This window comes from Brienomyrus brachyistius, chromosome 13 (assembly GCF_023856365.1).
Source record: "Brienomyrus brachyistius isolate T26 chromosome 13, BBRACH_0.4, whole genome shotgun sequence".
In the NCBI taxonomy this organism is placed as follows: domain Eukaryota; kingdom Metazoa; phylum Chordata; class Actinopteri; order Osteoglossiformes; family Mormyridae; genus Brienomyrus; species Brienomyrus brachyistius.
Window position 1 is genome coordinate 14031265 of NC_064545.1, and position 141305 is coordinate 14172569.

At 44.8% G+C, this 141305-nt stretch overlaps 9 protein-coding genes and 1 long non-coding RNA gene across 25 annotated transcripts; 5 read left to right on the forward strand and 5 right to left on the reverse strand.

Annotated features, from left to right (window-relative positions):
* Positions 1-942: 942 nt before the first annotated feature.
* Positions 943-2103, forward strand: aplnr2 (apelin receptor 2). The gene has a single exon (XM_048973635.1). The coding sequence runs from the start codon at positions 943-945 to the stop codon at positions 2101-2103; it is 1161 nt and encodes a 386-aa protein (XP_048829592.1).
* Positions 2104-4412: 2309 nt separating this feature from the next.
* On the forward strand, positions 4413-6741 carry tmem17 (transmembrane protein 17). 3 transcript variants are annotated; one of them, XM_048973249.1, is made up of 5 exons: positions 4413-4652; positions 5247-5284; positions 5492-5605; positions 6100-6243; positions 6469-6741. In XM_048973249.1, exons 1-5 carry the CDS (start codon positions 4550-4552, stop codon positions 6586-6588), a joined length of 519 nt encoding a protein of 172 aa, XP_048829206.1. In that variant the 5' UTR covers positions 4413-4549; the 3' UTR covers positions 6589-6741. The 3 variants fall into 3 exon arrangements, with proteins under 3 accessions (XP_048829206.1, XP_048829205.1, XP_048829204.1); XM_048973248.1 differs by having other exon boundaries at positions 4416-4652; positions 5215-5288; XM_048973247.1 differs by having other exon boundaries at positions 4426-4652; positions 5215-5318.
* Positions 6742-8161: 1420 nt separating this feature from the next.
* Positions 8162-16296, forward strand: psmc3 (proteasome 26S subunit, ATPase 3). The gene is made up of 12 exons (XM_048973243.1): positions 8162-8273; positions 9296-9376; positions 11015-11140; positions 11462-11566; positions 11676-11738; positions 11843-11980; positions 12172-12315; positions 12803-12951; positions 13123-13219; positions 13574-13719; positions 14307-14388; positions 15967-16296. The coding sequence occupies exons 1-12, from the start codon at positions 8232-8234 to the stop codon at positions 16075-16077; spliced, it is 1284 nt and encodes a 427-aa protein (XP_048829200.1). The 5' UTR covers positions 8162-8231; the 3' UTR covers positions 16078-16296.
* Positions 16297-18738: 2442 nt separating this feature from the next.
* mtch2 (mitochondrial carrier homolog 2) lies at positions 18739-28894 on the reverse strand. Its single transcript, XM_048973246.1, has 13 exons — positions 28738-28894; positions 26879-26963; positions 26515-26621; positions 22864-22890; positions 21496-21546; positions 21216-21273; positions 20916-20967; positions 20758-20817; positions 20504-20597; positions 20321-20368; positions 20093-20160; positions 19901-19976; positions 18739-19394 (listed from the first exon to the last, which is right to left on the reverse strand). The coding sequence occupies exons 1-13, from the start codon at positions 28822-28824 to the stop codon at positions 19308-19310; spliced, it is 900 nt and encodes a 299-aa protein (XP_048829203.1). The 5' UTR covers positions 28825-28894; the 3' UTR covers positions 18739-19307.
* A 2628-nt stretch (positions 28895-31522) lies between these two features.
* fnbp4 (formin binding protein 4) lies at positions 31523-39336 on the reverse strand. 2 transcript variants are annotated; one of them, XM_048973242.1, is made up of 17 exons: positions 39100-39336; positions 38596-38685; positions 38138-38271; positions 37804-37978; positions 37180-37327; positions 36965-37088; positions 36106-36453; positions 35821-36022; positions 35604-35719; positions 35429-35533; positions 35193-35326; positions 34078-34220; positions 33590-33879; positions 33091-33226; positions 32774-32961; positions 32514-32671; positions 31523-32379 (listed from the first exon to the last, which is right to left on the reverse strand). In XM_048973242.1, exons 1-17 carry the CDS (start codon positions 39224-39226, stop codon positions 32286-32288), a joined length of 2712 nt encoding a protein of 903 aa, XP_048829199.1. In that variant the 5' UTR covers positions 39227-39336; the 3' UTR covers positions 31523-32285. The 2 variants fall into 2 exon arrangements, with proteins under 2 accessions (XP_048829199.1, XP_048829198.1); XM_048973241.1 differs by having other exon boundaries at positions 32774-32964.
* A 1026-nt stretch (positions 39337-40362) lies between these two features.
* On the reverse strand, positions 40363-64959 carry nup160 (nucleoporin 160). The gene is made up of 35 exons (XM_048973240.1): positions 64806-64959; positions 64266-64411; positions 63391-63499; positions 63103-63313; positions 62446-62668; positions 62248-62323; positions 61264-61378; positions 60940-61176; positions 59699-59796; positions 59423-59507; positions 59183-59251; positions 59013-59096; positions 58765-58935; positions 58579-58678; positions 58102-58267; positions 53290-53417; positions 52773-52933; positions 51456-51592; positions 51180-51250; positions 50907-51066; positions 49580-49649; positions 49401-49499; positions 49105-49320; positions 48932-49026; positions 48753-48849; positions 48566-48671; positions 48266-48426; positions 48102-48165; positions 47289-47399; positions 43645-43768; positions 43318-43419; positions 43080-43221; positions 42849-42974; positions 41313-41417; positions 40363-41031 (listed from the first exon to the last, which is right to left on the reverse strand). Exons 2-35 carry the CDS (start codon positions 64354-64356, stop codon positions 40948-40950), a joined length of 4194 nt encoding a protein of 1397 aa, XP_048829197.1. The 5' UTR covers positions 64357-64411; positions 64806-64959; the 3' UTR covers positions 40363-40947.
* A 31-nt stretch (positions 64960-64990) lies between these two features.
* LOC125706519 (ubiquinone biosynthesis protein COQ9-B, mitochondrial-like) lies at positions 64991-74354 on the forward strand. Of its 2 annotated transcripts, none has more exons than XM_048973244.1 (9): positions 64991-65208; positions 65777-65957; positions 68144-68279; positions 68627-68769; positions 69472-69556; positions 71635-71739; positions 71964-72119; positions 72390-72443; positions 72590-74354. In XM_048973244.1, the coding sequence occupies exons 1-9, from the start codon at positions 64992-64994 to the stop codon at positions 72623-72625; spliced, it is 1113 nt and encodes a 370-aa protein (XP_048829201.1). In that variant the 5' UTR covers position 64991; the 3' UTR covers positions 72626-74354. The 2 variants fall into 2 exon arrangements, with proteins under 2 accessions (XP_048829201.1, XP_048829202.1); XM_048973245.1 differs by having other exon boundaries at positions 64991-65199.
* A 1469-nt stretch (positions 74355-75823) lies between these two features.
* Positions 75824-94028, reverse strand: exoc3l1 (exocyst complex component 3-like 1). 3 transcript variants are annotated; one of them, XM_048973199.1, is made up of 13 exons: positions 93842-94028; positions 89627-89802; positions 89160-89379; positions 85360-85757; positions 83578-83867; positions 83377-83494; positions 82576-82701; positions 82303-82403; positions 80873-80983; positions 78674-78944; positions 77978-78133; positions 77593-77651; positions 75824-76365 (listed from the first exon to the last, which is right to left on the reverse strand). In XM_048973199.1, exons 1-13 carry the CDS (start codon positions 93882-93884, stop codon positions 76179-76181), a joined length of 2256 nt encoding a protein of 751 aa, XP_048829156.1. In that variant the 5' UTR covers positions 93885-94028; the 3' UTR covers positions 75824-76178. The 3 variants fall into 3 exon arrangements, with proteins under 3 accessions (XP_048829156.1, XP_048829155.1, XP_048829157.1); XM_048973198.1 differs by having other exon boundaries at positions 77593-77726; XM_048973200.1 differs by lacking the exon at positions 93842-94028 and having other exon boundaries at positions 77593-77726; positions 89608-89765.
* An 8020-nt stretch (positions 94029-102048) lies between these two features.
* Positions 102049-135995, reverse strand: LOC125706063 (septin-7-like). 2 transcript variants are annotated; one of them, XM_048972542.1, is made up of 13 exons: positions 135719-135995; positions 131518-131617; positions 125234-125340; positions 122813-122913; positions 115436-115570; positions 114296-114413; positions 113856-113948; positions 111351-111447; positions 106582-106633; positions 106291-106416; positions 104370-104505; positions 104021-104166; positions 102049-103915 (listed from the first exon to the last, which is right to left on the reverse strand). In XM_048972542.1, exons 1-13 carry the CDS (start codon positions 135755-135757, stop codon positions 103876-103878), a joined length of 1290 nt encoding a protein of 429 aa, XP_048828499.1. In that variant the 5' UTR covers positions 135758-135995; the 3' UTR covers positions 102049-103875. The 2 variants fall into 2 exon arrangements, with proteins under 2 accessions (XP_048828499.1, XP_048828500.1); XM_048972543.1 differs by lacking the exon at positions 135719-135995 and adding an exon at positions 135141-135343.
* Positions 128811-129660, forward strand: LOC125706064 (uncharacterized). Of its 9 annotated transcripts, XR_007381885.1 has the most exons (5): positions 128811-128851; positions 128916-128947; positions 128980-129251; positions 129300-129395; positions 129524-129589. It is a non-coding gene; the product is annotated as an uncharacterized LOC125706064 (long non-coding RNA). The 9 variants fall into 9 exon arrangements; XR_007381882.1 differs by lacking the exons at positions 128811-128851; positions 128916-128947 and adding an exon at positions 128852-128899; XR_007381881.1 differs by lacking the exons at positions 128811-128851; positions 129524-129589 and adding an exon at positions 129604-129660 and having other exon boundaries at positions 128885-128947.
* Positions 135996-141305: the final 5310 nt, after the last annotated feature.

Below are 141305 nucleotides of genomic sequence, written 5' to 3' on the forward strand. Positions count from 1 at the left end.
CTATAACTAACGGAATCACTGCTATCTGTTGGCTCACTGGAATCTTTTTCTTTTTGTATGACTTTAACAAGGAACCTATCCAATGACAGCCGCTTTTGCCTCCTTTTCGATTTCACTGAAATGTGGACATTGCATTGTTGTTAAACAGATTCATCGCTCGTACTGCTACACCCTTATCTGGGTGGTGCTTTTCTACTAAATTTTGACCATACGAGTGAGACACGCCAACTGAGCATGGGAAACGATTACCCACAATCCTGCAGCGAGAGAGAGAGAAGAACCATCGGCTCAGTTGTGATTACGTGACACTCGGCAGACAAAGCGTATACATAATACTCGTATTACAAGACCCCGCTCGTTTATCAAGTTAAAATTTATTTAAGAATTTTGCTCATTTTGCAGAACACTCGCAAACCAAGTTACTCACAGGTTTTGACTGTACTTATTTAAATATGATATAGGGGTTTATATCATTTTTAGCAGATTCCATCATTTATTGGGAAGAAACGTTCCCTTGACATTTCCAATAATGTGATGCTACAGCTCAGTTTGAAAGTAATGTAAAATAAAAGGCAGTTAATGCAGAGAGAGAATATTGTTCAATGTTTCATGTAGACTTTGAGAGGCAGGCACATTTCTCAATGACTCAGGAACAGCTGGTTTCCTGGGAACAGCTTTATCTCTCTGTTTGCTTTTCAGAGATGAGAATCCTTCAAAGGAGGAGGAGGAGAATTACTCAGCAATCAAAGACCAACTGAGGTGGGAATTGTATTCATTTGGGTACTTCTTTAACATATGTAATATGGTGGCATACACCAACTAGCTAAACGGAGGTAAAAAGTATATTGTGGTATTTCCTTCAGAGAACAGTCATCCAAAGAGACCAGCACTGGGCACTGGGACAACCAAGGCACCACAGAGACTTATCGCCCAACTGCCCTGATGTCAGGCATTCTGAAATCCTCCCAGTCACCCCCTACCTTGTCCCCTACTCCCCCCCTGCTTGGATCATGTGACTATAGTGAGTGGAGTCCTACTTGGGCTCTCATACCATCCATCTACATGCTGGCCTTCTCTTTGGGTTCTTTGGGGAATGGGCTGGTTCTGTGGGTCTACATCAAATGGCCCCACCACAGGAGGCTTTGTATCAAGCCTGTACCAGAGGGAACATCCCGCCACTGCAGGCATTCTACCTCCTCCTGCTCACTCACCACTGCCCTCATCACCAGCCTGGCAGCGGCAGACATGGCTTTCGTGCTCACCCTGCCGCTCTGGGCCACCTACACAGCCCTGGGATATCACTGGCCTTTTGGGCAGCTGCTCTGCAAGCTCAGCAGCTACCTGATGGCCCTCAACATGTACACCAGCGTCTTCTCACTAACTGGCCTAAGCGTAGAGCGCTACTGGGTCATCTCAAGGCGCCTCAGGGCTCAGCACAGCTGGAACCGGGTGCTTTGGATGGTGGGTGGAGTTTGGGTAGTGGCGGGGATCTTGGCACTGCCAGCTCTGCTGCTGCGGACGGTGATTGAGGTGGAGGAAGAGGCAGGGCCTGGGAATGACGGGTGGCGGCAAGGCCAGGCACCGCACCCCCTGTACTCCTGTGAGATGGACTATTCAAGCCTGATTACTGCCAAGCTACCTGAAGAGAGAGAGCGCCAGGAGCTGCTGTGGGTGGCAGCCATGGGAATGAAGTCTACTCTGCTGGGCTTTCTGTTGCCGCTAGCTGTCCTGCTCCTCTGCTACAGCTCCCTGGGCTGCTTACTTTCCCACCATTTTGGCAAGGGCCCACAACCCAACCACTATCGCCAGCGACACCTTCTCCGTGTCATTGTCACCCTGGTGTTGGCCTTTTTTCTCTGCTGGCTGCCCTTCCATGTCAACAAGACCCTCTTTATCCTCATGCAGCTGGAGCTGCTGCCCTACTCCTGTACCTTCGACTGGGTCCTGGTGGTGGCTTACCCCTACGCCACCTGTCTGGCCTATATCAACAGCTGCCTGAACCCCCTGCTCTACGCCTGCTGCAACCCGGGATTCCGGGACCACTGCCGGGCCCTCCTGGACAGCTGCTGTAGAAGAAGAGGAGGAGAGGATGGGAAGAAATGAGAGGAGCCTAGCTGAAGTTCTGTGGTGCCTTCAAGGAGGAACTAAGAGATGGAAACAGAGGAGAGTGATGCACGACGGGAATCTTCCATTCAGCTCTGACCTCTGTCAGTAACAAGGTGTTTTCAGTCACAGAAATGCCATTCCCTGGGTGTTTTTGTCCATCACATCATTCCCTGTAAGCTCTAGTACAGGTAAATCCCAAGAGGGTGGCTGTTTCTGAGATGTTGGAACAACCACTTTCAGAATCACTTAGACTGGGCATTTTATCTGCTTTAACTCTTAGTCAACCAGTATGTGAGGCTCTTGACCCTGTGTGCTGCATGTATTCAGTTGTATTCAGTCACCTGATTGGCTGTTTCGGGGAGCAGACTCTTTCTAGTAAACCACCATTTCAGTGTATGTACACAGTATTTCCAAAAATAAACTCTACATGGAAGCATTGAATTATTGCATAGTGACAATCACAAAATAGTTAAGCTCTTAAAAGGATTGAAAACGGTGAAAACATGTAATCTTCTCACTGTCCAAAAAAAAAACAAAAAAAAAAAACAGTGAAACAGATCTGAACGACTCTGAAAAACACTGAACATTTCTGAGAAGCCCAGTCCATGGACCTGCCCGTGGCTCAGGTTGCGTATAACTCATGACAGGGGGGTGCCTGCACCCTACATCCCAATCATGGAGCCAGCAGCTGGAGCTCCGTGGTGTAACATGGAATCAATACTGTAACCCTGCCCCCATGCTCCTCCAGAAGGTGAAATCCCACCTACCCTTTTGATTATCCATCCATCCATCCATTTTCCAAACCGCTTATCCTACTGGGTCGGGGGCGCTGCTAAATGGGTTGTTCCTGTCCCTGAATATCCATGGTGCTGTAAACACTCTGTAAAATCTGAGCACCTTCACCCACAGGGCTCTCTAGGAATGGACATACCATAGTTGGTTGTAGCTTAACTGTATCTAGATGCACTGCTTATGGAGCCTAGGGCAGTGGTGTCAAACTCCATTCCCAGTGTAACTTAGCTCACTCCCTGTTCCACCACAAATGATTCAGCTCATAAGCTGTTTGATAATTAGCACAAGGGGTTGAATCAGAGGTGTTAAATGAGGGGAAACCCAAAAATGTGCAGAATCCTCCCGGACTGAAGTCTGACACCCCTGGCATAGGGCTATTATCTTGACTGGCAAAGACCTAAAAATCATCTGAATGCAATGCATTCATCAGGCAAACAATGTTCACTTTGGTATCATTATTAATTACCGAAATGTAAGCCTCAATTGACCTAATTAGATTTTAGCAAGTAGGCTGCAGGAAAGACTGGCATTGAATGCCATTTATTCTGCACTGAAATTTGACTGAGTCATTGGTCTGAGTGGGTCTGTATAATTAATATTTCTTTTGTAAAAGGGCCGACCATATATAATCATTTATTATCTAATGTTCCGGCCGGTCCGGCGTTTGGCGTGACACTTAAGTACTTTTAAAACTAAGAACTTTTTCTTGAATAAAAGTTTACAATAGAACTTTTACTTGACTACTACTTTGATGTGGTATACGTACTTGTATCCAAGCATGAAAATTGAATACTCTTTCCACCACTGGTATAATTATAAATGAACACAGATGCTGCTCTCCTAAAGTACGACAACACCTTTGTCCTCTTCCCCTGCCACATACACATGCGGTGTGTGTGTGTGTGTGGGGGGTGGCTGGATTTGCATAGATCACATTTGGGGACCAAAATGTCCCTTAACTTTGGTAAAACCTGGAACTTCTTTACTTTTGGGGACATTTTTCAAGTCTTCGGATAACCCAGATTTTATAAAAATCTGTGAGTGCAATCAAAAAGTAAAAATGCCTTATATTTTGTTTGGTTACTTATGGTTAAGGTTAGGGCTGGGTATGGGTAAAGGGTGTCGTGAGTAGTATTAGACTTTTTCCCTTAAAAATTAATGGATGGGCCCCATTTAGATAGGTATGCCAACATATGCTTGTGTGACAGATAAAGGAATATTTAATTGGTTTTGAAGGGTGACAAGTTCATAAAATGCTGGATAATAAAAATGGAATGACTATCAACAAAGACTATTTTTTAAATAACAGAAAGACGAAGAAAGTGTAAATTAGCTGGAAAACATTTAAAAATAGATTTGAGAAAGCACTTACACAGCTTGTACTTATAGCATGGAATAGTCTTTCTGTTCGTGTAGTGCAAGCTAAAACCCTGGGTTCCTTTAAATCAGAGCTAGATAAGATTTTCACAACTCCGAGCTATTAGTTTAGTTCTCCCCAATCGAGCTTGATGGGCCGAATTGCCTCCTCTCATGTAAATTTCTTATGTAGGCAGTCATTTTCACTCCCCGTGTGTTCAGTTTGTGTAATAACATTCCGCACGGCTGAGCCAAAATGGCGCCTTTTTCCAGCGCTAAGTGGCATTGAATAAATATGGAGCTCCCAGAAACCATCAGGAAGCGTTTGGGAGAATTTTCTCGGACTGTGTTCATAACTCAGAGTCGTACAGAAGATCGTTTTACGTCATTAGGGCACAGTAAGTAAAGTTTATCTAGTACGACATCCATTCATCCATCCATTTTCTATACCCGCTTGTTCTATGTATTATCGCGGACGCTACGCGCGAATGGCAGAGAATAACCCAGAACTGGGCGCCAGCCCATCACAGGGCACACGCACCATTCATACGTACGACAACTCTAGTTAATCTTATGTTTTGGACTGGGGGGAGCAGGAGAAGCCAGAAAACCCCACGGCGATACGTGCAGAAAATGCAAACTTCGGTGCCGCCCGGCGTAACATGAAGAGAAACGCCTTATTATTCCTGTTTATTTATCTACCTGCATTAAATTCAATGTGACGTCAGAAAATACGTGTTTCGCTTTTTCATTCTTTGCAGCTTACATGTCCTTGCGCCACTTGTAACTACAGCCTTTAATTTTGACAACTTTATTCAGTTGTAGAATGAACCAATAAAACTATAACTGCTGGTAGCACATTCTGTTATTATTATTTGTGACTAGTGTTAAGAGTGTTGCTACATGGTGTGCCTGTAAGATTGACGGATAGACGCACGATCGGCTTCTTTCCTTTTTCAGACGATGATGTTATATCCTGTCTCCCGCTTCAGATGTGTCTCTTCTTCAACGTCTACTTCTTTCCTCTGTGGTGGGTTAGTGAAGTTGTCATTTTACACCTCAAGGTATTCAAAGCAGCCTGATTTGCACTGCCATCAAATTTACAAGTTAATGGATAAATAAATGAAAAGGGTTATAGACAAAATGATCTCGCTATATATTGGTAATTTCTCATGTCAGTTTGCGTGTCTGTTACACCTTGACTTGCCTGCTGGTATTCTTGCCTGTTCTGTTTCAGTATCCAGCTCTACCGGATTATTACAAGTTCATACTCATTACTGTCCTCATTCTGATGACACTTATAGAGGCTATCAGGCTTTATCTGGGCTATGCTGGGAATCTGCAGGAGAAGGTACACTGTCTTCCTCCACTACCTCCACTGCTGAAAATGCTGGGATTATTATAAATATGGGTCACAAATCATTGCATTAAAGAATGTTTCTTTTAACCAAAGATTGCATCCTATTGTTGAACGGCAGTGGTGGCTTAATGGTTATGGAAGTGCACTTGTAGTTGAAATACTGCAGGTTTGAATCCCCAACCAGCAAGGTACCACCCCCAAGCACTGTTCCCCAGGCACTGAATTAGCTGCCCCCTGCTATGTCACATTGTCACATGGGTTAAATGCAGAGAACATATTTCATTTTTGTGCACTGTGTGCTGTAGTGTGTCGACAATGACAATTAATCACATTTTTATAAGGAGGTAAAGTTCAAGCTAGGATTGTATAATCAGAAAGATTCTCATGTATGTATATAGTCAGGTAAAAATAAACTGAAACAATGTTATTGAAAAATGGATGGATGGATGGCTTCCAATTTATGGTTTGTCTCCCTCTTGTGGCAGGTCCCAGAACTAGCTGGATTCTGGCTCCTAACTCTTCTTCTTCAGTTCCCACTGACCTTGTTCCAGCTTTTCAATGAAGCCATCCTTATTCAGCCTCTAGAGAGAGGAGTTCACATCGTGCTGGCCCTCTTCCTACTAATAGAAGTAAGAATGCCCATGTACCTGTCCATCTCAGATTTAATTCTGTTGCTGTAACTCATGAGTTTGCCAATTATAATTTAAGGAAAGTATTCGAACATTCATTAAAATCACCGTGTAGTGAAATGACTCTGTATAAAGAAACGTTGAATTTCAGAAGGTGGTAGTTTTCCTGATATTTTACTAATGGATAATTGAAGTCTATATTATCTCTGTTTCTTTTCTTTGTAGTCTGTCACAGGGTTTGTGGCATTGCGTGTGATGGTCAGGCACTCGGAGAGTCACTTCCACCTCAGACAGTTTGATGGATTCCAAGAGCTGAGACCCCAGTCGTGCCTTACCCACTCCTGATCAGATGGATGCAGCAATGTCTTTCAATGCTGAAGATGTGTGTTAACTGAGTATATACAATGGTTGTTGAAGGAAGATTATTCGATTTATATGTTATCATATGTTTTGGCTTTTTATTGAAACAATTGAAGGAAATAAAATTTTAGTACATAATGTGGAGAATCCATTTTTATGGAGTGTTATCACATTATCTTGACATATGTTAGCCCTGCAAATGCATAATGCTAATCTTAAGACTTTATGTTGAAAGTGAAGGACAGTGAAACTGTCCTTAGTCAGGACACAGTAGCATGTGGATTAATGAATTTGATCACTGACTGGGTGGTGCAAATGAAAAGTCTTTATCAAATATATATTAAACTGGTTAGATTAGACTTGGCAAGTTTTCTTTGTCTAGCCCTTCCAAAGGTGAAATAATAGTTGATATTTAAATTGTTTTTATGCCTCCCTCAGCTTACTCTTTGTAGAGTAGGTTGGCTGCGAAGGGCAGCCACCTGTTTGGGCACCCAGGAAGGTGGGGGTTAAGGGCCTTGCTCAAGGACCCACAGATGTGCTGAGGCTGGGTTTGAACCGGCGACCATCTGATTAGTCATGTAGTCAAGTAGATTTTTATTGTCATTTCAACCATACACACAGTATATAGTGAAATGAGATAACGTTACTCCAGGACCATGGTGCAACACAGAGCAGAATAAAATAGAGCAACAGGCACAGCCCACTGAGCGACATGCTGCCCCTATTATTTGTTTTACCTATTTCATGTGAAGTTAGTTCTATAACATTTAAATATTGAAACTACATATAGTATTTGACAATATGCTGAACACACAACAAAGAAATATGATCATGTTTTCTGACACAGGCTCTGTGTCAGTATTATTCTGTACTGGAGGAGCAGTTGTGAAAAGCAGGTGAATATACAAGAGATGGAGAAAAAAATGCTGCACGTCACCCAATGACTGCAGTAATGTTGGTTGTAAAGTCATTCCTGCTGTGTAAAAAATGTCTTGGTGCATCACATTTATAAACAGACTTTTAGGTTATTTTGAATTTCATGGTTGAGTAAACTCCATACAAATTGAAAAATTGACTTAAAATTAATTCATGATGTGGATGCTGTGGACAGGGTCATCAGCGTTATATTTCTGGGAGCCACTTACTGAGGACCTCAGGATACAACAAAGAGCAATTATTAAAAGTGTCCACAAATATCAGCTGTGAAGAAATTGGACATCATAACCAACTCTCATTAACCATGGATCCGATTCTCATCAGCTACCACATGACCGTAGAGGGTGCTAAAACAGCTCAGGATGTTATCCAGAATGTAAATTAAATGTATTCGGAACATATTCACTACACCGTAACCCAGAAACACGTGATCACCAGTTTCCACGAACGGGGATGTTCTTTTTCTACATTAATTTCAGCACTTTCGCTGTAATTGCGTTTTTTTAAATTATATAATAATTTAACTTCAAACCATTTACTTCGTTATGTCATGATAAAATGTAATATATACTAATTTTTTATACATAAAAACTATTTTTTTAAATTTCTGAAGGCAAAAAATTTGATATTATTTGACGAATGCTGGGTATCAAATTCGTCCGCTGAATATACTCAAAAGTAGTAATTCCAAAATGGCGTCTCTGAATGACAGATCAGTTTGGGATGAGGTTGAGGTTTGTTTGCTTATGAAATACGTTTTATTTTATTTCTGCTGTCCTGTTGGTAAATGTATTGTGGTTTGACGTGTATGTGATTAAGTTACAAACTACAAAATCTTTCATGAAACAATAATACGCTTTAGGATAAAGGCACATCCAGCTATCCGAAGAACCGGCCTTGTTCCTTGGAGAATGACACGGACAAATTGCAATGTTTAGCTTCGTTTTTATGTTGTACGAAACAAGCACTGGTGCTGGTGCTGAGAAATACAGAAAGATAAATAGCGCGTTGCATAGTCGTCATTTTGCAAGGGAGTCGCACACTGGACGCGGTACTTTGCCTGTTACAACGATGGTAATTTAGCGTAAGTTAGCAGAGCAGCATTAGCCTGTTAACGGGCTGCTCAATTCCTTAATGTTATCCTGGTGACGAGCTTTGTTAGATTATTAGCTGTTTTTGTTTTGGAATGGTAAAAACGACTTTCGCCAAAACCTGATGTAATTGATGATTTACTGATTGGGGTGACTTGGCATGTATAGTTTCACTGTGCTCCGTTCTAATACTACTGCACATGCAGCAGCAAATACGTTTTGTTTTGAAATTCACAGTGTTAAACTTATTACTGAATGCTGGTTAATACAATGTAAACAGTTTAATTGTAAAGAGAAGCTATAGAATTATATTTATAATAAATAAAAAGGTTATCACTGCACTTAAAAAAAAAAGTCAATTAATCACGAAGAACTAAAGGGTATTACTAGTTTAAGCACCTTTGCTGAAGTCATTGCTGAACCATCATGATCAAAATACAAACGTATGATTCACTGAGATGCATACATTTCCCCCCAATTTTTTTTGTTGTTGGCTCAAATTTCTTTACTATTTAATTATGAACAACAGTATTGATTTATTTGTATAACTAAGAACTTAAGCCGAACTCTCATTTAAGAATGGCTGATTAGTTAAATCACAGCATTCTTACAGTCTAATATTGTAATTGATAGCCTTTGTCTTTTTTTTTATTTCATTGTTGCAGGATGGGATTGGTGAGGAAGTTCTCAAAATGTCTACTGAAGAGATCATTCAGCGGACACGCCTCTTGGACAGTGAAATCAAGGTTTGTTTTAAACGGTGGAAGTTTCTTATTAATATTATCATTCAGCATGAACATTCTTTGAATAGCTGCTGATAAGTGAAGACAACCATCTTTGTCACAAATGTTATACTGATTAATTTGATGATTGCTTGTGTAATTGCTTACACACACGCACACAGTATAGCAGTTAGTGTGAGGCAAGAACCAACCCTGGATGGGGGCTTTAGTCCATCGCAGGTGCAGTGTCACTCAATCACATAATGTCAATTTGGGACCTTTGGTGCGGTGTTATGGACATTGCATGTTGCACACATGCAGTTGTCATGTTAGAAGAGCTCTGCATGCACTCTCCAGCCAATCATGATCATTTTTGTCTTTGCTGTCAGACATTGTGGCACATCTGTGATAAATTTAATTACAAGTACAAAATGAGTGGGGTGGAGAAAAGCAAACAACTGTTGACGAAGACATTCATGTTCTGCTTTGTGTCTGGTACAACTTGCAACAACACCACCAACTTATTTAACAGACTATATTGGTAGAGAAAAAGTTGTGCTTGGTTGTAATTTGAGTACATTTCCAACTATTTTTTTGTTTTAGAAATATTGAAATACTTAATGCAAAAATTTCAGATATCCCAATGTGAACTTTTTCAATTATCACTCACGTATAGTACATTCACAGATTTTACAAACCTGTCATTTTATTGTATATAGTTATTAATGAGTAAAATGTGATTACGTACTATGTATTATGTACTATTACGTATTATGTAAGCCTATGTGACTAAGCAGCAGGGCTAGCCTACATTTTAGTTGATTATCTTACGATACAGGACTCATACAAAGTGAATTTAGTCAGTGATGACAAAGAAAGGCTAGGCCACTCCAAGAAGCTAAATGGACCATAATTTGTTATCTACGGCTAATGTATTATAGGGTTAGTAACAGTGTAATATTTAAGTTCATGTGACAACTGCATTTTCATTCACTTTAAAGGTGAAGTGTTCCCACATAACTGAGGCTTTCGCTCGATTTTATTATGCTTGGTATTCTTTACATAAATATTTATATAATATAAATTATTATTGTTATTATAGATCAGCCTTATTATTTTGACATGGTCTTAGGTAGCCCTTTTCCATCAATGTGGGGCTGGTGCCAGTGCTTAGCTGGAGCCTTATTTGGAACTGGTTCCATGGTTTTCCACTTCCAGTTAACTGGTGCTGTGCCTGCAAAACCAGCTCCGGCACGACACCACAGAATTGCTGGTCAGAAACTGCGAATCCGTAACATTGGTGTGTGGGGAGGCACTATAGCAGAGCTGCATTTGCCAAAAACTTGACCATGGACATCTTTGTTAGTTACATCAGTGGTTGACTGATGAGACAAATGCTTTATTGGTAATCTAGTTGTCAGTTAAAAAATAGTTTAAGAAAAGTGAAAGTTAATGTAGAAATTAATATAGCCCTAGAGTGGGGAAAATATGTAATATTTAAATATTTGCTTATAGTTACTGCTAACAATAGACTAGATTTTAAATCTGTGCTTATTATACCACTCTTATGTAAAGTGATTGCTTTAAAGGTTCCTGTGGGTAAATGCTCTGTGTGTGTGTGTGTCTGTGTCTGTGTCTGTGCGCGCATGCATGTGCATTTAGATCATGAAGAGCGAAGTCTTGAGGGTCACCCATGAACTTCAAGCCATGAAAGATAAAATTAAAGAGAACACTGAGAAGATTAAAGTGAACAAGACCCTGCCTTACCTTGTGTCCAACGTCATTGAGGTATGAACTTGGCTGACATAAATATTGTGTGTATGTTCCATACATTCCAGAAAAAAAAATACATTTTGACTCCTTACTCACTTACTTTTGATAAAGCAAATTATTATTTCAAACTTCTGGGTAATGATTCCCACAAATTTTGGGGAGAATAACAGAATAGATAAAAGCTATGGGGTCATGCAGAAAATGTCTCTCTGGTTACAAGCTTATGCATATAACATACTTAACAGGGTCTCACTGTACCCCAAAAAAATTTTGTTCTTGTTCCACCTGTTGCGAATTCTGAGGTGTTTAATAATTTCATTCTGTATGGTTGTGTAGTTGTTGGATGTGGACCCGAATGACCAAGAGGAAGACGGAGCCAACATCGACTTGGACTCTCAGAGGAAAGGAAAATGTGCTGTAATTAAAACATCCACACGACAGGTAAGAATTATTCTTGGTACATTATGTTACTGCAAGACTCGGTCCAGCTGAAGTCGGCCTCACCACGTCACATGGAGGTCACAGATGATACCTGACATTTTCCTTGCAGACATACTTTTTACCTGTAATTGGCTTGGTGGATGCTGAAAAACTCAAGCCCGGAGATCTGGTGGTGAGTGAGCTTACCTGTGCTCCTCTACGCTTTAAACATCTCCTTATTGGTAGCATTTAGTGTATCTGGATGCTCTTCTGAGAATGTCTGATTTTCCTCTCTAGGGGGTGAATAAGGACTCATACTTGATTCTGGAGACCCTCCCCACGGAGTATGACTCCAGGGTGAAGGCCATGGAGGTGGATGAGCGACCCACAGAGCAGTACAGTGACATCGGTGGGCTGGAGAAACAGATCCAGGAGGTCAGGCCCTGAGAGTGCTCAGAAAGCATATATGTGTGTGTGTGTGTGTGTGTGTGTGTGTGTGTGGATTCGGGATTAATAAAGTGTCTGTCTCTAGTTAAAACGGATAAAACAATCTGTTTTAACTAATCTGTTCATGTTTTTCTGATGATGAGGGATGAAGTGGGTCACTTGGTTGCTGTTGCTTTCAGCTGGTTGAAGCCATCGTCCTGCCCATGAACCATAAAGAGAAGTTTGAGAACCTGGGCATCCAGCCGCCCAAGGGGGTACTGATGTATGGACCCCCAGGAACCGGCAAGACACTGCTGGCTAGGGCCTGCGCTGCCCAGACCAAGGTGTGTGTGTGTGTGTGTGTGTGTGTGTGTGTGTGTGTGTGTGTGTGTGTGTGTGTGTGTGTGTGTGTGTGTGTTCGTTCACCAGTCAGTCTCACGACATACATATGTACTTCATAATTATGCAAATTAATATTTCAGTGGCTCCCCATTGCTTTTGTAAAGCACTGTGGGTGTCGCTCTATATAAATGCGACATTCATTTAGTGTTGCATTGAGTTTCAGTTGAAATTATTTTCTAAATGCTGGTTAGTTCTATATTGTTTCTGGGTTACCACTTTACCTCTGTGAATCTATTTTAGGTTTTAATGGTATGCTGCAGTTTTATAGGAAGGCTACATATATAGTTTTTGGAAAAGTAGCTACTGTTTCCATTGATTGTCATTCTGCTGCAACACTTCCTGTCTTGCCAAGAAATGGTTCATGAATTGGAGTTAATTGTGGCAAATGCCACATGGAGTCAATCAAATCAAAATTGACAACCATTTCAGGCCACCTTCCTGAAGCTTGCTGGTCCTCAGCTGGTTCAGATGTTCATCGGGGATGGAGCCAAGCTGGTTCGGGATGCCTTTGCTCTGGCCAAGGAGAAGGCCCCCTCCATCATCTTCATTGATGAGCTGGATGCCATTGGGACCAAACGGTGTGGTAGTCCACGAAGAACAAGCTTAGCTTGCTTAATCCTGGTGTTTCTACACCATTACGTTGTTGACCTATATAAGATTTGTCTTCTGTAGTGTCATTTGTAGAGGCCTCTTGTTTCTAGGTGACCTATGTGCCGTTGATCAACTTCTCCTTTTAATATTATCCCCAGATTTGACAGTGAAAAGGCAGGTGACAGAGAGGTACAGAGAACCATGCTGGAGCTTCTCAATCAACTGGATGGATTCCAGCCTAACATGCAAGTCAAGGTACTAGCCTGCATTCATCACTGAGAACAGGGCAAAACCGCACGACTGAAGCATGCTCGATGAGTTCTTCATTGCAGACTTCTTTCTATTATTTGAAAGCATTCATGATCCTTACTGCTGAAAAGCTCTGTGTTAGCTTTGCCCTAATTCTGCATTCCAGTTCACACCATAGATTTTTTGTCTGGTCCAAGGATTATTTGAACATGCTTTCTTGCAGAGGGGTATCCAGTTATTGTTTTGTGGGATAGGGTATTTACACCTGTGCATAGCACACTGCGGGGATTACAGATGTATGTGAGGTGAAGGCCAGCTTGCATGGTCTCCTCGGTGCTCTGAATAATGGGTTTTTGGCAGGTCATCGCAGCCACCAACCGGGTGGACATCCTGGACCCAGCCCTTCTGAGGTCAGGTCGTCTGGACCGCAAAATAGAGTTCCCCATGCCCAACAAGGAGGCCCGAGAGCGCATCATGCAAATCCATTCCCGCAAGATGAACGTCAGGTATACGAGGAGCTGGCTGGCAGACACATAGCAGGGTGCCCTTCATATTAAGGCCCCTTTAAAGCCTTCAGGAGTCTCATCCTTAGGTTAATGGGCACAGGAGCTTTTGGTCCTTTAAAGGCCTTAAAGAAAATCGCAAAAATACAAAAACATAATGAAACGCAGTGACTTTCTGCGAGTTTTGGCTGAAAGGTTTAGGACTTCTGGAAATTTCATAGATAAAATGCCCATTTGTTGTGGAGGGGGGGGTAGTAAATATGGGTTTCTTAATACATTTACTCAAAGCCTTTGAAACGTCGTCACAGCATAGTTGCTAAAGATGGGGGCCTGTCTAAGTGAGAGATTACAGTAGCAAAGCTTTGTAATGTGCAACCGTCTTCTGATGTGAGATATGACAACAAAACTTCATCAGCATGTTACCACCTTCTCATGTGACACATTACCTTACCAAAGCTCTGTAAACATGTGTAACCTCCTATAGCGAGGCTTCGTAAACGTGTGTAACTGCCTTCTGATGTTAGACAATACTGTAGCAAGGCTTCATACGGATGTGTAACTGCCTTTTGATGTCTTCTGTGCTCCCCCAGTCCTGATGTGAACTACAATGAGTTGGCTCAGTGTACAGATGACTTCAATGGGGCCCAATGCAAGGCAGTGTGTGTGGAAGCGGTAAGTTTTTTTCATTCCTTTCTCCCATCCCCTTTTACATAAAAAAAACCTGTATTTCACACTTATTATGTGGCCCCTCCATGAATCGCCACCTTAATGTGAGTTTGCAGGCCTCTGTGATCCTAGGAGCTATTTCACTGGGGGCAATCACCCCTGGTAGGGTCTCCCAAGGCAAACTGCTCCTAGGTGAGCGGCCACAGCAAGTGCGGTTCATATCGACCCTCATGAGAGATGAAGGAATATGGAGTATGTTACCCAGCCCTGATTGGGGAGACAGGGACCTCATCCTGAAGCCAGGCCTGGGGTGGGTCTGCTTGTAGCCCCCTGTTTTGGTGCCAGTGTGTTGGAGTTTACTCTGGTGAAGGAGAGGCTCTCCTCCTTTCGACTTGGAGTCCGTGGAAGGACTCTGATTGTTGTCTGCATGTGTGCACTGAACACCTTCTTGGAGACCTTGGCTCACCTGGTGGTGAGTTATATCCAATGGCGGGGGAAGATGCCGGATAGACCTGGTAGACCCAAATGTGTAGTGAGTATGATCTGGGAGTGTCTGGTGGAGCACCCTTTCTGGGTGATCTTCAACTCATACCTTCAGATGAGAACTTCTCTCCCAAGGGAGTCAGGGGGCGTCAAGCCTGAATGGGCTATGGTTCAGGGACTCCATTGCTGAGGCAGCATTGCGGAGCTGTGGCCATAAGGTTGCTGGTGCCTGTCGCTGCAGCAATCCCTGAACCTGATGGTGGATACCATCGGTAAAGGGAGCTGTCAGGCTGAAGAAGGAGGCCTTCTGAAGTTGGTTATCTTGAGGGACTCCTGAAGCAGCTGACAGATATTGGCAGGGCACGTGGGAAAACGGCTTTGGCAGTTGCTGAAGCAAAACCTCAGATGTGGGAGGACTTTTGGTCGGCCTTAAAGTTACTGGCAAACCATTAGGTAATGATGCGGACGCTGTACCGTTCTGTCATGGTGAAGAGGAAGCTGAAGCCCTTGATTTCCCAATTTCCCACTACATTCCTATACTCGCCTGTGGTCATGAGCTCTGGGTAGTGATCGAATGAATGAGATTGCTGATAAAAATGGCCGAAATGAGTTTCCACCGCAGTGTGGCTGGGCTCAGCCTTAGAGATTGGGTAAAGAGCTCAGACATTTGAGAGGAGCTCAAAGTGGAGCCCCTGCTCCTCCACATCGAAAGGAGCCAGTTGAGGTGGTTTGGGCATCTATCTTGGGTGGCTCCCTGGGGAGGTGTTTTGGGCATCTATCTTGGGTGGCTCCCTGGGGAGGTGTTTTGGGCATGTCCAACTGGGAGGAGGCCCCGGGGCAGACCCAGGACACACCTGAGAGATTATATCGCTTGGCTGGCTTGGGAACACCTTGGTATTCCCCCAGAGGAGCTGGCTAGTGAGAGGGAGGTCAGGGCATCCCAGCTTAGACTGCTGCCCCAGTGACCTGACCCCAGATACGCGACGGAAAATGGATGGATATATGGATGGATATATTCTGCTTTTTCTATTGTACAAGTGTCATATGCTAAGCTGCTTAAGAGTCCGTCAGGCTAATCCATGAGCCTTTTTCCCCATTCAGGGTATGATTGCACTGCGCAGGGGGGCAACAGAGCTGACTCATGAAGACTACATGGAGGGCATCCTGGAGGTGCAGGCCAAAAAGAAGGCCAACCTGCAATACTATGCTTGAGTGTTAACATTTGAATGGCAGAGATGGATGTTTTTCTGTGGATAATGCCCTACTTATGAAAGAGGGGTGGAACTCTGAGATCCACTCAAAGAATGCTGGATTATATGGGTAGATTCAGATTCCAGTGTGATTGACATGCAAAGCGGGCATTGTGAGATGCTGAAGTTCTTTCCTAACTGTGCTGTAATTATGGGCCATAATTAAAGCATTTTCCATTGATGCAAATTGCACTGGTTTGTATTGGGCCACATGTTCCATTTATTCAGAGCAACAGTGATGGACCGACTAATTTCTGCAGGCAAATAGTTTCCATGATCCCTCCACCTCATTCAGTCTGCAGTGGTACATTCCATTTAAAGGGCCAGTACCTCACAGTAAGTATCATTCTGAAGCAGAAACGCATACTTATGAGTGTCAGGGTTTCTTTAGAGCAGATGAGATTCTTTTCTGTTCTCTAGTGTCAAAAAACCCCCTTTTATATTAAAGTCTAGGATTCTAATGAGGGCTGCCACTAAGCTCTTTTCTATAGATTAATCTAACAACTGTTTTATCGATTGGTCGATTAATCTAAATGATTAATTATCCTTCATAAAATCAACTTGACCGTTGAAGTTGATGACAAACTGATGGCCATTCCAGGGTTTATACGCACATTATTTTTGCCCACAGTTCGATAAGCAGATTATTAGTATGCCTAAAAATATTGAAATGCATATTGTGATGCTTGAAAGTTAGTAATCTGTATAAATTTGTTGTATCTTCATGCTTAAATTCGAGTAGCGGTACATGCCACTTGTGACAAGCATTAAGCACTGAAGTCACGATGAAGTAAGGGACAAATCAGCAGCCACAACATCGTTTAAAAGAGCAGATAAACCGGGCAAAAAGATGATGGTGGTATGGCGGTACTTTTTGTAGAGTTAAGGCCGACATTTTTTCTTTTTGTAAAAAAGGTTTATTTGTATTTTAAATTGTTTTAATCCTAAACATTTTCTCAAACACTTATTCAATGGAGAATTTTAATGTAGCAGGCAGACAACTTTATGGTTTTAATGAGTGTGCTTAGCTGCCACAGGGACAAAAAGCTCTCCATTCTAATGCTAATTTAATAAACATGAATTGACAGCACTTAGGATGGTTTTGCCTGCTCTGCCGGTTCATCCTCCAGAATAGCAGCTGTGTGTTTCCTCTTCAGCTGCTCGTGCGTGGTGCTTTTTATGTGATAATTTGAACTGCTCTCAATCATGTACTGATATTAAAGGAAAATATTTATCAACTGCAACATTTTATAAATCATTAAGGTAATTTAAAAAAATGCGATTTGAAATAGTCTAAGCTGAAAATGCATCTGTCGACTAATCACAGCAGTCCTAGTTCTAATTCAAACTTGTGTTATGGAACAAGCTAAGCTTATGCTGAAAAGTGCAATACGCAAAGCATTTTGGTTTATTTCATCAGTTTAGGGTGTGAACTGTCAGCTATGATTAATCACAGTAGAGTCTTCTTTAGAATAGACACAGTGTTTCCATGTGATTAAAAGTGAAAATGAAAATCGTGATTGAGGGAACATCAGGCAGAATATTTGATCCTGTACAGCAGCCTCATAAGGCTGTAATTCTAGCAGGACAACATTTCATTTGAATCAGTGGTGCAGTTTGTCTTAATATTTTATTGCAAACCAGAAAAAGTTCTACCTTTGCACAGTTCCAGTTTAGTTTCAAAACTTCATAGAAATCAAATGAAAAAATTGTGGGGGATTGAGTTTTTCTGGAGGCAGTCCATATACCACCTGCACTGGCTAGGAGGAACTATATTGACAAATTTGTATGAAATTGGTGCAACATCTTTTAACAGCCCATGGGGAACCTGTAAGTTGAGAGACTTCCAATGCTGCACACCTCATTTTTCTAGGTTATGACAACATAGTGAGCAAGCACTTTATTTTCTGATGAGCCACACTTGCCAAAATGTAGCCCTTTCACTACACCTACTCATTGAGTTTGTAAACTCCAGTCAATTAGGGGTGAAACCATAAAAGCTGTTGACCAAAAACAAGTAAAAAAAATTCAGAATTTGCTCACCCATTCTGGTGATACGAAATAACACAACTTTAACTAAGAAACCCCATAAATACTTCAACCTTCCGAAACCTGTAAAACTCGACAGATCACTTGTTGCACTGTGAAGCCTGATCTGAAAAGGAGACTAAAAAGATGCCACTGGTGCCCTGCTGTGGACTGCTAGCACAAGGCTGGGGTTCCTCAGACTTCAAGTGAGAATTGAGTGCATTAATACCAACTAAGAAGTTTGAATGTCATGTCATTCTGTCTTGAGCATCAAATCAAACCTCTTGTCATTGCCTTTCATTCTGATGTCTCAAACCATTTTTCACTGAATTTGCATTTTCCCGGTTTGTTCCAACCTGGTTTCAACTCCACTTTCAGGAAATGAAGTAAAGTTAGAGGACCAGGGTGGAACAGGTAAAAAAAAAAAAAAAAAAAAAACACACAAATCTGCATAGAACAAAGTTATGTGCCCGATTGCTAAATTCTGATTCTCAATTCAATACCAGTTAATAAATTTGACATTTTATAGCTATAGATGAACGTACACTGTCTTAAGGATCAACAGGAAGCCTGAAATAAACCAAAGACAATCCTCCTCATTTCTCACCAGTCATTGGCTTTATTCGACATTTCTCTGGAATTGGACCCTCTGCTGGAGCCATAGCATAATCACACATTCAGCATTACGACACACTTACTAACACAGGCTGGTTTCAGGATAACAAAAGGTACATGCTGAGCTTGCAGGGACACTGAAATAGGCAAGTCCGCGTGAACTGGTGGCAGACCAGAGATTGCCCTTCCTGACCGGAGGAACCTGACAGTGGCACAGTGGGGAACTTCTGTACAATGAACGCTGCTGATAACCAGGGACACGCCAAATCCCAACAGCGAAGGGAAGACATTATTCACTTTATGTAAAAAGTGAATTGCCTCCATTGCAAGCCATGAGTTTAAAAAGTTCCTTTTTTAAACAAATCCCTAAGTATTAATATAAAGCTCTTTACTGATTCAATCAAAGCAGCTCCCACTGTCATAAAATTACATATCATTATTTGAACTGGTGGTAGTTAAAAAAAAAACAAATGTAAACAAATGCATACAAAGAATTGATATACTTGTCCCACTTCATCTTAGTACAATTACTCTTTTGCTGATTCACCTTTAAAAGAATCTCTTCTGATCCACTGCATACATCTTTCCTGCTGGCAACTTTCGGAAAAATAGACTATTTCCTCTGCTCATGTTTCCCTGTAAACAAATGCAGGAAAAGGCGAATGAATTAGGGCTGGGATATCAAAAAAAAAAAAAAAAAAAAAAAAAAAAAAAAAAAGTGAAAAATGGTAATATTGAGTCAGTCAACATCCCTCCCACAAGCAAATACGAGGGGAGGGAGAAATGGTGCTGATCATTTAGTCTATGTGGGAGAACAATAGATTGATGGGCTAATTGAATTATGATTTAAAAACCTGTTATAAAGCAGGTATGCTCTAACCACTTTTCTCCATTATAACTGATGTTTGCATACAGTGACACGTTCACATATAACTGAAGTTAAATAAAAGTAATGCAATAAAAAAAAAAACTGCAAATATAGGACGGTATGAGTCAGTCACTGTCAAATATTGACGCCAGGTTACTTGTCTGATTACCGTTGCCGATTACTGATAACACCCTCATATCACCCGGCCGTAGCCTTAATAAACTTGTTCTCTGGCGGACAGAAGGGTCTGTAAGTTTGGAAAAAGGGGAGTCACCTCCAGGCTCAAGTGTCTCCAGCAATCCAGCCAGGTGGGATATACAGAGGCGTAGGGGGGAAGGCCACCGGCCAGCCTGAAACAGCAGAGGGGACACACATGTCACCTGAATGCGCCTTTACAACCACCACACAAAATAGTGTGTGGACCACCCGCACAGCAAAGATCTGTGCACTGAAGGTCAGGACTTACCCACAGTTATTCACGGCCATCAGGTTGGAGACCAATACGAAGGGATACGTGAGCATGCTAGCAAAAAACTACAGAACAGGAGGAAAGAAAAATGCATAGTAAGCCTCTGGCACAGCTGCTAAACTGGACTAGTGTATCCATTTTACAGCACCATAATATTCCTTAGGCCTGCTGATGAAGGTGATGTGTCACCGACACAGCCCCAGAAAGGACAGACTCAAGAATTACCCCAGTGACAGCCTGGGAGCAGTTTCGGATCTCACCCATGTGGTTCATCTGCAGGAAGAAGGAGGACGTGGATCAGTAACATCACCACGTCAGGGTAGAGGCATGGCACAGTGAACTGCACTCGACACTGATGACGATAGACCCTGAAACCCCCTTAACAGCACAGGAGAGAAGCTCTCTCACCGAATCGTCAATGGCATAGGTGTTAATCAGGTGGGCCAGCATGTTACAGATCCATAGCGACAGCACATCGCCAAGGAGACGGGGGATGAGCCCACTGTGTAGGACAAGATCAAAACTATTGCAACTCCTTTGATCTTCAAGTTCCATTTCAAAGGAATACATGACCATTTCATGTTCTATGCTTTATAGCATAAAGTATGAGCACAAGGGCCTATTTCAGCAACTCTATCTTTGTTTTTACGATATATACATACGCAAAGAATCCCAGAATCCCCTCCTCTTTGTAGATTGTGAAAACAGAATCTATAACACCACTGCAAGAAAAAGGAGGAAAAAAAATATAGATATATTTTAAAGCCCATAAAATACTGCAGGACGAACAAACGTCTGGGAAAACAAATAAAATACAGACCAGTATTTTGTTTCCCTGCCAATGAACTGCACCATGCATCTCAAAGTGATCACTGAAAGAGAAGGAGGTATTCTCAGTGTCCCTATGGCAACCCCAAGGTCAAGCTACACTAACTGCAAAGGACTGCCCACAGGACATAGAGTGCCTGGGAAGTCCCATCCAGGGAAGACAACCTGGAACCCACCCAAAATATCTACCAAGAATCAACAAGGCCTAACTTTCTGCCCTGTTGATCACATGACCCCTATTGCATGCTGACAGTAATCACGGCGGGGGGTAAGAAAGGGGGATGGAGGTTACCATGGAAAGGGTGCGTGATGAGTGTGGCACAGGAACGTGCTACCATCTCTTTGGTCGTCTGCGGGGGGGGGGGGGGGGGGGGGGGCAAGAGGGAGAGGAGAGGAGCCAGGTTTAGAGAGAAGAGCCGCACGTTTGGCCCAAGAATAGCACTCCTATGAGGAACTGGGCTATGGTCCAAATAGCTACACAGCGATTGATACAGATTTTGTCACTCACCATACATCACAGTAAGCGGGCCATGGTTGCAATATACAGTGTTAGCAAGGAATAGCCATCCTACCTCATTTATCACATGCTGGAATGAGCGGTCTCCATTCGAACTCCTTGCGATCTGAAATCGAACAGTGGGTCCTTTTGAGCATGTACCATTAGCATAATGAGATGCCAGACAAATCCTACAGCCTCACAATGATCTTAACACCTTCAGTATGTTTGTGTGTGAAAGGGTAAAAGCCATGGATATATGTGTCAGCCAACAAGGAGGGAGGAAGCTGGAATAACATGTGTGTAGAAAAGGGCATCACCCATGTGCTACACATAAACCCGGCTGACATTGTCAGTGTAATGGCAGCAAATTTATCAAGTTGCTGGGTTTATAAATATACTGGAGATCTATGGTTAAGTTGTGCAGACAACAGGGCTATACTGCTACACTTAATTGTTGCATACGATTTGGATCATTTTAAGTTCGGTACACACAGTGAAACTAATGTATACATTTATTGAAATGGGCAAATCCTAAATTCATAAGATGATGTTCAATTATCGAAAAAAAAAATTATGCTAATTTTGGCTGTGAGTTGGTTACAGCTAGTGCTGGTTACTCAAGTCATAATTGTCAGTTTGGGAATATCGAGTTCCCCATAAAAATACGCCAACACCAGAGACAAAAGGCCAAGACTGTGTTGGCTATGCTGCTGGAAACACACTGGAGACAATCATCCGAATGCATGAATGATTGAAGCACAGGAGAAACTGCTTCTGCAAGTTTGTCTTCCCGTGGCATCTTACGCAATTTTACCAGGAAATTTAGACCTGGCTGGGGAAAAAAAGAAAGATAAAAAAAAAAATTGGCTATGGGAGTGTTAACTAAATTAGGAACATGGATTAATGATGAGAAGTATCCATTAGCCTGTTGACTTATGGGTGCCTTCATAAATTCAGTTCAAAATGGCCAGAGAATAGCATCATTCTGAAATTCACAGTTTCGGATCACAGATTTAGTGATTTGGACAAACTAAGGTAAATTTTAACTGTAAAACTTAAAAAAGTAAACATTCTTTGACATTTACATCATCACAAAATGAGTCTAATGTTGAACTGTTCAAAACATTGCCGTTTCTTTTGCTGTAAAAAGAAATTCTACATTTCAATTATCAATCTATAATAGGTGTCTTGTTCAAAACAATGTTGCTGCAGTTTGCAACTCAATGTTCATTTATATACAGTATGTATGAGAAAATAAAGCAACGTTAATTCTGTTCTTTCTTTTTCTCTCGTAATTAAAATATACCAAGAGTAACGTGAAAATACCAGATCGATAATAGTAGTACCATTAAAATCTTAATGATAGCCATCCCTAGGTCTTAGTGATTCATACAGAGCAGGGGCATGGAGGTCGGGGCAACAGCAAGTAGAGGGCACTTACCTCACCTTTGCCAGATTCCTGGCATCTCTGGGCGGTGAGGGGGGGGAGAGCAGAGAGGTTAGTCAATACACAGAGACCTGTCAGGTGATCATTAACTTAAGAGTGAACACAAGCAGGCTAAATCAAAGTCAATACATGTATGTAAATAATTTAAAACTATCAAACAAACCAATTTCAATGCAATTAGTTACACCACAACAACTTACATGGACTGATTATTAGAAAAAGTGCCATTGTACGATTTCCCTTTTGCCACTAACATTCTTCCACATGGCAGGATATAGGCCAACGTTACCTGGACTTAGCTGGTATCGATGGTAATCTATGGCAGCTGGGTAATTTACAGATGATTACATTTTTTTTTTGTGTCACATGCATGAATATTGTGGTACACCAGAACGGCAATGAAACTGCCACTACACCAGAATGATATTTTGTTAAAAAAATAAGTACCAAAATTAAAAAAAAAATATTGTAAAAGTCAAAATACAATACACAGCTTCCCAGTTTAGCAGCAAGTAGTATTTGTCACTGTCATCTCTTAAATCTATAGGCAAGATGCCATCAGGGCCCTGCGATTTATTTATTTTGAGCTTAGCTAGGCTTTATACTACATCAGCCTCAGTTATACATGTATTGGTCATAGACGACGCTGTATTCGTACTGAATGGTGGCAAGTTACTCATGTTCTCTACTGTGAGCACCCGTGTAAAATAATCATTAAACTCATTTACTATATCAATTTCACTTTCAATTATAAGGTCCTTACTATCCTGCAAATTAGTGATTTCAGCTTTTAGAGCTCTTTTGGAGTTAAAATATTGAAAGAAACTTATTGTCATCCTTAGCCTCCAATGCAGTTTCTTTCTACATTCCTCTTGGAGAGTCTGTTATTTTTTAAGTCAACCTGTAGACTTGGATACTCCTGCTTAATTCTGAAATCATTAGTTATCTTCCATAAGCTGTTCCCACTGTATTTTAAATATTGCTAATGTCGAAACCGATTGGTGGTATTACCTTTGGTAGCTTAAACTCTTTTTTTTGCAGTGTTTACATTTGACCGCTTTTAATTCAGTATTGCATTCACTAAAACCACACGGCAGTTGCTCAGTTGGTGTTTGAGTTCTCCTCCATGTTGCTTCCACGTGGCAGACTGGACAGGGCGAGGCACGTGACAATACACATGGTAGTATGTTTTTAAGGGGAGAGTACATGAACACACACTTAATTTTCAATTAACTGCCCAGCCCTAACCCGTGCTAAAGTTTAACTTGACCTGGCTGATTGTAACACCACACAGGACATACAGGCTTATAGCAAACAGTTGCAGTTTACATATACGCCCCCTTCTAAATGAACAACAAAGCCGTCCAAAATGTAAAATTTCTATTCTGACAAAAATATATATTTCTTAACGATAGTGCAGCTCTTTGGCCCCACGTAACCTAATCGTATGTTCACACCACAGGCGGCAAGAATGTCAGCGATTGCTCTGGCTGCCCAGCCCGCGATGCAAGCAAATGCTGGGGACACACTCTGGCATATGAGCTGATTTATACTTGACGATTACAACACATATGCACATGCATCATGGCCACCAGGTATTTTCTGCGTTCAGCCTGATTCACACTTCGCACAAGTACAACACTCGAATATCCACTCTGCGTATGCGTAGATGGAAATGTTCATAGTTATACTTTGCACATGCGCACAACATGTTTTATTTTTTATTAATAACATGAATTATTATTCTGATATTCCCTGCACACGTACCACAGCAGTGATGTTTGTGTCCGTAGCCAAATTCAGAGAGCCAGCTCACAATTTTGCCAACTTTGGTCAGCTGGTTTGCGTGAGATTTTCCAATTCGAGACAAGTCTACATTTACATGTACTTAACAGTTTTATTACCTTGTAAATAGTTTATAGGGTTTTCAAACTATCACAATGCTTGTCAAAAGCATCCATGTTAGTATTTAAATTGGACGCTAGCAAATCGATCATGCACAGTGTGTCTGGAGCTGTGCATACACTGCAGCGTGGACACAAATTTGGAGTGCAGCAGGCGTTCACGTTCAGTAGTATGCGTGCGGAGAAATATGAACCGGCCTTTGACATGACACGTACACGAGATGCAACACCACCAAAACTTGATGTGGCAGTATGTCATGGGACAATGCGTTTATATATGGCATATAGTATTAAAGTAACACCCGATTTTTTATTTATTTTTTATTTTTTAAAGAATGAGTGGCCGGAAGAACTGTATGTTATCCGAGGCAAGAGAGAAAACATTGTGAGCACTACTGTGTCCCTCTGTGTACAGCATCTTCAAATTTTAATGACAGTTTAAGTTTCTAAGAAAGCAGTATCATGTGTAGGAAGTACGAGACTAACCTGAAAGTCTGACTTGCCTACTTTCATAAGCAATGTTACTTTTCAATACAGTTCTAGTATCTTTTTTATAAAATTTGCCAAAAGTGAGGGGTTTACGTTTCGCTAGAACATTTGTATTGTTATAGGAAACAAAACTTGGCAAGCATTGCAATTTTAATGATTGTTCCTTTTCACGATTATCTCGTATATGTTTAGCATTAGTTTATATCACAACATTTTTTCTCCTTTATAAATACCACAATACTTACTGCAGAAATTGATTATTTCCAGTGTCGTGCAGTCAAAATACAAACTACTACGATACATCTAACATACAATGCAACATTCAACATGGGGTAGTAAAGTGATATGTGGCAGAGCGAAGTACCAGTATGGTGTGGAGCAGTGGTTAGAATATACAGAATACTAGACATTAAAGACATTACCGACGAATGTGCGTTCGATAGATTAGATAATGGATATGTTAATGGGAACTTATAACACTGTTGTTTAACTAGTTTTATATTGGGTCTTGAACTCCGTCCCTAACTATCTTGCTCCTTTTACACTCAAAGTCATACATTAATTCAGCGTCAGACAAAACAATGAACCTCTTCATTGAAATTTTCACAAAATTTTAATTTCAGTGGCTATGATAAAAAAAACCCAAATATTATAATACGGCAATAAAATGCATTACAGACTGAACCCTTTGCCCTTGAATAGAAAAATATTAGCTTAGGTACATCTCAGCACTGAAAGGCCTTTCTAACAGGTACATTTATACTGCGTTGACGCGATATAAAAATTTGTGTCTACGGGGGTTTTTTAAATGTGTAATTTTTTCACCATGTCTAGAGGGTAAAATGCCATGTGGAGATGAATTCCGTCTCACGGTTTATACCCTGACAGTGACACAGGAACTGTTTGGTTGGAACAAAAGTTTACACGCTTGTGTTCTGTGGAAGTCTCTTTGGCAGAGTATTTCTACATTCCGATTGGTTGCCGAACCGCATCATAGCTCATTACCATAAAGTTGATCGGGCGTCAACTTCATTTTGATGCACAAATTGCCCTCGCGCCATCCCATAGAGAATTAATGACTTCCGGTCGCTTTGACGGTCTTGCCGCTCGCAGTGCGAGTGCACAGTAAGGAGAAACTAGCTAGACAAAAACCAAGCCTTCTTCATCTGTCCAAACTCACGACAAGAATGACTAAACATCATGGATTAATTTCATTAAATCACACACCATTTGAAGTGTGTAAAGTGCTCACCTGCAGGACCCTGCTGTGGACTACGGTGCCGATGGTCCCAGCACAGAGCCGGGGCATGAGGCCTTTGAAGAGCCCCGCCTTCCCATCCACCTTCATTATGTACTTTGCTGGAAAGAAAGACAGACACAGTGCAGTCAGGCAGAGGAGACCATTGCTTGGTTCTGCAAGCACACACTGCTGAAAGTGTGGATATACCCCACCCGTCCGCTCCCACGGATCCCCTCCCACTTCCACAGATATTCTTAGTGAATAAAAGAGTGGCATCCATACACCAAAATGGAGATTACACACAGGATTGTTTCCTGGAAGTTAACAGTGACATCACAAAGTGGTGCAACATGGTTACTTTGCAAATTGGTCATACCATATGCAAAAAGACCGGGGAGCTGGTACACCTGCCTGCCAAATATATTCCTTCCAGTCGTGGGGGGGAGAGGTTCATGCCCAACCTGAAAAGCAAAATCAACTCAACAGCTCTAGTAACATTTCAGGACATTCTATTTCCAGAGCAACAAAACTAAATCCACCCATCCATCTCCAACAGAGTCACTGAGAACCTGGAGCCTGTTGCAGGAAACATAGGGCACAAGGCAGGGGTCACCCAGCTATGCACAATAGCATTTAGCCATTAGCTGTTCGCATTAACTCACTTTAGCTTCTTATCCCGAGTCTGTGGCTACAAATGCAGCACTCTTGAGATGGTTGTCTGAAGACTTTTACAGAAAAGAACGAGCGAGTTGTCGACTTGAGCAACAGTATTATCAGCACGGTTCCTTTTAAAGGCTCCAGGGGGCAACCGTGCACTAGTGCCGCCGCACAGACATCGCGTGGCTGAACTCTCATTAACAGGAAGGTTGGGTGACCTTAAGCAGCATGCAAGCCAGTGACTGAACTAAAACAGGGAGCTACTCCTCACATGTTTGGAAGCACACTACTCTTTAATTCAACTATGCCCTCAGGAACACACACTCAAACTTTGTTTAAATACTTTGCATACAAATGTGTAAAACATGTAAAAAATGTGTAAGGGGGCATCGAGTGGCTCAGCGGGATAAGCCTCTGTGCCTGTGATCAGAAGGTTGCAAGTTTGACTCCGGCCATAGCATGACAGTTATGTCCATAGGTCCTTGAGCAAGGCCCTTAACCCTCAGCTCCATGTGCGCCGCTGCTGGTGGCTGCCTTTCACTGCCGAGCTTGTTCTCATCTGCATTTGTGTCTGTGTATCATGGAGAGCAAGATAGGGTAGGCGAAAATATAATTTCCCCACAGGGATCAATAAAGTGTCATAAAACTCTTTTAAACATAAAACTTTCTGGCTGATTACATATTTTCATTACATATTCCAGTAGAATATGTGCTGATCAAGTCAGACACTGTCCTTGACCGTCATGAAATGCAAGGAAATTTTAACTCACATTACAACTAAAACGATTGTTAAATTACATACTCATGTCTCCATATGATTTCACACACAAACATTTTAACGTCATTGAAATGTTATTTTTAAAAACATATAGTAACACGTCAGGCTTAGCAGAGACAAAATAATGACTTAAAACTCGTCAAGTCGTAAAACTGGGGCAAAGTTGTCGCTCGCCACGGGGACTGCCCACTAGGCTAAGGACGCCTTTCCTCCCATCAACCTGATCGACAGCCAGCTGGCCCGGGCCGTGTGTCTGACATTTCCCTGACAAACCGAGAAATTGTTTTTTTTTTTTTAACTGCTCGCGTTATTAATAAACATTATCATTAAAAAAATAGTATTAATAGATAACGCATGCGCGAAGACTGACGAGAATGTACACGCAGGACGAACTTGTCCGTGACCTTATTGACGTCAGTGGGGCGATCGCCATCGCGCGGACACGCGCGAGCTCATGTCTTAAACAGCAGCACCGCACCAAACTACATGGTTAGCACACAACTTTTTCAACCACTGACACGAAGAATTGATTTCCATTATGGTAGTAAACTACAGAAACTAAATCAGACAGTCCGCTAATCGCTGGTTCCTACTTACACAGCAAACTAACAAAATGCTTTATCGCCAAATATACATTTTTGAAAGCTAATCGCATGCACAACGACAGTGAAAATATTCCTTTAATTTACCACAAAATGACTGTCTTTTCACTAACGGTCTGTCGCTAGTGATATGAGACTCGGAGCTGAATATTTCCTTTAAAAAAACACTGGTTTCATTTGTCTAGTCATATCACTTACCTGAACTAGTACTTTAATGTACATAAGCGGGTGGGAAAGAACCGTAAGCCCGGTTCCTAGCACCACCTGTCCACACGTGTCCGCCATTATTAAACTGCTCCTTCCTTCTTCATTTAGAATGGGAAATCGAACGGGAAGAATGCTTGTGTGTGCGAACCTTGAACTTTACTCTTATTGGCCAATAGTTTGTCACGTGACACAGGACTAAGAACGCAGTAACGTACTAGTTGCATATCACGGCGTGATCTTGGCAATCAAAGATTCTGTAGTGTAATTCTGGTGTTATTGTATTTTCCTCAATAAAAATAAACATAGGATCGGCAGAATGCAGTACTTTATACCTAAAGTATAGATCTTAGAACTAACCATCACATGGATATTGTGCCATTTTATAGTCGATTTAGTAATTAACCGCTGGACTGGTTGGTATGTTACAAACCGTTAACCCATGCATCTGTCCTCCAACCGCTTATCCGGGACAGGTTCAAACGCTTTCTCTCAAATATAAGCGCGATTAAATGCAGGATCCGCTACGTTGCTTTACCATTTGTACTTACCCGAGTAACCATATTTTAATTTTCCAAACGAGGACACTAGAGGTCGGACGTAGAGACAGTAAAGCAATGAAAATATACACATACAAACTATTCTGACTACAGGTGCTGGTCAAATAATTAGAATATCTTCAAAAAGTTGATGTATTTCACTAATTCCATTCAGGAAATTAAACTTGTATGATGTATACATTCATTCCACACAGCCTGATATTTCAAGTGTTTATTTAGATGATTATAATTGACAACTAATGAAAACTCCAATTCAGTTTCTCAGAAAATTAGAATATCACTTAAGACCAATACAAAGAAAGGATTTTTAGAAATCTTGGCCAACTAAAAAGTATGAACATGAAAAGTATGAGCATGTACAGCACTCAATCCTTAGTTGGGGATCAATCCTTAGTAGATTAATTACTGCAGCAATGCGGCATGGAGTCGATCAGTCTGTGGCACTGCTCAGGTGTTATGAGAGCCCAGGTTGCTCTGATAGTGGCCTTCAGCTCTTCTGCATTGTTGGGTCTTCCTCTTCACAATACCCCATAGATTTTCAATGGGGTTAAGGCCAGGCGAGTTTGCTGGCCAATTAAGAACAGGGATACCATGGTCCTTAAACCAGGTACTGGTAGCTTTGGCACTGTGTGCAGGTGCCAAGTCCTGTTGGAAAATTAAATCTGTATCTCCATAAAGTTGGTCAGCAGCAGGAAGCATGAAGTGCTCTAAAATGTCCTGGTATACAGCTGCGTTGACCTTGGACCTCAGAAAACACGGTGGACCAACACCAGCAGATGACATGGCACCCCAAACCATCACTGACTGTAGAAACTTTACACTGGACCTCAAGCAATGTGGATTCTGTACCTCTCCTCTTTTCCTCCAGACTCTGGGACCCTGATGTCCAAAGGAAATGCAAAATTTTCTTTCATCAGAGAACATAACTCAGCAGCAACTAGTCCTTTTTGTCTTTAGCCCAGGCGAGACGTGAGACGCTGTCTGTTGTTCAAGAGTGGCATGACACAAGGAATACGACAGCTGAAACCCATGTCTTGCATACGTCTGTGCGTAGTGGTTCTTGAAGCACTGACTCCAGCTGCAGTCCACTCTTTGTGAATCTCCCCCACATTTTTGAATGGGTTTTGTTTCACAATTCTCTCCAGGGTGCAGTCATCCCTATTGCTTGTACACTTTTTTCTACCACATCTTTTCCTTCCCTTCGCCTCTCTATTAACGTGCTTGGACACAGAGCTCTGTGAAGCCAGCCTCTTTTGCAATGACCTTTTGTGTCTTGCCCTCCTTGTACAAGGCGTCAATGGTCATCTTTTGGACAATTGTCAAATCTTCCCCATGATTGTGTAGCCTACAGAACTAGACTGAGAGACCATTTAAAGGCCTTTGCAGGTGTTTTGAGTTAATTAGCTAATTAGAGTGTGGCACTAGGTGTCTTCAATACTGAACCTTTTCACAATATTCAAATTTTCTGTGATACTGAATTGGGGTTTTCATTAGTTGTCAGTTATAATCATCAAAATTAAAAGAAATAAACGCTTGAAATATATCAGTCTGTGTGGAATGAACGTATACATAGTTTCACTTCTTGAACGGAATTAGTGAAATCAACTTTTTGAAGATATTCTAATTATATGACCAGTACCTGTAGAATGAAAATTAAACATGAAACAAAGGAATAAGTCGTAATTCTAGTTCTACGAAAAAAGGACGTATGGTCATCCTGGACATTTTCGTGTACTCAAGATTGTTTCAAGTCAAACATTCTGCTTAAATACATATTTATTCACAGTTATGAGTAAAAGGTGTCACAAGCACATATAATGAGAAGCCATCGGTATGTAGGTACCATGGAACCATTTGATGTTTGACATACTATGACCTAAATTTAGAATTTACAGAACTGATGGTTGCAAAAACAAGATGCCTCTATTCTGGTTTTTCTGAAGACAAGTCTTTCTCCTGTAATCTCATTATGCCAGACTAAGAACGAAAAATCAAAACATGTTTTCTGCTCTGAAAACAGTAATACAAACCATCCACCAATCCATCCTTCAGCCACTCCGGTACAGGGTTGCGAAGGGTCCTGAGCCAGTCCCAGAGAGCACTGTGTAGAGACCACTCATGGGCAATTCAGTAGAGTAACTTGATTAAGTTCATGTTTTCGAACTACAGGAGAAAAGAGCATCCAGACGAAGCCTATGCTATTACAATGTGATAATGAGTCAAGTTGAAAAAATGTTTAATCACTATTTACATACATATACAAAACATTTGCATCTCTCCAAATCGCAAAAAAAACAACAAAAGAGGTAAAACATAAGAACCCTAGGAAGTTTTACGGTTTCGGTCTTGGTGTGGTGCTTCGCAACTGGTAAAAGATGGCAGTCTAAGTGTAGAGATGAGGGGAGGGCTTTAATGGGATCTCTTTAATGGATTTGCCCCTGGAGAGAGACAGTGGTACATTCCTTGGCACGTCTGATATGGTGCCTCCATTTGAAAAACACATGTAACACTATAAAAAAATCAGAGGGCTGTTCCAAATAGGGGGCTGACGTTTCCATTAGGATGCACCCCAACATTCCCACCCGTCAGTCATACACCATTAAGCAGTCACTGACATAAGACTGAATCAATACATTGTCCAATGTAAGAGTTATTTTTAAATGAACAGAAGCAGGGTAAAATAAAACCCACGTGAACGTTTTGCCTGTGACGTATCCAGGCACATGACAAGGGACACCGAGAAGCCAGTCAGCTCTGGGAAAATAAGCTAGAAATAACAGCTTTTGACCAAAGTGTGTTACCTGGAGATTAGAAGACGGCAAGTGTGGCAGTTTATGAAAACAGGACTGCTGAAAACCCTACCCCCCACTCCCACCCCCCCACAGCACAAAGATGACCCTGGGCCTGCTGGAGGGACGCAGGTCTATGGCCTGGGGGGACAGGGTGTGGCTGGACTGAGCCCCGCCCCCAGCCAATCAGTTGCTACGTGCTGTGCATCATCTTCCTCTTCTTCAGCAGACGTTCCCTCCAGTCCTGTGGTAGGGCCTCGAAGTTGGCATTTTTGACTGATTTACCACTGTGGGGCCGAGGGAAGGGGGTGAATCTTAAAACCATTTTTGGAGATAGGTGCCATAAGTTTTTTCTCTCTCACACACACACACACACACACCCCTAAGAAGTGGGCCAGCATACTGTGTGTGGGGGTCGTACCTGGTCAGCTGCTGCTGCTTCCATTCCTCAATACGCTTGCTGTTCACTTGCTCCCGGTCCTCGTCGCTGGAGCTGGACTTCTCCTCCTCGTCCAGCTCCCGCTGGATGCTCTGCCACTTCTTCACCAGAGATGGCATCTTTGTCTTGCTTTTCTTTGTCTTTGCAGGGAACACACACACATCCGCACAGTAAGCCATTAACATGTCACGTGTCACGTCACCATGCACATCAGGTTGCCAGAGGAACGCCACTCTCCACACCTTGTCTTTCTTTAGCTTTTTCACTTTGTCCACAGGCACCACCTTCCCAGGTACAGGGTCCTGGGGGGCACTGGGAGGCGTAGGCTGGGAGGGGGGTGCCACCACAGGGAGGGCTGTCGTTTCCGCTGGGGGCTGGGGGGGTGCACTGGCCACCATACTCCAGTAAGCTGGGGCAGAGATCCCAGGAACTGCTGGAGAACAGAGACACTCTGTCCCTCCATTGGATGCAGGAATTGATAAGCTGCACAATGGCCAGACTCCATCACTCAAATCCGACCCAGCAGCCCTACAATGCCATGGAGACACGCCCTGCTCACCTGGCATGGGGGCGGCCTGGCTGTACAGGATGGGGCTGCTTCCGATGGTGACTGCCTTGAGCGGCTGGCCAGAGCCGGCCGCCTTGCGCTTAGGGGCCTTGGCTGGCATGCCAGGGGAGGACGCTGACTCGCCGCCCTGAAGCGGGGAAATGAGTCGGGCTGCACATCAGCACAATGCCCCACTGCTCCCAAAATAGCTCACAGACGAGCCCAGCTAGCAGGTGGCTTGGATAGCGGTCTGAAGCGATTACAGCAAAGCCCACATGCTGAATAGCAATGTGAACAGAGGGTCTGCAGTTTGTGTGAGGGCTGCATTCTGTGCCACAAATTTGGCGCATTTTAACATTTGTTTCCCCCTCACTGAAAAAATAACCACAATTACTGTTATTTGAGAGAAATTAATTTCTGCTGTTCTGACATGTGCCAAGTAATTAAAAAAAGGGGGGAAAAATGTATAATCATGCAAAGGGTTGAGAATGTAACGCAGGGCAGGGCGTACCTTTCCGGCAGACATGCCAGGAGGCGCAGGAGCCTTACGACTGCCGTCCTCCTCAGTCCCTGGGGCTGGGGGCTCACCCTCCTCGTCCTCCATCTCCACCTCCTCAATCTCTCCGTCATCGCTCAGGGGGGGCGGCGGGGGTGGGGGAGGAGACTCTGGAGGTGGCGGTGGAGGTGGTGGGTAGTCTGAGGGGGGAGGGGGATCATCTGGAGGAGGGGGGGGCTGGGGTAGCGTACAGTAAGACTGCATGCCAGTCTGCAATGAGGGGGTGCCCAGGTACACAGGGGGGGCTGAAAAATTCAAGAGAGAAAGTTAGGGACAGTGTTGGAAGAAAAACAAACACACACCAACTGTCAGGACTATACGCGTCTCTCACAGGGACGTGCGTCCATCACTAACAAAGACAATAACCTGGAGAGCTACCATGATTGACTGGTTGGTGGCCACTAGCAAACATTCACTGAGAAGCAGCGATAACAAGGTCTGACCTGTAGGGGGCTCTGGTGGGGGCTTGGCATCTCCCTGGACGTCCACAGGCTCTCCCATCTTCTCCTCTCCATCCCCCTCTGCTGGGAAGTCCCACTGCGAGGCAGAGGTCCGGTCATTCACGTAGAAGTATCGCCTGTGCTCCCTAGAGTGGGGGAAAGAGAGAGAGAGAGAGCATCTCAGTGTCTGGGGTTGGGGGAGGGGCCACAATAAAAATAAATAAAAAATATGGAAAAATAGGGCTGGGGCATTTGGAGTAGGGTGGGGGCTCTTTGTTGCACTGAGCAGCCACAGTGCGCAGGAGGACAGCCAGATTGGAAAGCGGGCCTGATGGGGGGGACCCACCTTGTTCTCATCAAAAAACAGACCATAAAAGACTTGCAAACAAAACCAACCAAGTCCCAGCTGGTCCCATTAGATGGATTGGGGGGGGGGGGGGGGGGGGAGTAGACAATAAGTCTTCAGGATGAAGATCAGAGGGATACTCACGGAGAAACCCCTTCGAGCTCAGAAAGGGCTTCTTCCATGCAAAAACAGTTAAACATGCTGCTGCAAACCATGGCGGTTCTTCATAGCGTCAAGGCACAATCAGATCAAAACGGTTACGTGAAACTTTAAATGCCACAAACAGAAACCAGAGAACGGAGATAAAAGGAAGACAATGAAATAGAGTGGTCTGACCTGCTGCGTCCGGGAGAGAGGGCCCTCTTCGCATTTAATCGACGCTGTGAAACGCCTCATCCAGGAAGCCGACGTCCCATGGCGGGGGCCGTCCTGAAAAGCGCAAGGCTCTCGCGTGCGCAACCACCTTCCTAGAGCTACAGTACCCTTCTGTGGCGCGGCCCAAGCCGGAGTCCGGGGCAGGGGGAGGCCTTCTGTCTCTCAGAGCTGGTGGGCACTTTTTTTATCCTTTTTAACCTCCCCCACTCACTCATTCAATACATCTTTGTTGGCCGTAACTTCGCGGTTGCAGATTAACGCACCCCCAATTTTAAAAAGTCAATGGTTTCAACGCTCCGCAGGTCTGCCCCCTAGTGGCGACATGGGTGAACTCACAGCTGAGGTGTGACGGGGGTTCAGGGGGGGGTGTAAGGTGTGAAAGGTAAGGAACGCGTACCTGTCCCAGTGGCAGGACCAGCCTTTAGGGGCGGCGTTAAGTTCGTAATGTTTAATGTGCTCAGCGGCCTCCTGCAACCTTCTCCGCAGGTAGTGCCCGTTGAGAGCGCCTTCCCGCCAGTCGGTGATCCGGGTCTGGGACACAGGATAGGGGTGGGGGACGGTAAGCTGGGTGCGCTGGGTGTAGGAATCCCACAGCGTTCCCCTTTTGACTGAAAGGGTAAAATAAGCACTCACCTCGGTCTGTAGCAGGAGCAGCTGGAAGTTAGAAATGGCTTTTTTATTAATGCCGAGGAACTCCATCTTGTTGGTTAAGGTGTTGGCAAGCTCTCCGATCTGGAACTGCAGGGAAAATGCGACAGTTGGAACAAGCAGTCACAGGTATAAGAGGTAAACCAGGAGGAAGAGGTACCTTCAGGTCGACGTTCTCCTCCTCGTTAGAAGTTGCTCTTAGCTTGGCTTTCTCTACCGATGTGTTGGTCTCCATCAACTCCTCTTTTCCGAGCTTCTCTGTAGTCTTGGAATCCGCTGCAAGGGTACATGCAGACACACACACGTCAGCTGCCACATGTCCATCAGGACTCCCCGCTGTGAGTGTGATGTGATGGTACCCCCCGCCCCCAGCGCACCTGCGTCGACAGGCTCTGGTGTGTCCCGTCCAGTCTTAGCTGACCCGTGGCTGTTAGAGTCAGGGCTTGGTGCTCGCAGAAAGGCCGTCTTCCACTTGCTCTTCTTGAGCACAGTTCCCCGAGTCCCCTCCTGGCTGGTCTCAGAGCAGGGGCTCGAGCCCCCAGCACTGCCGTCTCCTTCCTCCAGGGCCCGCAGCTCAGCCTGGCGTGGAGATGAGAGCCCTTCACACACACACACACACACCCTGAAAACACCACCATACATCTCTGGCATCTGCCTCTTACCTTCTTCCTTTCCAGGGCCAACTCCAACTCCACGGTGTCCTCCTCCACCTCCTCCATCTCCGCCTCATCACCCTCCGAGCTCTCCGCTGACTGGGTCCTGCTGCGAAGGTCACCTTGGACACTGGCCTCCGTGTCCCCGGGGAGTGGAGACATGGGGGGGCAGCCACTCTCGCTCTCGGAGTCCGGCTGGCCTTCCGTTGTCTCCTCCAGGATCCCGAGGGCACTTTTCCTCCACTTCTCCTCTGCTACCTTCACCTCCGGGGGGATGAGCGGGGCCAGCAGGGACGCGGCCACACCTCGACGCTCCTCCTCCTCACTCGTCAGGGCCACTACGCTCTCCATCACCTCCTGCAGGGGTGACGAGGCCCCAGAAGGACAAGCAGAGCAGACACAGAGCTCATGTCACACAGCAGTTATTCTGTAAGAAGGTGGAGCAAAGCCCTGAGGACAGGCAACAGAGGCTGAGTATAAAGGGTTTAGAAGCTGGGAACTTCAATATCTGAAATGAGCCTGAGGCATTTTAATAAATGTACTGAACAAAAATGTTTGCCTCGGGTACTCTACACAGGCGGTGCACCAAAACTGATCTCGGCTCAAACGATGTCGTGCTGCAAAACGACGCCAATTCCGTTGATTTTTTTTTAAGCCTACGGCCACCTTTATTTTAGACACACAGCAGTACAGAAATTTAGAAGTCTTCTAGAGTGAAACTAAAGACGCCTGCGTGGTAGCACACAGAACATTCTGCTGGGCACTGCACCTAGCACACAGAACATTCTGCTGGGCACTGCACCTAGCACACAGAACATTCTGCTGGGCACTGCACCTAGCACACAGAACATTCTGCTGGGTACTGCACCTTCTTCTTCCCCTCTTTCACGGACGCTGGCATGCCGGTGGAAGTGGCGCCTCTGGAGGGATGCTGACCCACGTAGAATGTGGAAGACTGCATGGATCCATTGCCATTGATGGCTGTGGTCAAACTGGAAAGAGTAAAACGGGACAGCTGATGTATAGCCGGCGTACGGCTGGGTGGGGAGGTCAGTGTACTTCAGGGAGGGTGGAGCTTCATACCTGTCAGTGTACTGCTGCAGGCCCTGCACCTGGTGAGCCAAATAGTGGGGCAGCTGCCAAGCCACCTCATTAGTCTGCGTGTTCCAGTAATAGTAGCACCCTGTGTTCTCATCCCACACTTCTTGCCAGTCACCCATCTCTACACCAACTGCAGAGAGACACACAAATGTGATACATGGGAAGTACGAGGCTGAAACCCCTGAGCTCCAACATGGCACACAAGGTCGAAACACAAACACACACACACACACACACACACACACACACACACACACACACACACACACACACACACACACACGTAGAAATAAAGCTCACACCCCTGAAGTCTGAGACTACCCACTGACTGAAACAGAAAATTTGGGACAAACCACACATCTCCATGTACAAATGAACAGATTCCACAGATCCACATTATGAAACATCACCTACCAGTTTAAGGCCACTGGCTGTACCAGGCTACGAAATACAAACTAACCGCATCTTAAATTAGCTGTTACGATTACAAACATGGCGCTCATCGCGATAGAGCAGTCTGGGGCTTCTATAGTGTGTGTTGTTTTTTCCAAGCATGGATTTTTAAACAACGCATACTGAATTGAGCCTTCCGCAATAAACACCTACCCCCGGCCAGCGAGCACTGGGTGTCGTACTGGAACTCGGAGCCCAGGCCAACCTCCACTGGAGCAGATGCATGCTGATGGTCTTTAGGGTTGGGACGTGGTGGTGTAGGGGGAGGGGGGTTCACCGACAGCTCATCTGACAGCTGAGCCGGATGGGTGGTTATCGCGTCAATTTCCTGTTAAAGCATTGAAGAGAAATGGGGAAATGTATCATTTATTGACATTTAATTAAAATTATATAATCTGAGAGCCCTCCAAGTAACTAGGCTAGATGAGTGGTTTCACACTTGTAGAGAACACAAAATAGTGTGGGAATGAACAGAAGCCAGACTCACAGCCATGAAGTTGGCAAGTGTGCTGTCAATGTCAGCCGTCTGGTTGTGTTTGGGCTTCGCCAGGGCAGGCTGAGAGGCCATCTCGTCCTCCTCTTCCTCACTGTCTTCGTAGGCACCCAGCAAGGACAAACCCTCTGAAAGAAGACAGTCGACAGAATTGACGAGGACCAGGTCAAAATGTCCTACATGGACAGGAAGTGCTCTGGTTTGGTGCCATGTCACACCATCTACAAGCAAGGGCACTCCTACACTGCTTCTCAGCTTTGTATCCAGAACTTTCGGCAGGAGAAGCTGAAGTCCTACAGCAGCCAGTGGGACAAGCGTGAATACCACCATGTCATTCAGTGTAGGTGCAAGCGCTTGTTATCCAAGGCCAGGTCAGAAATGATCACATTTCACTAACATTTTTCCTGTGTACAAATGGTTAAGTTGCCTGCCCAGCGCAGCGTTGAACTCACCGGTAGCCTTAACAGCAGGGGTCCTCCTGTCCACCATAACGTCTTTCGGGATACTGTGGATATGGCTGTCCCCGATGCCTTCCTGCTCATCTGCACAACACAGTTTATGTGTTAAAACAACACAGCAAAGAACTACCAATATAGCTGGGCGGCAGTGCGCGTCAAGTACGCATTTAGCGTGACACGATCTGGCAAATCTATACTCTTCAATAACTTGAACGCACATCAAGAAGCCATCTGAATGCTCCAATCACATTGGAAGGTAGCTAAAGCGGCTGTAACGCCGGCTCCCCCACCGGCTCTGACAAACACACACGTCGGGTTCAGCTGGCGATCAGCGATCTTTACTCTCAGTCAGTACTCTTCAGCGTACACCGCGGAGATATCCACGAGCGCTTATAAAGTCGCCCGATTGACAGCAAGAGGCCATTGGAGACCCAACTTGGAGGGAACGGCTCCCCATCATCACCGAGGACTGAACTGGGGCCTGTTCCGGTTTCTTACCTTCGGACGCCGATCCCAGAGCCTCCTCCCTACAAATGGCACCTCCACCAATGACGCTACGAGGTGCGGGTGGTGAAAGCTGTAAGATCGTCCGTCGTCCGGTACCCGTCCGTGTTTTCTTCCCCATGGCTTCAGAAAGATCGTGCCGCTACAGGCGGAAGGCCGCCGGAACAAAGACAGTCCAAGGGGTGGCGGAGTGTGCCGACGGGATAGCGATAGTAACACGATACATTTCTGACCAATAACCCTGAACCGCCGTGTGTGCTTTGTTCCAATTGGTGCGTCTCCCTGTCAGTAGGCGGGACCAGGGAATCCCCGGATGAATGTTCGCGCACCGTTCATGTCTGTCTATACATTTTGTATATCTTTGGCAAATCTGCAGAAGTGAATCTCCAACATTATAAACATCCTTTTGCATGACAATGACAAATCGTGCGTTTTGATGCCGCGATTATAGTGTAAATGTACGCAAATTATACAGCGATTTATTTATAAACAGTATATATGTTTGAAAATTATCCAGTGTGACTCCATTTAACTGAAAATAAAGTGAGGCACCATTCGGGGTTATCAGTTATGAATTTTATTTTTTAAATGTTTTAAATATTCATACGTGGTTTGAACTTCATTTATCAGTCGTATATCAGTGGTGTGAACAAAGAAATGACAGCTATTTGTTTTCAGTGTATAACGCATCGATATCAGAATGAGAATATGGTATGATCAAGGGCTCACATCAACATTACACGGAGGTATCAGAAATAACGGAGATGGGGGCAGAGAGGCATTCGCCCCCAGGGCCATCACATCAATTCTGACACCACCCCCCCAATCTCCCATTTAATTGAAAGTACTATACCTTGGGTGTCAAACTCCAGTACTGAAGGGTCGGAGCCCCGCAGATTTTTGGGTTTCCTCTCATTTAACACACCTGATTCAACTCCTTCTGCCAAGTACCACACAACTCTTGAGCTGAATCATTTGTTGTGGAACAGGGAAAGAATTAAGCTATACAGGACTCCGGCCCTCCAGGACTGGAGTTCGACACACCTGTACTGTACGTAACTGAGGGTAGGTAAGGCTTTGAATAAAACAGGCCAGTCACTAAATCAGCAAAATTTATGTATGAGGGTGACTGGGTAATAGAGGCACGATCAAGTTAAAGCAAATCGGTGAAATATCTGTGCATGACAAAAGCAAGTCCAGTGAATGATTTTACACAGTGGAGGCCTTCGATAAAGTGAGGCACATTCAACAAAAGTCTCGGTATTCAGCTGCACAAAAAGTGACAATTTTTTTTTTAATTGAAATTAAAAACAAAAAACAGGAGCTCAAATTTACAAGTAGTCTGCTTCATACAAGTTTGCAGGAAGAGTACAAAACAGAAGGGAATGGGGAGAACAATCATTACAATGTACTTTATAAAAATATACACATTTATTGTGAACAAATGCACCAGTGAATGGATTGCCTGCAGGGGGTATTACTACATACTTCTCTCTCACACACACACGTGCAAGTACAACATACATGTCAGACAATTCTTTTAAGACTATTATGACAGATATAGAGGCAATATATCTCTAAAACAGCCAACAAAACCATTTGGTTATCAGAAGGCTTGGGCTAGGGAAGTCTATTAATGTGTGTCCCGTACAGTCTTCCTTTAGAAAAATATACCAGCTCTGCTCCCTGTGATTGTGATGCACATTACAGATTTACAGAAATGGTCTTGGGATGAGATGAGCACCATGTGACCTGGCAGTGCTTGGAGAGTGCTGTAAAACGGCCACAGGCTGCAACTATTTCTCTCCTGTAACAACCCCCCCCTCCCCCAGCGCACAGCTTCTACTGCGTCATGAGCCTGTGACTGGTGGCTTGTTCTACCAGCCTGTGGTACTCGTCCAGCTTGTTGTGAAGTAAGTTGTATAGCTGGGGTGAGGGAACAAAATGAAAACTCAGTATATAAGGAAGGCATGGGGAAAAAAAAATATTAATATTGAAATTACTCTTGTAATTGATCTGTTCTCACTGAATTTAAAATGTATGAAACAAGACGCATGTAAAGCCAGCTTAAGGAGGGAGCTCCACCAACTACAGAGCCTTTGCTGTCACCTCAGGCCTAGCAATCAGCAGCACAAGGGAGTGCCTGTTCTCCCTTGCAGTGACTGCAAGGATGGATGGACAGACAGCTGGTTGGACAGCCTGCTTACCTTGGAGTTGTTGACATTCGATCGGTTTTCACCGAGTGCCTGCAGCAGCTGATCAATGAAGGTGTAAGGGAGCCAGACGAGAGGCGCCGTCGCTGAGAGAGGCCTCTGATATGGGAAGGAGGCAACACCGTTAGCTCATGGTAGCTCAGCATGTGTAACACTTACAGATGGAACGACAATTTGTCCTCTCACACCCAGGATTGCGATTTCCAACCGGGGCTCCTGTGTGTCTCTTTGGCACACTTTACCAGTGGGCTATTGCCCATAGTCTGAAATTTGTGTGTGACCTCGGATGGACTTTTGTGCCTGTATTTTCTGAGTTAGGCCCCAGATGAAAGGTGTTTCATGGGGCTCCTGATGGAGGGGAATGGCGAGGAGTCATTATTAGCAGGCTAAAAAAAATTGTCAGTGGAAATTGCATATAGTGTGGTCATGTCTGTCTGGGTGAAATTCATCACTAAGCGGATGATCACTATTAGCAATTTTATTTCTTTATGTCTCAGGTAGATTTCCATCTAACTGACATTTGTACATTTATTGCATGATACTAAGGTAATAGATCTGACAGCATCATTATTTACTGAATTTAATTAGCTCTTTAAAATACAGCACAACTGTTTAAAAAAAATCAAATTACAGTATAATACAATTAAACAAATATGCTATAACAGTAGTGTATATAAAATATAGCTTATTGTGGTTTCACTGCTGCATCTCGTCTCATTTTTGGCAGTTTATCATAAGCTTCGATGAGTCTATTTTTCATTGCGAGAAAATTACTTTCCTGTCATATTTTTTGTGCACACAGAAGGTAGCTAGCCAGAAACAAATGGGTTATGGGGGGGTGTCAATCAGGTGGTTGGATTTAGTTTCTTGATCTGCCTGTTGAATACATGCAAAGCTCTGTGATTAAAAGCAAATCATTTGAAATATTATACAGTGCCCTCATTTCCAGGTGTTCAAGTTTTTTTTGAAAGCACTGAAATTTGACTTGTACTTGCATTCGAGTATTTTTGTTGGACATGAATAATGCGCACGTCACGTTTGCCAGCAGTGAGCTGCCTATACTCATCTTTAACCGAGTTCTTTTCCACGTCACTGTGGTCAGCTTGATTCATTAGTTTATCACTTATTGCTTTACTGGTAATTAAGTTAGGCACCTTTTTTACTTAAATTACAGTAATAATCTATAAAGTATTTCCGTGTTGTTGATTTCATTTATCGCCTGGAGGAGTTCATTGGTTCGATCTTAGGTGCACCTGTCTCATTATTCTGTTGGTACTTAAACCTACTTTGAGCTTCTCAGTGTGACATGGTTTGTCTATACCAAATTATAATGTGATTGAATATGCAACTAATCATGAGTAAGAAAATTGTTTACAGCACTAACAAACACATAATGGTAATATGAATAAAGGTGTTAAAGTTCTAACATGTTCAGGTAGAAGCTTCCAACTCTCCTGCTTGCTTTGCAGGCACATAAAAATGACAGTGATTTTTGGGCATTTATCATCATAAGATTGAGCGCAGACTTACCTCAATTCCAAAGTACTGATGACCTTTCCCCAGTACAGCATCCACATACTCCAAGACCAGCTCCACAGCCTCCTCCAACAAATCATAGTTCAGATAGAGGCGAAGCAGGGCAGCTGTATCCACCACCTGCAAGGATTGCAACCACCAGGAGGCGGCACTGTGATTCACTGCCTCCTTTCTAGGTTCCAGCTCTGTGGCACTACCTCCAGCGGTCAGGACAGCTCTCCTTACCTTGTAGCTGTTCACCAGCCAGTCAGGTAGAGGAACCCCATGCGACAGCAGTTTGTTGATGACACAGAACTGGTGCTGGGCATTCTGGGAAGGGTATTTCTCCAAGTAGGAGGCCAGGAGCCGCCAGGCCTCGTCAGTGGCACTGCACATGGGTCATGAGCAATTCGGTGGTGTCACTCACAGAACAGTGTGGAACATTCCGTCAATACATTTACCTGCAGACGGGTTCTTCACAGACCTGGACTCCTTGGTAGTGATCACAGTGGACAGCTGGTTGGCTGCCAGCCAGTTCCAGGCTTCGTTTTGACTGGCTTCCCCTCCATACTGTAACTTAATGCACCTACAGGAAAAAAGTGACACAATCTGGGGAAAATCCACAAAAAAAAAATATCCAAGACAACATGGCCTCTTTTAGACCTTTTCACAGAGCCAATTGACATAGCTCAGTTTTTACTGATAAGATCAAGGACCTCCCTGAGGGTTAATGCACTCATTAAACGGTCAATGACTGTTCAGAGAGACAAAGTCGATCATGCCAGTTTCAATCAAAACCACAACTACTTACTTGAAGGCTAGTCCTTCAAAAATGGGAGTGAGGGGAAGTTTGAAGGTCTCACAGAGCGTGATGGCTGAGTCAAAGAGTCCAGCCTGCACCAGCAGGGCCACCATCTCCGTAGCGGAGGAGCTGCCTGGGGGGATGGGGGAACAGTCAAGGTGTTACCATCTGTCCTCAGGACCAAAGGTACCACACACACATACCTTGTTTCCACCAAACAGTGTCAAAGCCAGCAGCAGGCTTTTGCCTAATCCGGGAACTGGTTCTGCACGCTTCTGGCACATATAAAATGGGTCCATCATGGTACCACAGAAAAGCTGGTCTCAGAATTTAGAATCATGTCAGCAAAAGCGGGATACACCATAGTGCCCTATTATTCTGCCTACCCAAAATATTCAATCCATAACCAATAAATAGTTTTGTCTAATATTGTTGGTGCTGGCAGTGAAATAAGTTGCCAGCGTATTAGTGGAATAACATGTAGTTGTATAGTAACTATATTATGTGTATAGTTCTTTTTTTTATTCTGACAAAAGATGGCATGGAACGCTATAATACTCAAAATTAAAATGTAGAAATAACATTTAAATAAGTGTCCTTTTATTTTTAAATCATTCAATAAACTGCATTATATTTCACAATATAATTTCAAATTATATTTCACAATAAAGTTCAACTTTTCACATTGTTGCATTTCATATTTCATTTTGCCACTTTTCATAATAATGGTGCACCCTGTCAATTGCGTCAAGCTTGTTATTGGATCAAATGTTCAGTCACTGTGAAGACATTCACAGAAGTCATAACTAGTTGCATGACAGTAACATCGAACATATGGAATGCTGTTGGGTATAATCCATGAGACAGAATAAGTCCCAACACAGCATTTCTCTTTACCCTCTAGAAATGACAGAAAAGCCCGTCTTCAAGGACTTCAGCCAATGATATTCCTTAAATTAGCATATGTTTGCATACTGCACAGTAAAGCCTCTGGAGCATATGCAGACAGCTACGCACATTTGGGAGCATGCAACAGTATTACTGACCCTTTTTGCCATCCATATATTACAGTCATGAGCTGATTATATGCTAAACTCTTACAATACCATATGTAATGTTTATATCTCTACCACGGCATTTCATGTATGATTTATGTCAGCATGCATGTCAGTGGAGAACAGGCTACTGTGTAGTAAACTGCATTGTGAATCTTTTTCCATAGAACACCAAAAAATACATTTGAATCTGCTGGGCAGTTGGTTAAATATTGGTCTGTTGAAACTCTGCATGGAAACATTGTCATTAATGTTCTGCACAAATTTGGGGGAAAAAAAAATCATATAAGAAGTGATTTATTAAAGATGTTTTGGAATTTGTATAGCTCATATATTTAATGCGCACTTTTTGTTGAAGTGTCATTATCCAAGTCAAAGCTGTTCAACACTTTATAAGTGGCGAAATGTGCCAGTAAAAAATTACTGGAACATAAAATTATAGCGTGTAGATAAAAATGTGTGTTCAATAGGCAAGAATATGGATATTTTAATAGAAACATAACAGTGTAATAGTTTATATAGTTTTATACTGGGCTGTCTCAGGGCTTGAACTCCCGGTCAGAAATTCAGTCCCACTCCGGCCCTGACTACTTTGCTCCTTTTACTTCACTTACTCCAAGTCAGACATATTAATCCAGCGTATCAGATAAAACAATGAACCTCTTCACTGAACGTTTCCACAAATTTTGGGCTTTATTGGTTATGATTAAAAGTTGAAATATTATCATATGGAAATCTACATCATACATTATAGCCTGAGGCCTTTGCCCTTTAACAGAAAAATATTAGCCTAGGTGTATCTTAGTACTGAAAGACCTTTTTAACACGTACATTTGTACCATGTTAATGCAGTATAAAAATGCATGTCTACATTTTTCAAACGTGTATTTTTATATTGCATAAACATGGGCATTTGTACTATGTCTAGAAAATTAAAAATACCATGTGGAGACGTATGGAGGGGACAAATGCTGTGTGGAGACATATTCTGTGTCATTATATGTAGCGGTTTATACCCCTACAGCGTCCCATGGGGTAAGACCTTTGGCATGACCAGGACTCCTTCCTATGTTTGCTCCACTAATTTATGCATCCAACTACTGACCTCCCTTACAACTTCCTCAGCTTCAAGGTACTTTTCAAACTACTTCCTATACGCCAAAAAATGGATCGCAAAGAATTAGCAAATCACAAACTTGGTCTCAGCCTCCTCATATACTGATTGACCGAGCACACTGGTATTATGAAAAGTGGCATTATGGAATACGCTGGTTCAGAAAATTGTCATTGGGAAATACATCAATGTGAAAAGTTCAACTATTGTGAAACAGAATTTGATTTAGATAAAACATTTCTATATTATGAAATGTAATTTATTTTTAAATTTGAATAAAATTTGACATTGAAATATTCATACATTTATTTCCATTCTACATTTATTGAGATATTTATATATGTTTATGTATATTTTTATTTATACATTTAATTTTGAGTATTGTGGCATTCCATAAGAATGATCTGTTGGACTATTTATAAATAGGTCGAATAAAATATTGTGGAGCTTGAGTGACAGAGTGATCATGAGGCAAAGAAAAGTTTAATTTTTATAACTTTTATTGCGTGATCCTTGAAAGGACAGTGGTAAAACGAGCTGCTATCGCAACAAAGTGCATCACAAGCTGCAGCAAGTGTGCAAAACAGACCAGGCTAGCGAGTCCCAAATCATTCATAGCATGTTTCATATTATTTGCTGTGTCACACAATTATGTGCGCTATGTTTATTGGGATTTTGTCTACTTCCACCTTTTAAAACTGTTTTTACAATAATTGCAAATTACTGTGTTACTAGTTGTTAAAAGCGTAATATACCTTCTGATCATTACCCACTTATCTGATGATCTTACACTCCTCAAACTGCAAAGGGTGTACACATGTCAGAGCAGGCGGAAGTCTGAGCGGCAGAAAAACTGAGGGGCAGCGTTAGCGTTCAGCTTGAATGTCGCAAAACACACATTTAAAATGGGAAAGAGCTGCCGTGCGATTGACTGTACAAATCCATTTAACGAGAAATAGGATGCTTTTACAGACTACCATAAACTAAATAAGCAGACATGGATCAGGCACATGTGGTCAAAATCTGATCTATCCAACATGTATGGATTGGCGCCGATACCGATTCCGAATATCGGATTGGTGGACCTCTACTGAAAACCATCACACAGACAAATTTTTTGGTCCGGCTGCTTATAAAAACTTAAAATCTGAAACATCAAAAACTATTTAAAAAAAATTGAATTATATGAATCTTTACTTTCACTTAACATTTAAGTTTAGTTCTTTTTCAAAATTGGTGGAAACACAGGCAGAACCAGCCCAGCATCAGCACTGACTCCTTTTGGTGGACACGAGGCAAGACACACACACAGACATACAGTTCATATATTCCTGTCATTTGTGGGGACTCTCCATTCATTTCTATGGATATATCCATCATCCTAACTATTGCCTCATTCCTCCCCACCACACACACACACACACACACACACACACACACACACACACACACACACACACACACACACACACTGAAGAGCATACCTGCGACGGCAGCGGAGGCCGGGTCGTGCCGAGCCAGTGTGAGGCGGTTCCGGGCCAAGATGTACTCCCTTTCAAGGTCCTTAAGTTCCAGGATTTCAATGTTGCGACTCACTGTTAACACACACATACACAGTGAATCTACTCATGTGGGGTCTTGGCAGTATAACCCTATTCCCAGGTAGGGCTGTCACCAGAGGTGGAGATTTTAGGTCCAGAAAGTACAAATCCAGACCAGGACCAGTTGAGCATAAAGAGTCACAAGTCAGAGTACTCGGCTGGTTGGTTGAAACAAAATCCTGGACTGGATTTTGTACTTGCTGGACCTAACCTCTGGCTGTCACTACTGCTTATATCAATATTTGATTAATCTAACAATTCTTCTGACTTTATCGAATAATTGTTTATATATAATATAATTTGCAAGCGGCAGGAACCAATCAGCAATTACAGGATGTGCACTTGGTCACATTTTCTATCAGTTAAGGCACTCCAACTTATTTAAGCTGCATGTTTTAGGACAGTGGAAGGAAACCAGAGTAACTACTGAAAAGCCACACACATACAGCGTGAATATGCAAATTCCACACACAAAGTGGCAGTGTGTGGCAACAGTGCTACCCAGCTACAGAGGACCACTGTGCCAAATAGGCTTGCACAATGAATGGTAATACCAACATAGCATTTCTTGCACATACAATTGGTATAATCGCAAGAATTCCATCTCTACCCCTGTAATTTATAACCATCTTAAAAAAAACATTGCTAGTTGTCATTTAAGTTTGACATGTTCTTTTAATTAAAGGTACCGCTTACCAGGGCCGGTTGCTGCTTGCTCGCCATCATAGTTCCGCTTTGGGGACGTCCCGGGACGCTGGTACTGTGGGAGGAGCACACATGCACACAAGTGAGGCCCTCTTACCTCATCCCAGGCCAGGGAGGTGCATGGGGGGGAGTGGCTGTCCCACGATGGCACTCACCACACCGCCAGATGAGGGCTGCACGATCCAGGCATAGTGGGGCCTTATGAGCTGCAGACAGTTCATGGCCGCTAAGTAACAGTTGACCTGCTTGTGGAGGCCCAGGGGGGTGCGTACCTCACGACCCAAGCGCATGCCGTACTCGTACATCACCGTGCCCGCTGGGGAGAGAGTTGGTATACTTTAGCCGTGGCTGATCAAGTCTCCGGGTGAGTAAATATGTTGACAAAAACAAGACATTCAAGCCTCCAGAGGCAGAGCCAGGAGAAAATAAATGAAGAAAAAGCCGCAGTGCCTGACCTTTCCTATAATTGTGCCGGTTGATATGGAACGCATAGAGCAGCTCGTAGTAGTTATGGGCCAGAAGGTCCACCGCTCTGGCACGGGACTCGATGATGCCGACCACCTGCAAGCAGGAAACAACCGGAACATCAGCAAGGGGCAGCCCAAGCTACTTGAAGGCGGCTCAGGTAGGGGGGAGGTATACCTCATCATGCAGGCCGATGTAGGGGAACTGCACCAGGTCCTGTAGCTGCGAGCGCTCACACAGCACCACCACCAGCTGTCTCAGGCAGTCCAACTGCCTGCAGAGAGTGGCCAGAAAGGGTCAGGCAAAAATGCAGGGGCCCCCCAGCCCCCAACCAGCTGACAGAAAGGCACCCCCACCTGCCACAATCTGGGTTCTGGGTCAGGGCCTCGTAGGCCTGGTCGTTGTGCCCCAGGTCCAGGTGGTGCTTGAATATGCGGGTCCTGAGAGCAGCCTGTGGGCACATGGCACGGTGACGGGGGCGTGGCGGCCACAAGAAGAGCAAGGGAGCGGACCGGCGGAGAAAGTGTACCTGACTGCGGGTGTCCCCAGTGGCCTCCGAAATGGCCATGGTGGCCAGCTGAATGACAAGCTCCGCCAAGCCCAAGTCCTCCAGCAGCCGCAGCACCTTGTTGTAGTACTGCAGGCGCGGGGAGACGGCAGTTTCCTCGTCCTCGAGGCCAGTCAGCCGCACCAGGAACTCTTCCTTCTCCACCTCTGTCGCTGCGTCCTGGAAGCACTGGAGGGCCTGCAGGGTGTATATAGGATGTCAGAAAGAGAGCTCTCTTACTGGTGGAAGGAGCTCACTTGCTGAGGCAATGGGGTCACCTTGTGTCCCTCCCCAGTGGCTAGGTAGCACTGGCCTAGCATGAAGCGGCTGGAGCCCACGTTGGCCTGGCACCAGGGTGCGGTGAGGCGGATGTATTCCTGGAAGGCAGAGGGGAGCCGTGACTCACAGCAAACCCTTTACATGGCAGCGAGTGAGGCATGCATGGAGTGCCCTCTACCTGCAGCTGTGTGTACTGGCAGTTTCCCATCAGGCACTCTGGGAACTGGAATCCTGGGTTGCTGGGCCAGCTGCAGGACTGACATTAAGGTACATACACCAGATTAGAATCTCACCTGGCGGAACCAAACGGGGTGGGATCATCAGGTACAAAAAGCAAAACTGACAGTTTCATTCTTTCATTTTCTATGCATGTTTTGCCCGTTGCATACATGTTTTGCCCGTTTTTAGGGTCCACTGATAAACGTCATGTTTGTTCCACACTGTAAGCACGATGTGACTGATGTTATGTAGGATCCTGGGGGGGGATCGGTTTCCATTTATAGTGGCTGACCATCCAATGCAGTTATCTCCATTATTTTACCAGTTTGAAACTAAATAAAAATACATCTTAACCCTCTGGGGACTAGGTGTAGGGAACACACTTTCACTGACTGGGGCATGGTCACACATTTCATTCAATATCAAACAATTCATGGCATATAAATTATCATATTTGTTTTGGCATTAAACTCATCTTAATCTTAGTGTATGTTTTAAATATGTCAGATTTATGTGAAGTTTGTAATCTGACATTAAAGTATACACATTGCAATATGTAGTTTGGAACACTTGCAGAAACATTATAAAAGTACATAGTAAGCAATGGTGGCAGTTTGTTTTGATCCCAGATATCTGATCACCAAAGTCTTGGCTAAACGGTTGTGCATTAGCACTTATTCAAATCGCATTCGCATGGTAATTTGATGAACAACGCAATGGTGAAACAATCCAGATACATTCCCATCAGTGTTATAAAGGGGGGTGTCGCCAGGTATGAATGGCTCATGCATACACATGAAAATTGCTACATATTCAATGGAAGAAGCCCAGAAATAGTGACATGATTTAGCTTTTTCTTATTTATCCAACTGAATGTTGCAACACCATTTAGTCATCTTACTATGTACTTTTATGTTTCTGCAAGTGTTCCAAACTGCATCTTGCAATGTCTATACTTTGATGTAAGATTACAAACTTCACATAAATCTGACAAATTTACAAAGTACACTAACATTAAGAGTTTAATGCCAAAACAAATATTTTTTATATATTTGCCATGCATTAAGTTTATGATATTGAAGGAAATGTGTGACCATACCCATCAGTGTGTGTTCCCTACCCCTAGACCCCAGAGGGTTAACCTCAAATAAAAATGAATACAAACGTAATAAAATCTCATTAGAACCCAAGTAAACTGAATTGGAAATTAAAACAATATAAATAAAAACTAAAATTATAAAATCAAAACCCTATTAACAGAGGGGGGAGAGTATGATGAAGGATACACATGCTGTAGGAGCAGGGTGACAACGGCGGATGCAATCTGGGGCCAGCTGAGCACTGCCTGGCTGAGTGGGGCGCTTTGCTGCGAGTGGATCTGAGAGACGACCAGTTTGCGGCCCACGTTGTGGTAGAACAATTCCAATATAGTCTGCGGACTCATCACTGCAGGGAGGAGAAACCGTGGTAACAGACAGGTCATGGGGACATGATGGGCATGGTGTTAACATGTGCTGTATACACATGGGCACCATCACGTGTTCTGCATGTAGACTCACATGATTTGTTGGGTGTCAGTGCGGGAGAGTCAGAGAGCTCCAGTACAGAGAGGTGCTGCAGATTGGCATCCCTGAGAGAGAAACTCACTTCAGCAGAGAAAGGAGGTGGAGGAGCACATCCCTGCTGACTCCATAGCTGCGGTCTAATTTTGCCAGTAATTTGTACCATAAAGAATAGGTTGTTCACAAACTCAGCTATTACTTCTATGTTTCTGCATTGTCAAAATGCAGGAACTGCAGGTCAGATCCAATGCTCAGAGCAGGAGGGGAACTCACAGAGTGTCCAGGGGCACAGGGGTGGAGAGGCACTGGCTGGCCCACTTCAGCACGTAATAGCAGCACAGCAGGTGGGACGTGCGGGGGATCAGGTCCTGCTGGAGCTGTAGCATCTGGGCCCCCCCGCCAAGGAACACCTGTGGAGGTCAGTCAGCTACTGAGTGTGATCAGCAAAACCCCTCTGGTCAGCCACTGGGCATCCTCAAAGATACCACCCACCCATCTCTCAGGGAGACAAACCACCCGGCCGTCACAGGCGCACGTGTGCACAAACACAGACAGAAACACCATGGACATTAGACATGCTAATTAGCTGGACTACATGTCTTTAGACTGTAGGAGGAATCCCATGCAACATGAGGAGAATATGCAAAACCCACACACAAAGCCCTGGAAACGCGAGGCAAAAGTATCACCCAGAGGTGGTTCCACATATTGAGAATAGAAGATCTGGCAGGTCAAAGTTCATTATTCAAATAAAATTTGAATTGCAAAAATATGCACAATCAGCAGCAGAAAAACACATTCAAATTTTTAAAGATCTAACAGTTTCATCATTTTTGTTTTGAATAACTATCCTCCTCGCTTACACAGATTAAGGGATCTACCTCTAGGGGCAGACTTCAGTGAATTTATTCTGCTAGCGATAACGGCTGACAGTGAATTACAAGAACAAGACAATACAATAACTCCCGATAAGCTGAAAAGCAGTCTGGAAACTTTCAATTTTTGGACATTCAGTAACGTTAACAGGAGATCCAGCCTCAACCAAAGGCGGCATTTGACTGCAAGGTTCCTTTTTAAGCTATTTTATGCAGATAATGTATTTTATAAACAAGCTTAGGTTACTTGCACGCTGATGTTAGGCGTGGGCGATAATTTTTCATAACGTTCATACATTATACTGATGAATATGGTATTTTCAAAATGAATGGTACTCCAATATTTATCTTGGTAATAAAATGTGTCAAGCGGGGAGGGGCGGACCAGACCTTAGTGAATTTTATTGTTGAGAATCACTTCCCCCCCCCCAAATCCACTAGGCCAATAATCCAAGCTGCATTAATACAACACAAGTCTAACCTGTAGCGAAATAGTACAAGTACCATTGATATTTTTTTGACTGATGAATGTGTGTACTTCGAACGCCATTTTAAAAGGAGTCTCTCAGCCACAGAATACATTGCATACATTTACAGGTGTTCCTGGTCACCTTAGGCTGGGAGGCCGCAAGGACGACCCGCACTCACATGGTCCCCTGAGCTGATGCCTGCACTGACATGGGCTCACTGTCCCCGAGTCGTGGCTTATACTCACATTGTCGCCAAGCCGCAGGTATAACTGCTGCAGAATGAGGAGGTCACGGCAAAGGACGGCACGCGTCATGGCAGTCTGGGTTACAGCCTGGCACAGCACGCTGGCTGCCACACTGCTGGCGTAGAGCTGGGATATGCTGATGCGCACATTCAAGGGGTGAGCTGCAGGAACACGGGGAGCACTTACAAAGCCACCCAACCAGCCTCCCGGATGACATCACCACACAGCAGCACTGATTCACCAAGGCATGCAGTCACCCCTTACAGTGGGCTCGAATAGCAGTGGGTAATAACTGTTCCATCAAACATTATAAACTGCTGGCTCAAAGAGAAAAAGCATCAGCAGGTCCTGAAGTGTGGGGTTTCTGGGTTTTTAGTTGACCAATGGCAGCTTGGGTCAAGTTGAACAATGAAAGGTTGCAGGGTTTCGGGGGAATTACACCAAACAGCCCTAAGACTCCTGTACCCCAGATAAAATGCAGAACCAGCTCAGGTGACACCTCCTAAATGCCACCCACCTGTGGCAATGGCACAGTCTACATCTCCTTCAGTCTCCAGGTCCATCTCTCGCAAAAGAAAGGTCATGGCGCCAATGGGATTGCGGACGTCCTGGAGTTTGTTCTGGATGTCCTCCACCACGTTGTCACTGCCACAGGGATGTAAAACAAGACCACAGGGAGTGTAAGCAGAGATGGACCATCAGCACCGAGAAATGAAACATGGTGGCTCAAGAGAAACACTGAAAAACACACACTTTATACATTGTTTTTGACTTTTTATTAGAGATCCACCGATCTGAAATTTGGGATCAGTATCAACACTGATCCATGCCTATTAGAGAGATCAGGTATCGGCCATACGTGACCGATCCACATCCGATACTTAGTTTTTGGCAGTCTGTACTAGAGCTGGGCAGTATGACCAAAAATGTAATGTATATCACGGTATTTAAGATTTTTTACACACACATACATATACACACACACATATACACACACACACACACACATATATAATGTGTATATATGTATGTATAACTTGTACAAGTGCAAAGTCGTTTTTCGTGTTTGCATACAGAGTTTTTTTACTTGCATATGAAAGTAAAAGGGGCGTGCTGTAGAGCCCTCTTTTCCCGACATGATTCTGTGCATGCTGCATAAGCCTCAGGTAGCCTAGCTAGCCAAATGCAGACGGGTTATCGCAAAGCAAAGTAGGGTTGTCAAAGTAAAGTTTAAAAAAAAAAAAAAAAAAAAAAAAAATCACCATTGTTTTATGTTTCTCCATGTTGTCATGTATAAAAACAAATAACCCAAAACGAACACTATAAGCGGACTACTTATATTAGTTAAACAGTATTTGTACGGGATTGATTCTGTCCCAAGATTTTTTATCTATATACAAGTTGATCACTATAAGTGATCATTATATGTGGTTTCCACTGTACATATATAGCCAAAGTAAACCATGGGGGAACCACCACAAAAACAAGGTGGAACATTGGAGGTAAACCTTAAACTAATTATTAAACATATGAGAATCACAAAAGAAATTATTATTAAAACTGCAATGCTAGCTAAGGTTTTTTCCTATTCCATTTTGGTGAAACTTTAAATCCCTGTGCTATAATGTCCATACAGTAAGGTATGAAACAGCCTGATCTTAATTTAGCATACTGGCCATGTTAGAATTGTATGTGCATAACATGCTATGTTGCTATTAATAATATGACCCTATACCTATTTTTTGGAAGAGTATAATACACGTTAGTTTTATTTGGAAGTTTTTAACCAATGGACTTTAAGACAAAAAAGGTCCATATCTGGAGAATTTAAACACACTGGAAACTGATAAAAATAACTGACAATTGTTTTGTTCTTGAAATCTGTTGCGCCGGCTCTTGTTTGGTAATGTAAAAGAATAAAAAAGTTGGGTGTACAGCAAGCAGTTAATTATTTGCATCTCTTTCCAATCACAAAGCACTTTATTTTGAAACTTATTTAAGCAAGAGAAGATCCTATAATTTGCAGTTCGGGGGAAACTGTAAAGTTGAACAATTTCTTTAATTATGGGAAAAATTGCATTAAAGAAAAGTTGATTTTTGTTTGTATATGCTGTCAATTATTAGTTCCTAGTAAATCTGATTAGGCAAAAATTGGTACCTGCAGGTCATACTTGCATAAAAATTGGAATCAGGCAAGAAAAATGCAATTGGTGCGTCTCTAATTATAACTGATTTTTTTCTTTACATCTCAGGCAGATTACCATCTAATTTAGATCAGGTCAAGTCAGGGAGGATCCTGCGAGCCGGATCAACCTCAGGGAAACGTACCATACGGGCATAGTGCCGTAACTGATGCTACCTCACAATGCAGGTAATGTGCCTCATTCTGAACTCCTCTAACCACCTCTCATTCGACACAAAATCAAAACCAGCAGTACCCAAGGTATCGCCGAAGACAGAGTTCCGAAGGAGTCCAGTCTTTGTCTCAGCTCATTGGGTAGTGTCCATGTCTCACAGCCATACATCAAAACAGGGAGCACCAGGACTCTAAAGACTAGGACAGTGGTCTTCTTGCAAAGATATCGGGAGCGCCACACACCCCTTTCCAGTAACCTCATGATCCCCATGCTCTCCCAATCTGTCTGCTGACTTCATAGAAGAGTCACCAGAGATATGAATGTCACTGCCGAGGTAAGTGAATCTCTAGACAAGCTCGACATTCTCCCAACAGACACACAACTGATGACTGTGCCTAAGAAGTAATTAAATGCCTAAATCTTGGTCTTTATCCAGGACACCAGCAACCCCAGACATTCAGACTCCTTGCTCAGTCTCTCGAGAGTCCTGATCGGAGCCTCCATTGACTTCGCTAAGATCACAGCATCGTCGGCAAAGTCAAGTTCAGTAAATCTTTGTTCACCAACGGACCTCAAACGAACTCCAAAGCTGCAGGTGCCCATGACCCTACCCAACACCCAGTCCATACAAGCACTGACCAGAGTAGGAGCAAGAACACACCCTTGGTGAACCCCAGAATTAACTGGGAAGAACGCAGAGGTTCTCCCTACACTCTGCTCAGCAGTCACAGTGCATTGCACAGGTCAATGGCAGACTTCTTAGGCACAAGACCAGACTACTCCAGTCTGTGACAGGCAAGCAATCATGGATCCTGTTATGGATGCCCCGAGCAAGGACCTTACCTAGTGCTGAAGGCAATGTTCTCACTGTAGTTGCCGCAATCCTTCCCTTTCCAGATAGGGACTACAATTCCCATTTTCCAGTCAGTTGGGATAATGCCTGAGTCCCAAATGGAAGCACAGACAGCCAGCAAGGCCAGGAGGACAGCCTTACCACCAGCCTGGAGAAGTTCACCCCAGATACCACAGATCCCTGCAGCCTTCCCTACCCCCAGCATATTCACCACTTATGCAATCTCAGTGAGATTGGGTGGTTCACAGCTGATTGTAAGATCAGCCTCTAGAACCATTGACCCAAAGAAGTCAAAGTAGCCGGTCCAACAGGACACAACTGGAGTGTCATCCATAAGGAGCGCCCCATCACCTAACCTGACTGCAAGTCTCTGAGCACCCATCAACCACCAAGCAAAGCGAGTACTCCCAAGGAATGCCTTAGCCTGAGTCTAATACGCTCGTTGAAAGGAGTGACAAATACCATTCATGGTGTGTGCAACCTTCCTGTGGGTGGCTGCAGCAGAGCTACTCCCACGGAGAGCAGAATGGTATTGCACCTGTTTTTTTGAGCAGTTGCGAGTTGTTTTATGGTGGCTATAGTACCAATCCTGCCACCAACCCCCAAAATTGTATGTCTGCAAGTAGGAGAACAACTTGCAGGTACGGATACAGTTTAACGTCATACCAGTTCATTGCACGAGCACAAGGTAATATAATGGACAGTGTCGCTATTTAATGAATTTCACTGACTCTAAAATTACAGTACAACTGTATCACTTTTCAAATTAGAGTACTGCATAAATTAATGACAACTATCAAATTCAAATACAGTATAATACAGTACAGTACTGTATATAAGATATAGCCTGTTGTAGTTTTGCTGCAGCATTTTGTTGGCTCATTTTTGGTAGTTTATCTTAAACTTTGATGAGTCTACATTCAGAATTGAGAGAAAACGACTTTTTTCCCCCTTCATGTTCTCTGGGCAGGCCGCATCAGCCTCAATAACTAACCAGAAGCAGATGGGTTACGTCAAGGCAAAGTAGGAAAGTAAAAGAGAAGAAATGACCGCAATTACATTTTTTCCCATAAAAAGACCCAAATGAATACTGCAAGAGGACTACTAATATAGTAATACACAAATTATTCAAACAGATTTTGTACAGAAATTATACTGTCCCAAGAATTTGGATCCATATAAACGAGTAATCACTATAACCGTGATCACTCTAAGTGGTTTCCACTGCATTTTAAATATTGCTAGTGTTGAAACAGATTGGTGGTATTACATTTGGCAGATGAAACCGTTTTTCCACAGTGTTCACATCTGACCTCTTTTTGTTCGGTGTGCTAAGGCCACAATGTGTCCAAATGAAGGACAAAGCATTTTGTTTTGGTACAAGCCGCTCGAGTTGCTCAGTCGGGGTTCGCATTCTCATGTGGCTTCCATGTGATAGACCGGATGGAGCGGAATCACATGACAACACACACGACAGCATGATTTTTAGGGGACAATATATGAACACACACTGGGGAAAGTATTAACTGAGGGGGGGAAAAATCCCCACAAAGTACGAGTGACCGACATGGGTAAGATGACAATTACAGGTTGAATGTCACTTTTGATTAACTTTCGATTAATTGCCCAGCCCTAGGCAGAAGTAACGTTTATGGGAAAATCCTGCTCAACAAAGCGCATTAGGCGGGACAATGCGAGTAATATGAAAAGGATGATTGGGAGCAATGGGTGATTTGGGAATCACTAGCTTGGGCTTTTTTGCGCACTCAATATAGCCTGCGATATGCGAGGGGCTGCTATCGCAATAATGTATAAGCAACGCTGTTTCCAGTGGGAGAAAAATTGTGGGGTATTTTACACAAACACCACTTGCATATACTCAGAACTACAAATGCTTAAAAAAATGCATAAAACAAGATGCAGATAATGTGGAACAGTACATTATGTATATCTGCACCGAAAAAATGATACACTTTGGCCAAAATGTCGCTCCCCTTTAATGTAGACCATCTCAGCAAAATGACATCTATAGAGCCACCCCTCAGAAGCTCACCCCCTTGTCTCATGTCCAAACAGGGCACAAGGTGCTGAGGCCAGGACAGGGCCAGAACAGACTTACCGGTCGTTGGCCAGCAGGCTCTCCAGGACCTGCTCAGCAGCCCTCTCAGGAGAACCCAGGTGCTTCAACGTGGTCTCCATTATGTACGCCATGTCGCCCAACACCGACAAGCTCACCATGCGCAGGCACTGCACCAGCTGCAGCACGTCTCGGCCCAGTTCCAGATCTGTACCCAAGACAGAAAAGCACTCAGGCTACCAATACACACATCGACCCCAAATGCTTTGATTAAGCCAAGCCAGGGGCTAGAATCTCGTGTGTGAATGGTTCAAGTGCATGTTCTGTTCCTAGGCCTCTGCGGGCACATCTCCCAGTTATTTATTCAGTACAAAATCTGCCTCTCATAAGGTTAGGGTTACAACGTACAAATTGGCGGCAGGAGGGCAGGGGCATCATGGGGGAATCCAAAAGGAAGGTCACAGGATCGGCTCGTAAGTAGCAAGGGCATTATCCTGTGTGAGCACCCCACAGGCTTACCATCAGTGATTGGGATCTCGTCCTCGGAAGACAGGTACTCATCAGAGGACAGGTACAGGTGATCCACAAGGAAACACGGCAGCAGGAAGGATATGAAACCCTGGGGAGGGGGTGCGAGACACAGAGTCAGTGGTGGAAGAGACTCAAAGAACGATGTGTACGTGTGTGAGAGGCAGGGAGTCTGACCTTTTTGAGCAGGCAGACCATGGAGGAGGCTGGGTTGACATGGAGGCCAAGGGGTGTGGACAGAGCCTCCTGGTACTGCAGGCAGCAGGCGTAGAACTTGGACCAGAAGGCCTCCTGGAGCAGGTGGTACTCCTCCTGGGAGAACTCGTACTCCGTCACACTGCTCTGCAACTGTGGGGGGAGGGAGGTCATGGCACCACAGTGCTGGAGGGGCAGCGGAAAACCCCGAGCTTTGTATATTAGCTCACCTCATTCTCCACTGCCAGTGTCACCTCCTTCTTCATTGTGTCCCATGCCACGTCGAGGATCCGCTCTGTGCCCCGCTGGAATATCTGAGGATGACAAGTGGTCAGACTCAGCAATGGCATAACGAGCAGTACGGCAGAGAGGGGGCTGCGATGCCTGCGTTGTCTCTCACCTGGAGGGCCTTGACGATGGCAGAGGCTGTGAAGCGGCACGGTGAGAAAATCATGTCCAGGTAAGTTTCCTGTGAGGGAGGCATAGGAAGGTCAGTGCTAACTCAACAGGGCCTGAATCATATACGTGACCCTACACATAAAGCAGACTGACAAAGCCCACACATGTTCTCCCATCCCAGAAGCGGTGAGCTCAGGACAAACACCCCCCGCACTCCCCCCCCCGCCGTAGTTTAATGTACCCTGGGGTCCTGATCAAGCCCGACGTGGATTTCTTCCTCGGGTGGTGGCTGCACAAACACCTGGTTCCACTGGCCGGCGACATTGCTGCAGTGAAGCATACAGGAAAATGCAAGCTCTGCCGTACCAAAGAGTGTAATGAATAAACCAGTCACTGACAACCTGCAAACATGTGTCTACAGAAAGGTCCTACCGAGCATTTGCTTGCAATCTCATCTTTCTGAATGCCGTCAACACTGATGTTCCCTGGAAATTTGCAGACATGCCCAATACCTTACCTCTCGAAGTTGATGCATTTCACCACAGTCTGATTCTCATCATCCAACCAAAGGCCCCAGATTTCAGTTGATGTTAGGGCAAAGTCCACCAGAGTCTCCTGCATGCAACAAAATCCCAGTGTGAACTGGAGGCTCTCAATTCAGCCTTCGAATCAATGAAAACATTGACAAAGCGTGACACTGAGCCAGGAACCCACTGAAAGAAGGACAGGGCAAGGTTAGGGGTCACCATGGATGGGATGCTGGTCCATCACCAGATGGACACGGACAGACGCGCACGCACACACACAAACTCACTCATATCTTTGTGGGGACCATCCATTCATTCCTATGGGAAAAAATTATCGCCAACCATGACAGCCCAACTCTAACCTATACCATAAGTAACTGAAAAAATACAAGGTTTTTTTTAGTGTTTTGATTGCATTCACATTTTTTTGTTTGCTCTTGTGGAGACTGACAAAATGTCCCCCACAAGATCAAAATTATACATATATATTAATATACAGTCGTCATTCGCCACTTCGCGCTACGACTTTCACGGCTTCGCTATCGCGTTTTTTTTGCATATTCATTAAAAAGTTAAGACAGTGAAAATGATATATTGCTACGCATCGGAAGCATTTTTTGCTCTTTATAATTAAATGTACAATAATATGATATTTGTAATGAATAATATGTCTTATTTTCTCTTATTTTGTCTAATATATTGGGTAATACGAGTGTAATTGTCATGACCTGCCAGTACGATCCCCTTGTGTGCCACGCCCCCTTATTAACCACGCCCCCTTAACCACATGTGCAACCCCGATCATGACCAGCTTTTTTCTGTCAGTTTGGTTCCTCCGGTGTATTTAAGTCCACATCAGAGTCTGTAACCCCAGGTCTGTCACTGACGTTTTGATGTTACACGTTTCTGTGTCGTGCATTTGGAGTGATTCCAAATAAACCCTTCGATCCTGATTCATTGCCTTCTGTTCCTGCTTCCGTGTCCAGCAATCATAACAATAATGGTGACTAAAGGGTGTTATTTCATATCTAACAATGTTAAAAACCATATTTAGAAGGTCGTAAACAGATTTTCTACGCTCAACGAACATATTCGATTTATAAATAAAGAATCCTACTTCGCAGAGATTCACTTATTGTGGTAAAGTCTGGAACGGATTAACCGCGATAAATGATGGACATACATGGGTATACATTCCCACTCAGACACACAGACACGGTGGTCATGTTACCTGAGAACTGAACAAGGAGGAAATGTGGTCCAGACTGTAGCGGTTGCCTTCGGTAGCAACCAGCTGCAGTACACAGAACTGCCCCCGCTTGGGCACGCCAAGATAGATGCCAAGGCAGAGCCCTGTGGCCGAGGAGAAGGAGAGCTGCAGCCGGTGGCCTTGGGCAGGCATGTGCCGCACATCTTGGCTAACCGGCATGAACTCCAGCATGTCGGCCACCATCAGACACAGCTGCTCCTGAAGGTGGGGGGAGGGCAGCGGGGAATTGAAGTGTTCGGTCGGACCGGAAAGGCCATGGCTTCATTGGTAGGATCGGTAGCTCACCTTGTAAGACCACATGCGCAGCTTGTGGTCCTGGCACAGAGCAAAGATGAAGGTGTCATCCTCCAGGCGCCTGACGACAAGGCTCAACACCAGATCTGATGGGCTGGCGTCCCTCCTGTGTAACAGAATAAGGGGGGCGGGTGATTACCACCATATTGTGAAGTCCCAGTACCCCCCTACCAGGGGCTGCTCACTGCTGCTCCTGGAGATCTACCGCCCTGCAGTGCTTAGCTTCAAAATAGCTGGCCCTAATACTGAAATGCTACTGAAAGGCCTAATTATCTGTATCAGCTGATTTAAGTTAGGGCTGCACCAGAGCTCTGCGGGGTGGCAGATCTCCAGGAGCAGCAATGGGCAGCCCTGCCCCTAACCTTCACTCAGAGCATGCTGCACATCATAATCAGAGAAACACATGTCCCTGTTAAAGATCGAGGCAGCTCTACTCTAACAAAGGACACAAAGACAGATGTACAAAGTAAACATAATACAATTTAATTAATTAAATACATAACAGTATGTCTCCTTAAGTGACTTTTCCTAATGTCGATTTTGCTGGGATTCCTCAAACCAGTCATGGTTAAGTCCTTCCAAAACAGTAACCCAAACATCAAACATAAAAAGAACCTATAAAAGCATCAAGATGTGACTGCTGTACAATTACAATGTTCCTGGTACCCCTCCAAATTAATTACTACTGCAAATAAATTCACAGATACTGGAAAGGGCATCCAATCAGTCTTACAGTTTCCTATCCTGTAAATTAACAGAGCTTTGTCCAGGTTTACACAGAAACCAAAGTACAGGAAACACCTTAGATAGAATAATGAGGCAAATTTAGGAGTTAAGTAACCAAATCAAAAAATAAATTGGCCACAATTATAAATATTTTTCAAGTGTATATAAAAGGTGTTCGAGAGATTTAATTGTTATGCAAACCCTAACAAACAGTCAAACATGCTGCGCGACACTGGAATGAGCTCTCACCTGATAGCCGTGGGCATCCAGCCAGCCAGCCGTTGCATGACTGAGCTCTGCTTCAGCTCCAGGACAGACACATTCCCTAAGGGATGCACTGCTTATTAATGAGCATTTAAGATTGTGAGTCTATTAAGCTTAGCTGGGCCTAACAATGACAAACAGAAGGATAAGAAGGGGAGCTGAGGCGTGGAGCACCCAGCCTACCATGCACATCGTGCGGGGGAAGTCCAATGACGAGGATCCCGCCCGTCGGCAAGGCCAGGGCAAAGTGGGCTTCCCCACTGCCACTGACCCAAGCAGCTGAGGCGCCCGGCATTGGCAATTGACCCGGGGCAGTGGGAATCACATAGCTGTGAGCTGGGTCCCGGAGGTTCAGCTTTCCCACGTCTGTGAAGATGGACTGCATCTGAAGCTCTGTGACAACCTCCTGGAAAACAGAAGGAGGCCAAAAGTAAAGACTGCCCAACTGTAAGGTACCTTGCCACATCTCACTCTGCAAACAGTACCCTCACAGACGTCTGTTCTGGGCCCAATTATTTCTCCTGGTCTCCTCAGTCAACTTACAACTTAACGACCACCCCCAAAAACAAAATTCAAATTTACAATCATACACAAGCTGCCCAACAAATACCTAGCTGTTATACACTCTCTCTGTTGTACAGAGAGAATGCCTCAAACCTTTTGTTCTAGGATGTTTCACATTCAAAGTAGCTAAAACTACAGGCATTTTGCAAAATCACTTGCGTAAAGATAAGAATTTAGCCAAACTGTATCAGTATTTCTCAGAGAACAGTCCAGATCCTGAAGCAGGTCAAATGCTTTGCCCACTGGCCTGGCGCAGGTGGCAGTCACGTGACTCACACTTCGGTACATGCGGGAGGGGTGAGGCAGCACGAGCCGGTGCACGGTCTGGCTGCTGAGGAGCAGGATGATGACATTGTTGAGGGTCTCCTGAATGTGCACACCTCCAGGGAGCAGGGGACAGTGCAGGATCTTCAACCTCACAGCATTGTTGAGCAAGTTTGTGTCCAGCGACTGCTCCACCAGCTGAACTGTATCCCCAGATGTCAACCTGAAGATAGGGTACATTTTATACTTGCATCCTAACTTATTTACTGTTGGGAACACATCTGATATCCCATCACTCACCAGTGTATGAAGCGGTTACTTGTAACAGACAACAACTTCCCACTTTCCTCATAGTGAAATCCACCAGCACAGTCTGCATATTTTATGCCCCCAGGAACTGCATTCAAACCTACAGAAACGTAAAACATCATAATGCATGACTTATTCGAGTAACATTTCAGAGATCAAGGTTACACCTCACTTTATAAACAAGCCTGTACCAAATTAATGCCCAGCTAGTTGGTTAGTTTCTGTATATGAATACAAACCGCACAACGGAGTGTCTTTGGTGGCTAATGTAAAAGAAATTGTTAACTTCGGGCAATAGCATCCAAACAAGAAACTAAACCTCCGTCGCACCGTAATTATGCCAGTGATTTTATGCGGCCCTTCCTCGCAGCTGGTTATAAAACGAGTAGACAAGCAGCGATGAAGGACGGGGACGATGAAGACTAAAGTACTACCTCGTCATTCTAACTAGGGATTAATCAATTGTAGGTGCCGTAAGCGCAGAACTGTTCAGCCGGCCCAAGGAGGGTACGAGCATAAACACAGAGATTATTTCGAAATACATGCCTTATAACAGGAATACGGCGGCTCGTGGCAAAAAGACACCGGCGTCTCACGCGCCAGACCAGCCAGCATTAGCACATCAGAAAATAATCAGCTACTATTAAAAGAAATGTTCTTCACAGTACAGTGATTTCGGTACATATGGTACATTTAACTAAAGCAGCGTTTTAAATAGAGACATAGAAAATCCACGCTATAAAATTATAACACACGAGACGACCTCGTTTTCTGTCGTTCTATTAAACATTTTATGCTACTAGCTGGTATATGTTTTTAAAAGAGGCCATATTAGTAATGTTATGAAGATATAAAATGCTTTTTACCTAAGTTAACCGTTATATCACGGAATCTTGGAGGGATTTCTCTCTCAAAGCTGCAGATTTCTATAAAACTACTCTTCAGAGCCGCCGCCATCTTCACCGCGTTGGATTCTGGGGCCGGAGTAGACGTATTCGACCGCCACGAGAGCCTTCAAATATTTAAAGACACAATGTCTGAGTAACTATATACAAAATGGCATAATCTCAATGAAGCTTAACGCAAAATTAAATCTAAATTAGTGATTCTCAACCTTTCTTTCACGGCACACTTTCCATAAGTCAGGGTGCCCCAGTACACCGGTTGAAAAATACAGGCTAAGTAACGGCTGTCATAGCCTTGAGATATCTTAATCCTTTCATGCATGAATTATAGTTATTCTATTGGTGTACCGATTGCAGTTCTGACTGTTGTCATGTAAAACGTTGGTCGCGGGGCAAAATTAATAAGGAAGTACTGTTACATTAACAGTAATACTACGTCCAGTAACTCTAGATATTTGTAGATACATCATTTCTATTTTTTATAAAACTCTCTATACATACCTAATTAATAGCAATACCTGGGTATTTTCCGTTTCAAAGTTATTTTAAACATGTTAAAACTAAATTTACTGCAAATCACAACACTACATAGCACGGTGTCATGCATCAAAGTTCTTTTTACAAATTGGGTTATGTGAACCGTTCCCGCTGGAAAACCGTGTCTCATTCACAGTCACAACGCTCAACATGAGCTGCGTCGCCTGCGCCGTCTGCGTCGCCTGCGCCGTCTGCGTCGCCTGCGCCGTCTGCGTCGCCTGCGCCGTCTGCGATGTAGACGGAAGGTATATTTCCGAACATGTCCGGATTGCCGATCTCTTTCGTACAGTCGTAGCTGATATGGCGGCGGTGCTGAGAGGCCTGCAGGCCGTGAGGGTCCTACGCGGTTTCTGCCGTGGTGAGCTAGGTGGGGGTTTCGGGGTTTCAGGGCTTCGCTCCTCCGGACTTCGGAAGTCCGGGGATAAATCCTGAGCCATGCCACACTATTTGAATGTGTGTCTGTGCTTTCGTGTAACTACGCAAGGTGATTGTGAAGGATACCTAACTAGTACGGCGCTAATCGACCTCCCCGACGGTTTGCCTGCTAATAAAACTATAAAAGCTTTTTCGGCCTTGGCAGTGTCAAAGGAGTGAAGTAGATTACGTCCTGGGTGACACTGTTCTGCACGCCCTTGGTTGTGACTTGATCTGATCCAGTCTTTATCCATTAAAAGTGATATGAGACCTTATATTTATGATTATAGACTTATGTTTAGTCAGGTCATGGGGGAAAATGTTTCATTTTTACCTGAGGTACTTTGATTAAGTGGTTCTTAAACAAAAAACACATTAAAATGGCACAAATGTGTCAACTCCAGCAAGCAAACAGAATGACCTTGAATCAGAACATATGTTTAAAAGATTCCAATGAGCACTTAACCAGTATATTAACCATAACCAGTATTTTAACCATATAACTGTTACTCTTTCTCCAGTTGGCGTTTCTGTGCACAAGTACAGGAGTGCCCACCGAGGTGTCCACAGCTGTGGTCTTCTGTACTCAGAGAACAGCACCTCTGTGTCCTCCTCCGTACACCAGCACCCCCAGGCTCAGGCACCTGAGCAGGATCCAAGTAGCATGACATCTGAGCAAGTGGGTCCACAGCCCAACACCAGGTCAGCACACCTGCATGAAGCAGAAATGTTGTGCGTACATGTCCCAGAAGCAGGCATACAAGATTTTGTAAATTCCCGTTATAATGGACTTCAAGGGACCTGGCAAAACAGTCCGTTATATCCAGAGTTGCTGTATGCTCAGAACACAACTACAGGACACAATTTACTCATGCCACACCCCAGCAGACGCACTTGTGATAGAGGTTATTAAATTGTCAAGTCAAGTCAAGTAGGTTTTATTGTCATTTCAACCATACACACAGTATAAAGAGAAATGAGATAACGTTCCTCCAGGACCATGGTGCAACACAGAGCAGGACAAAGACAGAGCGACATCATAAGTGCAGACAGGACACAAGCATAACAGTACAAATTGACAAGACAAGACAACATACAGTGCAAAGTAACGGTGGTAACAGTATGTAGTACATGTAGTAATTGTACATGTAGTAATCCAATTTTACCTGACCAGATGTGTGACTATTAATAATCCAGACTACGTATCTGCACTGGATATCACCGGCACACCACGCGCCTTGTCGGTGGAGCCTGCGTTTCTGTTATAGCCGAACAAAACTACAGCTAAAAGCGACCCTGGGGACCAAATTGTTTGTCCATTATAAGCAGAATTCCATTATATGCGAATTCGTTACATCCAATGCTTTTTCTGCATACTTAAAGGCACGTGGCCGGGACCAGTGGACCTCGTCCGTTATAAATGATATTCAGTTATTAACGAGTCCACTATAACAGGATTTTACTGTATGGATGCTTTTGATGTTAGGTGTATACTTTTATGCTCATTAATTGTGATGGTTCCTGCGTGGCAGTCATTTTCAAACCATCAGTAAGGTTCCTGGCATGCACTGGCATATTTCGCCTCTAGTTTACTGTGTTGCCAGATGATCTTGGATGGATGGAATGATAGATCTGAGTCTAGGGATCTGTGCCAGCAATCAGAAGGTTGTCAGTTTGAATCCTGTGAATGCCCCACTCCATTGGGCCCTTGAGCAAGGCCGTTAACCTGCAATTGCTTTGTCCTGGGTATGACATTAATTTACATCCAGTCCTTCATTCGGACCACTGGGGGCGGCATGGTGGTGCAGTGGTTAGCACTGTTGCCTCACACCTCTGGGACCCAGGTTCAAGTCTCTGCCTGGGTCACATGTGTGTGGAGTTTGCATGTTCTCCCCATGTCGTCGTGGGGTTTCCTCCGGGTACTCCGGTTTCCCCCCACAGTCCAAAAACATGCTGAGGCTAATTGGAGTTGCTAAATTGCCTGTAGATGTGCATGTGTGAGTTAATGGTGTGTGAGTGTGCCCTGCGATAGGCTAGTCCCCCATCCCTGGTTGTTCCCTGCCTCGTGCTCATTGCTTCCGGGATAGGCTCCGGACCCCCCGCGACCCAGTAGGATAAGCGGTTTGGAAAATGGATGGATGGATTCGGACTACTCTGGTGCTGACGTATCTCCCAATGCATGGCTGCAGTCAGGTTCTCATCCCTGAAGTTGTTTGTCATGTGGTAGGTGTGGCAATGCACTGAAATCTGTTCACGCTCCTTACCTCCTCCTCCTGATGACCTTTGTCTTTCCGTATAATCAGTATATGCACCAGATAATTGGATATTTCTTTGGATGACCCATGGTTGTCATGGCAACCACTGTGTCTGTTGCAGCTTAGCAACAAGAGCTGTGCAATTTTCTTAGTGAATTATTTTATGCTCCTCCAAAGTCTGTGCTGTGTGTCTGCATTTTCAGGTGAAATCCTGAAGTTTTACATCAGTGTCTATCTTAATTCTAGAGTAACAGAAACCTTAAGAAACAAGCTTTAGAAAAGGATGTATTTACAACTCAGTCATCACCTGAGGCCAATGTTTGTAATGCAGTCAATGTAAAAATTGTACTTTTGCCAGAATTAACATTTAGGTTGATAAAATTGTAAATGCAGTTTTGCTTGGTGTGTTAATGTTTTCACTGAGAAAGTCATGCATTTGTATATATGTCTCATTACTTTTTATAGTGTATGATGTTATACAAAGCAGATATAATTGATGATAACAGATATGTTGATTAAGTGCCCATAGATGTTCATTGGCAGCAGTTTTGAAAGTAACCTAAAAGGGGGGTTTGCTAGCAGTGTTACATTACTTTTCCCAATTGCATGTGCCCTGTCCCCCACCCACCACAGCTATGCCAACCAGAATGGGGAGCAGAGTGAGGATTATGAGACGGAGGACCAGCTGCAGGCGCGCATTCTTAACGCTGCACTAGAATTTGTCCTACAGCATGGCTGGTCTGCAGAGGCCATTGCCGCTGGCGCTGAGGTGAGCCCAGGGTGGAGCATTGTGGTTGGTAGGTCTTGATGTGAGCAAAGCCTGTTGGGATACTCCAGGGTCCATTTTCATCTGTACTCTTGGTGGGTGCCTCGCACAAATGGCTGGCAGCTTTTATTAGACACAGTATATAAAAACCACAGCGCTTGACCTAATACTAGCAGCGGTACAGACATGGAAGCTAACAGTTTACAGGACATAGTTACATGCTAATAAAACACACGTATTCCACAGCTAACATTACAGGGTTTCTAAATTAACCTAACCTCTGCCCATTTTGTCCCCTATCTCTGTAACGCTCTGACCTCAGCTAGTTCTGCCTTCTATTTCTCTACCAGACCCTGGGCCTGAGCTCAGCCTCCAGTGAGATGTTCCCCAACGGTGCCGGCGACCTGGTGCTTCACTTTGTCGTCAAGTGTAACAACCAGTTGGTCCAGATCCTGGCTGAGCAGCACAAGCGGGTCCAGCTGGGTGAGGCAGAGTGAGTCCTAACATCAGAATGCCCTCCTCAGCGCCCAGGTGCCGTCCTTCTGGGCGGAATGTTCTGGTTCTCAAGCTGCAGTCTTACCAAGTTTTCAGAAAGCATCCTGTGCCAGTTAACGCATTAAAAAAGGAAAACAAATAGGGTTGGACACTATGTACATGCATACATTGTGATAGATAGATAGATAGATAGATAGATAGATAGATAGATAGATAGATAGATAGATAGATAGATAGATAGATAGAACTTTATTAATCCCTCGGGAAGGTTCCTCTGGGAAATTCTAGTTTCCAGCAGCAGTACACCAGCATATTACAAGTTATACAAATACAATAAAAAATACAATATAAGAGAATTTAAAATACATGTACTAAAGTAAGAGCCAACATACAGATAAGGATACGAGTAGGGAGGGGGGAAAAGGAAAAACTATTCACAATACAAGGGAAATAGAGGGATTTAGCAGCATTGTGATATGTCCAGATTATCAATGCATTAGTATTTAGGCAAGATCAGTCGGTATTTGTATCAGTTTTGCACCAAAGCAAAAAATGTTCATTTTAAAGTGTAAACGAAAATACTACATAAAGTGCAGTGCAAGAGAATTTAGGATTTGATGTTAAATTTCAGGGGCTTGACAATACCGGGAACGTGTGTGTTGGGCAACGATGACACTCAGAAATGAAACCCATGTTTCAGACCAAAGAAAACTGCAGAGTTCCTGCGGGAGGCCGTGGAGACCCGGCTGAGGATGCTGGTCCCATACATCGACACGTGGCCACAGGTAGCAGCCCCTTTTACATACAGAGGTGGTCATTGAAGCAGCTTTAGCCAGAGGACAGGATCTCTTTACCCGCCCCTCAGTTACCCTACCGTGTCTGTGCACGGATACTTCCTACTGCTGCACTTGGTCCACATGGCAGATCTTGAACTTTTTGGGAGCATTGCAAAGCAGGCACATCCCTGAGCACCTAGCCCTTTGTCCGAATGCCCCACGTTTCAGGTTCTGAGTGTCCCTCATGGGCAGAAGTTTTCCAATCACCAACAGTTATGCTGAGTTTGCCCCCCCAGGTCGGGGATCTACCAGTCAAAATGTCTACGGTACTAAATACACTGCTTAAAAAATTAAAGGAAAACACATCAGATCTCAACGGGGGGAAAAAAAAATCATGTAGGATATCTATACTGATAGGAACTGGGTAATGTTTTAGGAATGAAAGGATCCCACATCATTGGATGGAAAAGAAGATTATCGACCTACAGAGGGCTGAATTCAAAGACACCCCGAAAATCTAAGTGAAAAAATGATGCGGCAGGCAAGTCCATTTTGCCAAAATCATACTCAGTAGTTTGTATGGCCCCCATGTGCTTGACAACATTGGCGCATGCTCCTAATGAGATGTCAGATGGTGTCCTGGGGGATGTCCCAAATCTGGACCAGGACATCACTGAGCCTCTGGACAAGCTGAAGTGAAACCAGGTGGTGTCAGATGGACCGAAACATAATGTCCCAGAGGTCTTTTATTGGATTTAGGTCAGGTGAGCATGGGGGCAAGCCAATGGTATCAATTCCTTCATCCTCCAGGAACTGCATCAGTAAGGAACCCAGGACCCACTGCACCAGCATAGGATCTGACAGCGGGTCCAAGGGTTTCATCCCGATGCCTAATGGCAGTCAAGGTGCTGTTGTCTAGCTTGCACGTCCCTCCATGGATATGCCTCCCCAGACCATCACTGACCCACCACCAAACTGGTCATGCTGAACATTGTTTCAGGCAGCATAACGTTCTCCACGGCTTCTCCAGACCCTTTCACGTCTGTCACATATGCTCAAGATGAACCTGCTCTCATCTATGAAAGTACAGGGTGCCAGTGGCGGACTTGTCAATTCTGATATTTTAAGGCAAATACCAGTTGATCTACTTGATGCCAGGCATTGAGCACAGGGACGTCAGGCCCTCAGACCACCCTCATGAAGTCAGTTTCTGATTGTTTGGTCAGAGATATGCACACAAGTGGCCTGCTGGAGGTAAGTTTGTAGAGCTCTGGCAGTGCCCATCCTGTTCCTCATTGCACAAAGGAGCATTTAAATACTGGTCCTGCTGAAGGGTTAAAGGCCTTCTATGGCCCTGTCCAGCTCTTCTAGAGAAACTTCCTGTCTTCTGGAATCACCTCCTTGCTCTTGAGACTGCTAGGAGATAGCAAACCTTCTGGCAATGGCACGCATTGATGCGCCATCCTGGAGCAGTTGGACTACCTGTGCAACCTCTGTAGGGTCCAGGTTTCGCCTCATGCTCCCAGTAGTGACACTGACCATAACCAAATACGAAACTAGTGAAAAAAACAGTCAGATAAGATGAGGGGAAAATGTCAGTGGCCTCCACTTGTTAAACCATTCCTGTTTTGAGGGTCGTCTCATTGTTGCCCCTCTAGTGCACCTGTTAAAGTGGCTGAAAGTGATTAACAACCCCCTCTGCTACTTAACTGATTAGATCCATATCTCAGAAGTTTAACTGACTTGATGCTATACTCTGATTAAAAAAAAATGTTCCTTTATTATTTTTTGAGCAGTGTAGTAATAAATGGCATGAATCCACCCAGCCGCATATCCTGATCCGGATGAATGAATCTGTGTCCACTTAAAGTGAAAATAATAGTAAGATTCCATCTTGCTTGATGGAATTCCAGTCACTATGATTTATTGTTTGCCCACACATTGAGCTCTCTGGGTCTCTGTGTTTATGCACTGAACAATAAGATATAAGATTTTCTCTTATTTTATTAGATGGGGGGGAGGGCAGCATCTGAACTTGGGGTCTTATTAACTCGTTCACTTATTAACTAACCGGCTCCCTCCACCAGGCAATGAGCATCCTGCTGCTTCCCCACAACATCCCCGAGAGTCTGAAGCACCTCTCCACCCTAGTGGACGATATCTGGTACTATGCTGGAGACCGTTCCACAGATGTGAGTGGCTCCTCCGTGGATCTCATGCCGACCGTGGTCACTTCTTGCCTGTGCCTCTGTCACCCTCTTTCTTGTCACTCCTCAGCTGTCTATTTCAGTATATGTGACCCCCCCCCACCATCCTTTCTCCTGTTGTCTAGTCTTCCACATCTCTCTCCACCCTGCTTTGTCCTACCCTGTGATCTTGATCCAGTGTTTCCCTTCTTTCCTTCCCTCACTGCCAGATGAACTGGTACACTCGTCGGGCTACCCTGACTGGCCTCTACAACACGACAGAGCTGGTTATGCTACAGGACACCTCTGTTGACTTCCAGGACACCTGGGCCTTCCTTGACAACCGTATCCGAGACATAGTCAACATGGCCAACACAGCCAAACAGGTAGGTTTGGCCCTCACGCAATCTGTACCTCCATTTCCATGGCTAATCTCCATTACGAATATTGTATAGATCACAGTACCATTTTCAGTTCTCTTTCCTTATTTTTTGAGTATCCAGTACCTGTGTACAACAGTAGCCTACATCTTTTAAAATAATTTTGTCTGTGGTATGAGTAATGATTGTGGTTGCATTCAAAACCATTAGTGTCAGACTGTTGGCTTGTATGTGTATATGTGTGTGTGGGGTGAGCCTCAAACATGTGTTTGTTAGGTACAGTCGACTGGGGAGGCTGTGGTGCAGGGGCTCGTAGGAGCTGCTGTCACGGTGAGTACAGACTGGCATCACTGATAAGGAGACTGTAGCCTGTGGTTTTCCCTAGAGTGATGGATGTCATTCTGATTATAATTGTCAGGCAGTAATGGAAGCAAATGGATTTAAGAGGTCTGCCTCTCTCCCTCTCTTTTTCTTAGTTGAAGAATCTTACAGGGATAAACCAAAAGCGATAACCAGGGGTGACGGTCCTGCCCATCTTGGGGAGTCATCAGGGGCTCGGGACAACCCACTGTATCCAGAATCTCCCACTGGCACCCTATGCTGATTGCTTATGACTCTCCCAGTGCAGGCCTGATGACTCTGAGTCTTTTATTATAATTCAGCTTTTGTGTTCCTTTAAGAGTAAACATCAGGGCACATGGCTTGATGGAATTCCAGTCACTATGATTTATTGTTTGCCCCACATATTGAGCTCTCTGGGTCTCTCTCTGCGTAAGCTGTCTTTGTGTTTATGCACTGAACAATAATTGTTTTCTCTGGGGTGTGACTTTTGCTCATACTCCATGAAGAGTTTGGCAATAAAGTGTTTGCTTGGCCATGAGCTATAACCTCAGCTATAACCTCAGTTTTTCGTAAAGGAAATTATGGAAGTCGCATGGATACATATTCATACAGGTATCATATGAAGTCATATTCATACAGGTATGAGCTAATGCGGACTTTGGAAATATGCATTTATTATCCTTATCAAAATACGTTTTAACAGTGGATTTCCATGAACACTATAATTGAACAGAAATAAAAAGGGGCTGGAAAGGGGTGTGCTGGATTTATCACACAAGACAAATTGAGAGCCTCATTGCAAAGTGAGCTGTGGCACAATCATTTTATCTTAATTATTTTATTTTGATCATTTGTAAGCAAAAGTTGTAATTGTAATGGAAATATAATTATTGCCCAGCCCTAGTTTCAATGCTTCTGTATTAATGTGGCTGCCTGTGGCTATATTACTGTTCCCCATCAATGAGGTTAAAATCAGACTGACCTGGGTTGATTCTGTGGTTCGGAACTATAGTGATAGACCCAAAAGTAATACAGCTTCTGAAAATGGCTCTGATTTAAATGTGATTATACACTCGGCAAAGTGTGACTGTGGAAAGTTTCATATTTGGATGAATTCTGGGCAGCAAAGAACACTGACAGCCTCTGCTGTAGAATAAATGTTTCTAGTAGCTCTGTAGGTTCGAAGTGTATATTCTTTTTCTGAACAAGTTTATTTGAAATCGTTTTCCAAATGTGAACTAATAGCACTTGATCACTGTTTGGATTTGAAAAACAAAAAATTATTTAATTTTGTATTATACAGAAATAATACATAGTACACAGAGTTTAGCGAATGTTAAATACTTCAATCTAACTAAAAAGCTCCTGACCAGATCAGCTACGAAGCTAATTCTCCTTCAATGCCCCTCCCAAAAAAAATCTATGTTGTAGGTTTCGATCTCTCTCCACATCCACACAAACCCTAGGTTTCCTCCAGCGTTCAAAACTGAGGCTCAGCTGGATCAGTGACTATAAATCATACTTGCCGTGTGTCTACAAGCAAACGTTTGTGTGAGAACCTTGCAGCTGAATGTCCCTTCCGTCTGAGTCATCCCATCCTGTTCGACATCGTTTCCCATGTTAACCTCAGGTTTTTGTCTCAGTTGGATTGATGGATGATTTGATCTGTGAATTACTTGCAGGTCTTTCTGATGGTCATATTCACATCCTGAGCAGCAGTCTACTACTGCAGTCCATGCTATTTATATTTGTAGGGCAGTTGCTGTGAATAAATTCTGTCATATTAAACATTGCTTGCTGTAATTCTGAAGCCCTAGAAATTAATGTCTGAAATGTCCATTGTTGTACATGTACGGGAAAAAATGGCTCAAAAGTAAACTACTGGTATATGTTATTTGACCAGCCAGCTCCTCTTCGTTAACTTACCTTGTGTCTGTGTCTGTCTCCATGTTGTCACTGCATGCAGGACTTGTGAGTGAGGGGGAGGGGTGGGTATTATCTCACCCTATACCTTGCATGAAAATATATTGATAAATCTAAAAAAAATCAATATATTGCCCTGCCCTAATACATCAGTTGCATCCACGCCAATGAGAACAATCCCATGATTCATTTAGTCCCATTTGTTCCTGGAAGTAATTTTTATAGAAATCAACTCAAGTGAAATAAACGTACGTTTTCAGAGTTGCCTTCTCTCATGCATCTGGGGTGACTCTCACACTCACGTAAGAAATCTTATGGCAAATCTATATTCAGGGGTGCATATAACTGGCACGCAAGTACGCATTCACCGTTAACGATACATGCGACAATCGATTGTTTGTAAATGCGTAACCGCGGTTGTTAGCCTCATATTCGATATTCAGTTTTCTAGCTTTAATAACTTTTAACGGAAGTAAGGTGTGTGTGTGTGTGTGTGTGTGTGTGGGGGGGGGGGGGGGGTTAATGACAGAATCGTGATGTCCAGTACACAGACAACGATGCACACCGATTATTTTTGCGCTCCAAACCATTTCGTGATTCGTGCAAAATCGTGTTCATAGCTAATATAGGTCTTGTCAGCTGTAATGACATGGTGATTTAGCATTTTGGGCTCATGACGACTGTTGCACACCCATTTGTTACCAAGATTGCTTTACGTACGATTTTAAATTAATTTTTGAATGTTCGAATGTATCCATGTAATGTGCTATGGGCACATCTGGATGGGTGGATGGATGGATGGATGGATGTTTTGTTCTTTTCTTGTCTTCACTCTCCCTACTAAAGTAGCTCATTAATTCAGCACCGGCTCTGGCCAGGGCTTGAAAGGGGTGAAAAGCGGTACAGTATGTGAGTGCCCCCCGCCCCCAAAATTCCAGGGCTAAGAGTGAATTTTACTTTCATTTATATTTATTTATTTAAGGTTAAATAAAATACCATATAAAACCACTGTAGATTTATTGCAATATTACATATTACAATCTTTACAGTAGTTTAATCCATGCCGTTGAAGACCACATGTTCAGACCTAATGCCATAGTAAAATCATTAAAGATGTTTCCTTCGGGAATCTGTAGACAGGAGAGAGGTAGACCATTCTCTTTGCGTGTATACCCAGAAAATTAAGCAACATTTTGAAATAAATGTGAAAATGATGTAATACTGACCAGTTATTTTCTTTGGCCGCATGTACTGTAGACTTACATAAATTGAACATCCTATAATTTTCCTCCAGAAAATTAGCCTGAAGCTAAAAAAATCAGATGACTAAAATATGACTAAAACTAAATTGCATTTTCATCAAAGGACTAAATCTAAGACTAAATCTAAGTATGCTGTTAAATTTAACACTGCACTTCATATCTATAATTGAATTTAGAGAGGTCTCAGGAAAGTTTTTTTCAAGTTTATTGTATAACATTTTATTAAGTTTATTAGCAAATGTATTACATACAGCATGTGTGATGTGAATAACTGTTTGCTGCTGTACCTTTCCAGTTGCCTTTGCCTTCCAGGTGCATTTTGGCTGATTGCATATGGCCTCCCCTTGCTATTTCCCTTAATGTCTGAGGCCAAATAACATGATCACTGTCTCCCAGACCCCCTTATCTTTTTTTTTGTCTTAAGAGTGCAGGATTACATGAAACAGTAGCAGTGGATAGTGAGACAGAACTACAGTGGTTTGAACTTCCAGAGTGCAGGAGATCTTGATCAGTAAACTGGTCAGAGTGGCTGTTCGTGTCAGGAACACTTGGCAGTGGGTAGGCAGAATGACATACTACGGGGGGGCACCAGGATGTCCGAAAACACCGGACGGTACCCAGGGGGGAGAATTGGGGTGCTCTGCTCCAACATGTCAAGAACCACTCCCCGCAGCTCTCGTGGAACGTCGCCCCTCACATCCAGCAACACGGAAACATGCTCCTCACTGGGAGACACAAATATAGACATACATGTGCATTTAAAGGGGCAGTAACACTCACAATTAGACGTAGGGCAGGACAAACTGATATGGGCCACTTCACAGAAAGAGGGGGGGCATTTAAAGGGGCAGTAACACACACCCCTACATATAGGGCAGGACAAACTGATTTGGGCCACTTAACAGAAAGAAAGGGGCATTTAAAGGGACAGTAACATACACACCTACACACAAGGCAGGATTAATTGACAAGGTTTGCTTGAGAAAGAGAGGACTTTTAAGAGGACGATGACACACACATTGTATATGGTTAGCATCCCCGGGGGAGGTGCAGACCCATGGCCTTTCACTCCCATGGCCTTTATTTTTCCTGGTTCCATCTTGATTTTTTTTTACTTGTTGTCTATTCCAGGAGTAACATGAAGTCTTCTTTAATCTCCATTCAGAGGCTCATTTTAAGTCTGCCTGTCAGTCTGTTCCTCAGTCCCACCTTCCATGCTCAGCATTAAATGTTCTGTTATTTGTTTTGAATCTGTGATACTTCTGCGGCATCCCACATTAAACCTACTGAGAATAGCACAATGTAAGAATAGATCTGCAAGCTGTAGCCTATGTAGGATGTCTTCTTATATAGCGACATTGTGAAGTATTTATATACTTTGGGATATACTAGATTTGGGACATAAATGTAAAACTGCAAAATTGTCTTTTTGTAATATCAGTTAGTATTAATTGAGTGATGGCCTATTCTAGTTTTCATGGCTTTAGAATGAACAGTCAATGGCAGTCTGAATTACGCCTGTAATTAACTGTGTCTTGTCCCACTCGTTCGCTCCTCCCGTGTGCCACGCCCCCTCATCTACCTCATGTGGAATCCCCATGTTACCAGCTGTTTCTTGTAGCTGTCATTAGTTCAATGTATTTAAGTCTGCGTTAGGTTTGCTTTCCCCAGTCCGGCCATTGACATCCGTCCTTCCTATGGTGTATCGTGTTCCTTGTTATTTTCCAATTAAAATCCCCCGTTCTCTCGATTTCCCGGCTCCTGTGTTGCTACCCCGCTCCGTGCCTGAGCAAGTGCAGGACAAACTGTCTCTGACAGCTATTTCTTTAATGCTTTCCATCTCGCGATTTAACGCTGAGATTAAATAAAACTAGCACTACCTTATGGTGGTTTAAGATGGGTACTGTCCACCCCTGCGGGCCGAATGTTACCCCAGTGCTGTGGAAGCTCACCTGATGTCGGGGTACTTGGCTACCAGGCCAGACACCTCCAGGATCAGCAGGCTAGGGTCCTGCAAGCGGATGATTTCAGCTAGAACAGGCAGCAGCACACCGGGAGTAACCCCACCCACCATGCCCTCTCCCTCCTAGACAGTGACATGGACAGGTAGTTAGATACAGGCAGACTCACTGTGCTCACCAACAACAGCAATCACAGAATTCACACAGAAACTACCAGTCTTCACTGAAGCATCATATTATTTAATGAATTAAACATGTATTACTGTATTGATTACAAAAATTTATGTAATCTGCTATCATATTTAATCTTAATTCATTTCAGCATAGGGATGCAAGTTTATGGGGTTGCAATGCAGATAGAAACCCACATACTCACCATGTCCTGGAAGACGTCCCGCAGCAATTGGGCATCCTGCACTATGCGCTCAGCCACCTGGTGGCGCTCTGCTGCACCCCGGCACACCAGCCTCCTCTGCATCAGTGCGCGCACATACTCTACCACTACTAGACGCTGGCACTCTTCCTGTAGACGCTGGGAGTATGAGGAGAGGTCATGCCAAAGAAGACCAAAGGCCCGGGTTCATATTACACCACAGAAGGTATAAATGATGTGCGATTCATTGCTTATGTCAGGTCACAAATGATCTGTCTCACTGTTTCAAATCCTGTTTCCCAGCAAGCACAAGGCATGGAGTTTGAGGCACCCAGGGAAGATGCCAGTCCATCAAAGGGCACAATTTATAGACACTGCTCTACAAAAACCACATGTATTTTGGTGGTGGGAGGGAACCCATACAAGCACAGGGAGAACATGCAGACTCCACCTGCAGGGGCAGAAATCAAACCTACAGCCTCAAAGGTGTGAGGCCACAGCACCACCCAGGCTAGTCGTAGGGAGAACAGGTAAACTGCACATATCTTGCAGCAAGGCTGAGATCTGACCCTGGTGGCCAACGTGAGGTTATCCTCAGCTCTCTATGTGCTTCGTAAAATAACATAAGTGATTGATGTGTAATGTCTTGCCTGAGTCCTACAGCCTTGCAGCCAGATGCTGCTCGATGAGGGGTCTGACCTGGCGGCAGGGTGCCCTCACGTGGCCATATAGCTCACAGTGGTGCTCCAGAACCCTGCAGAGCAGGGGGGTGACCTCGCCATGGGTCAGCCAGGAGCCGGAGAGCAGCCTCTGCAGCAGTGGATGGAGCTCCAGGAGCAGCTCGTCCATCACCAGTCGGCAGGCCTTCTTCACAGCACGGTCCAAAGCTACCAGGGGCCCAGGAGGTGGCCAGGGGAAGCAACCTGTGGGGCAGGCAGTGCACTGCTGCTGCAGGCTCTCTGTAGAGCCCCTGGATGGGAGGAGAACAAGGGCAAGCAACTCTATTTAAGAGATCAGCAGGGCAGTCAACTCTAACGCATCTGGTTTGACACTCATGCTTTCAGACTCCACACTCTTGCAAGAAATCTTACGGCAAAAATATACCATTCCATTATAAACCTAAAATTAGTGATTTGCAAAGCCTACAGAATGTTTACAAAGTAATAAAACTCTTACAAAACATTCAAATGCATGTGCATGCCTGTGCAGATTTGTTCTGACCTGAAAATTTCACTCCAGCCAGCTGACTACAGTTGGCAACCCTGGATCTGATGTCGATACCCAGGTACATACACTGGTAAGGTGGTGTATCCATTTGTCTGATACATTATGTCTAGTGGTTTAACTTGGCCACCTATGGTGTGACCATAGTTTTCTTGGGTTTTTAGGTGCATGCAGGAAACTCATTTTTTGGGTAATAACATAGATTAAGTAACTCTTTGGACCAGTAACTCATCTAAGAGGGTAAGTCTGTCTTTCAGTTTGATAGAACTAACAGGCGTTGTTAGAAAATATTGCCTTGTTACACTTTTTATGTAATTAATAGCAAATTATCATTGTGTATATGATGTCATTCAAGTCAGTGTGCTGCGGCTCCTCATAAAATGATGGTCGCAGCTCATCTCTGGGCTCTTTTTGAGCCCCAGAACCTCAGAGTTTACAGAAAAGCACTGGTGGGAACCAGTTTTAAGGAGAAGAGCTGCCACCTACTATGTTGAAGTGTGAATCGTATAGTTACTGAGGCTGGATTATTTTGTTTGTCACCTTCTGATGATGAAGGACATCTTAAAACCACAATTAACCATCTGGTTTTTTTCAGTTCTCACACAGTAGCCTTTAAACTGGAAAGAAATAATGATTTGACATTTATCATAATAATTAACTATACCAACAGATGTGGTATTTCATCGATATTTCAGTGATAACATTTTTGGTCATATTGCCCAGCCCTTCGTGTCTGGGCTCACCTCTACAAGTACAAGATCACAGTAGTTAAATAGACTGGACTTTGTGGGAGAAATGTGCTCATGCACTAGTGTGAATACACCACTTTGTTTGTGCTGGCGGTAGCCTAGCTGTGGCATGTTACGACTGTTCTGTGATTTTTAAGCTTTATCTATGAATTTTTGGTTTGGGTTACGTTTGTGTACTTGTAAATATCTTGTTTAGAAAGTGGATCCCTGTCTAACCCTGAGGTCCAGGGGAGTTTTTTTACACTTAGGCTACTGAAACTGACCATTTTGTCACTGTTTGCACATGTGAACAACTAATGGTACTGGTCCAGTAGGCAGGAGACAGAGGATGATGCAGATAGATCCAATGAATATAACTTGTACTTCAACAGATTTGATTTTCAGACCCTGCTAAACCCCGTCAACTGACCCCCCCACACTGCTGCTGTTAGTGCACCCTACCCTCCCCTGCCTATTAGAGTTAATACTGCCATGGCTGAAGGTCCCCTTCCCTCCCCCATAGTCAGGCTTGGTGTCCGGCACATGCATACACACACATTCATGCATCTACAGAAGAAGGCTTCATGCACAGTGAAGTATATGCAGAAGAAGGCGTCACACACAGTCAAATGGCTATTTCAGTATTAGTTTCAATACTAGCACTTGTGGCCATAAGTGGAAATTAGCGGGAGAACGTTTTAAAATGAATTTGAGGAAGCACTTCTTTACACAGCGTGCAGTTGGAGTATGGAATAGTCTTCCTGCTAGTGTAGTGCAAGCTAAAACCCTGGGTTCCTTTAAATCAGAGCTAGATAAGATTTTAACAACTTTGAGCTATTAGTTATGTTCTCCCCAAACGAGTTTGATGGGCCGAATCCTCTCGTTTGTAAATTTCTTATGTTCTTATGTATATGCAGAAGAAGGTGTCATACACACACACACTCACTTGAGTACAATGCAGTTGCTGATGGCGGCCAGGAGGTAGTGGAGGTAAAACGGATTGCGGCCATGATCCTTACGGTGCTCCTTCCCAAACTGCACCAGGGCTTCGCGAAACCTGAGGGACAGAGAAAGTGGAAGAAGAGCTGGGACTAGCTGCACAAAACACTTTAAGTTTGACACTTAGGGTTTAATTTCTCCTTAGCTGAGGGATTTATTTAAGGATGTTGCACAGAATCCCTTAAAAGGTTTTCTTAGTTAAGGAAAAATCTTAAAGTAAATTTGTACAGTCTCCATGTTTGTTTGCTTGCACTCACGCCTGTTCATGATACCTATTATCGCCCCCAGTGTTAATTTTGTAAACAAAAATTGTTGATGAAAATATGGTCTGGCAAAGGGTTTATTTTTGCGTGATGATAACTAAAACAAAGACGTAATTAAAAAAATGTGTTAATGACAAGGACGAAATGAAACATGATATTTGTCTCACAGACATAAATAAAATAAAAAAGCCAGATTTTGTCCCTGCTGTATCCTTATCTGTTGAAAATGTGGACTGTTCCCGCTGGTGTATCGTGTTTACTAGGAGTAAGTACATTTAGCTCAACTAAGAGCAACCTAGTGGAGTATATAGTGATAACATTTGCTGAATGGTTGATGATAAGCACCAGGGTTGACTTGGAAGATACGTGGAAAAACTGGGAAAAGAGAAGCAGCGGAGAAGACAATTGAGCAGATGGAGTTACAGTTATATCTTAGTTATATTAAATGCAATTTTGCATGGGTCCCCATATGTCTATATCGGAAAATTCAGTCAATAGCCAATATACTTTTATATAAAATCACCAGTTGGTGAAACCTACTAGCACTAATTAGCGGGATAGCATTACATCATTTTTTATTATGTGGAAAACAAAAGATCAATCTGATAGCCAGATTTAATAATGAATTATAAACATGCTGGTAGTCATAAAAATAAAATCATACACAGACTGTCGGTCAGGTAAAATCAACTGTTCATCATTAATTGTACCCACTGGGCGTTCTCAGTCGCAGAACACTGTTCTCAGGACGTTCATTTTCTTCATTTATTGCCATAAATTTAAAATTGCCGTGTTAGTTAAGGTACAGTCAGAAGTACCTTAAGTATTTTTCTTTATTTTGGTTAGTTTTGTGCAACCGTTAGGGGAACTTTAAGGGATTCCTTAAGCATAAGACTAAGACAAGGAGAAAAAGTGAAGTACTCAAGCGATCATTTTAAGGAAATCTGAAGGAGAAGGCTTAAGGGTGTTTTGTACAACCAACATTGTTCTAAGGAAATCTTAACCTGCATTTTAAAATCTTAAGTTGTTTTGTGCAACCGGCCCCTGTGCCTCAGAATATCCTAAGAAGGATGAGCATAGTGGTCAGCATGTGTCACCAGGGCATGCTACCTACCTGTTAAGGAAGCTCTCCAGCTCGTAGAGGCCCATGTGAATGGTCTGATCCCTCAAGGATTCACTGATCATTAGGGCCACCTGAGCATTCTCCTGTAACATCTAGTAGAGCCGTGAAGCATGAGGTACAGCATGGAATTTAGGGAACACAGCCTGAGAGCAAAGGCTGGATGGATAATGCTATATTTGTGTGATTTGAGTACCTAGATGATTTGAGGATACGTGAACATGTGTTCACCTGTTTATTATACAAATACACAGATCACATGCACACCTGAGCAATGATGGTGGGCAGGCTGGTGTGATAGAAGCTCTCGTGGTCCACATCAGGCTCCTGATCTCTTTGCCAGTCTGTCATCTCCACCTCCAAAGCCTTGTTCATCCAATCAGCCACACTGTTCTACAGTACAGTGAAGGCACCATGCTCACTGTGACATTACTTCTGAAGATAGTTACCCTACTTACACAGGCATGACAAACAGCAAATAAAATTCAGTGAATTTAATTTATAGTTATTTATAGCAGCACCAAATACTGTATTTATGGGGGGACTGTTTACTACTGTGATTTGCCTTGAATGTCAGCCCACATTTTGGCTAATGTGAAATTGCTCTGTTGCTCCACTCTAAACCCCTGTACTAAGGAATTTGCATGTGCATTTCATCTACATGTTAGCTGAAGGCCACTGTTTATGCATACAGTGCTACACATGACTACCAATATATATACCGTAACCTTTGGTAGTTATAAACTGCACTTCACAAAGCAGTAGAAGTGTTAAATTTGGGTCCAGAAAGTACAATTCCAGACCAAGGTTTTGTTTCAACCAACCAGTTGAGTACTCAGTGACTGATTCTTTATACTCAGCTGGTTGGTTGAAATAAAACCTTGGTCTGGAATTGTACTTCCTGGACCAGAATTTTTCACCTCTGCAAAGCAGCATGGGAAATTTGGAACACAGAGGAGTGGTTGTTCCGACTCAGAGATCAACAACGTTTGATTTAAATTGAAATTAGCAGCAGGGACAGGCATGAGTATATAGGCGCACAAGCAGACAGGGGGTTTGCTGTCTCACCCGAACGCTGTGTACATATTTGCTCTGAAGTTTTTCTAGGGTCTTGGGGGAGATGAGGGGTCCCAGCTCATGCGGGTCTATTTCTGATACCACATCAGGATGGCCCAACATGTCGTGGCTTAGACAGTGGACAGAGAACAATGTTATTGGTGGGGGGTGGAGTCACACATTCACACCACTCACATACACACACGCGCTCACCTGCAATAGACGTGCAGCACCCAGTTGAGCACGGCGAAGATCTCCCCCCTCTCCAGGTCCCAGCTGCTCACCTGGGCCAGGTGCGTCTGTAGGCAGCGGTGGACAGTGGCCACATAGACGCGCACCAGCCGGTAGTGGGGCGGCACACACTGCTCCAGCAAGTGCTGCACAGTGGCCACGTCTCCCATGATGCTGTGCTGCAGGGCAGACAGGTGGTTGCCCAAGCCAGAGCCTCGAGTGTGCAGGTAGGAGACACTGCAGAAGCGTGATGACACCATCTCATCCATCACCTGAGGGGCCCACACAGTACATACATCCATCCATCCATCCATTTTCCAAACCGCTTATCCTACTGGGTCGCGGGGGGTCCGGAGCCTATCCCGGAAGCAATGGGCACGAGGCAGGGAACAACCCAGGATGGGGGGCCAGCCCATCGCAGGTGTGTGTATATATATATATATGGACAAATTTGTTGGGTTCCTTCCAGCTCATTGAGACAATGCTTAATTTCTCCAGAAGATTTATTAAATTAAAAGCAATTGGCTAATTTAGACTGACAACATTTTGAATTCACGATTTCCCTTGCCCAGACGCCGGTCACCGGGGCCCCCCCCTGGAGCCAGGCCTTGGGGGTGGGGCTCGATGGCGAGTGCCTGGTGGTCAGGCCTGCACCCATGGGGCCTGGTCGGGCACAGCCCGAACAAAACATGTGGATTCCCCCTCCAATGGGCTCACCACCCATGGGAGGGGCCATAGGGGTCGGGTGCAGTGCGAGTTGAGCAGCGACCAAAGGCGGGGACCTTGGCGGTCCGATCCTCGGCTGCAGGAGCTAGCTCTAGGGACATGGAATATCACCTCTCTGGTGGGGAAGGAGCCTGAGCTGGTTGCGAGGTTGTGAAGTTCTGGCTAGATATAGCCGGGCTCACCTCGACGCACGGCTTGGGCTTTGGAACCAGTCTCCTTGAGGGGGGTTGGACCCTTTTCCACTCTGGAGTTGCCTGCGGGGAGAGGCGCCGAGCGGGGGTGGGCATACTTAATGCCGCCTGGCTGGGCGCCTGTACATTTGGGTTTACCGCGGTGGACGAGAGGGTAGCCTCCCTTCGCCTTCGGGTGACCTCCAACAAGATACTGACCCAAAATATACAGGTAAATGCACTCAACAATGGCTGAGGGAAAAAAATATTGGACTCTTCCTAAATGGCCTTCCAAGAGCCCAGATCTTAATCCTATTGAATCTCTGTGGAAAGATCTGAAACTTGCAGTGTGGAGATGCCATCCAGTTTGCTCAGGAACAGTGGGCCAAACTACCTGTTGGCAAATGCAGACGTCTCATTGTGAAGTACAGAGATCGGTTGTTGGCAGTGATTGCTGCAAAAGGTGGTGCCACAAAGTGTTAAATTAAGGGTACCAAATTAAGGGTCCATGCCATTTTCCTTAATTTAATTATATTAAATACTCAACCGAATCAATAATAAGTTTGATTCGTGTTAAATATGAAATAAAGGGATTCCATGAATCTTTTTTCAGTTTCAAGTTATGTCAGAGATAGTTGTGTTTTTTTTGTTTTTTTTTTGGAGGGGTACCAACAAATTTGTCCACGTCTGTATATGTGTGTGTGTGTGTGTGTGTGTGTGTGTGTGTGTGAGTACATATATATGCACTTGCGACCTTCTTGACAGCTGTAATGGGTCTGGCCTCAGGCTCATTCTACTCTGGGCTGTGCCTTACTCTGTGTTGTATCGTACTTTGTACTGTACCATACTCTGCTTGTGTGACGGTCACCTGAAAGAAGCGTTTCCTCCAGCAGCGAGGTCGCCCTGGGGGAAGGGGCCTGGTGCAGCCCCCCCCCCTCCTCTCCTCCAGCAGACTGCGGTCCAGTGCTTCCTCCCGCTCCACTATCCGCACAGCAGACACAAAGGACGTAGGGTTCTGCCGGGCTAGAGCAAGCCCACTGCCCACAACGGCCCACAGCTCCCTGGCTAGTGCCTCCACCAGGCGACCCACATCAGAGAAGTAGGCGCGCACCAGCTCCTCGTCTCGCGGGTCCAAAGCTGCCACCCCCACACCCAGCTGCCACAGTACCTCATCCTGCCAGCGCTCCAGCTCCATGAGGTGGGTGTGGGCCTCTAGGAGGCGACGGGATTCCACCAGTCTCTCTGTCTCCAGGACCACACCTCGCACTGGGGGAAGGAAAGACAGAGAGATACACAGTAGGATGGTAGGATGGAGGTGAGAGGAAGAGTGAGAGGGATGATAGGATGGACATAAAGTAAGGGAGATGGAGAAATGGAGCAATGGAGGGATGGTATAAAAGCAGAGAGATACTTTGGAATGTCAGTAGGTCACAGATAGGTAATACCTGTGATATGTGCTCATGCTCCTCACACGCTCACCAACCACTGCAAATTTGCTTCCCTTTCCACTTACATGCCTATATGTAGAATCTTTCCCCACCAATTAGGTAGTTTAATGCATTTCTTTGTGTATGTCTTAACCCTCTGGAGCTGGCTATGCTGCCCACAGGATAAAACAGAAATTTTGTCAAACTCTTTAAGGAACTCTGTGAATTTTCATCATAGAAACATTAAAAAAAAACCCAGATATACTACTACTTTTTAAATATACGTTATATTTCCACCCCTCCAAATCATTGGATTCAAGTGTTCCAATCACTTCCATAGCCACAGGTGTATGTAAATGAAGCACCCAGGCATGCAGACAGCTTCTACAAACATTTGCGAAAGAATGGGTCGCTCTCAGGAGCTCAGTGAATTCAAGCGTGGTACTTTGATAGGATGCCACCTGTGCAATAAGTCCATTCAGGAAATTTCCACACTACTAAATATTCCACGGTCAACTGATAGTGGTATTATAACAAAGTGGAAGCAATTGGGACAACGCATGCTGAAGCGCACAGTGTGCAGAGTCACCAACTGTCTGCAGAGTCAGTAGCTACAGACCTCCAAACTTCGTGTGGCCTTCAGATTAGCTCTTGGACAATGTGTAGAGAACTTCATGGAACGGGTTTTCTCTGGAGTGATTCTCACAGTTCTCTGTCTGGAAATCCGATGGACGAATCTGTGTTTGGCGGTTGCCAGGAGAACATTACTTGCTTGACTGCATTGTGCCAAGTGTAAAGTTTGATGGAGGAGGGATAATGGTATGGGGGTGTTTTTCAGGGGTTGGGCTAGGCCCTTAGTTCTAGTGAAAGGAACTCTTAATGCTGCAGCATTCTACTACATTTTCCACAATTTCATGTTTCCAACCAGTGCAAAAACCAAGGTCCATAAGAACATAAGCGGAGCGGGCAGAATTTGGTCAGAGCGCGGAGCGGTTTTTTAATTAAAGCTGGAGCGGTCGCTCTGCCTCGCTCCAATTTCGCTCCGATACCGCTCACACTACAACTCTGAGGCGTGCCCAAATTTACCCAGAATTCATCTGTACAATTATCAAGACTGTTACACAAATTGGCTGAGATGGAAGTGTTTCACAAAGGAAACTGATAGGTCACACAAGTACTATTCTTATCAAACGTATAGATGACAATAATGTACAGCAGGAACAACGATGTAGTGAAACTGTTTCAGTGAGTAAAGATTCACTTTGGAACCTAAAAAGACACCTTCCTCAGAAACAGTGCTACGCGAAAACGCGGAGGCCAGGGCAAAATGTGAGCAAGTTTTATATGGTTGTAGCATATCAAGTCTATAAAGTAAATAAAAGTATAAAAGCATGTAAAGTAAATACTGGCAATCAAATAAATTAAATCAAATTAAGTTTTGTCATTCTAAGTCGGTCTAATAGGATTTTTTAAATTCACATAACGTCAGTGAAATTTAATTTTATAGAGAGAGAGAGACGCAGCAGCAGCATCAACAGGAAAAAATTGAGGAATTTAAAACGTGGATGATTAGCCTGTATATTCTGTATATATATGATTCCTTTATTTTTAAGCCTATTTTTATGTTGAATGCCATTGCCAAACCTGTCCGTTGTTGCCTATATTTTATTTAAAAATGAATATTTTCTTTTCTGAGTGACAATGTTGCTGTTGCTCATATTTCTTTATGATATAATGCTTTGGTTTAAGGCAAGGATGTTAGGCATGCAGATTATTTGTCCCTCTTGCGTGGGGCGATTTGGCTGGAGCGGGAGGAAATTTTAGTGGAGTGAGGAGCGGTGTTGAGCGGAGCAGCTTAGTGCGAATTAGAGCGGAGGAGTGGGTGGAGCCAACAGCCTCGTGAGCAAGGAGCAGAAGTTCTCACCGCTCCACTGCACTCACATGCTCTGCTCCCCATTGGTGTGGCTCAAGTCATATCAAGTTTGGTCTCAAAAGACCAAAATAGTGCTGAGATATGGCATTTGGCTTTGACGGACAAATTACTTGGAAATCAAAAGTCCATCTGGTTTCCTTGTAAGACTGAGTACTAAGATTATTTCTGAGAAATTTGGTTAAGGTTGGAGAATATTGGCCTATGGAAAATTTCTGAATTCTCAGAGAAATCCAATATGGTGGCTGTAGTAGTTAGGTGGACATGAATTTCTCGATGTATCAGACTGGCCAAAGTTTTTCTTGGTCAAACCACTCAACAGTTATTAGCCAAAAGGCATGTTTGCTTATTGCAGCAACCTCTAGTTGTGGAACGACACAATTTTTGTTGACCTTGCTCATGATTGGGTCCCAACTGCAGTCACCAAATTTAGTTTTGACCAATTAAAGCTTTGCTGAGATATGACCACACATCCTGTCTGGAGGAATTGGCATCAACACATTGGACAACAGCAGCCATAGCATTTGATGTAGCATAATTCTTTGAATAATTTTTGGAATGGCCAGTCTGTAGACAATGCACACCAAATTTGTAGGCTATCACAATAATTCAAAATGGTGGAAAACTCAATAACGATGTCCTAAGATCCATGGGTTCCTTCAAATTGGGACTAGCCACGGATTTAGATGAATCAAAGATCACAATTCTAGGCCAAAGGATTTCAGTGTTCCTTTAATTTTAGAGTGAGCTGTCTGAAAATTTGACCAATTCTAATTTGTCATGTGCCTGCAAAATACTTTTTTAGCGTGTTTGCAAGACCAAGATTCTTCTATCGCTGCTGTTTCCTTCCTTTGCTCCCACACAACACTGCTGCCTCATTTTTGGGGCAATTTGTCTGAAAATGAAACCAGGTGTTCTTCATTGTTTTGCCCATATTGTTTTAGTGAAGCAACAATAAAATTAATCAAATACGTTTTGACTTATCACATTCACAAGGTCAAATGTCGTCTGCTTCCCCCTTTGCACCCACTAAGAGGTGCTGCTTCGGTTTTGGGGTGAGTTAGCTCAAAATGTAATCAGTTTCAATTCGTCACCCATGCAATGCCTCTGAAAAGTCAGAAAAAGATCCATCAAATGTTTGTGGCGGTGACAACGCTGGCGGAGGCACCGGAGCAGATCCAGAACCATACTGTATGTATTCTCCAGCGTTCATATGTTTATTATCTCAGTGTTAAATTTGAGAAATTGTTTTATTGTCACTCTAACAATGATTTGTAGCTTAAACCATCACAGAGTGACAGCTTGACTCACCGGAGTGAAGGCGGGGCAGGTTGCTGACAGCGGCGAGCAGCTGGGAGTGACTGAAGGACGCCCCCCGCAGGACAGCCAGGGCCTCGGTGCTCTCTGCGTTTTGGAAGCCCTCTGCCTTGGCCTCAGCAAGAGAACACGACACCTCCTTAAGCTCCAGTCGTGCCTCCCGTAGCTGCTTGAGACCCCGGTCTACGCCCTCTAGGTAGGTCTGCACCATTGACTTTGGGAACATAATGTCACATGAGACACAGGGCAGGGGCACATGAAAGCAACAGAACAGAACAGAAGCCGGGCTCCAGCTATGATGTCAGTGCGTTAATGGCACCTGTAAGTGTGTAAGTACTGTGCAGACACAGGGACTGGGGAGCAGGTGGGTACAGTAACAGGCCGAATGTCTGCGTCTTGGCTCGGGTGTGGTGGGGTGTATGTATGTGATCAGGCTACTCACAGGTCCGTTTGGGTGCTACCTTGAGTCTGGAGTGGATGGACTCAGTACGCTGCCTTTCCCTCTTGCGGTACTGGCCCAGCTTCTCCAGCTGATCCGGTCGCGTAAATACGCCTGATGCCCATTTCAGGGCAGCACCCCGGGCCAGTTGCTCCGCCCTCTCCAGCTCTGGCCAATCCTCTACAGTGGGCAGGGCATCTGTCAATCAAATAGCCAGCATGGCCCAGAGGCCAGTTAGCAACCCAGGCAAAGACAGAATGGCCCAGAAGGATTGGTTATGTCTGCAGGAGGAAGCCACTGAGAGCAGGCCAGGACAATGCACCCGCCAGTGCTACTGTATACTAGTATAAAAAAAGAAATCTGGTGGAGGAATCTGTTTCTCACCCCAATTTTGTATGCAAACCAATGCATTTTTTCCACAAAATTTTTTGTCAAGACTTCATACCAGTTTCCAGCAAAACTAAATCTAGGAAACTGCAGCCAAGGTGGTTTACTACAGAAAATAAGAATAAAGTCTGGAGGAAAAGGGCTCTGTTCCAGAAATAGAAATTTAACTAGCGATTTCAAAATAAAGCAGGAGTATCTAAGTCTACAGGTTGAGTTAAAAATAACATTAGACTCACTAAGAGGAATGAAGAAAGGAAGATTGCATTGGAGGTTTAGGATGACATTAAAAGTTTCTTCCAATACTTTAACTCCAAAAGAGCTCTAAAGGCTGAAATCACTAATCTGCAGGATAGTAAGGGTCTTATAACTGAAAGTGAAATTGATATAGTAAAAGAGTTTAATGATTATTTTACACGGGTGTTCAGAGTACAGAACACAAATACCTTGCCACCATTTAGTACGAATACAGCGTCGTCTATGACCAATGTATATATAACTGAGGCTGATGTAGTACAAAGCCTAGCTATGCTCAAAATAAATAAATCGCAGGGCCCTGATGGCATCTTACCTATAGTTTTAAAAGAGATGAGGGATATTATTAGCCAACCTTTAACTTTACTATTTCAGAAATGCTTATCTACTGGTGTGGTACCGGTAGCACACCAGACCTCTCAAGCCCACCAACATTATGTGACTGTCACTGCACGTCAGCCAAACCCAATCAGCACCCAGTTATCTAGTGCAAGGCGTAAACACAGGAGGTGGCAAGACATTGCTTGAGGAAAATTGTTAGCTCTATGTGGCATGTGGCAAGGCAAGGACAATCTTTAAGAGGCCATACTGAACAAAGTGGGAATCTTGTATCAGCTCATAAAACTTAGGGCAGAAGAGGATGATCCAGTTTTATTGAAATGGTTAACAGATCGTGCCACTGCATATATAAGCCTTAAATCGCAGAATGAAATCCTGAACATTATGGCCAATACAATAATCTGAGGGATTGCAAGTGAGATTAGGTCTCCAGCCCTTGTTCAGTTTTCTGTAATAGCTGATGGCACCCAGGATATTTCTGGTATTGAGCAGGAAAGTGTCTGTCTGTGCTATGTGGACCATGACCTTATGCCACATGAGGAGCTTATTGGGTTGTACAGTTTATCAGAGACAACAGGCCAAGGCTTTGCCAAAATGGTTACTGATGTGTTGTTGAGGCTTAATCTGCCAATGTCTGCCTTACGTGGGCAAAGTTACGATGGTGCCTCCAACATGGCAGGAAAGTACAGTGGTGCACAGGCAGTAGTGAGGGAGCAGCAGCCATTAGCCCTCTCTGTGCATTGTGGGGCATATTGTGTCAGTTTAATCACACAGGCTGGCTGCTCAGTTTCCCCAATGATCCGGGACTGCCTTTCTTGGGTCCATCAGTTAGGCAGCGTCCTTTTCAACCAGTCAGGAAAATTTAAGAGAATGTTTGAAAACATGACACGGGCACCTCTGAAAATGAACCCATCACCACACTGAAACCTCTATGTCCAACCAGGTGGACTGTGCGTAATCCTGCTATAATAGCTGTGCTAGGGCAGGATCAGCGGGTATAGAAGTGATGGCAAAAAGTGCATCTATGACAGCTTCAACTGCCAGTGGCTTATTCAAGCACTTCAGTAACAGTAAGCCTGTATTGGGTCTTACACTTGCTTCTGCTGTTGTTGGAGAACTTGAGTGCCTAAACATTTCACTGCAGAAGAAGACCCAGACTGTCTCTGGTATGCAGGATGCAGTAGATTGTGTACGATCCTACCTTCAGGGAAGGAGAAATGACAAGAGCTATCTTGAATTGTACGAGAACGCTACATCATTGGTAAACTCGGTCAAATTAGTTGACCCTATTGAGACAGCAAATTCAAGGCGTTTTGCTGGCAAAGCAGTGGACCATTACAGGGCAGAATTCTAAAAAGTATTGGATTGTGTGGAGGCTTAGTTTGGTGAGTGTTTCAACCAAGACAGACTAAAGTCTCTGCAAAACCTAGAGAATGTCCTTTTGACTGGATTGTTAGCTGATTCAGTAGATAAGTACCTTGAGTTGCACAGAGGTACTCTTGCAGTACAGTTGCCTCTCTCTCACCGGAAATTCTCCTGTAGCAGCAGTAGAGAGGCAGCAGAGGTCCTAAGAGAATGCCAGTGGAGGTGTGCGGCTTGTTTGACCAGGTTGAGGTCCTTGTCAGAGTTTTGTTGGTGGTTCCAGTGTCCTCATGTGAAGCTTAGAGGAGCTTCAGTGCATTGCGGAGACTAAAGACGTGGCTAAGAGCTACTATGGGCCAAGACGGAGTTAACAGTCTGTTAGTCTGCAATATGCAGAAAGACGAGCTGGACAACTTTAACATAAACAACATATGCCAAGAGTTTGTGGGGCCCAGTGATACCAGGAAAAACACATTTGGTACTTTTGTTTACTTACTTAATGTAAGTTTGCTTTAAATTGCAGATGTTTTTTTTTTTTTACATAGAGCAGTTACTGTAAATAGATTATTTAATAATTGATTTTGTTACAAAACATTACTTATTTTATATATCTTTTTCACAATAACAGTCATGTTTAAATTTTATTGTATGATGTTAGCTTGACTGTAAACAACATAACAAACAATGCAATAAATAGTTTTGAAGAAAAATCTGCTTTGTCATTGAACCTGAGAAAAACTTTGAAAATAAGCATAATGACACAGTCTCCATGCTACAATAATAATGATAGAAGTAAAGTTTTTCACTGTGGGGACATATATTCATAAGTACAATTTGACTGTATTATTTGTGTGCCCTTCAAAAATTGCTCATGAGAAATTTTATATTAATTGTCCCCCCCTACTGTTAAATGAAATTTACGCCCATGCCTGGGTTCCTTTAAATCAGAGCTAGATAACATTTTAACAACTCTGGGCTATTAGTTAAATTCTCCCCAAACGAGCTTGATGGGCCGAACGGCCTCCTCTCATTTGTAAATATCTTCCTTCCACTGCGTTTGTGAACCACAGGCACCACTGTACAAACATGCAAAAGTAATTTGTTTGGTTACTTATGGTTAATGTTAGGGCAGGGTATGGGTTAAGGTTCTCATGTTGGGATTAAAATTTTCCCCATTGAAATGAATTACAAAGCTGTGTGTGTGTGGGGGGGTATGATGCAGTGCATGACTCTCTGGTCATAAGACCCTGGTCTTAGCTAACCCTTTTGTACAAGACTCACGAAATCTGCACATTCCTCTGTTAACTGTTCTGTGGGTCCACTGTGTCATACGATTAAGCTTTCTCAGGCAGAATACTGCCATAAACAACTCAGAGCAGAAGAATCCTGGATGGTTGTACAAGTGCTCAGTCTCCTGAAGAAGTCACATGGCAAGACATGGATATTCAAACATAAAGTGAGATTCCCAGCACAGGTTAACCTGTCCACCATCAAACTGCTCAGCGTGAGATTGCCAACACAGGTTAACTTTTTTTTAAGTGATAACGGCATTTTAATGGGACAGCTTAGGACAATTATTCTGAAGTAAACAGTGAATGCCAGCTGTGTTGGCCGGAGGACTTTATCTGTAAACTTCCTTCATTTCTAATAGTATTTAAGTATGATGGAAAGCCAGCAGACCACACGGTGTCACTTCAGACCCTCTATTTCCTGCCAGAAAAACTTTGGAGAGCAGAGAACAAACGGAATTTCCTGCATCTGACATCCTGGGCTCCACAATCCCTAGATTTTGGATTGTATGTAAAGAGTTTGCGGGTTTCCAAATGGGCTTAATTGGTGTGAGCCGACGCCATGCTTCCGAGCCGGGGTGCTGTTTGTCAGAGGGGGAGAGTGTTACCTTCAGAGTTCCCATTGCCGTTGTTCACTCCGTCGACCGACATCCACTTTCGGTTCAGCCGTCCTGTCACCAAGGGAGACTGCGGTTGGGTCCTCAAGAGTTTGACGCAGCTCAAACAGAGAGAAAAGGGGAGTTAGAATGAGCTAGAGAGAGAGAGAGAGCCGGGCAGATATCCACACTGACAGCCTTCCCCCTCACATCCTCTACAGACTAGCAGGAAGGGGGGGCAGGGGGTGGACAGCCAGACAAGTGGGGGGATGCAGCACCACATGGGAAAGGGTGTATACAAAGGGGGGGGCAAAGCAAAGTATCTGTTACTCAAAAAAACATTTTTCTATCCTTGAAAGCCCCTTTCTTTCCTGTGAGGTAATTTCCTATGCTGGATGTACAACAAAGGAAATGCCAACCAGACCAGGAGGACCAGCAAACCACTGATGTCATCAGCTAGAGACGGGCAAGGTGTGGCCAGTACTGGGCAAATAGTGCTGAGTCACTACTTGTGAATGCTGTGAGCCCTCTGAATGTAATCTGCTCGAACTGGGTCACCGAGCTTGGGAGGTTGAGTGTCGAATTTAAGGACTGAATATTTCTACCCCTCTCTGACACAATGATAACAGAAATCTTGACGCTCAATAACAAAGATCCACATCAAGTGTTTTACTAATGCATTGACAGCACAGAGACAGAGACGGCAGCTGACTATGCACGGCTGGTCAAAAGCACGTAAACAGCCAGCAGGAGGAGCAGACTCATTCTGATTATCCGCGTGAGCCCAAGCTGTGTCAGTCACTGAAACACAAGTCACTTTGTCTCTTGTGCTGACAGATTCCATCCTATTGGCTGCTGGGTGTCCATGATGTGCCAGGACCTCATAAACAGGGCACAAAGGTGGGCGGGGCCTTCTTTCTGAACTCATTGTCCCTACAGGGGCCCCTGATTGGCAGGGGTTGATGTCCTGTAAATATTGCAGCCCAGGCCACACATGGCAGATGATAGATGAGGGGGTAGGAATGGTGTCTTCAGGCAGACGGGCCATACACTACTGTCGGCTCAGCAGGCATGTGGGAGCGTGCGGATCTGGGAGTGTGGGAGGGGCCAGGAGTGGGGCCAGTAGGTCAGGCAGCTCTACAAGTGACAATCTGCAGATGTGCTGGCCACACTCGATCAATTCCAGGTCATCCTTGCTCAGCCCATAATGCCACAAGAATTCCCAGATGTTTATGTCTATGGGGATAGTGGGCCATGAGTGGGGGGTGGTGGGGGGGCACCAAGGCAGCCTTGCATCTGTACTCCCCACCAGGGCCTGATCTGGATCCCGGGAGGCAAATGCCTGACTAGGATCACACAGGACATATGCTCCTGTTCCACCCGGTGGATGAAGGTCCTGGACTCCAACCCTTCTTCTCCAGCAGCTCGGCAATGCTGTACAGGACAAAGCAGTGGTCCAGTGGGAAGTGATTTTCATATCTGTACTTCAGTAAGTACGCCATGCCCTCTGCATCGCTACGAACAGTAAACAAAGCACAGTGACACAGACTGGAGATACGTTAATCTCAGAAAGGACAATGCAGGTTTACCCTTAATAAATTATGAATTCTCTCATTGCTAGTAATATCTGTTATAGTGGTAGGGGCTACCTTTGAGTATTCTGGGTTCTGTCCACAGACAGAACATATGGTGGGTGTCTCTAATATGCCAGTAGTGTATGCGTATGTGTGTATGCAGACAGGTGTCCCAGCCAGGCTTTGTGCTAGCCTCATGCCCCGAACTCCCTGGGATAAGCCCCAGGGTCTGGGACCCTGACTTGGATAAGCGGATGGAAGTTTTATGGATGGGTGGATGGATTATTCTGACAAAACATCGACCTGCATAGTATATGAGCTTGATGTGAAACACTAATAAAATGTTTCTATAAGCAGGTTCATATAAAATCTGCCATATTGTGTGAGGGGGGGGCAGCATCTAAAAAAATCATTCATAAGCCCTGCCCCTTTCAGCAGATTTCACCTGATGATCCAGTGGGTAGAGATGATAAAGACTGGCTGACTGTCTCTGTAGACAAGCCAGACCATGGATCTGATCCAGACCCAGATGTTGTCCTTGGCTAGCAGACGGAACACAATGAAGTTGTCTACTCCATTCCTGATGACTGTGTGGGACAGATTAGATGCATTTTATTCCAGGGTCATATGACGAGCGTGCCAACAGTTCTGTGGAGTTTACCAGCCTCTCAGGTCTGAAACTTGTCAATTAGGTGTTTGTGTGCCTGGTTTCTGCCTAATTGTACCACTGGATGACTCTGATATGCCCCCAACCTCTGTTTCTCGACTGCACACAAAGTCATTTAACCATCAGTCCCCTACTGAATTACAGACTCCCTTAACTGCTATAGTACTGCTCTCTTATCTGGTTGTTTTTCTTTGTGCTGTCATAAAGCGGCGAGAATAAACATTTTTTTCCCTGTGTGGTGCCTGTGTGTGGGTGTGTGTGTGTGTGTTTGTGTGTGGGCAGAGGAGACCCAAGATCATCGCTGCTTCAATACAGGATGCGGGCCCCACCCTCTCAGGGAGGGCCTTGGGGCGCAGGATGTCTATTTACGTACCTCCCCAGAAAACAGACCTTCCTTTTTGACATTCCTGCTTTAGGCTGACTTCCCCTCCACCTACACTCCTCCCCAAACACAATCAAAATAAGTTTTTTTTTTGCTGAATAGGAGATCTGCAGCAAAGGCAACACATTTGCTGCGTATTTAAAAAAGTAGAGTAAACAGTAAGTAGATGGAAAAGGGAGGCCATTTCTCCCCTTGTGACACACAGTATTATTGTGCTTTGTGGCACAGAATATGAGGTCCTCCTGGTGGATGTGGTAGTAACCCGTCCTGTTTGCAAATTCCACATCACTCCACCTGAGCAGCTCCAGCTCCCTAATAAAAAGAAGAGAAGGGGGGGCAGCAGTGGGTTCCTGCTCAGATGACTAATTTGCCACCGTTGCTGCAGTGAGGCTCACTTTTTTTGTTCAGTGAGGAGGGGCTGAAGTTGATCCGGCTATTGCTGCGGAGTTATTACATGGACCCTGTGGGTTTTGGAGTTTATCATCATCATGTCACAGGAGCGTCTATGAAGGACATACTGTTCATATCGATATACTTTAATTGTGCATTAAAAATCAGGGCTTTCATAAAATGAAGGTCTTTTCAGTTATTAAGTGCATGGTAGTCAGGCTTCTGTTTTAGAGTGTTCCAAGTGTTGGTGGAGTGAAGCCTTTTTATGTGCATAAGAAATTACATTGTTTTGTATGAAGGTAAATATGTAGCAAAATGCGAGAGCTTGTACACTTGATGTGAGAACTTGTAGAATACAATGTGAGAAAGTGCAGAACAAATATTTGAACTTTTATTTGTACAAAACATTCACACATGTGACAAAAATATTAACATATACATTTATAGTCACATAAATACAATGACATATATGTCCATAATGACATATTATGGACACACAAATCATACAACCACAAATCAGTAATTACAACTTCTCAAAACTGTCCCTGCAAATTCAAATCTGCATTACTTTTGCAATAAACATGTGGCAAAACCAATTTACACTTGTAGAGGTTGGGGGTTATGGGATGAACCAATCAGAAATCAACATCTTCATCTACACTCCAGTCCAGAAAGTGATGGTAATGCACCCTAAGTCTTAGTCCCTCTGCGCAAAGCAAGCTATGGGACACCAATTCAAGGTAAGTTTCTTCCAAAAGCTTCGTTATTGGGGTAAAAAACACATACCACTATACTCCGCATTTTTGTTAAGATGTAGTAGCAAAATGACAGTGAATGCACAGGTTATGTAAAGCCCCGTCCAGACGAGAACAGTTGTAGGTCAGTGCTAACAAATTTTGTATCATTTTGGCCTATCGTCTACATGATGCTAGTGTTTTAGCTAAAACGCAGTTTTTTTAAAATCAGCTTCCAGAGTGGAGACTTTTCAAAACGCCTGCATCTTGTTCGCGCCATAACTGATGTGTCGTGGAGAACGAGCTGGTTTTTTAAATAAACAATGGAAGCCAACCCATGACAGCCATTTTTAATTTTTTTGTAACTTACAGTAGTAGAAGGCATGATGTTAGGATGATCTCCGCGCTTGGCACATGAAGGCACTGTTTGGAATGTTGAAGCATGTTCCATTTTGAGTGATTTGTTTTTTGGATAATCTATTATTTATTTAATTATGTTATTTGATATGGACACCACAGTAGCATTAATGGAGGACCAATCATGCCAATGTTGTGGAGACACTGGTGTAACTCTAGGTATCATGGTGTGGGGAGCCGTAGGGCATGACTTAATGTCATCTCAGGTAGCGATTTGGGGGACCCTAACGGCTCAGCACTACTTTAGTGACACCATGTCTTACTCCTCCACATGTCTTACTCCTCCTGAGACAGCATCCTGGCACAGTCTTTCAAAAAGACAATGCCCATCCACCACGGCACATATGTCTAGTGGACTGCCTGCGTCATGTTAAGGTCCTCCAGTGGCCAGCAAGCAGGGGCGTTGCAAGCGGGGGTGGGGGGGTGGGATGTGGGTGTTACAACACCCCAATTTTTGCCGAAACACGATTCCATCCCCCCCAATACGTACTGCTACAGGTGCAAGAGCGAACGGAACCGTAACCCCCATCTGGGAGAAAAAAATACATGAGCAGATTTAGACTACACACATAGGTCCGTTAGTTTGATTGAAGGACCATTCAGCCAATCAAAGCAAATGTATCAGTCAGCGTCAGTGACGAGGGAACAAGAGCTGCTCCTCTTCGAAGTGAGTAGGTTGGTAATGTACTGTCCTGTTGGATTTTGGTAGAACAAAGTGACATCTGATACTGCATCACGCTAAATTAGTAAAGCAAAATTCACAGCGTCTCTGTCACAATATGTCTTCTACATAATATATGCTAGACCAGGTTAATTATCCCCGTGAGCACTTGCTAGCCAATGGCATTGCACCTCAGGTTATAGCAACCAGCTAGGGGGTAGCTTTACCGTATACATTAGGCAAGTATCACTGTGTTTTTCTTTTTTTCAGTCTGCAGCATCATATGTTCCAATCATTGACCTGTGTCTTGAAGCAATCATTCTCTTTTTGTCATGCAATATTAGGATTCACAAAAGGAAAAGGCAGGGCAAAATCAAGTATATGCATTGATATTTCCACAGTGTTATGCATTCGTGTTGTGTTAGGGATCATTTAGCTATTTTGAGCTTGGCAGTTAGTCAACTCATTGCTTATTGCTATGTGCTTGTTTAGGATAGGCATTTGCAGCAGACCTCAACTTCAGTGAGACAGGATATATAGTTAATGTTGCACAGGTGAGCAATCGAATAGGTTTGAAATATCCCATAGTAATTTATCTGGTTGTTTGTGAAAGACGCATGTTGGAGGGAGAGAATATGTCTAAGTGAGGGAGGTGGGAAATTCAGGGAGTGATAAAATTCCACAATTTAACTTTAAATGTTTTAACTGGGAGGATGTATGTGAGAGAGATGTGGCCAAGAATCAGGAGGACAGAGATGAGGAGGAGAAAGGAGGAGAAGGCAGACAAGAGGAAGGAGAGGGCAGACAAGAGGAAGGAGAGGGCCAGAATGAGAACAGTGATGAAAGGGAGAGTGCAGATAATCATGCTGCAGTAATTATTACCAAAGAGTTCAATAAACCCAACCAACCAGACTAAATTCATTGTCAAGCAGTCACTACTTAGGCTTACTCTTACTTTCCAAACGAAGTGGTACAAAAGATTTCCATGGCTCCTTGGGTACTTTGCTTTTATTGTAGTAAAGCCTTTAATTCAGGGACATCACTACTTGCAAAGAATTCAGAAGGAGCATTTATTTTAACTGGTTTTAAAAACTGAAAGAAAGCCCTTGAACGATTCAGTTCACATGAAAAATCAGAATGTCATGACAGCAATAACAACATGTGTATGAAGACAGGTCAGTTCAATCGCAGCTATCTAGTTTGGCTGCTAAACAGCAGGAGGAAGCTAGGGCATGTCTTTTGAAAATTATTGGTGGTATGCAGATGTTAGCCAGGCAGGGCTTACTGTACCTTTTCACGGGCATGAGTGTGGTGAAGGGAATCTTGATCAGATACTCAAGTACAAATCAGAGGACGATCCTTTCCTCACCAAGTGGTTGATGGGTCAATGAAACTGAAGGAGATTTTCGAGGGGATAGCAAAGTCTGAGGAGGACCCCTCTCACACTATAAGACCTCTTTAACAAGGTGGATGGTTCGCACTAGTGCTATCCGTGCTGTAGTGAACCAGTATGAGTGCATAATGCACATAATGTAGGGGTAGCCAATCTTATCCGCAAAGGGCCGATGTGTATGCGGGTTTTTGGGATGCCCTTTAGGTCAGCTGTTCTTCAGCCAATCAGTCCTCTAATTAGTAATCTAATTAGGGAGTCACAGCGAAAACCTGCACACACACCGGCCCTTTGCGGATAAGATTGGCCACCCCCTGGCATGATGCATGCTTTGGCTGAGAAGGCAGCAAGTGAATCAGATGCAGCTGGTAAGACGCAGGGCTTGCACGACAGATTTCTGCAAGGAAATGTTGTTCTTGGTCTTTTGTGTGCTTTGGAGGCAAGAGGAACTGGAGGCTCTGAATGTGTCCCTCCAGAGCAGAACACAGATAGTAGGTGGTGAGCTTTATGCTGTTGCTTGTGCTAAAGAAACCCTTGCCAAAAAAAATCCAGAGTTTTAAAACTGTTTACAACAACGCAACACCAAGACATGAAACACTTGATCTCACTCCTGTTACCTCTCTACGTGCCTATAAGCCACCTCAGCGTTTCACAGGCTCTGCTTCTGCACATATGCATGCATCCCCAATTGATTACTACAGAACTGAATTCTTTAAAGTTCTAGATGTTGTGGATATGCAGTTTAGGGAACGATTTCTGCAGGAAGGAATGCATATGATCAGAAATCTTGAAAATGTCCTCTTGACTGGAGAGGTAAATGATGTTGTGCAACAGTACCCAGAATTTAACTCTGACTGCCTGAAAGTACCCGTAATGGCACCAATGTTTAGAACAATGTACAGTTTCCAATCTAGCAGTGAAGTTGCAGTCATTCTTCAGGGGATGAGTCCAGAGGTCTGTGGCCTCTTTGATCAAATCGAGACACTTCTTACACTGCTTCTTGTCATTCCCGAGTCATCAGCTGAAGTTGAAAGAGGCTTCAGCAGCCTCTGGAGGCTGAAGACATGGTTGTGAAGCACTATGACACAAACACGCTTCAATAGTGTTTCTGTGTGTCACATTCAAAAGTACAAGCTGAACAAATTGGACAAAGCGGCATTAGCTTGGACGTCAATTCAGACCTAGTTCCAATCTGCAGAATATCGAACACCAGTTACAAGTCAGTGGCCTGACTTGCTGTAAGAGAGGATACAATGCATGTATGACTCCCTTCCGCACTGTATCGATGCATGTATTCAGGCCCTGGGGGGTACCACACCCTACTGACATGGGTCCAGCAGTGTGCCTATACTACCAAGTTTGTGGTCCGTTTGATCTGATTTTATAATCATTGCAATACAGTCACATGACCTTTCACCACATGCAGATAGATTTCATTTCCACCGCTCCATCTGGGTGCTTAACTATTTTTTGTCATTGAGTATATTAAGATGGGTTTTACCCACTTCTTGCCTATCAAAGGGCTCTTAGTCTGAATTATTAGTTTGATGACAGTGCCATTTTTATGCAAACAAACCCAGAAATAACCACCGTCATAGTACCATTTAACACTGATAGCAACAACCAGGCTTTGTAGCACATTCCAGATAAATAGTATCTGTGTGTGCTGTATTAACAGAAAGTACAAGTACACTTGGCCATACCGCATGTGATTACAAAGGCTGAACAGCAGGCCATAGCTGTAAGAAGCAGCACTTCTTAGACAATTCAGCCCCCGGGACTGGAATGGTATATGAAATCTGCACCTCCCACCATTCAGCCCGTGTCTGGTTCTCTAGAAGAAAAGCCTTCCATCCACAACAGAGTCTGTGTCTTTATGGGCAGAGTGCCATGTATGTGAAATCTCATCACTGGATGGCTGGAAATGGTGACTAGCGTTACTAAAGCATCAGCAGGGACAGTGAATGCTCAGTCAGCACAAAGAACTAAGCAATCGACATGTAGCCTTTGCATAACCTTCTGATCTTTAATATTAATAATGTACAGTTAGGGAAAACAGAATGGGTGATAATTGAAAAAAAAAAAACAGTGAACAAATATTTAAAACTGTATATATATATATATATTAATAAAAAATAATTATTAAAATTTTAGCAATGTGTACTACGGAAAAGCACCACTTTGCATGGAAAAGGCAGGGGAATGTTTGGGAATGGCAAGGTCTGCACAAGAAATGAGGAAACATCACTGGCCAACAACGACCTTCCATTCATAAAGTAAATCTTGCAGAAACTCAAATGAGATCTAAATGATGACCAGAGCGAACGCGTTCTTAACAAAGGGTCCATCTAAAGGCAAAGCACCACGCTGTCTCAGGCACTGACTGAGGACCGCTGGGTGAGATGTCTGTCCATGCCCAGAAAATCAGTTGCACAGGTGGAAAGGTTACAGGAACATATTAGACCATCTGGGTTATCAGTTAAGATCTGAACAGAGAAAACAAGCTGAAACGTGCTTCACTTGGCAGCCTGAGGAGGAAGCTAGGAACTAGCACACATTGTGATAAAAAAAATCAGAAAAAAGTGATTGAAAAAAAGAGAGAACCGTGAACTACAAGCCCCATACAGAGACCATCCCTCTAGTGAGCTGGCACCAACAAGGCTTTGGGGATGGGTCAGGTGCAGGTGGCTTGAAAAGGGAGGCATCACTGTAAGTGTGGAAAGACATCCAGGCAACACCATCCACTGAATGGTCAACGTAATAACCGCAGTCATTTTTGGATAAATTTTAATTGGCTTTCTATTGGGCTTATTTCTTGTATGGGAGAGAATGTTATTGACTAATGGAAGCAATGGACACACGTGGGCAGACTCTGAGCTCAGACGCACGAGGACAAGTGTGGCACACCGATACAAATCCACACCACCTGACACACACACACATACATACATACATACATATACATGCAGAGGAAACAGCAGTGGGATGACTACTGTACACTTCAGCTTGCCTGCATATTGATCACATACTGTTCAGCCCAGTACTCAGTGTATAATGCATATTCATAGGGCCATCTATGCACTCACAATCCCACCGATCTCTTCACAACCCATAGTGGAAAATAATACCTGCTCCCTGAGAGGAGTAAGCAGACATGGTCAACTCCTTGTTTTCACCTCCGTCAAACCTCTCAGTCACTTTCATTTCTGGGACTGACATGAATAAATGAGCATTTCTTGTCAAAATTGCTCAATATTACCTGGCCCAGTGGTGGTGTGGATTTGTCTGTCTAATTGTGAAAGACAGCCCTACAACAGCACCCTCTGGTGGTTGCCTAGGGGCATAACGTCTGTGTGTAGTTTGGGCATTCTGGTAATCATTCCCAGGGTGACAGCCATAGCTACGGTCCTGCCTAATACAAAATGTCACTTCCTCTTGGTTTAGAGGAGTTCTCACAGCTCCTCTTCATCATAAATGTAGAATTTAGCACACATTTGCATCCTTGAAAAGACAGAGACAAACACATGTTACTTGGGGTACTGGGTGGATATACCCTGTGTCTCCTTCTTGAACAAGTGGTGTGTGTATGTGGGTGTGTGTGTGTCTGTCTGAGAAAATGTGCATTTAAAAATGTGTGTGTGTGTTTGTGTTGTTGATGTGCAGGTAGCTTGGAATAATCCTGCTTGATTAAAGGTGTACATTGTGCACACACACACACGTGTGTGTGTGTGTGTGTGTGTGTGTGTGTGTGTGTGCATGAGACTTGGGTGATGTAATCAGTGAGGGATGAACGCTTGCATAACGGAGTATCTGTGGACAACCAAAAGAGACTCAGAAGATCTTTCCCTTCTTCTTATTCTTCTCCATGGTCCTGCAAAGGAGGAGAGCTGTTATTCTGGCCACTCATGAGGCTTTATGAGAGTTGCTGGGTATTTGGGTACCCCCCCCCCCCCATTTATGCCAGACTGACACTCACTTTGAGGCGTCCAACTTCTGTTGCTCCAGCAGGCGCTGCTGAGCCTCCCAGTTGGACTTCTCCTCCTCAAACTGACACCTCTTCTCCTCCAGTTCCTTATACTGGGCCTCCAAGTTCTTCTTCATCTGCTCATGGCGTCTTTCCAGCTGAGGAAGAGGTGAAATGACAGGTAACATGCCTGTAGCTGTCAACATGTATATACATTTGTTTTGCCATCGTGGTGCATGATGCAGCGTCTCACTCTGATAAATACATAATCCCTAATATAATACATAATCCCTTTGGCAATATATAATCCCTACTGTAAGGCATAATCCTTGCTGTCATGGGGCCATGATGCAGAGCCTACCTCAGCCTCAGAATCCTTCAGCTTCTGCTTCTTCTCCTTGACCTTCATCTCAAAGACCTGCTCCATCTCACTCTCCATCTTCTTCATCTTCATCACATGCTCCCGCCTCTCCTCCTCCATCTGTGCCAAGGGGCTCCTGAAACGGACACAGATTTCTGAATAACATCTGATAAGTCAAACTAAGTCAAATCAAATCCTGATGGGAAATTCGATTTCTTAAGACCTTTTTAATGCCAATTCAAGTCAAACTTAAGACCAAACTTTACATTTACACTACAATGACTACACCCATTGTTTATTCACGTTTGTATTTAAAATTAACTAACAATTGATGTGTGAATAATAAATCACACTTTATAATGTGGTGATCAGGGCATGGGTGCCTCAATTATGAGAAATTCTACCAAGAAACTTCACTCATAACCGAGAAACAATGGACTTAGATTAAGATTTTTAAATGTTCCATTCTCCAACATTACGAGGCAAATAAAGTAGCAGATTTAACAGATTCTTGAATATCTGTATTTACACCCATGGAGTGCTGTTTCAAGGACAATGCCTTAGACAAGATACCTAACTATCCTGTGTTCTGATAGCTGCTACAGCCCATGCTACTTTTAGCATTTGCTGGAATAATAAATTGCTGGAATATAAATATGAATTGCTGGAAATAAAAAGAAAAAAAAACTTTGACACGTTAGCAAAAGTAAGGGATATACTACAAAGCGAGATTAACATGCACCCTTCAAAACCCATTTGATATTTCTTTATCCATCGCACACCTTATCGTGGCCGCCTCACACTCAGCTGCAAACTTCCCTAGTGCATGCTGCAGGTAACAGCCCAATGACGCCAATATGACCATGTCATCGACAAAAAGCAAAGACGCGATCCTGAGGCCCCCCTGAGAAATTGAACAGTTATGAACAGAACCGGTGACAAAAGGGTATGACTGCTGGCAATGCAAAACAAACTCCTAGGTCCTATGTTAGTGGCCAGCAGAGGTGGAAATTTCAGGTCCAGGACGTACAAATCCAGACCAGGATTTTGCTTCAACTAACCAGTGGAGTACTCTGTATCTGTGAATCTTTATGCACAACTGATTGGTTAAAGCTAAATCATGGTCTGGTTTTGTACTTTCTGGACCCGAAATTTCCACCTCTGGTGACCAGTGCAATTCGGAAAACCCTTATGAAGAAAGACATAAAGGACAATGTTACCCTGCCTGGAATAGGGAGACCACGGCCTTGCCTTGAAGCCAGACCTGAGGAGCTCTAAGGCGAGCCCTTTGTAGAATAGCCCGAAGGAGTAACATGGGTCTGTCATCCTGTGGACCCATAACCTGCAATGGGAACTGTGGGGTTCAGGTGCAATGTAGATTGGTTGGCAGTCAAAGGCAGGCTCCTCAATGGACCAACTGTCGGCTACCAAAACTAGCTTACACTGTACTCAACCTTCTTAAGTACTGGTCTTTTAAGTAAAGTATTTTTTATTAAAAAACAAAGCTATTGCTTTAGCACAAACATTGTCATACTGTGACAGCCAACCTGATAAATGATTCGGCTACTACACAGTGTAGATACACTAGATGAAGGGATGATTCATGTCCCGGGCAGGACAGTATGAGATTTCATCATGCTACTCAGAATGCTGTGCATTTTTAAACTTGAGCAAGAATTATTTTTGTAATGTTCCGACTACAGGTACTGAATCCATGGAAAGCGAAACCACGGATAAGGGGGGACCGCTGTAAATATTTATGATCTAAAAAAAATTAAGACTTAGTCTATTTAAATGTAAGACTTTAGAAGACTTTTCAATGTCTTCATTGGTTCATACGTCGATACGAATATGATATTATTGGAACCTCCCCCCCCCCCCCCCCCCCAACACCACCAGCCAAGGGACACTGGTATCCTACTTGGTCAGCTGGCCCTTGGTCTTGGTGGCGTCGATGCCGTTGCAGGTGACGGCTGCTAGCTTCTTACTGCGATAGTTCTCATAGTGCACATTGTTGGTCACATCCTTCAGGTCCTGCATGTGAGTCCTGGAGATGGAATGAAGGAGGGGAGCATGAGGAGAGAAGGAAAAGAAAAAAGTCTGAATAAACATGCACCTTGCAATGTCCCCAAGATGCTGAGTATGTATCATATCCGGCAAAATAAACCAATTAACTGCCAAGCTGACAAAGGGATGGGGCCACCTTTCTCACCTGATGAGCATGTTACGAAGTACAGTGAAGTCACAGTGCTCCCCATTCTCAACTAAAACAAGAGAGATCAAACAATTAGAGCCTGGACCAAAGCAGGCCTACCCTACAGATGGGGTACAACTGCATGCTAACATGGGCGGGCATATCCTAGATGCACAGGATTCTGGGAAAGGACCCCTGAGGTGCCTCTAAAACCCTATTCGGCACAGAAAGTAAATCGCTCCTCAACACAACATGCTGACATTCTCACTTAGCAAAGAACAGTCCAGTCGGGCCTGAGTTACTCTCACATAAGCCTGCTGAACTGACTGCATGAAGCTCCACCCCCATCTTTCATCATTTTATGAGTAACACTGGACATGTAATAATAATTCATAATTATAATTGATACTTTATTGATCCCTGTGGGGAAACTGTCTTTACGCCTCCCTCAACTTGTTCTTTGTAGAGTAAGCCGTCCATGAAGGGCTGCCACCCATAGTGGCGCCCAGGGAACTGGGGGTTAAGGGCCTGCTGATTACAGGCACACAGGCTTAGCCCACTGCACCACATGCTACACAGAAAGTTGCAGAAAGTTTATTTGGCTAAAGCAGATACTGGTCAGAGTTGCACTGTGCAAGTAAAAAACGCCATTGGTCCAAACGATGGGCATTCGACGGTCCCTAAGTGCTGCCTGCCATCACATACCTGAATGTAGCGCCCCCTGGAGGCGGGGAGGGGCGAGACCTCCAAGAGCAAGCTAAGGGTCAGGGCCGACGAGCCTGAACCTCACTCAGCTCTGACTGTGAACTGTGGCTGCGAACGGCCAGTTACATGACACGCTGATGACAGGGAAGGGAAGGGGAAGGCATGAGAGCTCTCAATGGATGGAGCGGGAAGGGTTGTAGTCAGGGCAGGGTCATAGGGCCAAGGGGGTCTGCTGCACTACTACTGGGACAGGTGGCCTGTGGGGTGGGGATGGTTTGGCTTAAATTCCTGACCATGGCTCGATTCTCCCACTCCACACTCTGGCGGGAGGGGAATGGCTATGAACCACTGATCTATATATAGGCTGACTGTTTCTTGGGGAAAAAAAAGACACTGGTATCCAAACATTTCTTTGGCAGGAATTTAAGACCATTGTTTTTACAATCAGCTGTGAAGCCTGTGAGCATATGCATGATGTCATCCAGAACAACCCTGCCTCAGATTGGCTCTGGGCTTCAAAGATGACATCACTTACAGATGTTCTATGTAAAATAAAGCATTGGAGAAAAAAAAAAAGCTTCAGAGAAATGAGTGAAAACAACATTTGAAATAGCAGAATAATCACATGGGCAAAATACGCAAATGAATCTTAAAACTTACGGGCAATTCATTCAGCACATATAAAATATAATATATAATATCGACAAGAAAAAATGACCACAGATACTTCCCGTATTTCACAGTTGGACTTGGCTTTGTAATCTGCTGGTTCTAGGGATGCACCGAAACCACTTTGTTTGTTCCGATACCGATATTGATGCTCATCGATATTAGTCATCTTCAGGTACCCCAGACTTTTGTGATCAGATATCTGGCATCAAAACAAACTGCCACCATTGCTTACTATGTACTTTCATAATGTTTCTGCAAGTGTTCCAAACTGCATTTTGCAATGTATATACTTTGATGTCAAATTACAAACTTCACATAAATCTGAGATATTCACAAAGTACACTAAGATTAAGATGAGTTTAATGCCAAAACCAATATATAAGATATAATGAATTTGTCATGAATTAAGTTTACGATATTGAATGAAAGTGTGTTCCCAACCCCTAGACCCCAGAGGGTTAATTGAAAGAAGCTTGACTTTATTACCGAGCTGATCTGTTTGTCTATTTTAAAATCGCTATTTTCCATAATCACACCCAAATTCTTTGCGGAGGACTTAATGTAAGGTTCCAGGGAACCAAGGTTAATGTGGGGGGAATCACTGGTCCCACTGGGCTGAAAGATGAGGACCTTGGATTTACTGTCATTGAAATAAAAAAAAAATTAAGGCCATCCAGGCTTTGATGTCCTCCGGGCAGTCCAACAATGGTATTAAGAAACTATTATCTTTCCGTTTCAGAGGCAGGTAGATTTGGGTGTCAATGAAAAGAAATGCAATATTGCCTTAAAACAGATCCTAGGGAGAAGCATGTACAGAGAAAAAAGGATAGGCCCCAAAATAGATCCCTGGGGGACTCCACAGTGGAGGGGTGCTGAGGATATACAGTCACTTATACTGACAGAAAAACTTCTGTCAGACAAGTAACATTTAAACCACTCCAATGTGATGCCTTTAAAGCCCACACAATGCCCCACACGAGAGATGAATATGTTGTGATCAACCGTATCAAATGCTGCTGTAAGTTCTAAAAGAATAAAGAAGGCATGATCACTGGAATCAGTGGCTAGTAGGTCATTAAAAACCTTTAAGAGAGCTAACTCAGTGTAATGAAGCGCTTAAAAGCCTGACTTAAAAGGTGCAAGAATACTGTGCCTGTCCAGGTAAGATAGCAATTGTAAAAGAACTTCTTTTTCAAGAAGCTTGTATAGAAATGGAAGCGTGGAAATTGGTCTGAAATCTTAAGCAAAGTTATCAAAGTAAAGTAAAAAAAAAAGTCAAAAATACTTAGTTTACATTTTTTTCATACATTGTCCCAAAACGAACACTGTATGCAAACTACTTGATTATTATAAGCAAATTATTTAAACAGTATTTTTACAGGAATGATTCTGTCCAATGCTTTTTGATGCATACAAGCGGTCGATCACAATAACTGTGATCATATAAGCTGTTTCCACTATACGTATGTATTTACCTTATTGAAACCTGAGTTTTGAACTCAAGAATTTATAACAGAATTCTCAACTTGTGAAGCTTGAAAGGTCTTTATAGAGGAACAAAACCTTGACCGGATAGGCTGATTTATACTTCTTCGTCAAATCAACACCATAAGTACAATGCAGCCGTGGACCCTACACTGTAAGCTGACGTGCACCTCCCCAGAAATCTGAGTACATGTTGTGGCGATGCAGATCACAAAAACGGTAACAGTCCACTTGGTTTTTTATATGAGCGAAGTGTGCACACAGGTGTACCTATATTGGTAATTGAAGCTGAAGCTTTAGTTAAACTAAATAAATGTATTTAATTTTATATATAACACTTAATTTTCATTTTTTCTTGCTTCTCCATAATTTGCACTACAGTTTCTTGCAGTCTTCTGCAAGCATTAGAAAACTCTGTGTACTATGGTGCGCTTTTTGATCAAATCGCTTGTGTCGCTTCCTCCTCTTGACACTAGCAGAACAGACCTCACAGTTTAACAAAATGCTGTGAGTTTTAAATGGTATCGGTCCTTGGTATCAGACAATTTTTATCAGTATGAGTCTTTGAGCACAGTATTGGCCTGATACCTGATGCTGGTATTGGTATCGGTGCATCCCTACCTGGTCCAATCTGTGACATAATGTGTTCTCAGCTCTTGCCTGCCCCAACTCATATGAGAAACTGTACAAGCTTGTCTTGTGTGTCATTGTGAAGGACCCCTAAACCCTAACCCTAATCCTGCAGCGCACCCAACAAGAATGTCTGTCTATGTGTGTGTCTGCATACAAGCTTAACCAATTTTCTAGAGGGAAATTCTAAGAAAACAGGTCATATTCACCCATTTTTTCTTAAAAAGCGTTGATGCAATACTTTTAAAGTTATTTTATGAATTTTCTTCTGGAGCTTTGCAAGCTTGAAAACACAACATATAGGTTGTGTCTGAGTGGGGGGGGGGTGTAGCAAGGTGTTTATAAGGCTGTGAATTTGTAGCTAGGTGTAACTAAGCCACGAACATGGTTCTTAAAGTAATGGCTTGAGGTATGGACAAGGGAGCAGCAGAGATGAGTTAGTGTGTGACACGCTCTACTCTAAGGGCAGCGCTGTGACTGAACATACAGCTTACAGCTGCTTCTCATGACTGTTAAGAGCATGGTGTTGACCTTTGACCTTAGGTCAGATGAACAAAAAAGCGACAAGGGGCGGGAAGCCTGAAGAAAGGTGTAAAACAAAATAACAGATCAAGAAATAAAGCAAGAGATGGTTTGGTTTTGTTTACCGAAAACACCCTCTGTCAGTCATGAAACAGAATAGACAGGAAAAAGAAAAAAAAGAGAAAAAGGGAATGAAAAATGAGAGCCTGGTAATTCTGTTTACACACCAGAACAAGAATTTAAAAAGTAAAAGAAACTTTTCAGAGGACTAAAAAGAAACAAAAAAGCAAAGTGATAAGAACAATGAAGCCACTGTGGCAAAGGGTAAGAGAGAGAGGGCTGAACTCTGACTCTCTCAGGCGGGGGGGAACCTTAAGGAGGAAACTACCATACCCACAATGCAGCACTCCCCCTTTTCCATAAATTCCTCCACTGGCAAACTGCCTGAGGGTGATCGGGGGGGCGGGGGGGGGGAGGGGAGGGGGGGGGCGGCTATGAATTTGTCCTTCCGATTCATGCAGAGCACCGCAACTTTCCTATAGTCCCCACAGCCATGATATTAACACAACTGTGTGTTCAGCCTTGTCACACACGCTTTTATCCAAAGCGACGTGACACATGGTGCTGTGCCAGCTGCAGAACAAGCAGCCCCCCTCCGAACACCCACTAGCATTTACCGACCCACTGCATTCCCCACATAAACCACCACCACTCCCCCCCCCCCCATTAATGCCTTCTCCCCCCCTTCTCCTCCCCAGCAGCACCCTGCATACCTTCTGCGACCCCCCAGGGGTACTGGCGCCCTCGCACTTTGCGGCCGTTCACCTCGATGACCATGTTGCTGCCCACCACAGCCAGGGGCATTTTGTCCTGGGGGGAAGGTGACACACATTGCCAGCACCTGGTCACCGCCTAGACAGCCTTTCACCTCTCAGGGCACTTTTTCACCATATCAGGTATCGTATTTTAGTCATTCCAAAAAGAAACAAAAAGTACAGTATTTCAAGGTGCTGCTTTGCAACTGGCGTAAAAACTGGCACTGGCACTGTGATGTCGCGAGACAGGTTACTTTGTACTGAATTCGAAAAATGGCTACAGTATATTAAAGGTGAATGAAATTAATACCAATATCGCATGTTTTGCACTTGCAATTCTTATATTGCTAGTAAGCTAGATTAAGATCAGGCTTTTTCTTACTTTCAATTTTGTATGGACATTAAAACAAAGGGGGTTTGCTAAAATGTTTTTACTGTCAGTTTTTTTCCTCAGCCTGTTTTGCAACTTTAATGATTGTTCCTTTTCAAGTTTATCTAGTATATGTTTGAAAATCAGTTTAAATTTTACCTCCAATGCTTTTGCATGAACGCTGCATGTGATCATAATACAGTAAAACCTTGGATTGCGAATGTTTTGCTAGACAAGCAAAAAATGTTAATAAATAATTGATACTTTATTGATCCCCTGTAGGGAAATTATCTTTATGCCTCCCTCAACTTGCTCTTCGTGGAGTAAGTTGATAAACGAGTGAGGTCTTGCAATACGAATATTATGTATACGCTTTGTCTGCCTAGCGTCATGTAATCATAACTGAGCCGATGGTTCTTCTCTCTCTCGTGGCAGGATTGTGGGTAATCGTTTCCCATGCTCAGTCTCAGTCAGCGTGCCTCACTGGTATAGTCAAAATTTAGTAGAAAAGCACCACCCAGATAAGGGCGTAGCAGTGCGAGCAATGAATCTGTTTAACAACAATGCAATGTCCACATTTCCGCGAAATCGAAAAGGAGGCAAAAGCGGCTGTCATTGGATAGGTTCCTTGTTAAAGTCATACAAAAAGAAAAAGATTCCAGTGATAGCAGTGACTCCGTTAAAGTGAAAGTCATCCTACAAAATAACTCTCTCATTCGTCTCCCTCACACCATCCACGATTCTTGTCAAAGGTAAAGTGCAGGTTGATTTATTTTATGTATTTTTACTTTATATTTTGTATTAATCATTTTTATATGAAAATTTTTGGGTTGTGGAACGAATCATCTGAGTTTGTATTATTTCTAATGGGAAAATTCTCTTTGATATATGAGGACTTTGGATTACGAGCACGTTTTTCGGAACCAATTATGCTTGCAATCCAAGGTTTTACTGTAATTTTTTTCCTTGCTATTTAAATCACTCCTAGACGGGTTTGGGAAAAATTTATTTTGTACCATTTTTGCTTTATAAAAAACCCAATATTTATTACATCAAAATCACAACACAATATCAGATTTTTTTTTCCAATACTAGCAAATAAAATAATTTCTTTTCATGCCATCTAAATCTTTTCCTGGTTCTTCCAACCAAATCGCAATTAAATCTTGGATCTCCATTTGTCCACACATACAATATTCTTACTTTTACTTTTATTTAATTTATCATTGTTTTCTGAGTTTTTAACTTTCTTCAAGACAGTGGTTGTATAGTTTTTCACAGGAAGGCTATTTGCATAACCAATGAACAAATTTGCAAGTTCCACCCAAAAATATTGAAGTATAAAAAAAATACCCCAGCTGGTTTGGTACTTTAGATTCTGGAACTTTTAGTACTGGTACTCGACCAGAAGTAAATGGAAAAGAGAAGATACCGAAAATACTGTACCAAAAGTACGGTACCTGGTGCAGTGGAAAGGTGCCCTCAGTCTCTGCCGTTTCCCTTCCTGTCCATACATGATGAATAAATGAAGGCAATATATACTTATTTGCCATTTCCTTTAGGTCAATTTAATTCTCTGATTTTCACATTCCCATCTTGCTCTCCCCGGTGGGGGTCAAAGCACAGTGTGATTATTCCTCTGCTAGACACGGGACTCGATCCTACAAGCGGACAGATATAGGCACAGATTGCCAAGTTTTGCTCTGTCAAAATGTGTGTCATACTTCCCCTCTTATCCAGCAAAGGAGTCTAGCCAGACAGTCATAGAAAAGAAGGGAGTGAATGTGTATGACCACGGGGCCCATGGACATAGTGAGCCACACAGGAGGTACACGGACCCGTGGAATCCTCAGGCGGCAGTCGATACTCCTCTCTACTGTCAGATGCTAAAGCATGTTAGCAATAAGGCTCTCCTGGCTGGTTCCTTTTAGGCATGTAGAGGATTGGGTGCCTTGTGGAATTCAGCCATGAACCCTGTTTGTCACAGCTAGTCTGAAGGTTGGTCTAAGTCCTGTTCCTTGGGCTTTTGGAACAAACAGCAGAACATTTCACTCTGACTCTGTGGTCTGAAGGCTGGAGCCTCCTGGAGGTACCTTGATCTTGCGGATAAGCTTGTTGTCCTCGTCATCCTCAGTGTCCGGGAATTCGTAGATTTTGATCTTGTGCTCCTGGATTTCTTTCATAATCTGACAGAAGAGAGGACAATTATGTCACACAGCAGGAAATAGACAGACATTTCAATTACACAGAGATGCATGTGAAAGAGCACAGCAGGGTGCAGACACTTTGTTTTCACACTCACACACAGACACAAACACAGACAAACGCAGACACGTTTACATTTATATCTTTGTGGGGACCAACCATTCATTTGTATGAGCAAAACCCTAATCCCAACAACGTAACCTTTAGCCTATTTTAATTTTTTCTTTTTAAAAAATTGAGTTTCCCCTTGTGGGGACTGAAAAAATGGGCTCATAATGTCAAAATAACAGGATAATGTGACTACATACACAGACAGACAAAATCACACCTGTTTCTTGAAGAGTTGACACTCCTCTGGTGTTAAGGTATCTGCCTTGGCAATCAGGGGGATCACATTGACTTTGTCATGGAGCCGCTTCATAAACTCGATGTCCAGGGGCTTCAGGCTGAGGGGCGGGATATGCATACAGTAAAAAGCAGAAATGAGCACAGCACAGACACAGATATCTGGGTGGGTGGGGGGGGGGGGTGAAATACACATGTTAAAAGGCAGGAACGAGCACAGCACAGGCTCAGGTGCACAGGGATCTGAGGGGTGGGGATATACACACAATTACAGGAAGAAATAAGTACAGAACAGACACAAGTGTCTAGAAATATGACTCATTGGAATCCCAGCAAACAGAGAAGGGTTTGTTTTCCAGTGGCCCTGAACCATTATGTCACTGGGGAGCTTGTGTGTATTGCAGGAGGAGGTTGTTTTCTCACTCCTTGCATTGGCAGATGAACAAGAGGCAGGAATTCAGAGAACGCAGACACAGGGCGTTTCGGCTGTGCAAGGCAATGGACTTGGAAGCTGATTGGCTAAGAGCTGAGGTGCCATTGGTCCATGGGCAGGGACCAGGACAGTGCTGGGACCCTGGTATGTCACGGCTGTTTAGCTCTGGTACAGCGCAGGGTGAAATAATATGCATGCCTGAGAATGCAGCTCGTCCCAGATCACAACACAGAACCATTCAGAGCCATATCTCTGACAAACTGGCCAATATGTCACCCAGAGAAAACCAAAGGATGACAGAAACACTCTGTCAACTGTGTCAATTCTCATAAGGAACACCTTCAGCTGTGGAAGGACTGACTGTGTGATGACGGTATCAAATGATGATGAGCACTCAGCACCCTGGCCCAAGACTCATTTTGTGGGAACTAAATCGCCTGCCTGCAGCCAACTCAAAGCTTACATAACCACCACAAACAAAGCCCAAACACACAAGCCACTGGACTGGGCATTTGAATTCAATGTTTGTGTGGGCGAATGTGTGACCAACAACATTTTAATGTGTGTGTGCGCATTTGTGAATGAGAGCAAACAGCGTGGTGCGGGATTTGGGAAAGGGAGCCATTCACATATGTAGTTATGCCAACTGGCCTCCCTCACCCAGCACTGTTTATCGGGTGCAGTACTCACCCGTGGCCAGAGGGGGCGATGAAGTACAGGCAGCAGTGGACCCTGTTATCTGGCATGAGTCTTCGGTTGACCCGGGACTCAGCGTTCAGGAAGTCCTCGCATTTACTGTCGATGTAGTTAATGACAGGCTGCCAGCTAAAGAAAACACGAGAGAGTCACAGGAGAAGGAGGGCTGGATTGTAAAAGCTGGTTCATACTTCTCCATACGCTTACTAGCAGACAAGTCTGACCAAACTTTCATGACGCATTTGGTGTCATCGTGTGTCTCCTTGGATGAATGTGTGCTTCACTGCAAATCTGTGTCCACGCAGAGGTGCACGGCAACTCAGGACGCAATGTGCATGATCCATTTGCTAGTATCCACTTCGAACCCCCACAAGGATGCTTCTGATAAGGTTTGGGGTAGTTTGAAAACCCTACAGACTATTTACAATGTAATAAAACTGTTACATACAGGTAAATGCATGTGTATGTGCATGCAGACTTAGGCCTGTCACGATAACAAATTTTGCTGGATGATTAATTGTCCTAGGAATTATTGCGATAAACAATAATATTGCTGTTGTGAGACCATTTTCAACTGATGTAATAATAATGGCATAATAAAGCAAGTACACCCTTTCAACGATCAATAAACTTTAATTTCAAAAGAACATTTAACACTGGGACTGGAAGACATTTTTAATATCCAAAATAAATAAATAAACAAAACAACCAACAACAATAAATAGAATGGATTATGAAGTCTCTGTAAACAAAATCACCCTTAAAATATTAAACATTAGGCTCAGACTGTCATGCCCTGCTCGTCGGCTCCTCATGTGTGCCACGCCCCCCTGCTTGCCAACGTGTGTTTCCCTGATTGTTTCCACCTATGTCCGATTACTGTGATCAGTCCTGTGTATTTAAGTCTGAGTCTTGCCTGTGATCGTTGTCCGTCATTACGTGATCTGTGCACATGGTGTTGGTTGTCCCTCGCCTCCCGTGTCTCCTTCTCCCGAATAAACCCCGATTACCCCGATCCTGCTCGTCAGCCTGGTTTTCTGAACCACCGCCCGCACGATCGCCTGTCCACCCGAACCGCCCCGTGACAGAATGACGGACCTACAAAAGACGAAGCGGAGGCAGAGGAGAGTCCCGCAGGAGACTATCCGACTCGGAGCCTGCTCGCTCTCCCGGATGTGGCCGTCTCCGGACGCGGAGAAGCCCATCCGGACTCCAGCCCGAGGACCGACCCCACGGGACCCGTACTCCGTGTGGAGGTACTGGCCCTCGAGTACGGACGAGGAAGAAGAGTCTTTCTATCCTTACCCGGAGCCGGAGTTCGTTTTCTCGCCGTCCGTTTTTACGGACGTCACGCAGCCTCCCGCCACCGCCAGGCGCCGGAGGAGGAGGAAGAGACCGGAGATCGCCGGTACGGAGGTGCTCCCTCCGTTACTGCCCGCGGACTCAGCGCAGGTGCAGCCGCCACTGCCTGCGGTTCCCATGCCTGCGCAGCTCCCTCTTCCCGCTGCAGCTCCCGGGCAGGCGCCCCCACTGCAGCCGCCTGCTGCAGCTCCCGGGCAGGCGCCCCCTCTGCAGCCGCCTGCTGCAGCTCCCGGGCAGGCGCCCCCTCTGCAGCCGCCTGCTGCAGCTCCCGGGCAGGCGCCCCCTCTGCAGCCGCCTGCTGCAGCTCCCGAGCAGGCGCCCCCACTGCAGCCACCAGCTGCAGCTCTCGGGCAGGTGCCCCCACTGCAGCCAGCTCCAGTTCCTGACCGCGCTCCAGTTCCTGCAGAGGTGCCCCCTCTGCAGCCGCCTGCTGCAGCTCCCGGGCAGGCGCTCCCACTGCAGCCACCTGCTGCAGCTCCCGGGCAGGCGCCCCCACTGCAGCCAGCTCCTGTTCCTGACCGCGCTCCTGTTCCTGACCGCGCTCCAGTTCCTGCAGAGGCGCCCCCTCTGCAGCCGCCTGCTGCAGCTCCCGGGCAGGCGCCCCCACTGCAGCCACCAGCTGCAGCTCCCGGGCAGGTGCCCCCACTGCAGCCAGCTCCTGTTCCTGACCGCGCTCCAGTTCCTGCAGAGGCGCCCCCTCTGCAGCCGCCTACTGCAGCTCCCGGGCAGGCGCCCCCACTGCAGCCACCTGCTGCAGCTCCCGGGCAGGCGCCCCCACTGCAGCCAGCTCCTGTTCCTGACCGCGCTCCTGTTCCTGACCGCGCTCCTGTTCCTGTCCCGGCGCTCCCTCCGCCTGCTGCAGCTCCCGGGCCGGCGCCCCCTCTGCAGCCGCCTGCTGCAGCTCCCGGGCCGGCGCCCCCACTGCAGCCAGCTCCTGTTCCTGACCGTGCTCCTGTTCCTGTCCAGGCGCCCCCTCTGCAGCCGCCTGCTGCAGCTCCCGGGCAGGCGCCCCCCCAGACTTCCACTCCTGTCCCTGACCGTGTTCCTGTCCCTGACCGCCCTGCAGCAGCTCCAGAGGCGCCCCCTCCGCCTGCAGCAGCTCCAGTCCCGGGCCCCGCTCCTGTCCCTGGCCCCGCTCCTGTCCCTGGCCCCGCTCCTGTCCCTGGCCCCGCTCCTGTCCCAGGCCCTGATCCCTCGCCCCGGCAGCGTCGACCCCGACCTAGGGTCGGCCTGTCTGTGTCCCGCAGGGGAAGGGGACACAGACGCAGGGCTGGGGTCCCGCCCGCCCTGCCCCCTGGCTCGCCCTGCCTCGCCTGCGCTGGGGCTCGGTTGGCGCCTGCGGGTCCTGGCCCTCCGGGTCGGCTGTCGCCTGCGGGTCCCCCTCCGATGCCTCGTCGCCCTGCCTCGCTCCCCCCTCCGGTGCCTGGTCGGTCGCCTGGGGGTTCCCCGACGGCGGCTCCTCGGTCGCCTGCGGGGCCCCTACCTCCGGCCCTCCACCGGACGTCGCCGCCTGCTGCGGCTCCCCCCTCCTCCGGGCCTTCGCCCTGGCCCCTTCCAGCTCCCTCGTCCCCTTCCCTGGTGCTCCCTCCTGCTCCCTCCCTGGCCCCTCCGCGGGTCCCTCGCCCTGTCTCCTCGGCCCCTCCGAGGTCCCCTCCGGCTCCGGCCTCCCGGCCGCCTGCGGCCCCTCCGGCTGCCTCCCGTCGCCCGCTGGGGCTCCCACGGGCTCCCCTTGGTTCCCCCTCCTTCTCTCCCTTTCCTGCCCCTATCCCGCCTGTCTTTGTTCCGCCTCCCGCCTTTGTCCCGCCGTCCTCTGTTCCTGGTCCCTTTGTTCTGCCCCGCTCGGTTCCTGGTTTCCAGTCGTTCCCTCACGTCACTCCCGCTCCTTTTGTTCCGCCTGTTCCCTCTGTTCCGCCCTTTCTAGTCTGTCTCTCTGCGTTCCCTGCCCTTTGTCAAGTCCTGTCTTACGTCTTGTCCCTTGCCGTGTTCTGCGTCTCAGTTTTGTTTCCTGTGCTTCGGTGATTGTTCCGTTTGGTTCCAGGTCCGGGTTCCCGTGTTCCGTCTGTCGCCTCCTCCCTGGCGCGCCCGGTGAAGCGCGCCTTTGGGGGGGGGTTCTGTCATGCCCTGCTCGTCGGCTCCTCATGTGTGCCACGCCCCCCTGCTTGCCAACGTGTGTTTCCCTGATTGTTTCCACCTATGTCCGATTACTGTGATCAGTCCTGTGTATTTAAGTCTGAGTCTTGCCTGTGATCGTTGTCCGTCATTACGTGATCTGTGCACATGGTGTTGGTTGTCCCTCGCCTCCCGTGTCTCCTTCTCCCGAATAAACCCCGATTACCCCGATCCTGCTCGTCAGCCTGGTTTTCTGAACCACCGCCCGCACGATCGCCTGTCCACCCGAACCGCCCCGTGACACAGACAAATAAAACACTCCATATGAATAAAAGCAGGAGCCTCAACAGGCCGTATGCAAATCTGTAGCTACTTTAGTCTGGCAAATTCCAAGCAAGAAATATAATTTATTGCATATAATCATATTCATATAATTTATTGCCACATAATACTTTACCGCTTATAGTAAATATGTTTGCCTGGGCAAAATTGATCATTATAATCGGATGATCATTATAACCGATTTTTTCTTCTTCAAGTCTCAGTCTAATGCCAGCCACAAAGTTGAATGAATAAGACTCCCCTTCGTATCCGTGGACGTAAGATGAGGCAAACATCTTAAAGCTCTTCTCTAATTTACTCGTTAGTACTCTGGAGAAGGATTTACAAAAGCGATGTACGTCGTTGATCATAAGTTTAGGAAAGTCCTGTAAGTGCCATGTTATTTTTCACAGACCGGAAATGAGCGAGCCGCATTTCCATGAACGCGGAAGCTGACATGCAAAGAGCCCACTGACACGAGAGTTCACGCCTCATTACTAGTGATGTGTCGTTCGCGAACAAGACGTCTCTTTGAGCAGACGCTTTGTAGTGAACGATGGGAACCGGCTCCTGTTCAAGAGCCGTTTTATTAAGGTTTGTAGAATTGTCCGGGTTTTTGAGCTACCTAAACATTAAGGACAACATTGGCCGGAACACGTTGTCTTACGAAAAAGCCCTCCCACGAGATGGCGTCTTATTTTTAACAAGCTCAAATCAGGTCACGCTAATCAGCATCAGGTTAAACGAAGAGAGGGGCAGGTTTTATTTTTTTAAAAAGAGCCGCTTAGGAGCCAAAAGAGCCAGCTTTCTTAGTGAGCCGAGCCAAATGAGCCGGTTTGCTTAAAAGAGCCGATATTCCCATTTGGTAGACAGAGACACGAGGAAAACAAACAAGCATGCAAATGAAAATTATCGCGTCCGGAAAAATTATCAACCTCATTTTAATTATCGTGCAATTAACTGACTTATCGTTTATCGCGACAGGCCTATGTAGACTTGTCTTGAATTGAAAATCGCCAGCCAGCTGACCAAAGTTGGCAACCCTGTGAGCTGGCTCTCAATGTGTAAAACAGAGAAACGGATACATACCTCACTGCTGTGATACATGTACAGGGAATATCATCATAATAGCATTGTGCTTGTGCAGAGAAGTATGAACCAGCCTTAAAGTAGTGCAGAGGAACACAGGTGCGCAAGCAAACAGACATACTAACATGAAAAAACAAATGCTTGAACATGTGAGCATACTAAAATACACTATATTGCCAAAAGTATTGGGACACCACTCCAAACCATTGACTTCAGGTGTTCCATTCATTTCCATAGCCACAGGTAGGGCTGGGAGGTATATCGGTGTTAATTTATACCGATATATTTTTATGGATGGTATAAGATTTTATAATACCGTTCATAACGTCATCACATTTAGATTTCTATCGTCAGGGTCTCTCTGTCTCTTTCACTCACACACACACACACCTACATCCCGCCCCCACTGTGCATGAGGCTCTAATCTCAAAGCGGGGGCACGTCAAATCTCTATCACCATTTAGAACAGTGCCACAAACTCCAGTACGAAAAGTGTATTAAACTTCGGTCTGCCACTGTCACAGCCACAAAACCTATGCAGCCAGCACCTGACTCAAAGTCCTCTCTGCCATCGACACAAAGCTCGCTGCAGGCTGCATTATTCCATGGTGTACCTTAGGAAAAAGAAGTGTAAAGTGGCAAGAAATAACATGCATGCTGAGGCGCAGAGTGTGCAAAAGTAAGCAACTGTTTGCAGAGTCAATAGCTACAAACTTGCAAACTTCATGTAGCCTTCAGATTAGCTGAAGAACAGAGAGTAGAGAACTTCATGGAATGGGTTTCCATGGCGGAGCAGCTGCATCCAAGCCTTACATCACCAAGTGCAATGCAAAGCGTCGGATGCAGTGGTGTGGCACACTGCCACTGGACTCTCGGGCAGTGGAGACGCATTCTCTGGAGTGACAAATTACACTTCTCTGTCTGGCAATATGATGGAAGAGTCTGGGTTTGGCGGTTGCCAGGAGAACGGTACTTGTCTGGCTTCGTTTTGCCAAATGTAAAGTATGGTGGAGGGGAGATTATGGTGTGGAGTTGTTTTTCAGGGGTTGGGCTTGGCCCCTTATTTCCAGTGAAAGTAAACCTTAAATGTTTGAGCATTCTAAACCATCCCTTCCATCCATTTTACAAACCGCTTATCCTACTGGGTCACAGGGGGTCCGGAGCCTATCCCGGAAGTAATGGGCACGAGGCAGGGAACAACCCAGGATGGGGGGCCAGCCCATCGCAGGGCACACTCACACACCATTCACTCACACACCTATGGGGAATTTAGCAACTCCAATTAGCCTCAGCATGTTTTTGGACTGTGGGGGGAAACCAGAGTACCCGGAGGAAACCCCACGACGACATGGGGAGAACATGCAAACTCCACACACATGACCCAGGCGGAGACTCGAACCCGGGTCCCAGAGGTGTGAGGCAACAGTGCTAACCACTGCACCACCATGCCGCCATTCTAAACCATTTTTGACAATTTCATGCTCTCAACTTTGTAGGTTTCAGGATGCCCTCTTCCTTTTCCAACATGACTGCACACCAGTGCACAAAGCAAGGTCCATAAGGATACGGATGACCGAGTCTGGTGGGGAGGAACTTGACTGAAAAATTCCCATAAACACATTACTAAACCTTGTGGACAGCCTTCCCAAAAGAGTTGAATCTGTTATAGCTGCAAAGGATGGGCCAATTCCATATTAAAGCCAATGTATTAAAAATGGGATGTCATTAAGGGTCAAGTGTATGTAAACGCAAGGGTCCCAATTCTTTCACCAATATAATACACATTCAGAAAAATAAGCAAATAAACATTAGCAAACAAATAAAAAAGCACATTAGCAAATGCACACTGTTGGGGAAAGCGCCCAGCGTTTCCACCCCAACTCCACATTTACGAGACATTTTACAGTTTTACTTGCAAGGGTACCCACACTCTCTGCAATGCAAACTACAGCAGAATGTGTTACAAAGGGGGGTTCCCCTTGGCTTCTTTATTTATAATCAGTGGGGGGCGCAAGAGAGGGAAGTGAGATTCTTATCTAAGTAGGGAGCTGTTAACCACATACTTAGGGTACAATAGCTAAGAGTATGTGGCTAGAAGATAAGAAATAACGTATATATGTATTTACATTCATTGCTGATCATACAGAAATGATAAGATGATTAACAACTGTTTCTTCAACCTAACACACACAAACACGCAAGTATATAAACAAACATGCATACAAACAAACACAGCAAGCAAACAAACACATAAGCGAACCATCACAAACAAACATGCAGACTGAAACGCAAACTAACGTGCAGGCACAGAACCAAACGAACAGAAACAAACATGCCGACTCAAACGCAAACTAACGTGCAGGCACAGAACCAAACGAACAGAAACAAACATGCAGGCACATAAGCACAGAAACATGCATGCAAATACAAATGCAAGCAAAGGACTGCATAAAAACAAGAAGAGAGACACAATCCTTTGTTTTATCTCACCAATTGCTGTTGTCCACGGCATCCCCAAAGCCTGGAGTGTCCACTATGGTGAGTGTCAGCTGAACCCCACCTTCCTTGATCAGTACTTTGGACTGTTCCACCTGAAATGTAAAAGTATAGGGGGCTGTTAGAGCAGGATAGAAGAATGCACCTAGTCCCTCGCAGAATCATTAGCAGAAGAGCTGAAAAAGGAAGGAACGTTGAGAAGTGAGAAGAATATGGATTCATGGTGATGAAGACATCTACGGAACATAGCCAAGCTTCGTAAGATGCTCTCACTTCATGATGCAAAAAAATTAACACATGCCTTTATAACTTCCAGACTGTACTACTGTAATGCCCTCCATTCTGGTTCCCCTTACATAAACTTCAGCTGGTACAAAATGCAGCAGCCAGAGTTGTAACAAACACTAAAAATTTGATCGCATTACACCGGTCTTATCCTCCCTTCATTGGCTATCAGTTAAGTCTTGGATTGACTATAAAGTACTGATGTTAACCTATAAAACACTGAATGGCTTTGCACCAGAATACCTTAGTGATCTGCTGACCACATACAACCCTCCACGCCTGCTTCGCTCTCAAGCCATGGGATATCTGTTAGTACCTAGGGTAGAAAGAGCTACGGCAGGCTGCAGAGCTTTCTCCTATAGAGCTCCTCAGCTGTGGAATGGTCTTCCACTGGATGTCCGGGTTTCAGGCTCAGTCTCAATATTCAAGTCCAGACTAAAAACACACCTGTTTAGTTTAGCGTATAGGGACACTAGTTCTAGCTCTAGCTAACTCCTCACTCCCAGTCAGACCTACAGTGTGAGGTGTAGAGCTGGGTGGGGATCGGTGCCATTGACTTTGGATAAACTGGACTGTCAGTGCTGTCACTCTGGCTTCACAATCCCTTGTGGAAGTGGAGTGCTGACATTTCAGGGACTCCCCATGCCTGCATTCCCACTTGCCTCTCCCTCCTACTGATGCTGCCATAGCCATATCTGCCGGAGCTTGCACTTTGCACTTCATATTGAACTGTTAGCACTGCCTATAGTCTCCCCGACTTTGACTAATTGACCCCCTACTCCTCCTGGGGGGTGCTGCCTAGAGACCTCAATCTATCAAGATGTCCAGCACACCCTGCTACATGTGACGTCCCTGCATCCAGCTTGCTATTCTGCCCGTGTCATCTTCCATGTATGACCCGCTGCCTTACTTCTGGTGGCCTGGCGATTGGAGGGAGTGTCGGCACCGGCTTGTCATCTCCCCCCTGCTCCCCAGTTGTGTCTCAGATTTTATGATTTGGACAGTATGACTTGGCACTTAGCCATCTCTCCAATTTGACTCTTTCTGCCGGCCCCTGGAGGATGGGCTCCCCCTTTGAGTCTGGTCCCTCCCAAGGTTTCTTACTTCTTGGGAGCTTTTCCTTGCAACTGTCGCCTATGGCTTACTCACTGGGGGCTTTGGGTGAGGATGCTGGAAACCGCTTTGAGACAATGTAATGTTGTGATAGTGCGTTATACAAAAATAAGTTTGCTGTTCTTTGTCAGCACTGAAATGAGCTTCATGCTGGAGGATGGGAGGGTCCAGCAGGGGTGTCCTGGGGGCCTGAGAATGGAACATGACAACGGGCTGCGTCATCAGGTCAGGACTGTGGGTCTGGAGCAAAATTGGCAAGAGCTCTCAGTTCCATGGGAACATTCCTGACCTTACTGCAACCCCCCCTCACCCCACAGCTTGGCAAGGAATATAGCCCCCCCCGTTCAACAAGGCCGATGTCTGGGGGGGGGGGGGAGTAATAAGGACTAGGGCTCCCCCACCCACATGATACAAGAGAAAGAGACACATATGGGAGGACAAGCAATTCATAAGCTTAACCAAACAAGACACCACCTACCCAGCTGGACACAGCGCTAACCACTGGTGGACATTGCATGTGACCCGCTGGGCAGTTGAATGTAGAACCCAGGCTAATGAATTGTTTGACCCATCAGCGTTTTGAGTGATCCAAAATGATTAACACTTTCTCAACTGCGGTGCGCATGCGACTCCACTCAATACCACAGCTGTACAACAGGACAGCGTACACGACCTAACTCCATCGCGCAGGTGTGCAACAGGACAGCTCAGGTGACCCGAGTCGATCACATAGCTGTACAACTGGACAGTGCATGCAACCTGATTCGATAGCACAGATGGGCAATGTATAGCGATGGGCAATGTATAGCGATGGGCAATGGTGTCTGGATAGGTGGTGTCTGTCTTGGCCAGGCTTATGAATTGTTTAGCCCACCATAGGCGGTGCTGTTGCAGCTACAGGATAAAAGAAGAAATCGGCAAAAATAGGCACAGTTAGACAACCTAATGATGAACTTGTGGTAGAGAGGGGCAGAACAATTAAACCAGCGGATGGCAGAGAGCAGAGGGGTTTCTCACCTGCACAGTTTTCTTGATGCGATGCGAGGGTCCAGGGTAGTCCTTGGAGTACAGGTCGGTGAGAAAGAGTGAGTTGATGAGGGTGGATTTTCCCAGTCCAGATTCACCTGGGGGCAGAGGAAGAAACACACGTGTTTAGTGATGTGCAGTGAGCACTCAAAACTGCAGCACCAAATGGAGAACAGCCACTGCACTCCACGCAGTAATGAGTATCCAGAGGGCCAGTGATGCACTGGAAGTTGAAAATTAACCACAGAAACATTAAGTACTGTGAGGAAAGCCATGTGTATATCAGTGCACAGGCACAATATAAACACAGCAGCGACTTGCAAAAGAAAATGCATATACAGGAATGCACATGCGGTGATGACACACTTGTCACTCGCTAACTTGTCCCACAGCAATGATGGCCCTGACCACCAACGGCAACTCCACCTACCCAGAGACACACCCCAATGATGATAACCACACCCCCCACACACTCCACCCCATGTCACAGTCATGGCAGCCCCACACTTAGTCACAATCCTCAGGAGCGACAGTCAAACCCTGAGTGCCACTCTGGACAGTGGCGGCCACGCCCCCTCTCCCCCTATGTGATGACAAACTCCTCCCCTCACTGAAGCTGCAGGATACCATCTGGCAACGTGAGGATGATAAATCAGCATAAAAGGCACAATGAAAGCTGTGTTCCCACAACAAGCCGAACACACAGTGACCCCCTGCCAGAGCAGACCAGTCAAATGGGGTTCAATGAATCTGCAGTCAATTACGATGCAGGGAACATGTCGCCCCCCCCCCCTCCATTTCTGAAACAACCTGACCCATGTAGCCCCTGTACTGGCTTAATTAAAATGGCACCCTGCCTTCCCAAAATGGATAGTGACGACTACACTGGTACAGTTAGTGTGGCCTCCTTTTTGGACAACAGAATCCATGGGACTTGTACTGTACGGAATGACCTCTGTGCGACTGACAGCTGGACCCGGTATAAAGCAGCTGAAGGAAGACAAAAATAAGGCCATCTGCTATGGCAGCTCTCTGATCCAAGTTCTCCAGCTTTCTGCAGAATAACCCAAGTGAGTGAGTGTGTGCTCGTAAAAAAAAAAAAAAAAAAAAAAAAAACTATACACACATATTCACATACATACAAACACACATTTATCCTAAATGTTACCATACTGGTATCAGCCATTTTCCATAGTGGAGGGGAAGGGAATTCATCAGCTCATTCTCCACCTAGAAAAGCACCAGCCAACATCATGTTTGTAATTCATCACTGAAACTGGCTGGAGATACACAGCTCAGAGCTTAGGCAGTTATTTGCACTGGAAATATTGGATAAAAATATATCGGTCATCAGTAAAAAATTACATATGTGTCCCCCTCACATAATTATTTCTTTGGACCCCCCCACAATTAACATAAAATAGTTTTATGCCAGTGTGCTCCCCCACATTGGAAATGCTTCTGACGCCCCTGGGCTACTTCAATATTAGTTTAAATACTAGGACTCGTGGCCATAGGTGGAAATTAGCGGGAGAACATTTTAAAATGGATTTGAGAAAGCACTTCTTTACACAGCATGTAGAATATAGTATAGTCTCCCTATTAGTGCAGTGCAGGGACGGATTACGGACCGGGACAGCGGGGCCGCTGCCCAGGGGCCCTTGGGGTGCAGGGCGCCCATGGGGCCCCTAGCCCAAAACAATTTGCAACGCTTATCAACAATGTATTTTCGTTTGTCAATTTTAGAGGGCCTACATTCTTTGATCCTCTGCCTACAAGGGCCCCTGACCCTATAGGGAGGGCGTTTGGCTGCCAAGGGCCCTTGAATTGTGGTGGTTGTGGTGGTGGTGGTGGGGGGGGGCCCTCGCGAACGTTTTGCCCAGGGGCCCACACAACCCATAATCCGTCCCTGGTGCAGTGCAAGTTAAAACCCTGGGTTCCTTTAACCCACAGCTAGGTAAGATTTTAACAACTCTGACCTATTAGTTAAATTCTCACCAAACAAGCTTGATGGGCTGAATGGCCTCCTCTCATTTATAAATTTCCTCAGATCACCTGTTCTCATGCATGCATACAATATTCACTACACTACACAGTAGTAGATTTGTAATGCAATTTAGTAGGTATTGTGTAAGTATGCAATTTCAGATACACCCTTGGTCTGAATTGGTATTACATATGACAGGCCACAGCCCCTTACTCCCATACTGCACTGAGCACATGCCTTAGTGGCAAAGAGAAGCCTGTAAACTGCCTTGTGATCTAACCAGCAGCAACTCCTGGGAGGAGACATCAAGCTAGGAAGTGCAGGGCAGGGAACACATGCGGGGCATACATCACACTGACATTATATACAAACATGTACAGTACTGTGCAAAAGTCTTAGGCAGGCAAAGAAAATAATGTTAAGATTATCCTCGTGTTGGTTTAAAACCAAGATATTATGCCTGTCAAAGTGTGTCAACTAGATATCAGTAACTTTTTAGAAAACAGAAGAAATTATTACTAGTTTTTATTGTGTTACTCTTAATTTGCACATGTTCTAATGTTAAATTGTGTTTGTGTTCTAAGCCAAAGTACCCTTGCTACCCAGATAACTTTGAGCATTTCTTTGGACTGCCTAAGACTTTTGCACAGTACTGTATATATTACAGCAAAATTAGAGGCACCAGGTCACTGAAATAACATGACTTTGGACTGCAAAGGGAAACCCACATTAACGTAAAAAAGGTCACAGGAAAAGAGCCAGCAACCAGGGATGGGATTCAAACCCACAACCTTGGAAGTGTTAGTGCCACCACTGAGCTACAATGCCTGAAGAGCTGTTAAACTTTAGTAACTTTCTGACATAAATATAGCACCCTGCTGTGCGGGGTGTAACTACAAACAAACCATCTGCAAGGCGGGCAGGTGGAGGGGTAGACAGGCGGGCAGGTGGAGGGGTAGACAGGCGGGCAGGTGGAGGGGTAGACAGGCAGGCAGGCAGGCAGGCAGGAAGCTGGAGAGGCAGGCAGACCAGCAGGCAGGTAGAAGGGTGGGCAGGCGGGCAAGTGGACAAGTATGGTAGAAAAATTTATGATAATGCAAAAACAATTGTAATCAGTATTTACCAAAGAAATTCATAATGTCAGTGTTGTATTAACTACAATGATTATAATGATTAATTGCTGCTTTGAAATAGTTATTACACTGAACATGTAAAGCAATAATGCAAGTTGGCTTAAGTAATGGGTTTTCACTTTAAAAGTAAGATGAAGAAAGTAACTGAAAACAGGGTTGGGAAACCATAAGAACAGGTTGACCTTGCTGATAACGGGCCCCTGGTGTCCAAGGATAGCCAGCCCACCCTTAAGCTGTCTGTAAACTGTTGCATTTTTTTTGTTATAAAAGAGATATGCAATTGTTGCCCGGAAAGCAGATCACAAGACGCATGAAAGACTGCTGAGTGTCTGCTCCCTTAAAGCTTTGCGGTAATAAAGTGTCGTCAGACTCTTAAACAAATCGATTTCAGCGAAATTTCTACCACACAAGTAGGCTGAGAGGCAGGCAAACAAGCAGGCAGGCGGGCAGCTGGATTGGCAGGCAGGCAGAAAGGTGGGGGGCAGAAAGGTGGAGGGGCAGAAAGGTGGAGGGGCAGAAAGGCAGGCGTGCAGGGAGGTGGAGGGGCAGACAGGTGGAGGGGCAGAAAGGCAGGCGTGCAGGGAGGTGGAGGGGCAGACAGGCAGGCGTGCAGGGAGGTGGAGGGGCAGACAGGTGGAGGGGCAGAAAGGCAGGCATGCAGGGAGGTGGAGGGGCAGAAAGGTGGAGGGGCAGAAAGGCAGGCGTGCAGGGAGGTGGAGGGGCAGACAGGTGGAGGGGCAGAAAGGCAGGCGTGCAGGGAGGTGGAGGGGCAGACAGGCAGGCGTGCAGGGAGGTGGAGGGGCAGACAGGTGGAGGGGCAGAAAGGCAGGCGTGCAGGGAGGTGGAGGGGCAGACAGGTGGAGGGGCAGAAAGGCAGGCATGCAGGGAGGTGGAGGGGCAGAAAGGTGGAGGGGCAGAAAGGCAGGCGTGCAGGGAGGTGGAGGGGCAGACAGGTGGAGGGGCAGAAAGGCAGGCGTGCAGGGAGGTGGAGGGGCAGACAGGCAGGCGTGCAGGGAGGTGGAGGGGCAGACAGGTGGAGGGGCAGAAAGGCAGGCGTGCAGGGAGGTGGAGGGGCAGAAAGGTGGAGGGGCAGAAAGGCAGACGTGCAGGGAGGTGGAGGGGCAGACAGGCAGGCATGCAGGGAGGTGGAGGGGCAGAAAGGTGGAGGGGCAGAAAGGCAGGCATGCAGGGAGGTGGAGGGGCAGAAAGGTGGAGGGGCAGAAAGGCAGGCATGCAGGGAGGTGGAGGGGCAGAAAGGCAGGCATGCAGGGAGGTGGAGGGGCAGAAAGGTGGAGGGGCTGGCAGGCGAGTCAGCAGACCCAGGTCCTTGAGGTTGACCGCATACTCCTGCATAGTACGTAAGCAGCTCTGTGAGGTGAAAACCTGAGAAACGTCAAGAAAGCCGAGTTTATGCCTTTTTGGCTTGATTTGCAGGAATAAATAGTAACCAGAACAATTCAGTAGGGAGACGTTACCATGGCAACCAAAACCCGCCCGGGAACTGGCCCGGCTGCAGGAGGCTTTGTGCGGCGATCACCTTTCAGTGAGTGTAAGTCCCACAGCAGAGATTACAAAATGGTCTGAAGCAGTGAGGTTGAATACGGAGATGGCCCTAGTGGTGGGCTCAGAGCGGTAGGCCTGGCTGGCCACTCTCCTGTGACACCCCTGTGAGCCCCCAGACTCTTCTTTGTCTCCAGCTTGGACAGTCAGAAGTAACCTGGAGTGACTCAACAGGGCCTGGTAAAGAGGGCAGGGCCTGGAGGTGGGCAGGGCCTGGAGGTGGGCAGGGCCTGGAGGTGGGCAGGGCCTGGAGGTGGGCAGGGCCTGGAGGTGGGCCTTCACAATCCTACACATACACAGACACACAGACACACACACAGACAGATAGACACAGACACGAAATCCCCTAAAGTACACCCCCGTGTCTGTCAGCTGTGTCTAACAGAGTGTTGAGGTGGGTTTTATTTTTTTTTATGATTTGGACAGTATAACTCAGCACTTAGCCATCTCTCCAATTTGACTATCCCTGCCGCCCCCTAGAGGATGGGCTCCCCCTTTGAGTCTGGTCCCTCCCAAGGTTTCTTCCTTCTAGGGAGTTTTTCCTTGCCACTGTCGCCTATGGCTTACTCACTGGGGGCTTTGGGTGGGGATGCTGTAAAGCGCTTTAAGACAATGCAATGTTGTGATAATGCACTATACAAAAATAAATTTGTTTTCTTTCACAGAAACAAAGGAGGGGACACAGAGGTGGAATGAGATTGTGTGACAGATAGAAAGCAGGGGGCTTCATACAAATCCCCTTTTTACATTGATGTTGGTATTTTAAACATTCATTAATGTCTATGACATTCTGGCAGTACTACACAGGGCCTTTAAAGCTACATATGTATATACGACTTTCACTGAAACAGCTGTGTGACGTGACCATGCAAGAGAGCGTCTGTCACAAGCTCCACAGTCTGCATGCATTCCTGCAGAGTCCCTGACAGAACCATCCGCCAGAGTGACAGAGAAAAAGAGACACAGAGAGAGTTATTGTTAGCTAAAGACCAAGGCAGTGAAAGCTTGTAAAAAGACAGGAAAGCTGCCCCCTTCCCAAGTCTTGTGGGGGGGGCATGCAAAGGCAGAGCTCTGCGGCGTCCCTCTCCTCAGGCCACTCACACAGACACGTCTGAAAAGGCATCAGATGGGCTTTCGGCAGCTCCAAACCGGGCCCTGCCTTGCCAAAACGGCCCCAGCTGCTTCTTATTATACACATTCCTGATGCTGTGACACCCCCTCTTCCCACCAGCCCACAACCTTTTTTGTGTGTGTGTGTGTGTGTGTGTGTGTGTGTGTGTGTGTGTGTGTGTGTGTGTGTGTGTGTGGTGGAGCGATACAGACGTTTTACTGGCGGGACTTTCCATGCCAATACTGAGAAGCAGATACTCAGAACCGTCAACGGTTGATGTGGAGGAGGCCATGCTGACCCTTAGCACATGATCGTACAGGAACTCGAATATGTGTGTGCGGGTTTCACATGAGGCTGCTTCTGTATATTCAAGACTTCATTCAGAAACTCAGAGAGAGAGAAGGAGAAAGAACTATGAGCACATGGGTGCACACAAACAAGCTCGCTCACACACGGTGCCTAGGGGAAGGGGGTGTCCACTTACCTACAACCATCAGCGTGAACTCGAACCCCCTCTTCACGGACTTCCTGTACACCTGGTTGGGGAGGTTGGCGAAACCCACATATCCCTCCAGGTTTCTCTGCTGTGAAAGGAGAGACAAGCAATCAGCCTGCGAGTGGCAGGAGGCTCACAGACACACCAAACCCAGCTGCCTAGAGCCTGAGAACCAGAGTCAGTATAACCACCCTCCCACCAAACCTTAAAAACAGCGTAACAGCCTAACCTCGATCCCTGAAAAATAGCCCGACCTCAAATCCTGCAAAACAGTGTAATGTACAAAGCATGCTGGTAACTGCATAATTAGTCCTGCTGACCAACCCTGGCTGTCCACATTGCGTCAGCCAATCATGGACAGTGGGTGGGATCAAAACAAACGAAAAAGTTCACCTTAGTGACTCTGCACTGTACCCAAAGTGATTACGGCTCAGTGATTATGGCTCATACAAAACCATACGGCCACCTTAATCCTGACCTCTGAAAAAGTCTTGCAGGATAACCCTGATCTAAGTTGTGAGTAATATTTTATCGTAACTGGTTACAATTATATCAAAAGATATCACAAGAATTGCAATACAGAACTACATTTACTGTTCCAAGAGACGTACAAGTAATGCTAAGTTCACACAAGACACTGAAAGTTGTCAGATCGCTGTATTGTGCACACTATGCAACACTGTTCTGTAATTAGGGATTCTGAAGATGCTGTGTTTTACACACTACATGACTGATCAGGGACGCGGGATCACGCACTACACAATCTTCCAACAGGAGGACTCTTCAACGAGTGTGCATGGTCTCCAAGCTACATTTTGTTATGAAAAAAACATGTAAAAGGTGACAAGGGGAAATGACAATTCTCCGATTAATATCAAGGTGCTACAAATTATAAAAACAGATATATAAATAAAATATTATGCATCATATAATATCAAGCCACAAATAACTGCAACTGGAAACTTTTATTGAATACCTCTTCACTGAACACCTTTTCAAACTCCTCTCTCAGATTTCCCCCCACCCCGTGTCTTGCGCTCTAATTAGTTGTATTTCATTGCCGCATTCATTGCCAGTCCCAACTGGGTCATAACACTTTTCACACTATAGGATTTGAAATTACTGAAAGGTCCAGATATTTAGCCCGCTAGATATCTGTTGAGCATTTGCCATGCATCAGCAACTCTGTCCAATAGTGTTTTTGAACTGTTCACAAATAGCGATCAACCACAGATTTGCCAGCACCGAGCAAACAAAATTTGCCTCCAGTCTGGGGTTTTTGTCAACAATCTCTAAAATCTGTTGCCGACCAGAAAAATTCACCCCAAATGGCTGAATGTCTGGCTGTGCATGTATGTGCAAGGTGCAGTGTCTTTCATACACCATGAAGTAACCAAACACTTCTTACTGATCAAAAAAATTCTAGATCTCATATGTCCTATTTAATTCTTTTATTTATCCATTATTTGAATCTGTTGAGGCATGGTGGTGCAGTGGTTAGCACTGTTGCCTCACACCTCTGGGACCCGGGTTCGAGTCTCCGCCTGTGTCACATGTGTGCGGAGTTTGCACGTTCTCCCCATGTCGTCGTGGGGTTTCCTCCGGGTACTCCGGTTTCCCCCCACAGTCCAAAAACATGCTGAGGCTAATTGGAGTTGCTAAATTCCCCATAGGTGTGAGTGAATGGTGTGTGAATGTGCCCTGCGATGGGCTGGCCCCCCATCCTGGGTTGTTCCCTGCCTCGTGCCCATTGCTACCGGGATAGGCTCCGGACCCCCCGCAACCCAGTAGGATAAGCGGTTTGGAAAATAGATGGATGGATGAATCTGTTGAAAACCGAGTTCAGAATTGTACTGTTATTGACCAAAGTGATAAATGTTTGTTTTTTAAAAAAAGCCAGTTTCTTTATATGTTTGTTTGAATTATAATGCTACAAGCAGTGCTTCTTGTACAGATAGACTTGGTGGGTCCATTAGCCTCTCCAAACATTTCATACATACTAAAGTCTCCCCAAAAACTTGTGTGTTTGGTTGGGCTTCTGCCATTGACTGTGTTCAGCAAAGAACACGAGGAAGACCCTTGCCGTAAGGAGTCATAGCTGCGTCTCTGTAAGCAAAAACACACACATGAAAGACTTGCGTCTCCCTGTAGGTGGCAGGCAGCGCGCTAGCATGTGCGGCTGGGAGGCTCAGCGGCTCACGCATTCACATGCTGCACCGCGTCCGCCGGAATGGTTTCAAAGATGGCGGCGGACCGCCAGATGGCTGGCAGTGCATTCCCAAGCACTGTGATGTCTTCCGCTGCCGTCCCAAGTCTCTCCACCAGGCACCATGCCCATCTCCACCAGCCTTTACACCCCCCCCAATCTGTTCCTCTCTTTTGCACCAAAGAGCTCAAACACTATTGATCTCCCAGCCCTTGGCTGGCCCCTCCAATGTGCAGTGAAATGGAAAGCATCACTGACACAGTGAGAACCCAGAACTGGGAACCACTGACACAAGGAAAGCCATCAAATGGGAACCTCTAGCACAGGGAGAGCCAACGACTGGAGACCTCTGACATACTATTCTGTCATATCCCTCTTCCTCACTAGAGAAAGCATCAAATTGATTCAGACTGGTCTGAATCATGAACTACATAAGGAAATCAAGCTTAAATGTCCCACAAGCATTAATGTCATGTAGCTGCACAGGCCAGTTTGCTGAAGGGAGGGATCTCAGGCCACACAGAGAACAGGCCCTACCCTGAAACAGAACAGAATCAGAGTTCTCCGCTGGCACTATTCCCACTGCTGTCATGTGACCTCATCCTGACGACAGACATACTCCAGAACTCCATTCCCATGTGGTGCTGGTGATGGGGTGTCCCATTTGACACAGACAAGCGAAAAGGCAAGTAATCATCATCATTATCAAATGTGAGAATTCCAAAACAGAGCGTGAAAGCCTGTATAGACGGGGGTATTGCCATAGTAGCCCTCCATCCAGCTATGCAGGCCATTTTCCATGTTCATTTTTAATCAAACATTTAACAGAGGTGAGGCTTACCAGTGGTAATTCACCTAGAAATGCATCATTAATATGTTTTGTACTAAAGGTTTTGAGATGGGATGCGATTTTGTTAAACACCAGAAATGTCACAAAGCACGATGCTAGACTGGAAAAGAGACAAGATAATGGATGGATGAGTGACATCTGACAGTCACTAAGCACCATGGCCACAAGCAGGTTTTCTGTATGTACTTATGGGTGTAGTCATGGGTGGGGAAAATGTACCCCAATATTTAATTTGAAATAAAAAAATTAGGCCATTGCATTTATTAAATTGTATCCCCCAATATCCAGCTCTCTCATGCTGTTGAATCAATTCCAAATCATCAGAGGCGTTACTATTTCCTGATCATTATCACATAGCAAGACATCGAATATTAAAACTCCTACTAGCACTGAACGATGAAGAGATATTTACACACTTAAATCACTGAATTTATACTGTAATGGGTTTAGATATACTAGACGTATTACAAGCAATTTATGAATACCAAGGGCAGCAACCTGCCCATAATGTAAGATTATTCCGTTAGTTTTTATTATATACAGACTGTATCCTACCTGTCACGTATGCGATGGAATGAGCTGGAAAGCGGTGGACGCATAGTATATCGGTATAGAACAACATGCATAGCGGAGTACAGAACCCGGATTCCGAGAGGGGGGTTTTACCGAGTGTAATACTAAATACAATATAGTAGCAACTAAATAACGATAAGGAGATCCCGGCCGGTTCACCGCATCACGGTGCGGCCCGTGTCTAGTCCGGCACAACGTCTACATTGACGGGGGCGTCCATAGAAAACACGGCTCTCTGGGCGATGGCGCAGCAGAACCAGATTCGCCACCAACCCACTTAGCCCATCCCGTGGCTCGTTCACCAAGTAAAGTGTACGCGCCAGCATTGTTTTTAAAGAGTAGCCACTGTATTAGATATAAAGCCTGCAGATATATGTACCGCCGCACACTGCCACCCATTAAGCTGCACTTACTGTTACGCAGGACACCGCGAACTCAGCTCTCCTGATCATCGTTCAGTACGCACCAGCAATTCATAAACAGCACTCATTGCGTTTTTTTAGATAAAGTGAGCAGACACGTATATCGCTGCACATTGCCTTCCATTAAGCGGCACTTACCGCTATGCCGGACACTGCAGATTCGGCTTTCTCGATCATTGTACAGTAAGAACAGTCACCCTCGACCCAAACAGATCACTCATAAAACGGTTCAATAAAAATACGTAAGCGCAGATCTTCTTCCTCAGCTGGTAGCGCGCCGCTTACGTGAATGTGATAACCAAAAACAGTAAAATCCGTTAAAAAAATATACAATAAACTTGAATATGTAGCAGTACACCAGACCTTATCCTACCACGAATCCGTACATAGCCTGCTGGTTATTGAAGCGCTAGTCCCGCCCCCTCCAAAGGAGGCGCGTTCGGATTGGTGTTTGGCAGCGGCGTTCTGTCGTTAACCGGCCTTCGCAACTGTATTGGCTGCGCGGGGCGGTTCCTTCTTCCGTGTATGCTGCGCCAGCATTCAAAATAACATGAAAATGTGGCCGCCAAAGATCGTGTCGTTTATGTCTTACCATTACACCAGAGCAGCAGAAATACAGACATTGACTGTGAGACAAAAAGTTCACACGCTCACACGCCACACCTTGTGTTTCTCATGCTGAGAAGTAAAAAATAACGCTCTCTAGGGTGTTGCCCATCCATCCATTTTCCAAACCGCTTATCCTTCTGGGTCGCGGGGGGTCCGGAGCCTATCCCGGAAGCAATGGGCACGAGGCAGGGAACAACCCAAGATGGGGGGCCAGCCCATCGCAGGGCACATTCACACACCATTCACGCACACATGCAGTCCTATGGGCAATTTAGTAACTGCAATTAGCCTCAGCATGTTTTTGGACTGTGGGGGGAAACTGGAGTACCCAGAGGAAACCCCACGACGACATGGGGAGAACATGCAAACTCCACACACGTGACCCAGGCGGAGACTCGAACCCGAGTCCCAGAGGTGTGAGTGCTAACCACTGCACCACCATGCCGCCCCTCTAGGGTGTTGTGTTATATATAATTAGTGGATGAAGTGCAGGGATATGGAATGGAGTTTTCTGACGAATTCATAACTGTCCCGAGGTATGCAAAATTAATAGCCACCTACCAGCCAATCAGAAAATAGAATTTGTTGTTTGAAGTTGCAAGCACATCATTACATGGATGCTCACACAGATGGAGTTCCGACAGGATGGAAGTTAGCAAGATCCGATGAACGCGATAGGTAGGGATCTCAAGTCTCACGCATTGACCGTGAGACATTTCTTTCGCCTCTAGTGTAATCTCACTCCAAACTTTGGATGAAACTTGAGAGCCTTGGAAATAATAGTTTTAAATCTATACACGCACTGGTGGACAAAACGTGACAAACAACATTTTAAATATATCACATTCTATTGTCATTAAGGAAAAATGTAAAAGTAATTAGTCATTTAGTCCTACCATTATTTTTCTGCTCCTGCCAGGGACGGATTACGGACCAGGCCAGCGGGGCCACTGCCCAGGGGCCCTTGGGGTGCAGGGGGCCCTTGGGGCCCCTAGCCCAAAACAATTTGCAACGCTTATCAACAATGTATTTAGTTTGTCTATTTTAGAGGGCCTACATTCTTTGATCCTCTGCCTACAAGGGCCCCTGACCCTATAGGGAGGGCGTTTGGCTGCCAAGGGCCCTTGAATTGTGGTGGTTGTGGTGGTGGTGCTGGTGGTGGAGGGGGGGGGGGTACCTCGCGAACGTTTTGCCCAGGGGCCCACACAACCTATAATCCGTCCCTGGCTCCAGCGTATAACGTTAAACTGCATCCGGCCCTCCAACTTGCAGGGAAATAAATAAATACATTTATGGGGTTGAAAGTGGGACTGGCACTCCAGCCACCATAAAACAACTCACAACAGCTCGACATAAACAGGCAGGACACCCTTCTGTTCTCCACAGCTGTAGCTCTGCTGCAGCTGCCCACAGGAAGGCTGCTCGCACCATAAAGAGAATGGGGAATGGCTTCGGGAGCCTCATCCACGGACAAATCAAAACTGTCGGAGAACTAATAGAGCTGGTGTGGTGCTGAGGCCTCGCCTACTGTTAGTCTAACAAATTTATTTATACAACATTACATCGTCTCAAAGCGCTTTACAGCATCCGCACCCAAAGCCTCCAGTGAGTAAGCCAGAGGTGGCAGTGGCAAGGAAAAACTCCCAAGGAGGAAGAAACCTTGGGAGGGACCAGACTCCAAGGGGGAGCCCATCCTCCAAGGGCCGGCAGGAATAGTCAAATAAGAGAGATGGTTAAGTGCCAGAGATGGTTAAGCGCCAAGTCACACTGTCCCAATCATAAGATATGAGAAATAACTGGAGAGCAGGGAGGATGACAAGCCACTGCCAAGTCTTCTTCCAATCGCCAGGCAACTAGAGGTAAGGCAGCGGGTCAGACATGGAAGATGACACAGGCAGAACGGTGAGCTGGATGCAGGGACGTCACTAGTGGTGGCGACATCACATGTAGTAGGGTTGCTGGACATCTTGATAGATTGAGGTCTCCAGGCATCACCCCCCAGGAGGAGTAGGGGAAATAAAATGTACATAGGCAGTGCTAACAGCTAGGTGAGTGCAATATGAAGTGCAAAGTGTAAGCTCTGGCAGATATGGCTATGGCAGCATCAGTAGGAGGGAGAGGCAAGTGGGAATGCAGGCATGGGGAGTCCCTGAAATGTCAGCACTCCACTTCCACAAGGGATTGTGAAGCTAGAGTGACAGCACTGACAGTCCAGTTTATCCAAAACCAATGGCACCGATCCCCACCCAGCTCTACACCTCACACTCTAGGTCTGACTGGGAGTGAGGAGTTAGCTAGAGCTAGAACTTGTGTCCCTATACGCTAAACTAAACAGGTGTGTTTTTAATCTAGACTTGAATATTGAGAGTGAGCCTGAAACCCAGACATCCGGTAGAAGACCATTCCACAGCTGAGGAGCTCTATAGGAGAAAGCTCTGCAGCCTGCCGTAGCTCTTTCTACCCTAGGTACTAACAGATATCCCATGGCTTGAGAGCGAAGCAAGCGTGGAGGGTTGTATGTGGCCAGCAGATCACTAATGTATTCTGATGCAAGGCCAATCAGTACTTTATAGGTTAATAGCAGTATTTTATAGTCAATTCGAGACTTAACTGGCAGCAAATTAAGACAGGATAAGACCGGTGTAATACGATCAAATTTTTTAGTGTTTGTTAGAACTCTGGCTGCAGCATTCTGTACCAACTGAAGTTTATGCAAGGATCCAGATGGGCAACCCGATAGGAGGGCAATACAGTAATCCAGTCTGGAACTTACAAAGGCATGTATTGGTTTTTCTGCATCATGAAGTGAGAGCATCTTACGAAGCTTGGCTATGTTCCGAAGATGATAAAACGCAGTTCTAGTAATACTTCTTATGTGAGCATCAAAGCGTAGATCTGAATCAACAAGAATGCCAAGATTTATAACCACCGTGTTAGGTTGTGTAGGAAGGCTACCAACATTGAGGTGGTGAAACTTATTTCTTGCAGCTTTGGGACCAATTACCAGAACTTCTGTTTTTTCTGTGTTTAACATAAGGAATTTTTTTGCCACCCAGCACCGGATATCTAATAGACAGTCTTCTAGCCGAGATAGTAGTGATGTATCATCAGGGTTAAAATATATGTACAACTGTGTATCATCTGCTTAGCAATGAAACCCAATACCATGATTTCTAATAATGTTACCAAGAGGTAGCATGTATAGGGTAAACAGTAGCGGGCCCAGGACTGATCCCTGTGGGACACCATATTCAACTTTTGTGGCCTTGGATGATTCATTGTTCACATGGCCATACTGATAGTGATCAGTTAAATATGAGCGGAACCAAGAAAGTGCTGTCCCCGTAATGCCAACTGCACCTTCTAACCGGTCCAAGAGGATATTATGGTCCACAGTATCGAACACTGCAGTTAAATCTAGCAATACCAACAGAGATACACAGCCACGGTCAGAAGCCACAAGTAAATCATTCATTACTTTGACTAGAGCAGTTTCTGTGCTATGGTTTGGTTTAAAGCCAGACTGATATAGTTCATTGGCATTATTTTTTAGTAGGAAAGAGGACAACTGACGAATTACAACCTTTTCCATGATCTTTGAAATGAAAGGAAGATTTGAGATAGGTCTATAGTTTCCTAAAACACTGGGTTCAAGATTTGGTTTCTTTAGGACGGGTCTAATAACAGCCATTTTAAGAGGTTTTGGAACATATCCAAACCTAAGAGAAGAGTTTAACACATTTAACACGGTAGTGCTAATCTGTGGTGCAATTTTCTTGAAGAATTTTGTAGGAATTGGGTCTACAAGGCTAGTAGAGGATTTAATTAAGCTCAAAAGTTCTGAGTGTGTAATATGAATGAATGATTCAAAGGTCTCATTATTGGTAGGCATAAGACTAGCAGGAAGCTGGCAGCCGTAAGTAGGTAAGGGTGTGCACTGGATGGTCTGTCTAATCTTAGTTATTTTACCATTAAAAAATGTAAGAAAGTCATCACTCTTAAGAGCTTGTGGGACTTGGGAGTTTAATGAGGAATTCTGTGTTATCCTAGCCACGGATTCAAATAGGAATCTGTGGTTGCCATACTCAGGGAGTAGCTGTTGTAGTGGATCAGCTCTTCCCTATGGTGTCTGATGTCACTCCTTTCACCGAGTGTATTACTCTGGCTAACGCACTCCTTGGGTGTCTGTTCTGTTGTGTCAGTGTATGCTCCAACCGCGGTAAATGATGTCTCATTCAGGAAGACTTACTTACAACTTTGCTCGGTGATTGATGGGTGCCCACAAGGTGACACTCCTCTGGTCATGGGTGACTTCAACGCAACAATTTGCATTGACAGGGCTAGGGCTGGCTATGAGAACTGTGTCGGTCCCCATGGGTCTGGAAAATGAGGTGAGAGTGGCACCATGTCCCTTGACTTTGCAAAAGGATTCCAACGCCCTGAGCCACATCATTGGACTTGGAATTCCAATACTGGTGGTGTGGCGAAGGAGATCGATCACATCCTCGAATGTAGAGGCTGGAAACTTCTGCAGAACTGCAGAGTCTACAGAAATGCTCAGTTTGTGAATTCTGACCCCAGACTTGTTGTTGCTACTCTGAAGATTCAGCTTAGATCCAGTAGGCTACCACCTACTAGGAGAATGAGGCTGGACTTAGCCATACTCCAATATCAAGCTGTTTATGATGAGTTTGCATGCAGTTAGTGTGAGGAACGTACACTAGACTTGGTTGAGACTGCTGACTCTAATGTTATGTGGGAGACCTTCTGTGATAAGACTCTGAAGGTTGCTGACGGTTGTGTTGATGTTGCCAGTGTTCCCAGAAGGAAGTGTGTTATTTTGAAGGGCACCCTGGATATTATCCAGAGGAGTCACAGTGGGAACTGAGGAGGACAGCTATGAGGGCAGATAAGGAGGCATTTCTTAGACGAATCTGTGAGCAGGTGACACACCATCTGTGGTCTAGTGACCCACGTTCTGCTTACAGAGAAATCGAAGCATTACGCACATCTGAATCTGTTCCTCTGAGGCTTGCAGACAGGGTGGGTGATGGAACGGTCCTTATGTATGACACTGCAGTTGTGACCGGCTGAGCCAGCTGTTTAAAGTTGACCC

Coding starts and splice junctions, on each gene's coding strand:
- aplnr2 (XM_048973635.1), top strand. CDS start 943: ATGTCAGGCATTCTGAAATCCTCCCAGTCACCCCCTACCTTGTCCCCT.
- tmem17 (XM_048973247.1), top strand. CDS start 4,550: ATGGAGCTCCCAGAAACCATCAGGAAGCGTTTGGGAGAATTTTCTCGG. Junction 5,319..5,491: donor TTGTCATTTTACACCTCAAG/GTATTCAAAGCA, acceptor GTTCTGTTTCAG/TATCCAGCTCTACCGGATTA. Junction 6,244..6,468: donor CCCTCTTCCTACTAATAGAA/GTAAGAATGCCC, acceptor TTTTCTTTGTAG/TCTGTCACAGGGTTTGTGGC.
- psmc3 (XM_048973243.1), top strand. CDS start 8,232: ATGGCGTCTCTGAATGACAGATCAGTTTGGGATGAGGTTGAG. Junction 12,316..12,802: donor CCTGCGCTGCCCAGACCAAG/GTGTGTGTGTGT, acceptor CAACCATTTCAG/GCCACCTTCCTGAAGCTTGC. Junction 14,389..15,966: donor AGGCAGTGTGTGTGGAAGCG/GTAAGTTTTTTT, acceptor TTCCCCATTCAG/GGTATGATTGCACTGCGCAG.
- mtch2 (XM_048973246.1), bottom strand. CDS start 28,824: ATGGCGGACACGTGTGGACAGGTGGTGCTAGGAACCGGGCTTACGGTT. Junction 21,547..22,863: donor AGGAATCTGGCAAAGGTGAG/GTAAGTGCCCTC, acceptor GTTCGATTTCAG/ATCGCAAGGAGTTCGAATGG. Junction 20,369..20,503: donor CCTATGCCATTGACGATTCG/GTGAGAGAGCTT, acceptor TTCTTCCTGCAG/ATGAACCACATGGGTGAGAT.
- fnbp4 (XM_048973241.1), bottom strand. CDS start 39,226: ATGGGGAAGAAAACACGGACGGGTACCGGACGACGGACGATCTTACAG. Junction 35,720..35,820: donor ACCAGAGCCTGTCGACGCAG/GTGCGCTGGGGG, acceptor GTACCCTTGCAG/CGGATTCCAAGACTACAGAG. Junction 33,880..34,077: donor CCCACCAGAGCCCCCTACAG/GTCAGACCTTGT, acceptor TGAATTTTTCAG/CCCCCCCTGTGTACCTGGGC.
- nup160 (XM_048973240.1), bottom strand. CDS start 64,356: ATGGCGGCGGCTCTGAAGAGTAGTTTTATAGAAATCTGCAGCTTTGAG. Junction 48,672..48,752: donor ACATCGGCCTGCATGATGAG/GTATACCTCCCC, acceptor TCCTGCTTGCAG/GTGGTCGGCATCATCGAGTC. Junction 43,420..43,644: donor TTTGAAGGACTAGCCTTCAA/GTAAGTAGTTGT, acceptor TTTTTCCTGTAG/GTGCATTAAGTTACAGTATG.
- LOC125706519 (XM_048973244.1), top strand. CDS start 64,992: ATGAGCTGCGTCGCCTGCGCCGTCTGCGTCGCCTGCGCCGTCTGCGTC. Junction 72,120..72,389: donor TGGCCAACACAGCCAAACAG/GTAGGTTTGGCC, acceptor TGTGTTTGTTAG/GTACAGTCGACTGGGGAGGC. Junction 72,444..72,589: donor TCGTAGGAGCTGCTGTCACG/GTGAGTACAGAC, acceptor TCTTTTTCTTAG/TTGAAGAATCTTACAGGGAT.
- exoc3l1 (XM_048973198.1), bottom strand. CDS start 93,884: ATGTCGGTCGACGGAGTGAACAACGGCAATGGGAACTCTGAAG. Junction 82,404..82,575: donor TGCCCACCATCATTGCTCAG/GTGTGCATGTGA, acceptor CGGCTCTACTAG/ATGTTACAGGAGAATGCTCA. Junction 77,727..77,977: donor GGGACGTCTTCCAGGACATG/GTGAGTATGTGG, acceptor GTCACTGTCTAG/GAGGGAGAGGGCATGGTGGG.
- LOC125706063 (XM_048972542.1), bottom strand. CDS start 135,757: ATGATCGAGAAAGCCGAATCTGCAGTGTCCGGCATAGCG. Junction 125,341..131,517: donor GTTCACGCTGATGGTTGTAG/GTAAGTGGACAC, acceptor CTCTGCCCCCAG/GTGAATCTGGACTGGGAAAA. Junction 113,949..114,295: donor GTCAACTCTTCAAGAAACAG/GTGTGATTTTGT, acceptor CTCTTCTGTCAG/ATTATGAAAGAAATCCAGGA.